The sequence below is a fragment of the Cryptomeria japonica genome, chromosome 8 (assembly GCF_030272615.1).
Source record: "Cryptomeria japonica chromosome 8, Sugi_1.0, whole genome shotgun sequence".
Taxonomy (NCBI): domain Eukaryota; kingdom Viridiplantae; phylum Streptophyta; class Pinopsida; order Cupressales; family Cupressaceae; genus Cryptomeria; species Cryptomeria japonica.
The window spans coordinates 492,002,198-492,146,376 of NC_081412.1; the positions used below are offsets into that span (position 1 = coordinate 492,002,198).

The 144,179-nt window shown below is 36.8% G+C and overlaps 1 protein-coding gene across 1 annotated transcript; it reads right to left on the reverse strand.

Annotated features, from left to right (window-relative positions):
- Window positions 1-40,269: 40,269 nt before the first annotated feature.
- LOC131060050 (large ribosomal subunit protein mL101 (rPPR4)) lies at window positions 40,270-88,040 on the reverse strand. The gene is made up of 2 exons (XM_057993145.2): window positions 87,444-88,040; window positions 40,270-42,032 (listed from the first exon to the last, which is right to left on the reverse strand). The coding sequence occupies exons 1-2, from the start codon at window positions 87,630-87,632 to the stop codon at window positions 40,902-40,904; spliced, it is 1,320 nt and encodes a 439-aa protein (XP_057849128.2). The 5' UTR covers window positions 87,633-88,040; the 3' UTR covers window positions 40,270-40,901.
- Between the last annotated feature and the right edge of the window lie 56,139 nt (window positions 88,041-144,179).

Below are 144,179 nucleotides of genomic sequence, written 5' to 3' on the forward strand. Positions count from 1 at the left end.
ACCTTTGCTTGAGACAATGTATCCTAGGAGCTTCCCAGAGGTTACTCCAAAGACACATTTCTTTAGGTTGAGTCGAACATGGTATTGTTCCAGTCTATCAAAGAATTTATCTAAGATGTGGAGATGCCCTGCTCTGGTGAGTGATTTGCTAGTAAGTCATCAACATAATCTTCCATCATAGTATGCATCATGTCATGGAAGATGGTGGTCATTGCTCTTTGATAAGTCGCTCCTGCATTCTTTAGACCAAAAGGCATTACATTCCAGCAATATGTGCCCCATGGACATGTGAAGGCTGTCTTATGTTGATCTTCTGGTGTCTGATTGTATCCTGAAAAACCATCCATAAGTGAAAGCATGACATGTCCTGCTATCAGATCCACTATGATGTCGATATTTGGTAGGGGAAAGTCATCCTTAGGACATGCCTTGTTTAGATCTCTGAAGTCAGTACAAATGCGGATGCCCCCTTTTGGTTTGCCGACAGGAACAATGTTGGATATCCAATCCGCATAATCAATTGGTCTAATTAAACCAACAACTAGGAGTTTCTTGAGTTCTGTTTTGACTAGCACTGCAATTTGAGGATGCATCTTGCGAAGCTTCTGCTTGATAGGTTTTGCTCCTTCTGCTACGGTGAGGTGATGCATGACTAAATCAGGATCAAGCCCAGGCATGTCTGCATATGACCATGCAAAGCTGACCTGACGCTTTTGAAAGAACTCTATAAATTTAGGCTGTTCCTCTGGAGTGAGAAGAGATGCCCGATGTATGAGGTGAGGATTTTCAGGAGTCCCCACATTGTATTCTTTGGTTTCCTCGATGAGAATTGTTGATCGTTCTTGGTGTGTACTAGCAGGGAGAATGGCTAACCCTTCATCCGCAGGCGCCTTAGAGAGGTTTTCACCGTTGGATACGCTCTTTCTTTTTACTTTTGTTGAATCAAACTGTGCCACGGTGTGGTTTTCACTGGAAGATCCATGTTTTATTGTTATATTTTTGTAGCTGAAAGGTTTGGCATCCGCCCCGAAGTATGCGGCGCTATTTAGTTCTATGGCTAATCCAGCTTTGTGATCCCCGCTTGGTAGGTTATCCCTTAATTCCAAAAAGTCAATGATGGCCTCATCGTTTTGGAAGAGGTCAAGACATGGGGGATTAGGTTGGTTCCATTCGATGAGTTCAAGGTGGATAATGGGCATTACTTCATCGATTAGGTTAAGTGTGCTAGATGTATCAGTGAGGGTTAAGACGTTATGGTGAAGGTCATTGATGGTACTCTCCTTGTCAGAATCAGGCATAGGATGAGACGTAGGGTCTGTGGAAGATGTTTCCAATTCGGGAACCCAAGTGGTCTTTATCTGTGCTTCTCCATAAACAGGGATGTCTTTGTGTGGTGGAGGTAGTGATGTGTCTTCCTCATCTGAAGTGTTAAGCTGTACATAATCAAATTCCCACTCATGTGAGTCAGTCTTTGAGTCACTTTCCAGCATCCGATTACTATACCATACTGGGATGTCTTTGGAGTTAAATACTGCAGGTGTGATTGGTTGATGTTCCTTTGTAGTGATCGGTGCTGCAGGAAGGTCGATGGGGATTAAAGAATCTGGTACAGGGAGTATCGGTAGTGTTGACTTAGTGGCTTCTGCTGGAACTGCTAGTGTCATAGATGCTACTGCGGGTTCTGATACAATTGCTGCTGCTAATGGTACTATTGATGGGATTACTGGTTTGCTTGGTGGGATGAATGGCATTGGTGATGGTTGTGTTGGGATTCGGAGCCTCGGTGGGGCAGTTGTGATGGTGTTTGATGTTGCTTTGATAATGAAAGGTGTCCTTTTTGTAGTATGCTGACATAATGGTTTGTTGGGTTTTCCTTTGAATTTGAGTTTAGGAAAGATCTCTTTTTCAAAGCCTAGGCCTGTATTACCTTTGGGCTTTAATTCTGGCAGCAGAGGTTCATGTCGTCCTTATTTGCAATATCCCAAAGCACTCTGACCATCATACCCCATTCTTTTCATAATGAGGAGACCTTTGCCATACTGATCCGTAGGAAGTTTAACTTGTGGTATATCAGTGGTGATGGGATCTTTATAGATCTATTCCGCTAAGTCCTCATCTTGGGTTTCTTCTTCTTGACTTTTTCCAAGGATGAAAGGTGTCAAAGCACACGCTGGCATGATTAGTGGTTGCTGGAGTACCTGCTGTGGTTTACCATGTGTTCTAGGAGAAGTGGGCATCTGTCCCACACAAAAGAGTTGACTTAAGTTGTATTCCCCAGAACCTTCCTCTGCTATTTTCATTTTAAGCTTTTCTTGCTTTGGTATAGTGGTGTTCGAACTGGCAAGAGAGGCGGGACTTATATACGATGTGGAGGAAATGGCTTCTCTATTATTAGGAACGGTGATCTCTGGTTGATGGCTGATATTATGGCAATACGCAAAGGGATTTGCATCACCTAGGATTGTGATCTCTACACCATTATGTGGGAACTTGATACATTGATGGTAGGTAGATGGAATGGCTTGCATGGCATGTATCCAAGGTCTTCCTAACAATAGATTGTATGGCAAAGGAAGGTCCAGAACCTGACAGATGATGTGTTTTACCATAGGGCCCGCTCGGATTGGGAGTACCACAGCTCCTTTGGATGAACGCTTTGCATCGTCATAGGCTTTGATTGTGATCTTCTTGCGAGGATCCACTGATTCTATGGCATATCCCAATGCTGTGACCAACTGTAGTGTACAAATATTCAAGCCTGCTCCATTATCGATCAAGACTCACTTGATCCTATGCTGGTTGATAAAGCCTTCAATGTGTAGCGAAGCATTATGAGGTTGCTGGAAAGAAGAGTTGTCACTTTTGGAAAAAGTGAGACAAGGTGATGACTTTAGACTTCCAACCATGGCTTGAAATTGGTCTGTATTCAGGTTTGCAGGGACTGACGCCTCTTGGAGTGCTTGATCCAAGATAGTTTTATGGGATGGCGATAGGCGCAATAGTTCTAAAATGGATATAAGCGCAGGCGTTTTGTCTAATTGTTCCACAAGATTGTATTGCTTTGGGATGGAGGTGGTGCCTTGTGGAGCTGCCTTTATGATGACCTTGCCACGACATGTAACAACATTGCAATTTGAGTTGAGATTTTTGAAGGTTATAGTTGCAACTTGTTCACTGGCATCATACAGATGATTTACAGTGTAATTATACGTAGCCTGTGTATAATCAATGGTATCAGTGCCTTGCCTGGAAGTGGAAGGACCCCTTTGATCTTGTGATGGAAGTGGATTTTTGAACATTAGATGATCATTATTTGTTGTTTTTGGGTCATGTCCTTCTATTTCAATTTCTCCTCGGTCAATAAGATCCTGAATAAGATCTTTCAATCGATGACAATTACTTGTCTTGTGTCCTCTCCCTTGGTGGAAATCGCAGTGTTCAGTATCTCACCACCATGTGGGTTTGACCTGAGGTTCATAGTTTGATGTTTTAGGGAGAGTGACCAAATTTTGAGAAATGAGTTGTCGCAATACTATTTCAATAGGTTCCCCTAAGGGAGTGTATGTGCGTTTTTGTTTTTGCTAACGAGGTCTTGGTTCATCGTGAGATGTGATGCGACCTTGATTGGTAGGAACATTTGTGTTATTCTGAGGTGGAGGATTATGTCCTACAAACCGAACCACAGGTTGTGTAGTTTGTATAGTCCTGGCATCCACGACCCCATCATTGACGATATTCTTGTTTTTGTTCTAGAAGCTTGGTTTATCACTATTGAAGCGTGGGCGAGGACCATCCTTTGGTTCATTAAAGATTTTGATGAGTCCTTTCTTGATGAGGGCCCGCTCACATTTCAAACCCTTGGTGATCATATCATTAAAAGAGTCTGTGTCTTTGACATCCAGGTGAAATTCCATTTCTTCGTTTAAGTTGGAAATGAATATTTCCACTAGTTCTTGTTCAAGTAACTGAAGAGAACGTCTGCTAGACATTTGACGCCATCAATGCAGGAATACTGAGAATAGTTCACCTAGTTTTTGTTTGGTGTTGCACAAATCAACCATGGTGATGTCGCGTTCAATGTTATGAGAGTAATGAGTGAGGAATTTTTGGATAAGTTCCTCAAATGTTCTAATGCCCACCTAATAGTCGGGAAAACCATGATGTGGTTGTTCCTCCCAAGCTTTGGGGAAAAAGGTGCATGAGGTATGTGTCTTCATATGCCACTTCGAGACAAGCGGAATGAAATTCTCTGACATGATCACGAGGATCTCCCTTTCCTCTATATTTTTCGAATTTGGGTGTTTCGAATCCTCGTGGAAAGGGTGGCATATAAAGATTCCTATCAAAAGGATAGGGACAAATGTCATTGAGTGAGAATTGGTTAGTCTTGACACCACTATGAAGTTGTTGGGCGAGATTCTCGACTTGTTGCCACAACATCTCCATTTCATTTGGAGGAGGAGGTGGTGGGTTACCTCGAGGAATGTTACATCTGATGGGATCTCTACCTCTTTCCTCTTCATGGCGACTTTGTCTTTCTGATGCCTGTCTTAATTGGGCAAGATCAAAGTCAAAGGGGAGTTTTGCTCCTTCTTGAGTGAGCTTTAAGAAGTGAGAATCCGCATTGCTCCTGAGTATTTCATCAAAAAGTCTGTTAAAGAGAGGGTTATGTTGGGCCCTTTCTATTGTTGCAGGAGTAGGAGTACTTGGGTTTTCATCATTTGTATTTCCTCCAAGTGCTTCTTGAAATTCATTGAGATTTTTGTCTTCTTCTTCTTCCATTTCTATTTCTCGTTGTCTTGACTGTGATCGGGTTTGAGCCATTTTGCTTATGAGTCTTTGTTGAAGTTGAGTGAAAATGATGATGAGTTTTTGATGAAATGAGAGATTGATTGTTGGTGAATTGTGTTGCATGTAGATCTCTAGCACTTTTAAGGTAGATGTAACCGAAATTCCTTCTTTGAATTGCTTGTTTGTTTTGATAAGATTTGATGTGATAAGGTGTAGAGAAATCTGAGATGTGTTACAGATTTAACTACCTAGTAATGAGAGGATTCACTCATGAACTAGTTTTAACCTGCGTAGATGTGTCTCTTAGGATGAGCTTATCCTAGATGTAGAAACAATCTAAAAAGTGATGTGATGCGTTTGATTCAAGCAATATCTAAAAAGAGAACTTGGGACAAGAACCTCTTAATGTTTTTGAGAGTTGAAACGGATTGATGATGAAGTGATGATGTATGAAAAAGATGATGGATGAAAATGTTTTCAACTTCAATGAAAACTTTGTGTCACAAATGGGACAAACTCTACCTCTTCCCTTTCGGGTGTTGGTGGTATTTCTTGAGCTACGTTGTATGTGATACAGACGTTTGGGAAAAAGTTGGGATTAATCTTACCTCCTTGGTTTTTATGATAACTCAGAGCTCTATATTGCATAAAAGCTCTGCAATTCAATGATTCTGAATCAAATTCGTTTGTTTTGCCTTGAAGGTAGAGACGCATGTGACGCAAAAAAACTCTATGGGAGACAAAGATTTGTCTATTTAGATAAAAGAATTTCCTCCTTTTGATCAAAGCCTTTGAGCTTAATGGTCTTCTTTTCAAGTTGATATTCTGATGACGCTTCTTCTTTCGCAAGATGTGAAGAATGGTCATAAAGTTTTGATTCTTTGTTGTTTGCACTTTGTTTTTTTGATATTTTTGCTTGTTTTGATAAATGTTTGGTTGGATGAATACTTTGTTTTTGGAAGTGATTTTTTTTATTTTTTTTTTCTTTTTGCTTTGACAAGAAAACAAAGCAAGCTCACAAACACAAGAATGTTGCCTAAAAAGGCACAAATGAGTATGGGTCTAGATCAACCCAATCCTTGGACTTGTATATGACCCTTCCTTTAGATGTATTTTAAGGTGTATTTCCAAAGCCTGAAGTCGGCTTAATTTGCACTTGGTCTTGACTAAAATGAACACACTTCAAACACTTTTTATCCCTAAGGTCAAATGGCCAGTTGTGATAAATTTAGCCCACATCTTGATATTTCTTCGACTTTGGTACTACATACCTTATGAATCCCGCCTTGGTAGGTAAGGATGTGATATACTAAGTCTTGCACGAGCATAACAAATAGATGATCCCTATGATGGGGGAGTCACCACTTTTATCAAGCCACAAGTGACTTTTCAAAAAGCTATGTTTCTACTCAAGGAAATATGATTGGTGAGTATCTTGGGAGCAAAACCATCTATGCTCTTGCACTAAATTATATCGCAAATATCCTCAATCAATAGAACGGGTGGGCTACTACTTAAAGGTGTTTAGTCATGTTCAATGTTTTTGGACATAAGTTCATTCTGCAGTGACTCACATAAGAGCCTTGTAACTAGTGGTGGGGCCCATATGTCCTTTCGGCCAGTTACACTGTAGGAACAACTATACCCAAGGCTACAGCTTTCGCTCTCACCTGATTTCTATAGTGGCTTGAAGGATTTACCGCGCGAGGTCGTTCCCAAGAGTGATGTGTCTCTTGGCAGGCCTCTCTTAAAAAGATAAAAAAATTTGAGTGTTACTAACACTTTTCTCTTGCACCTAGGACCACGAAAGCTAAGGGAGAGGATAGTGTGTGTTAGAAGTGGGACCACTCGACCGACTTTTTGCACAAGTGTGCTAAGCACGAAAAACACTTGTTCTTTTTAATCTGCCATTGCAATGTGATCTAACTATTTGGAGATGTTGCTCCAACAGTCATGGTGTTCGTTTTAACTTAAATGGCAAAATGTTTTGTAATCTAGAAATTGGAAATCCTGGTCAACTGAACTTGAAGCACGTATGCATGAAAAAAATCGTTTTGCAAACAATTTTAAACAAGTTCATTGTGTATTTTATGTGCACCAAAAATAGAAGTGTGGATTGTAAATTCTTTTGATGCAAGAAAAATGGAAGTGTTGATTTTAAGCACCAAATGAAGTGTGTTTCCTAACTTACAAGAAAACAAATGTTTGCTTTGTTCAGTTTTAATGCACCAAAGAAACAAGTGACCCTAACTAGAAAGCAAGGAAAGTTTGTTTGTTCAAGTTTTTAAAGCACCAAAATAAAGTTTGTGATTTTTAATGGTAAGTTTTAAACCTGCACAAACAACAACTGGTTAGTAAAATCCATGTCTGGGGGGGGCTTCCACAAGCCTAAAAACTTTCACTTTTTCGGTTACAAGGTCCTTTTTACAACGTTTTATTATAATAGCGCTAGTCTATGTTTGAATAGAAGCGCTATTTAACACAAACGCGCTAAAAGAAAAAGAAAGACAGAGAAGGCAAACGCGCTAAAACAGGCTCAATAGCACCAAAATAGTGTCAAAAGCGCTAAACTTGATACAATAACGCTATTGTAAGAACAATAGCGCTAGAACAACAAGTATCGATAGTGCTAGAACGCGATCAATAGCGCTAAAGCGCAACCTGTGTGACAATTTCAACATTCAAACATGTTATTGGTTTAAAAAAAAATGATCTCTTGGGTGTTTGGATTCACGTCGGGTTCACCAAATGATGCGCTGCTAAATGGACAAGGTTAGCAAATGATAAACAACACAAGACACAAGAAAATCGTTAGTGTTAGTCAATCAAAAACTAATCTAAACAGGCATATCAAAAGAGATACTAAAATCATGCTAATATATCTAACAAATGAAACAAAGATAATAAGGCATCTCCAAATGCCTCTTAACATGCTCTTAGCTCCTTCTCCCTTGTTCCTCTCCTCTCCAAGTTCCAAAATAGTGTATCTCTCAGCAGCTTTTTGCACTATGGATGCTTATGGAGGATTGAGATTTGAGTATTTTGCTCTAAATGTAAAATAAAAAGCTAAAATACTAGATGATATTAAAATGATTGATTTTAACCAAAATAACAAGATTTTAGTTTTCTATGCTAAATGCTCTCTAAAATGCCTATAGGTTAAATGCATACAAGTTTTCAGGATCTGGAGTATGAAGAAATGGGCTCTATTTATAGGAAAAATGGAGCAATGGATGGTTGAGATTGAGCAATCTCAACAAGGGTCAGGATTGAATGATTTCAAATCCATGTGAGGGCTTTCAACCCAATCTCAGAATGACAAGTGTCAATGTGAGATAGGTTGAGAGGAGAGGGAATAAAGATTAAATGCTTGACATGACCTTGGGAGTTTTAAGGTCAAAGTTAGTTGAATGAATAAACTCTTTATTCAAAGAATAAAGCTTTTATCCAATGGATAAACTCTTGTGCAAAAGGCAAGAGGGATAAACATGGTCAAAGCAATAAATGTTTGGGGAGACAAGTTTGAAATAACCATAAATGGTTATGTAAGAGCCATAAATGGTCATGTAAGAGCCATTAGTGGTTTTTGAAGACTTTGGAGGTTAAATTTGTTGAACACACAAAGCATTAAATGCTTTTCAAAGACTTTTGAAGTCTTTGAGAAGTGACTCCATTTTGCTTAGGAATGTGACAATAATTAGGGAGTGGATTAGGCTAATTAGGAAGGGGTTAGAAGAATCTAGAAGGGGATTTAGGAATGCAATTGGATTTGGTGGGTGAGGGAAAATAGGATTTTATTAAAATAAAAATTCATTTATTTCAATAAATGTGTGCAAGTTGCATTTGTAGGAAAATGCAAGTGGGGGGGGGGGGGATAATGATTTAAATAAATGTTTAATTTAATTTATTTAAAAGAGGAATAGGGGGATTTAATTTAAAAAAATAGATTTTATTCATTTAATTGATTGTGAATTTGGTTTAATGAATTAATTAAAATAAATTGAATAATTTATTTAATTAATAGGAGAATGTTTGGAGATGAATTAATTAAATATTAATTTAATTAACTGATGGCTAGTGGATTTTTAATCAAATAAATAGCAAATATTTATTTAATTAAACTGGACAGATTTACACGACTACAAAAATTATTTCAAAATATAATTTTCTAGTTTCACCATAAATTGACCTAATTGCCCCACCATTAGGAGATAACTATGGGAGATTATCTAATACATTATAAAACCCATAAATTAATTATACATGGTATGTGAATATTTTAGTACTATATATTAACCTCAAATGACAAGTAGGGAAGTATATGAAGGGTCACTATGTCACATCTTGATTTTAGTCCCTTTAGCTAGATGAATACACTATTAGATTTAACACCTAGGAATGGAACACTCACATCGACAAACAAAAGGGACTAGTTTAATTATAATAGTAAAGAGATTGGATATTCTTTTTATATTTCCCAAATTGATTGCGCATAATGATTTTATAAAATTTGAACTAATTATATGCTTGGTTTTAGATCACCTCCTTTGACTTTACAAGTCATGGAAGATCTTCTAAAGCCCAAATGCACCTTCAACTTTAAACAACTGTGTATTTTTATGATCAACCCTTCATATATCTTGTCGAACATTGATGAAGTGAGCTTCTAAAATAAGAATAACCAATACATATGCTCTACTAAAAAGATCATAATCCTAAAAAATTTGTACGGATTGGAATAGTAATTCCAATTTTTAAGAACATTCTATTGGAAAGGAATGGATAGAAATGCAACTAAACACTCTCAATGGATTAGTCATAGTTAGAGGAATCGACTAGGATCAATTCATGAAGAAATAACTCTTATCTTAAAATTAATAGATGTCAAAAGAAGGAAAATAAAATCTAGGGGTAAAAATCTTGAGACATTTAGCTAGCTTAACATGAAAAAAACATAAAACTTTTCCACAACTTAAGTAGGTAAAAAAGGAGCAACAAAAATCACTTTTTTAAATTTTTTGAGGAGAATCTCGCAATGAGCCTTCACCCATTAGACTTGAATCAATTTTCCGTTTTAGTGAAATTATTGCTAGTGAGGGGGATTTAAAATTGTAGGAGAAAATAGACTTCTTATATTTTGTTCTCTTTATTAACACAAGTGAAGATAGTCAAATATTAATGACACCTTTCATTAAGGAGGAGATGAATTTGGATTCATTTGAAGTGAAATTAAACAAAGCCCAAAGGCCTAATGAATTTCATGTTTCCTTGTTGATATACCATTGAAAATAAATTGTGGTGGCTTGTAGTGAAGCCTAAAGATTCAAAAGGTTACTAAAAGAACTCAATTGTATATTTATTACATTAATCCCGAATAATTCTTCCCTTAAAAGTCTTTTACAAATTTTTGATTAATCTCCCTTTGTAACAATCTATATAAAATCCTATAAAAGTCAATGAAAGACCATCTAAAATACACACTTCTTTTTTAATCTCCCAAAAACAAAGTAGCTTAATCTTTGAAATATTCATCATTGAAGGTATCAACACTAGACATAAAAGAAATCACCCAATTTCCAATATAAATAAAAAAGCATGATAATATACTTCAATGAAAAATGTATACATAGAAACCACTCACTTAATGATTTAATCACTCACTCCTTTATTTTTAGTATACATAGAAACCATAATCATTCAAATTATCTAAACAAATTTTAGTTATTTAGATCTAATTAAAAAGGATTTCCCTCTCCAAAAACTATATGTACTTCAATGAAAAATGTGACAGATATTGGAGGGTCAATGTCAAGCATTAGTAATGTTAATGTGACGAAGGACTTGGGAATTACTAGAAAATTTGATAATAGTAAGAAAAGTGTGGAGGACATCCAAAACAATTAAGGGATAATGTACTAAAAAGTAAATCTGATCACATAAAAGATAAAAAAAAATTATATCATGTTTTTAATTTATGATTGTAAAATATTTCTCCATGTCTTTTTTATATATAAACATAAAAACATGCAAGTGTATAAAAAATTTATATCACTTTAAATGACATGATTATTTTGAAAACTATCTCAATGAAAAATAAAACACTCATACATATAATTTATTCCTAATAAATAAAAATGAAACACTGATAATGTTTTTATTATAAACTATATTACTACTGCGGTGATTAAATGCAAGTTTAAAAAATAACTTAAGTAAACAATGGATTTCATCGGTAATCATTATTAAAATTAATGACTATAATTTTGACTGCAGGAGAAAAATACAGTGCACAAAAATGCAAACTTAGTCCAAAAAAATGAGAGGCAGAATAAAACTGTGGGAAGCCATCCAATGCCATCACTTGGATATCTAGTCTACCTTACTTTAGCAACCAGTTTCTTGATTTATGCGATCAAACCATTTGTCAGGCATCTGAGCGGGAATAGTTTGGGTTTGAAATTAACGAGCAGTACAGTTTGAACGGACGTTGGTGATAGAAACGGATCACACTTAGCAAGTACAGTTTAAACGGAAATGGGAATGCATGTTGTCGACAAAACCGGGCCCGCACATGCCACCTAAGCGGTCAAAGTAGCTTAGTGTGTGTTGTTTAAGGGTGGCCTGCACAGACTGAGTGCAGGAGTTATGGGGCCACCCGGTCCTCCACGAGGAGATCTAGGAGCAGGTCCATCTAGTGCAGGAGGAGTAGGTGGACCAGGTCAGCAGAGACCAACGATATCTAAAGGGAGCTTCACATAGTTATGAGACTTAATGTGATTCATTTTTTATGTACCATTTTTTACTAGAGATATTGATATTGACATCTTTGTGTACTTGGACATTTTTTTTCTTTTATGATGATAGGCAGATAGACTTTGATGGACTCTACATATGTGCTATGAGTTGATTTGATTTTTCTATGCATGTGATATGATGATACTTATGATGATGATGTTTTTCTGAGTTAGATGATTGTTGTGTAGATGATCTATATGATGACTTTTTTATTATATCATGCTTATGACATGTGATGATGTTCATTATTTCTATGGCTACATGTTTATGATGATATTCTATCCATTCTTATGATGCTCATGATGTGCAATGATGTCTATGTGAACCATTTGATGTTTAATTAAGATGCTTATTTGTGATGATAATGATAGTAATATATCATAATGGTTTTATATACATATAAGATAGATATGCAATGGATATGAAATTTTGTTGATGCATGATGCATTGATGTATGATATTCTATATGATGAAATGAAATGGATAATTACCATCTTCTATATGCATCGTGATTATGATCTTATATATTTGAAGATTAACCTATTTGCATGATGATGAATGAATGAATATATATACATTTGATGATATTGACAATGCGTAAATGAATGAACAAAACTAAATGCTGAGAATGATGCAAATGATGTAACTAACATGAAAATGAGACATTTTTATTTTGTGTTTTGTCCAAGTATACTCAATCAATAAATTCACATAAAAACCATTGATCTTATGGAATAATTAAAGGATAGCCTTATGAATGAAAGATGAAATGCTTATAATGAATAATAATGAAATGCAACACTTAATCTAAATGCATGAAATGTCATCTTTTCTTGCATATTTTTGTAGTGCTTTTCATCATTTAGCTTTTAAAAATGTTGTAAGAAAATACAAGGACCTAGGTATAATTAAACCAGGATGACATGAGTATTTCTTACATGGATTTTGATTTAGAAACTTAATACAAGCATCTAAATATAATTAAACCAAGATGACATGAGTATGTCTTACATTTATCAACAGACAAGGATTATCCTCATTCATATATAAACCCATAATGTCCTCGATTATCTTTACCAATCATGTCCTTAGACGAGTGTATACATTACTAAAGGATAGTCCACAAGCAGCAATCAAAGAAAATAATCATGCTCTATCATATCTCCTCTAGTCGAGCAGACATCCTTGAGTCGCATAGGAAATATGATAACAAAAATCCAAACACGGCCATTGAACCTTCTTGTCATAGATATGCTTTTCTTATCATAACAACTAGAATCATCCCGATAGATCATTTGATATATAATGTCAATGTTTCATGATTTTGTTGCATGATAATGTTCAATAGTCAATGTCATAATTTTTGTTTAAAGCTCGTTTGTTATGTTTTTTATTACGGGAAAAATAGGTTTTGAAGGGATCCCGAAACCCTTTACAAAAGATCCTTAAAAGATAAGAGCATTAAGAAACGAGAAAAGACATTCTGCAAAAAAACCAGCATAGTTCTGGGCAAAAACCAGCATAAAAGCCCAACAAAACCAGCAACATCAAGCCAAAACAGAAAAAAGTCAAAAGACAAATTACTTAATGTTTTTAAGGGCATTAACCAAATTTCCGCTAATCCCTTGCAAATCTTTGATGTTATCCCTAAGCATTGGGATTTCCTTGGAAGAGGCCAAAGCAACTTTTTTCATACTCACCCTAGTCCTTTTTGCCACACCACTAGGAACACTTTTTGCGTTCCCTGCCTCAATAGCATCCTCATCAACATCTAGGTCCACAACAGGTTTGGAAGTGTTGGAGCCATCAAGGAACTTTGCAATTTCCTCCATATCCCTGGTCACAAAGGTAAGGATATCTGGAATCATAACCAAAAAGTTCTTCATGGCTGTCTTTCCTTCCTCCAACTTACTAATCTGAGCTTCTAGCTTCTCCACTTTTTCCTCCATAACCTTTTTCCACTACTCCTGGTTACTTTCATCTTTCTTTCCCTGCTCTTCCTACTGCTTATCATTTTTTTCTAGTTTCTTGATTCTTTCATATACCCACCTATCAAAACCCATACGAGCCTCAGACTAGTTTTTGAGTTTATCTAGAATAATCCCATCTCTAGCTTTATCATGTTCCCTTCTCGTTTCCTTATCTTTCTCCTGCTCAGTTTCCATTTCCCTTTCCTCTTTATTAATCTGATTGTCCTGCTCCTCCATAGGCTGATTGTTAACATTACCAATACTCACACTGTGAGTAGGGCTATTTTGATCAGAAACATCCTCTGCTCCTCCTTCCTCTTCCCCCACTTCCTCTTCTTTCCAGCTCTCCTCTCCGTCAGACTCATCGGTCTCCATCTCACTTCCATCTTTTCCCATGTCCTCAGAATCAACCTTTGTATCCTTTTGTTTACCCATGTCCTCTTGACTTTTCTCCACAATGGCTTTTTTAACCTTTTTGCTCTGTATCAACTCATCCTTACTGGGCACACATTCCTCAATTTTCCTCTTTCCTTTCCCCGGCAACACCAATAACCTTTGTTTTCTTGTATAGCCAGAATCTTGCAATGCTCATAAATGAGCAAAATAAGGTCGTAATTAAGCACAGGAGAAGAAGGGTTCTTACTATGCTTGTTCAAAGACCGCGACAGAGACCTGAAAAGGTAATAAGGCAAAGCTCGTTTGTTATGTTTCTTGTCATCTGGAGATCTATATCAAATTCTAGATTGTTACACCTTGAAATGTGACATCAAGGATCCAATTCTGTAACCAGGTCGAGGATTTTTCCCTAGTCAAGGAAAGGACCAATTTATTATTGATGGATAGACATAGAAAAAAATGGATAAAACTTTATTATGGAATGGCTAGAACACAAGCAAATAAACCATGATGGAAATTTGTTGGTGGGATATATATAGTGCATATAGGTAAGATACAGGTAGGATTGTTGTTTGGGAATATGTACAAAGAATGCGGATAGGATTATGGATATGATTGAATGGTTTTGGGTAGGAGTTTTGATTATGGATATATATATAGTGAGTGTGAATATGGATCTAGAATCCAAATAGATGGAAGAACTGGTTATCACAAGTGGTGCCCATTTCTTGGTTTTCACCACTTGTTTTTATTGCACTTTTTATTGTTATTTGATTTTTTTTGTATTTTTTCATTTTTTTTTATTTTTTTATTTTTATTTTTTGCCCCTTGCATCAAGCTTTTTCCAAAAGCTTAAGTGTAAAACTTGCGAAGGTGCATATTGTTGATTGGATCATCCAACAACTTATCTTTTAGTGTCGATAGTTGATATGCACTTGATCCATAAACAACCACAATAACATAAGGGACAAGCCAGTTTGGCTCAAATTTTCATTTCTTCTCTCTATCTTGTTGATTCCTGGGGTTTTCCTTCAATACAAGATCACCAACTTGAAACACATGCAGCTTCACTTTGTGATTATAACTTTTGGACATGCGTTGTTGATAAGCCTTAAGATAATTGAAGGCCTTTTGACATCGCTCATCCAACAACTCAAGTTCTTGTAATATGGAAACATGGTAATCTTCATCTAGTATCAAGCCTTTTAGTGAAACTCGAAGAGAGGGTAAGTCAAACTCTATGGGCAAGATGGCTTCAGAACCATAGACAAGAGCATAGGGCATGTCACCAGTGGGTGTTCAAATACTCGTTTGATAGGCCCATAAGGTTGGGTTTAATTGGGCATGCCAATCACAACTAACATCATTGACTGTCTTCTTCAATATTTTTAGGATTGTTTTGTTTGAAGCCTCAACCTAGACATTTCCTTGAGGGTAGTAGGCTGTGGAGAAATGATGTTGTATATGGAATTTGTCACAGAGCTCTTTGACATCCCAATTCTTAAAAGGTCTTCCATTAAATCAGTTATAATGGTAAGAGGGATCCTATAGCGACAAATGATATATTTCAGGATAAATGAGGCAATCTGTTTGCCGGTGACATTAGTGAGGGGTACAACTTCAATCCACTTTGTGAAGTACTTAGTGGTGGTTATAATCAATTTGTGGCCCTTAGAATAACATGGATGGATCTTGCCCACCAGGTCGAGTCCCAATTGACAAAAAGGCTAAGGAGATGCTAAAGGTTGTAACCCTTGAGCTGGTGCATGTATAAGATTACTATGGATCTGACACTTCTTGCATTTTTTGACAAAGCGATATGCATATATTTCCATACTTGGCCAATAATATCCTATGCGCATGAGTTTCTTATCCAAGGTAGGACCACTAGAGTGAGTCCCACAAATACCTTTGTGAACTTCCCTTAAGGTGATTTGATATTCGTCACGTTCTAGACACCTAAGGAGAGTACCATCAAGACCTCATCGATATAGGGTATTGGCAATTATGGTATAACAAGCAGCTTGATGGATGAAGGTTCATTTTTGGTTATTGGATAGGTCGTGTGGTAAGGTATTGTCTTTTAGGTAAGTATAAATATTTCCATATAGAGGGGAATCAGGTCCAACTAAATGATGGATAATACAAGATTCAAGATCTTCATATGTAGGAGTAGATACTTACTCCACCAAGAACTCATAACAATCTTGTTTTTCTAGTATTTCAAGAAGAGAGGCAATGGTTGCCATAGAATATGTTTCTTTATTATCAAATCTTGGTATTTCTTCAAAAACAATGAGGATAAAATACTTCTTGAATTCATCTACCATACGCTTGTATGGCATCAACTTTTTATCTCTAGTCTGGTATTCATCATTCACTTGATTGATTACCAATTGAGAATCTCCATAAACATTAAATTTTGTGATCTTCCACTTTATTGTCATATTGATTCCTGTCATGAGTGCTTCATACTCAAACATATTGTTAGTACAAAGAAATAACAATCTGTAGGATTTGGGTATAGTATCTCCTTGTGGAGTAACAAATAAAATGCCAACTCTTGATCCATGTTGTGTATAAGACCCACTTAAGTAGAGTTTCCATGTTTGATTAGTGATTGTAAGGATAGATTCATCTGGAAATTCAGAATGTAATGAATAATCATCAACTAGTGGTGCTTCTACCAGCTCATCAGCAATCACTTGACACTTGATAGCTTTTATGTCCGCATATTCTATGTCAAACTCACTAAGAATCATTACCCACTTTGCTAGTCTTCCTATTATAGTCACTTTACTAAGCAAATATTTTAATGGATCTATCTTGGCTATAAGTTTGATAGGATGAGTTAACATATAATGGCATAGTTTATGTGATGCAAAGACTATAGCCAAACATGCTCACTCAATTGGTGTATAGTTTAACTCATAGCCAACCAGAGTTTGGATAATGTAGTAGATTGCTCTTTCTTTCCTTTCAAAATCTTCTTGGGCTAGAAGAGCTCCCAGAGATGCCTCTTTAGCTCACATGTAAAGCAAATGTGTTTTGCTTTCTATTGGTAGCTATTGGAGTAAATTATTATTAACTCGCATGCTTAAGTTTACTTAGGCAATTTATTATTTCCTAGGTGTTGGGTAAGAATAATATTATTTTATTAGTTCCTACATCTAGTATTTTATGTCGCGTGGTTGTACCTACCCTTACACCTCATCGGTGCTTGCATTTCACTCTTGCCTTGAAAACGAGAGCTTATTGTACATTTTATTCATCTCAATATCATTCTTCTATTGGTGAAATATTATGTTCTCTATTGTGAAGGTTTATGGTTGTTTGTGGTATGGTATCAGAGCTGTCTTTAAGCAACTCCTTCCGTTTTTGAGAATTTTCATCAAGAGGTTTTGAGGTCAAGTTTTAGGAAAGTTTTTGTTTGCAGTAGAGGCATTTTGTTTGCGTCGAATTAATTGCAGAAGTCAATTCTTTTCCTGGTTATTATTCAGCAATTTATTTGTCATTATCATTTGGAGAAATCATTTTTTTCCGTGATTTCATCCATTAGAGAGGCTGCAGGATTTGTCTCTATCGCATGTCATATCATTTCCTGTGCACACCTATTCCACCTGGCAATTCATCCCTGCAAAGCTCATTATTCTCCAGATCCGTGTTTGGAGTGATTTTTTGTCATCAACCTACACCATTAGGTTGGTTGGCAGTGTTTGATCTAAGGCAACTTTGGGCTGCGTATCTATTGGGTGCATTTTATGACTGCAGCTTGTTGGGTCTTATCGATCCCATTTTCTCTATCAACGTATATGTTGGATTTTGCCAAGATCAAGAAGTCATTGAAATGTACAAGATAGAGACATAATATGGGATAAGAATAAACTGTATTCTCATCAATAGAAAATGATCAATAATTGTTGTTGTTGCATACAATGTAGATGAGCCTGCTTATATAGGCAAGGCTAGGGATATGTATGAGCACACAAGTATGACATGTGGCTCAATAAGAAACAAGGGTAGGTAGGAAATAGGTGTGGGTAGGTAGGAGAAATAATATAATATTCCACATGAGGTGGATCACCCACCGAAGGTGGAATTATCACTCCACAATAAGTGGATATGATAGTGTAATAACAAGATCAACACCATAAGAGGTGGAATTTCTCCTACACACACTATCCCAATGTGGCACAAACACCCAAGTGTCTCATATCCAAACTACTATGAAATGCATTATCCTAAGTAAACTTAAGTAAGTGTAATAATATCCATGATGAATAATTATTTACACCAACACCCCCCCTTAAGTGCAACTTAGGGGAATGCACTTAAGTCTACAATGCAACTAAGCAATGCAAGATGGGTCCCGGCTACGAGGCCATGTTAGGTACCCATGCACAAATGCAAATGCATGCAAACCAATGCAATGAAATCTCTCACAAAGTGGGGAAAGAGAGAAAAACCCAATGGGAAAAAACCCTCCCCCAAAAGAAGAGATGAAAGCTATACAAGAAAACTCTCAAAGAAGAATGTGAGGAACAAAACCCCATGCGAGGAAATAGTCCCCCCCATATGAGAGAAGAAGAGAAGTCAAACTGTGATCATCCCTCAATGAAGAATCTGCACCAATGATAGAAGCTCGATGTATGAAGAAACTGCTCCACGAATGTCGAACAACATTCCTCCCCTTAGGAAGAAACAAAACCAAAGGTGTATCCATGAAGTCTCCCCAATCATGAAGGGAAGATGTATGAAGAAAACTCATGATGAAAGGAATCTCTGAAAACTGCTCAAGTGTCCCCATGTCGATGCTGAAAGATACCCCTTCCAAAGATGGTAAACTATGCCATACTGCTGAAAAAGGAACTCCAACATCTAGTGAAGATGGATGTAGAACAATGTCCAAAGACTCATGTGTCTCCTCAAAGAATAAAGAGACCTCCTCCAACTGCTGTACATAAGTATCCACAATCATGTCAACCTCGAAAGAATGATCATGTAGAGAATGAACAAGAGGGTCAGAGTGTGCCCTCACAACAATCGAAGAAGGATCATCTTCATCAAAGAGAAGATGTATGTCATCAATGATGTCTCCCAAATCTGCAATGTAGGATTCCACAAACAAACCTGCAATATCTGTCATATAATCATCCCATGAATCTGAAGCTGGAAGACAATGTATATCCTGCTGCACTGAATCACATGTAGGCAAAACTGTCGCACTATCTGCATAATCAGGTGCAATAGGTGATGTGATATCAATATGAGAAGATGAAATAGAAGACTCAAGAACTGGGTTACATGTGAGAATCCCCATGTTCAAGTGTCCAAAGTTCTCCTCAAAATCTGAACTATCACAAGTGTGATCATAATGAGTAGAATCATCAAATGTGAAATCATCATCATCAACAAAATCTGAAAAGGAGTATAACCGAGATGCATGATCAACCACCCCAGTTGCAATGATAGCTCTAGTCTCCATGTCTCTAATAAAAACTGAGTCAGGTGTGAACTCCACAACTCTCTTAGTTGTGCCATGTGTGATTTGATAGATAGAAAGGAGATTGTTTGTCAAGTGGGGTACACACAACTTATCATTGAAGGAGTTATCCCCAATGTCAATAGATCCTTTCCCAATCACATCCATGTATGTATGATTGCCCATCAAAATCTGAGGCATGGTGCAAGGCTCAAATGTAGAGAACATAGACTGTGAAGATGCCATATGATGAGAAGCCCCTGAATCTAGAAGCCATCTCTCTGAAGTATGATTTGTTGTAGCACATAGAGCTTTTCCTTTTCTTGTTCCAAAAGAGTGAGTCTTTCCACTTGTAGAAGCTATGAATGCTTGCCCTTTTCCTTTTGAATGTGAGGAAGTGGAAGTTGATGAATCATCCTTCTTGTAGACTTTAGGCAAATCAATGCTATGCTTTTTGATGATATGTGTGAGCTCATCAATCTTCTTAGTATGGCAACGATGTTCCTCATGACCAATCTTTTTACAATAAGCACAAGTAGGTCTCTCTCTCTTTGGTGAATTATCTTTCTTGGAAGAAGATGAATCTCCTTGTTGTGGAGAAGATGATGCTTTATCCTTAGGCTTTGATTGCCATTTCTTCTTGTTTGAGTTGTCCTTTCCTTGATTTCCTTTGTTTCCTTGAGTTGCCACTAATGCTTGAGACTTAGAAGAAGCCTTAAGAATGCCCATGCTTATCAACTTAGTTTGTTCCATCATCAACATTTCATTGAAAGCATCAAATGTAGGCATTTTGTAGCTTGAACCCATTGTCATCCTATGAGTTTGGAAACTAGAAACAAATGCTGCATATTCTTGTGGAAGCTTCCCTATCAAGTTGAATATCAATTGAGTATCCTTTTTATCAATGCCACAATCTTTGAGTTGTGCCCTCAACTCATTTGCCTTAGTGACATAATCTTGTATAGTATCAAAGTTCTTGGGATCTAACATGGTGAGATCACTATCAATTTGATATCCCCTAATCTCATCAACTTGACCATACAAGTCTTGAAATTTTTGCCAAGCATCCTTGATTAGAGTACATTTCTCAATATGAAAAATGAGATCCTTTGATACATACTTTCTTAAGGTACCAATTGCCATGATATTTTTAGTGAGCCAATCTAAGTGACCAACTGGATCAGCCTTAGGATCAGCTGGAGCAACAATAGTTCCATCAATGTAATGAGTGAGTCCTTTTTCCATAAGTTTACTCCATGCATCAATTTTCCAAGTAGCATAATTATGTGGAGTTAAGAGAGGAAACTTAGAAGAACCCATAGCAGCAAAAAGGAAGGAACACAAGAGCACAAAAGCACAAGAGACACCCCCCAAATTCAATCAATCAAAGTACCCCCCCAAAAGTGATGATTTTGGCACTTTATACTTAGTGCGATTACAATGAGCCACTTGCAAAACAAGGCAAAGTGGGCTTATGATGCAAATTTTACAACTTCTCAAATGAGATACAAGAGACTTCAATCAATAGTGCAATGAATCTAACTGAGATTCAAGCAAATATGCAAGTACCAAGAGAGCCAAAAATGGCCAAGATCTGAAAGTAAAATTTCTACTTACAATGACATCAATCTGATAGCATCATGTGAAAGTAGATGAAAAAATACGCACTTTCAAAAAAAATAGCACCTGAAAAGGAGGTCGGATGACCCCAAACGAAGCCTCTGAAGTTGCAAAAACTGGGATTACTCAGGGACAGTCACCAAAAACTGCATTTTCTGAAAAAATCCGTGCATCAAAATCAAAAAATTCTTTCACCACTGCGGAGAGCACAAAATTCTAGTCCATTTCAAAAAAAATTGCACCCAAAAAGGAGCAAAAATGAGCAAGTTATGGCCATTTGAAGTTGAACTGCAAAATCAAAAATGCAAATGAGAGAGGGTCAAAAAAATTCCAAACCCTGCTGATGTGGCGCTGATGTCAGCAAAACACTGAGTTAAATTTGACGGTCGTATGACCGTCGTCAAAACTTCGCCTCTCTGGATGACTGTGCGTCCGTACCGTACGGACGAGTGACGTGTCCGAGTGACTGTGCGTACGGAATACTGCGTGTCACTGTACGGAATATCGACGTGGCATGCTGACTGTACAGAGCCGTATTGTACGGAAATAGTTGACGTGGCAGCTGATGTGGGCGATGACTTGGCGTACGGATGGTCCACGTGGCAGATGATTTGCGTACGGATTTCCAAGTGTCTGGCTGAGTTGGCCGAAGAACCTGCGTGTCTGTGTTCCCTTTGGCGGAGCGGAGCGTCGGACGGGGAACGAGGCGGGAGGCGGCAGTGGCGCCCTGAAGCGGCGCTGTGGGCGGTGCGTTCGGCGGAGGGCGCCGGGAAGCGGAGCGGAGCGTTGGCGGGAGAACCGACGGAACTACGTGCTGAGGGTGCCGGAATGAGGTGGGCGGCGGGCGGTACACCGCGGACGTCGGGCGGTACACTGCGGTTGCAGACGGAGTACGGGCGTCTCCCTGCGCGCACAGACCTGCAGGTACCTGCAAAACGGCAGGTACGGCGAGCACGGGGGGGGGTCTGCGGACCCCCCAAAAATTTGATTTTTCCTTTTTTTTTTTTTTTGATCACTTTTTTTTTTATTTTTTCAAATTTTCGAAACAATATTGCAGAAAAAAAAAAAAAAATTTGAAAAAAATAATAGGAATATTCGAAAAATCCGTACGATAAGCAAAATTGGGGAAAAAAAATTTCCTCACCAAAATAGGCCAACTTTATAACCAAAATTCATGGAAATGGCCTTCCGGACGCAATGGCGAGGTCGGATCTGGTCTAGGACGCCTCCAAATGACGATGCTCCTCAAATCTGCCTCTTAACGTCACAATAATGCCTCTTCAAGACGAATCAATGAGACTCCAATAGCTCTGATACCATGTTGGATTTTGCCAAGATCAAGAAGTCATTGAAATGTACAAGATAGAGACATAATATGGGATAAGAATAAACTGTATTCTCATCAATAGAAAATGATCAATAATTGTTGTTGTTGCATACAATGTAGATGAGCCTGCTTATATAGGCAAGGCTAGGGATATGTATGAGCACACAAGTATGACATGTGGCTCAATAAGAAACAAGGGTAGGTAGGAAATAGGTGTGGGTAGGTAGGAGAAATAATATAATATTCCACATGAGGTGGATCACCCACCGAATGTGGAATTATCACTCCACAATAAGTGGATATGATAGTGTAATAACAAGATCAACACCATAAGAGGTGGAATTTCTCCTACACACTATCCCAATGTGGCACAAACACCCAAGTGTCTCATATCCAAACTACTATGAAATGCATTATCCTAAGTAAACTTAAGTAAGTGTAATAATATCCATGATGAATAATTATTTACACCAACAGTATATACTTTGTTGATCTGCATATTGTTTAACCAACATCAAGCTGGGTCTATATTGGCATTTTATTTAGCTCGATCCTTTCTTGTCTTTGTCATCGCGAATCCGTGTTTGGCAGTTTTTGGATCTTGTGTTTGAAGTAGGCTTGGCCCATGTGGTGATCGACATTTTATATTGAAGGCATTCCTTCAATCTATATTTGGCGGTTGTGATTGTTTAGTTGGTGCCAACGTTTGTTGCTAGTTGCACAACGACACATCATTTTTGCAGAGCATATTCATTAGCCGATTACCTTGGTTTGAGAGGTGATTGTTGGAGGACCCGCATACCTTCCTTCACCAGAATTTGCATATGATTTGCGGATTTGACAGTTTCTCTCTACGTGAATCAACATTATAATTTGTCATTCGCAGTTCGTTTCACCATTATTGTATTATTGGGCAATTTTGAAGATCTCTCACAATTGGCAACAGCAGTTGCTCAAGAGTCCTCATTGTGGATGCAATTACCTTCATTGCAGCCATCTTTTATACTTGTGCAGATCGGTTAGGCTCATCGTGTTACTTTGTCTGATGTATTGCTCAGTTTGCAGTGAAGTTTGGTGGGCGACGAGACTGCCTTGTCACAGGCAGTTTGAAGGCTGGAGATTTCCTTAGGTCAGCTGTTTGGCAGTGGTCAACTTTCAATGTATATGCCTTAAGTTCATAGGCTTATCTTGATACGAGGCATTCTTCATTCTCCTCAGCCTATATATATTCCATGGAGGATCAGGCATTGTGATTGTTTGATATTATCACAACAAGCCAACGTCGCAGGCTTGTGTGTTATAGCCGCGATCTAGTATTGTTGGCTGGTGTTTTCAATTTCCCAGCCCATCTCTTGTGTGATTAGTGATTTGGTGTGCTCGTGAGGTGCTTAGCTAGTTGCTTGTTGGCATGGACACTCGCCAACTCATCGTATCTCTATCCTAGCCCCACCATTTTCCCTTTTTATTGCACATCAGGTTTCTTAGTCTTATGGGCTATATGTTTTGGAAGCTATATTTCTTGTGATGCCACTATCTTTTTAATTTTGAAGAATTATCTTTATAATGGGTTTTTTAATTACTTTGGAGAAGGGGAATTATAGGCAATGGAGTAATTTCATCCTTATCTATCTTAGCGAGTGGGATTTATTGCCATATTTGTATAATGAAGTTCCACGTGTATAGTATTTGGAAAGGCTTTAGAGCTAGAGTTTTTAGAGTCATTTTTTAACATGTTGATGTCTGACTTTTTGGAGTCCCTTATTCACTTTGAGTGTCCTCATGCTCTTTGGACTCATATTCGGGAGGTATATGAAGACCTTGATTCTTCACCATCTCTTGACACTCCTCTTTCCAACTCCAATGTGCCTCTTTATTCTTCAGAATTGGTAACCATGGTTCTAATCCTTTGGAGGATTTGGAGAATTTAGATGAGATTGTAGAGACTTCAGGGGTTCCTGATTCTTCATCAAAGATAGATGATCAACCTTCACATTCACTTAAGACTTCCAACATTCTTGAGTAGCAGGTATCTATTTGTCTTCCTGATTGGGATTCCTACTTGCCAGATATTGGTACTTTGTTTGTGGAATCTCACATTTCAGAATTGGGAGACATGCTTGAGGGGATTTCTCTTCTCTTCAATGACAATTTCATCACATTTGGGGATTCTTCTACATTGCCTTTGGAGATTCACATTCACAAGTCTCCTCCTTCACTTGATTTGTCACATTTTATGGTTCGGTTTGATCATGAGCATGTGATGGCTTCTTCAACCTTGGAGGCTCCTATTCAATTTTTAGAGGCATCTTTGCTATTCGATGATAGTTGTGGCACCAGTGTTGTCACTTCATCTTTGTCTTTGGATCTCATTCCTAATCGGTTTCCAGTGGTTCCTTGTTTGTCACTTCTCATGATTGGGTATGTACCTAATTGGTTTGTGGCATCTTTATCCAAGGACTTGGTGACACATGAACAAATTTCAGAGACACCATCATTCTAAATTTGGATTTTGCTTCCTCATAATTCCTAACAAAGATGGGAAGCATATCTACATTTTTACTTGGTGTATCTTCTTCCCAAGGAGAGAAATGTTGTTTATAGGCATTGGTCTATGTTTTGCCTTCAAGCACTCACCACTTATGTAGGACATTGTTCATTATGGGGGGCTATGTAGTATCCTTTCTTCCTTCCTATGGGGGGACACGTGATTCTATATACATGATGTATGCAGTCCTTGGGGGGTCTTGAGTCCTTCATGCATCATGATTTGCTTGTTTTTTCTCTCTTTTGGAGAGGAGTTTTTTCCCTTGTGGTTTACTCCTTTTCTCCACTTTATGAGAGATTTCTTGCATTGCATTTGTATTGTACATGGGTACCTAGCCAGGACCCATCTTGCTCATATTGCATAATAATCTTCTCCCTAAGTTGCACTTAAGGGGGGATGTTGGAGTAAATTATTATTTACTCACATGCTTAAGTTTACTTAGGCAATTTATTATTTCCTTGGTGCTAGGTAAGAATAATATTATTTTATTAGTTCCTACATCTAGTATTTGTGTTGAGTGGTTGTACCTACCCTTCCACCTCATTGGTGTTTTCATTTCTCTCTTGTCTTTATAACGAGAGCTTATTGTACATTTTATTCATCTCAATATCATTCATCTATTGGTGAAATATTATAATCTCTATTGTGAAGGTTTATGGCTATTTGTGGTCAAGGGAATTTGATAATTCCTATGGAAGCATCAAGATTGGAGGATTCATTAGGTATTGCTTTAACAACTTACAAGCTTCTTCACACTTCTCATCCCATCAGAAAGGTACATTCTTATGCAATAGATGAGCGAAGGGATGGCATATGTCTGCCAACTAAAAGATGAAGCTGCAGATTGATTGCAACATACCTTTGAGTGATCTTAATTGACTAATGCTCTTTAGTGGTGGCATTTCCATGATTTCTTTGACTTTTGTTGGATCCACCTTGATTCCATTTGTTGAGACTAAATATCCTAGAAGTTTGTCGGATGTGACTCCGAACACACACTTCTTCAAATTTAGGTGGACATTGAACTTCTCCAAATGTCGAAAGATCTTGTCTATTATGTTCAAATGTTCTTCTCCTGTGAATTAATTACCCAAGATATTATCTACATAATCATCCATTAAGATATGCATCATGTCATGGAAGATAGTAGTCATTTCTCTTTGGTATGTTGCTCATGTATTATTTACACCAAACAACATGACATTCCAACAAAATGTACCCCATGGATAGGTAAAAGCTATTTTATCTTGATCCTCTAGAGCTATCCTAATTTGATTGTAACTAGAGAATTCGTCCATTAATGATAGCATAGCATGTCTCGCAGTCAAATCCACAATGATATCTATGTTAGGTAAAGGAAAATCATGCTTTGGGCATGCTTTATTTAGATCTCAAAATTTTGTACACACTCGGATGCTTCTATCTAGTTTTGAAATAGGTACAACATTGGATATCCATTCAACATAGTCAATTGATCTGATAAATCCTACATCCAATAGCTTCTTTGATTTTGCTTTGACCAAAAGGGCTATATGTGGATGCATCTTCCTTAATTTTTGATTTACTGGTTTGACCCATGGAGCTATTGATAAATGATGCATTATAAGATCTGGATCTAACTCTGGTATATTCACATAAGACCAAGTAAAATTGATTTGTCTTTTCTTGAAGAATTGTTTTAAGTTTTCCTTTTCTTGTGTCGACAAAGAAGCTGCTAGGTGAATGATCTTGGGACTTTCCTCTATTCCAATGTTGATAGGTTCTGCTGGTTCAATGACAACTGGATATCTCTCTTGATATGGTGGTTAGGGAAGAATGTCAAGCCTTCCATCCTTTCGTGCCTCAAATAGGTTTTGACCATTGGATGCATCCTTTATTTTTCTGTTTCTTAATCTAACACTACCGCATTGTGGTTTTCACCAATATATCTATCACTTATTTTCATATTTTTTGTGACCAAAATAATTGGCATTTTCTCCCAGAGAAGTCACGTTATTAAGTTCATAAGTGAAGCTTGTGTCATAGCCCCCTACAAGTGAAGAATCCTTGGGATTCCAATAGTCAATTATAACATTGTCATTATAAAAGGTCTCAAGCTCAGGTGTGGTTTCTTGCCCCCAATCTATAAGTTTGGGGTGTACAAGTGGAAGGGGATCATTTGGTTGATTGGTATCAAGGGATATAATGGTTGCGATATAGAGGTTTTCAAGGTTTATGATAATATTTTCAAGGTCCAAATCGCTAATCACCTCAAGGTTATCTGTTATGTCCGATATTCGACCCTCCTCGTAGGAGTCACTCTCGTTATTCTGTGAATCTTGTTCTAGTGGTCTAAGACCCTAAACTTTGTCCCTCGTCATAAGTTCTAGTAGAATGGTAAGAGTGAATCACATATACCTGCATATCTTTAGAAGACACCTAAAAAATTCCCTCCCATTCGTGAGAATCCATCTCACTGCCATATTGTAATTTATGAATCTATTCAATTAGATTGGTAGTATATTTTTCAATGATATCCCCTCTATATCACAATCATTTGTATCTTTTGCAAATGAGAAATCAGGTTGTATAGATTCAATGAGACCTTCTTTTCTTAATCCAATGGAACTGTAGCCATCATATCCCATTCTCTGCATTATAGTGAATCCCTTTCCAAATTGTTTAGTAGGTTGTAGGACAAAATCCCCCTCCTAACAACAACATCATCAATAATCCACAAAATCAAGGTTGCAATACACAACAAGAGGAACCAAAGCAAAAGCAACAAAACTAAAAGCCAAAATGCACATATACACCCTTAGGGGAAGTATTTCTGATTTAGGTGTCTTCAAGTTGTCCCCTTCATCTTTATATAACCATTCTTTGATGTCTGTTTCTTCGCTTTCATCTGATAGAGTACCCCATTTGATAAAAGGTCCTTGAGACTGCTTCTTAGGAACCAAGGATTTTTGTCTTCCTAAAGATGGTTTTCCATATGACTTAGGTGAAGGAGGTAATTGGGAAATGCAAAAGATTTGTTTAATTGAGTATTCTCCCATTACCCTTGTCCTTGAGCTTAATCTTTGGTTTTGCATATTTTGATGTGGAAGGTAATGAAGTTGCTTCAATAGGGGAAGTGGAAAATGAAGTCATACGATTGCTAAGTACAATGACTTCTGGTTTAGGCCGAATGGTATTGCAATACTAAAATGGATTGGGATCTCCTTGCATAGTTATTTATTGATTATTATGGGGAAATGTCAAGCATTGGTGATATGTAGACGAGACAACTTGCATTGCATGGATCCAAGGACGTCCGAGGAGTATATTGTGTTCTAATTCAAGGTTAAGTACTTGGCAAACCACATTTTTTTCCACTGGTCTACAACTGATCCTTTGGATGCTCTTTCTTCTTCATCATAAGCCTTAATAGTGATCTTCTTCTTGGGATCCACAATATTTTCAAAAAACCCCAATACAAGGACTAATTTGAAATTTCAAATATTTAAACCAACTCCTCCATCTATAAGGACACGCTTGATTCTATGCTTACATGGATGAGTACTCAATATGAAGGGGTGCATTGTGAGGTTGATTTATGGCCATATCATCATGTTCAATAAAAGATAGGAAATGTGGTATGGTAAGATGTCCCACAATGACCTGAAACTGTGCATAGTCAAGGTTTAGGGGTACGGTTGTTTCTTGTAGAGTTTTCTCTAGGATATCTTTATGAGTTGGTGAGAGACATAAAATCTTTGAGATAGATATATGGGATGGTTTTTTCTTCAGATGATCCAAGACATTATACTGAGTAAATACAAAAGATGGTTTACGAGATGCTCTTTGGAGGGTAAATTTTCCTCGACGAGTTGTCACATTACACTTAGGTTTGTTTAAATGATGCTAATCACATTTGCATATGAGTCACATTCAAATATGTGATTGATGACATAGTCATACGATTCATTTGTGTAACTTACTTTATCCTTTTCTTTTTTTGAGGGGCTTCCCTTTTCATAGTTTGGAAGTGGATCCTTGAATGCCACATATTCATCATTAGATTTGTGACCATCAATCGATAAATCACCCCTATCTACCAACTCTTGAATAGTGTTCTTCAACCTTTGACAATCATTTGTTTTATGTCCTTTGCTCCTATGGAGCTCACAAAAATCAAAATCATTCCACCAAGATAGTTTGATGGTGGGTTCATAATATCTTGCTTTATGAAGAGTGATAAGATTATTTGAAAGAAGCTTCCTCAATACCGATTCAAGCGGTTCTCCCAATGGTGCAAATTTTTTGCAAGGATTATATGGAGCTCTTGATTTATTCGTGTTATTGTTGTTTTGATTGTTGGTATTGCATTGTGGTCCTTATAGATTGAACACGGGTTGTTTTGGTTTGAGATTTTAAGCATCTACAACATCATCATTCATGATGTTTTTATTTTTAGTCCAAAACCTTGATTTGTCACTATTGTTGTTGTTACTTGGACTAGCGGTATCCTTGAAAAAATTTATTTGTCCCTTAACTATGAAATATTTTTCTATGAGAAGTCCTTTTTCAATAACCTTTTTAAAAGAAGGTGGACATTGAAGTTGCAGTTGATAACTCAATTCAACATTTAAGTTATGGACAAATATCTCTATCTTTTGTTTCTCTAGTATGTCATAGGGACACTTGCTTGTGAGTTGTCTCCATCTTTGCAAGAAGCTAGTGAAAGATTGTTCATTCCTTTGTTTACTATTGAAAATATCTGGCATTGAAACCTCATGTTCGATGTTGTAGGAGAAAGGAGTGATAAACATGTCCACTAGCTCATTGAATGATCTAATTCCAAGTGGTAAACAATAAAACCATTCTATAGCTTCGCCACCCAAACTCTTAGGAAAATGTTGCATTTGGTATGTCTCATTGTGGGCAACTTCCAAGCATGCAACACAAAACTCTCGGATGTGGTCATGTAGATCATCTTTCCCTTTGCATTTGTCAAATTTTAGAATTTTGAAATGTGGGGGAAAATGTATCATGACCAAATTTCTATCAAATGGATATGGAGATATATCCTCTAATGAGTATTGCTTTGGTGAAGACCCTTCTTGCATCTTTGCAAGTTGTATTTGGAGAACTTGGATTTATTGCACAAGTCTACTCAAAGGATTCACTAGAGGATTCTTCTCTTTCTTGTTCTTCTTCCTTGTATTGACCTCAACTTCATTTGTGTTGTCATTTGTATTCTCATTTGTGTTTGTGTTGGTATTTTTTTCATTCTCAGTTGTTCTTTTTGATTTTGAAACATCAAAATCATGTGGGAATTTTACACCTTGTTGTGCAAGCATAAGGAAATATTTCTCTCTATCCCTATCCATAACCTTTTCCATAAGCTTGTGAAATTTGGGGTCTTGTGATGCATCAAGCAAATGTCCCTCAGATATATCACTAGAAGTCTCATAGTCACTATCAGGATCATGTATTTGCTTTCAAGTTTCTCCAAAAATATTTATTGGATCATATGTAGAACCCTTTCCAAAGAAATCCATCATTTTCTTGTTTTTCTTTTCTGCTCTTGTTTCAACCATATGTGATTTTTGAAATGATGATGAAGTGCATGTTGGTGTGAACTTTGTATGAATGTTGGATGAATGCTTGTTGTTTTGATTTGGATGAATAAGAATGACCCAAAATTTCTGAAGTGTTGTCTTGATCTTGTGTTTGAAAGGATAATCTTGAACTATTAAGGAATAGTGATGCAAAGTAAGTCAAATTGGAGATATAGATGTCACTATGACGGTGACTAACCTTGTCAAGATTGTGATACTAGTTTAGTTCCTTGATGAAGGATGATAGAAATCCTGATAGGGGAACTTAACAAAGTTGGGATGATGAAGATCTCAAAAGCACTAAGAAAATCTTGATTTTTGCCTAAGTTGGGTTTCTTTGTGTGAAATGTATGGCATGTTTAAAAAAATTGTCTGATATAGATCTGATCTGAATGTATGGTTTTCTAAAATGGACTCTTTAAGAAAAAAGGTATCTAAGTCTGATTTTTGTTTTCTCCCTAGACCTGTGTTTTTGCTTTGTATTACAAATGCACTAAAACAATTTGTAAAAGTGCTAAATCATTGCTCAAATGCACCACTCTATGTCTCAAAAAGAACTACTATTTTTGGCAAAAGCACTACCTTATGTGTCAAATGTGCTAGAATATGTCTCAAATGCACCAGTATATGTGGTAAATGCGCTACAATAACTATTAAAGGTGCTACAGAAAGACTCAGATGTACTCAAAGATCTATCAAATGCGCTACTATGCGTGTTTTTTGTTTTTGAACTTTTTGAAAAAAATTCTGATGTGTTTGGTTGAGTTTTTTTTTTTGGTTTTCTAATGCTTTTTTTAGATGATTTTTCTATTTTTGACAAGAAAGACACAACAGACAATAAAGACACGATGTTTGTTTGACTAATAAAATAAAAACACATTTAGCATTTACAACCTAAAGGTTTGGCCAAGACAATACTTGTTGAATCATCTCTTGTTCAACATAATTGTTTGTACCAAGAATTTGCATAAAAACACGTCAATGCAAAATCAACTAAATGATCTAATTTATCCTATGCTCTACTTTCTTCTTTTTTTCTGGTTTTTTTTTCTATTCTTTGTTACAAAAGCGCCAAAACAGAGTCTGTATGCACTAGAAGAAATAGTAAATGCGTTAGGAAATAGGATGGATGCGCTAGAGAAAGGGGTAAATGTGCTAAATGGTAGTTCAAATGTACTAACTAATGGAGTAAGTGTGCTAAACTATGTGGTGAATGCACTAAATAATGGAGTGAATGTGCTAAAATATGGGACAGAGGCACTAAAAGGCAAGGTTTGCTATGGATGGCTTATGTTGCCAGTCTAATAAATTTTGCTCTTTGTCACGTATGCGCTAGACTAGAGATAAATGTGCTAAAAAGACCTTCAAAACCTGCATGGACTAAAACTTAAAAGAAAATGTTAAAAATGGGGCTAAGCCCTGCGGTGAGTGCCAAAAATGTGATCTGGAAATCTAACTAACTATAAGATTAAGAAACTAAGCTACCACAAGACTCTAAAATATTACAAAGTAACCAAATCACCAATGAAACACATTAAACAAGTAAACTTAGAAAGTTAAACCTTCATGCATGTTCCATTGTTATCAACCTTGATCTTGTTGTTAAGATCGCTCTCAGAATGCACTAATATTGCTTCAAGAGGACAAAGAGTTGAATGGACTATGTAGTATGTGAAATGCAATGTAGTGAAACTACAATGCAACTATAATGAGGATAGTGATGATAATGCAATGACACAATGGAGCTATTATGATATGAAGATTTGCTAAATGCTATTATGCTAAAGCCAAAGGCACACTTTTAAATTGCTTTCTTTGCTAGAAAACTAGAATGCTTGAATGCTCTAATGGTGAATAGCCTCAAATGTTGGCTAAAGGCTTCCTTTTATAGATTTTGCAGGGCAAAAATCCAAGGTGGCAAAGATATTGGTTGAGAGTGAATCTTGAGATCATGGATGGTTGAGAAGAATTTTGTTGAGATGTGAGAGATAAAGGGGGAAGGTGTTCCTCCTACAATGACAAGGTAGAAAGAGATCACATATGGAAACATGCTCGCCTTGACCAAGGATGAAGACTCCAAAGATGTAGGATAGTTGAAGAGAATATAGGTTTCCCAAGACATGAAGGAGTCGACAATCTAGGGAGGTTGGAGAAGATTTAGGCTTCCTAGGACAAGTGGACAATGAGTCACTTTGACCAGGTTGATGTGGACAAAACCACCCTCTAAGATATACAGATGTGAGAGGGAATATTAGAAATGGGAGGACACATCAATCTCCTCATCCTATTGACTAGGGATGATGATGAAGATAATTGAAGAATTAAAAATTTAAAAATATTTAATTTGTTTAGCCACATGGAGATGAGGTGGAAGATGAGATGGAGGAAATGATGTGGAATTCAGAAATGAAGACTTAGGTTAGATGATTAATTAAATAATTTAGGATTATTTAATTAAGATATACTCTAGAAGAATTATGATGAATTTTAATTAAATAATTAATATGTTGATTTAGAGGAATAGACAAGAGTAGTAAATAAATAAATTATTCAATCTATTTATTGATAGAAGAATAAAGCCATTAAATAAATAATTAATATTAATTCAATTATCTCTAGTCATTTTTAGGTGTATGCATTCTTCTATCCCCTAGTGTTGATGTTCTTTATATACTTGTCTTATTAGCTTCCTTACATGTATTGCTCAATTTTCACTTATCCTTACTTTTAGTGCTACACCATAATGCCCACAAGTTTTTCATGTCATGTATTTTATTAGGGATGATCTTTGAGACTCTAGTGTTGCCTACATTTACAATAGTTCAAAGGGTTTTTGGGTTCAATATTATTCCCTCTGCTAAAAAAAATTACCATTAGAAAAAAAAACTAATAGGATTGTAAGAAGCTTGAAAATTATACATCTCATGATACATGGGATTTATCCTTATTGTATTATTGTGATTCCCATAAAAATAATGATATTGTAGATCAACTTAAAGAGAGTATTTTCTTTGACAAAGATAAACAAGGCCACAAATATATGTCAAAATGAAGAATGTGTATTGCAAACACTTATAATTTATAATCCTAGTGTTTTAAAAATGATACTATATACTTGAAGTCTTATAAAGTTTCTATTGGAGTTTGGGACTCCTCAAATTTATAATCCATGAAAGCCATCTTGTCATAATTTATAATCCTAGTGTTTTAAAAATGATACTATATACTTGAAGTCTTATAAAGTTTCTATTGGAGTTTGGGACTCCTCAAATTATCCTCCCCCAAGCTCATTGCATAGTTCTCATAGGTCTTATATAATACAATTCTTTTACAAGTGGAAGATTTATAGAGAGAAGAATTTGCAATATGTCTAGAGAAATTATATATGTAATGTCTAGAGGTCTTATGTTATTCCTATTAGGCTTCACACCCATAATTCAACCACTAAGAAGTGTTGATAGCATGCACACTCCCCTTCAATGTCATCACCTAAAGTCAAGCATTGATATGAATTTGGAGAATTTAATACTACACAAAGGTTTGACATGTGATTACTAGGGTTTTAGCCTAGTTCTTCTTGATCATAGTATATCTTCCACTTGATAATTAGAAAAAGAGAACTAGAAATAATTTTTATGATGGAAAACTTTCCCTTGAATGAGGTGTCAATGATCTTCAATATATTATTTTGTTTCTATTGAAAATAAGAGTCTTTGGTAAGAAATAGTTTTGATTATCATATAATAAATGATACTTTCACTATACACAAATGAAACTCTTATGTTACTCTTCTAGGTCGCATTGATTCTTTAAAGGATATTTTTGCATTCGATCTATTGATTAAAGAGCCATAAAAAGTTGCTTGTTTGATTGTACTCCATTAATGGGATAACACCTACACATTTTTTTTTCAGGCATGGCTAAAGGTGGATTCCATATCAATAGAATGACCAACATATTCAATAACATAATAATTGAATGTTTTATTCTTGGTGCATGAATAATGAAGACTATGATTAGTTATTGATTTATTATACTTTTGATGTACATTTGTCACTTACCACTAAGCATGGAGTATTATGTAGAAATCTAGATGTAATACTTATTATATAGGTAATATCTAGTTTAGAATTTGTAAGATAAACCAAATTTAATATCTAGTAAGATTGGTCATATATGACAACTAGATATTAGTTTAATAACAAGTAGTTTGACCATATATCATTTATTAAGTATATACTTTATTTTGAGATACATGTAATTGCTCCTAGAGTATCACTAATCCAAATGATAAAAAGAATTATTTTTAGTGATTGACATGATTTACTTATAATGTGTAAGTCATCTATATATATTATATGTGTAGAAGTTATAGCCAAAATATTGTTTTTATAGCTCTCAAAAAAAAAATGATGGTTAGTCTATCCTTATTTTACAAGATCTGAAAAATTCTCTAAGAAATAAGCGAGATATCCTTTCCAGGCTTGCTTCGTAGACAATTTAACAGGATGATAACCATTTTTTACAAATAGGTGATATGATTTGATTTTAGATAGATTTTATCTATTTTATTAATCAAGTTGTAATTATTGTTATAAATATATGTACAACAAACTAATTTGTTTGTAAAAGGTGGATGAACAAGACTTTAGGATTAAATTCCTTAATTGTATGGAGAAGATGATGCTAAGCAAAAACACACTTGGTCTAATGCAAATAAATTTTACACATATAAAAAAATAGTTAATTGTACAATTTTGAATCTAATAGTGTGAAATAAGCATTCGCAACAAGCAAAAGTCCTTGATTTCTATTCAAGATTTATAATGAAATCCATTAAGGGATATGAAGTAAAAATAATGTTTCAATTATTCAATTTTTAAAAAATGACCTTCTAAACCAACTATTTATATTTGAACTTGAAATGGCTTATTTAGCTTTAGCTCATAAGAGATGCTAGATGATAATTGATAAAGTTAGTCCTCCAACTTCCATTGTCATAATGATGGAAGGATTTTCATTTAAGGCCTCCCTAATGTATGGGTCCTTTCCACTTCCATCTTATATGAATATGATATGCTTACAAGATAAGCTAACCAAAGGGGACTAAGAAATTCAAACGCCTCCATTCTAAATATTGTCAAAACTAAAAATTCAATCATAAGAATGACATATTTTCCTTGAAGTAGTGATGCCTTAGTATAATGTAAGTAAATCTACTTTGGATTGTATCACAAAAGTTCTTTGTTTCTTTTTTAATTGAGAATGTTGTGAAGAAAGATCATAGGCTTCCCTCCAATTAAAAAGGTCACAAAAGTTAAAATGAGCACCTTCATAGAAACAAAAAAAACCTTCATGTCAAGTTTTAATTTGTGTTTAGTGAGTGGTCTTTCAATGTATTTAAACCATAAGCACACAAAAAAACAATTATAAATAGAAAAAATAAATATGATTAATCAAGAATTTAACAAAAATATATATATAATAAATCATAATTATAACTACACACTTATTCTCTCAATGAAAAATATGGAAAACATGTTTAGATTTCTTATCTAAAAAAAAAGGCTAGATAATAATTACATTAAATATTAATAATTATTAAGCTTGCTAATAACGGTCGAAGATTATGACAATCATGGATTGCTTTCAAAGATAATTTGTCCCAACATATCGAGACATGCATATGGATTCTTAAAGATTCTACCCTTTGTTCTTCCCAGTGATACATTTTGTATTATATGTACCCACCCATGGTTTGATATTATACAAAATTTTAATTTAATAGTAATTGAACAACAAAATTCTTAAAATTAAGTTAGTTGGAGGTGACACAAAATATCCGATATTCAAATGAGCTATATAAGCATGTGAATTGATTATGGGGTGCAAGCAGAGTACTCATAAGTGTGTTGCCTAGGTTCAACAAGATTCAATGGTTTCATTTATTAGGATCATGACTAAAGCCTACTCTAATAGAGGAATTTTTCAAATGTTATATTTGGTACTACCCTAGTAGGCATGCTTCCAAAATGTGGAAGCAAAGACAAGATGTATGAATTGGTTGACAAAGTACTTCATGAATGGTAATGATTGCAAGATTTATATACATATTCCTTCTATTTTATCACATTGCGATAAAATGTAGTGAATGATTGTATTGGAGGGTTTAGTTTAGACTGTACTCTCTAAGTTTTTATTTGTTTAGACAGTTCATGAAATCACATTAATAGGTGGGTCTTATTGAAGCTAGTGTAATTTCAGATGAGCCACCTAAACAAGTTGTTTAAACCTGGTCATATTGAAGATTCCAATAACCTTCAAGACAAGTGGATGACAGAAGTAGATAGTCTAATTCATTGGATCTAGAACCAATGCACCGTTCAATCTCTTGCACACCCCAAGACTTTCAATAAATCTTAGAAGGAACTTTTCTATAATATGTTCATCTTTGACTACTTCTTATATTAGAGGTGGCTAGATATTGGAGGCTATGAAAGATCAAATTAAAAGAAGGGCCATCCACATGGAGGACAAATATCACATTGTATATAACAAGAAAGTTTTTGTTTAAGGTGGTAATGATCCTCTTTGGACTAACTGCAAGACTTGTTGGACGTCCTGATTTCTATAAAAGACTCTTCTAATGCACTCCTTGCTCAGTTTGGAAGAGAACAAATCTCAAGTGGCAAAGCTGACATAGTTTGTAGTTGATAACCCATCAAATGTCATTGAAAGGGTGTTAGCATAGATGTTATTTCAACCAGAGATAATGCAAAAAGCCATTGAAGGTATTGATAGACCTCATGCTTCTGCTTTAAATTGTGAATTTGTCATATCATATGCTCATTGAATTCAATTATTTGCTAGCCATACAATACAAGTATGTCAAGAGAAGAGTTGATGATTTCTCCAGCTTAAAATTTACACTCGGGTACCTATCCTCTTTTTTACATACTTTAGAATTTAAAGATTTTTTATGTCTTCACCATTTCACTTTTTACATGCTTTTATATATTTTGTCATAGGACTTTATTGCAATAAGATTACAATTATGCCCACATTGAGCTCTGCATATAAGCACATTCTCTGACCATAGCCATAGATGGATAAAAGAGAGACATAATGTTTCAACAACTATTTTTCTCACATAATATGTGTGAGTATTATTTGGAACCAAGATGTTTGATGAGAGTAAAGTTTGTGTAGATTGGTGATTATTTTAGCAGATTTTTTAATTATTCTATAGATGAATAGGGTGAATCTTTTCATTTGAGAATATTCAATAGGTCAACTTCTACACATACCCATGTATCATATGGATATTCTTGGACTGGATTTTGGATGCAAAAATAATTGCTTCAACCAAAAATTTTATACAATTTCGTCATGAACCAAAATTTATAAACTTTGCTTCCAACTTGTAAAAATATGCATTGATTTTGAATTTTGCAGGCAACACAATCTACCACCCCATATTTCTTTAAAATGATAACTAGCTTCATGAATTTCAAATATATCTATAATGTGAAGTCACTAACTATCATCCTCATCTTAATAGAGTTTTTTAACTTTATAAATCTATTAAAAAAGTATATATCACTATAGAACGTGCACTTTCAAAGGTCTTGCAATTTACTTATCAGACTATTATTGTGATTCAAGTATATACTCCAATATCAATGTTGCATTCTTATCATGAAATCCATCTCTAAAGTCTAACACTAGGATAATGATTTCTTTAAATTGATAACTAGCTTCATGAATTTCAAATATATTTGTAATGCGAAGTCACTGACTATTATCCTCATCTTAATAGAGTTTTTTAACTTTATAAATCTATTAAAAAAGTATATATCACTATAGAATATGCACTTTCAAAGGTCTTCTGATTTACTTATCAAACTATTGTGATTCAAGTATATACTCCAATATCAATGTTACATTTGTATCATGAAATCCATCTCTAAAGTCTACCACTAGGATAATGATTTGGCTTCTTAATCTTTCTTTGTAGTCTAAATTTCATCTCTAAAGTGGCTTGGCAATTATGAATATAAGAGATTCGTTTGTTATTCCTAGTTTTCTTAGAATTTGAGATGGGGCTCTTGCAATTATTCAATGTATTTTGATGATCAAATTTTAATTAGATTTATTACTGTGGATTTTCCTTTGTCTATTTTCTAATTTGGAATCAATATTTTTACCACATAGGATTCCATTAATTTTGTCTTTAAATCTAGAAAAATGGTGACTTTGTATAAGAAATTGTCACCATATATACTATTTCATAGAAGGGTATTTACATCAAAACTACAGTGAATAGATTTTAAAATGATTAGCATATCCTAATATGACTCTAATACCATGTTATTAAGCATTACTAATAACTAAAATGAAAGTTTCAAGATACACGTGTGTGCACGCATGTGTGTACTTGTCCTTGCACATGACCAACAATATTCATGTGCATGATGATAGAATTCTCTATTGATCTCCAAACCCCTTTCTTCCATTCAATGAGAGAGAACCTCCTTAAATATAAAAAATGGGGTGACACAATGCCTATAAAGATACTAGTCATGCCTATTCAAAACTACTATATATAAATAATCAATAATCTAATAATTTTTTATTTTTATTCTTTTTTTGCTTGGTAATGGGTCGAAGCCGAATCGCTATTTGATTGGAGCTATGAACCAATGAGACCACATTTTTGAGGGGCCTCATCTTCATATTTGCTCGGCAATAACACCCTTATATCTCCTTGTGTCATTCCGTCTTCCACACTCAGGCCTCACCTTATCTCTTCATTGCCTGTGTGTGGGACACATGGGCCTCGAGTGGACTCGAACCCAAAACCTCCCATGTAGGAGGCTCGCAACTAACCGCTGCATTGTGGGGTCATCCCAATAATCTAATAATCATTACATATAATTATTTTAAATGAAATAAAACATATAATATATATAAGATTTTATAATCAGTTCTAAGAGATTTCCACAATCCATCATTTAAACAAGTGTAGTTTCTAACAACAATGTCTTTACAATCATTTACATAGATAATAGATCGATATTGTTGTAAACATGCACTTTTAAAAGAGATTAAAAAACTCATAATCTCACCTTTTTCTGACATGATATATGTCATAGCACTGTTAATACATAATTGTCCCCTAACATTAGTTGGTTGTTGCTTGAGTGTAATTATTCATTTGATTTTGAATGGTGGATGCCATAAAATCTATCTAGTTGAATTAAATATGATTAATCCTTCGTAAATATCTCTTTCTAAGAATGTCTCCACAGTGTGGTAAAAGTGTGTACCATTAAAAATGGAATCTTTAAGTAAAACGATGCCAAAATTTTGTAATGTTCTTTTGTATTTTCGGATATTGTAAGCAAGCTATGAAAGTCTCCTATAAAATTGGTACCAATTAAAATGAAATTTAGAACCAAAGAGAGTAAAATAAATTGATTTGTGAATAGTACTGCCAAGATCATATTATGAAATTACTCTGTTCAACAAAAAAACATTGTCGTAGTCATATGCTTTTCATAAAAAATTGCTTCCAAATGTTCAATTTATTTCCAAAATGCTGTATTTTAGAATCGTAATGTCTGTCTCTGAAGGCATTTGCTATTAACTAATTATGAACGTTTTACTTCAGACCTTATAGACAAGAAGGAATAATGTGCAATCCTTAGGTTGTGAAAGGATGAAATGCATATATACCACAAACCAAGTCAGAGAGATGATCCACAAGATAATATTTTAATCTTAAAAATTCTATATGAATTGTAGAATATACAAAAGCCCACTTATCCCTCGCGAACAAGATCCTATGAACATGATTGGAATAGCATCCATCATACATGCTCCACAGGGATGTGGATGAAAGGAATATAACCCAAATAAAGCAATATCAGACAAGATTTTACCTAACAATGGATTTAAGAAACTTATTGAAATGTGAGGCAAAGCCTTCCAAAACAAACTCCTATTTAAAACATCAAATGGCAAGGAAGATATTCTGGTGAGATTTTCTGAAATGAAATTCAAGGAACATATTGAAATGTGAAGCAAAAAATTCCAAAACAAACTCCTATCTGAAATATTAAATGGCAAAGGAAGATACTCTGGTGAAATTTTCTTGAAAATTTCTTTTTGAAGCTTAAACATCAAGAACTCAGAACCTCAGCAACCACCTCTACGATGTTACAGCCCCTGCCAAGACGTTATGTAAAAGGCTGCAAAACATTCTGAGTAGCCACGCTTCCTCAAACATCGTAAGGTTCAGTAACTTGTCCAGGATGCTTGTAATTTTCTTCATTGGGACCAGTCATTTGTCAAATGTTCAACTAGGTGAGAAGCATGCTCAACAACTTCATTGTGTATCACAAGACTCTTTGTACTCTTTGTTTGCAAAATTCATATCCCTAAGGAGTTTGTGATACTGCTCTTCATGTTCCATATCACTACACTCCTGGAAATGCTTTAGAAGGGCTTGCACATTTGCAGGTTTTGGCTTCCACTCATCTTGTTTCATAATTGAAAGGGCTTTATCCATAGCTTGTGTAGCCTTATCAAGTTGCATGGTCTTTAAATAGCCCTCTGCAAGTATTTCCCATGTATTGCAAATGGGTTTTCTTTGCTTGTCTAAAGCAAGCTCAACAAACAACTCAGCCTTTTCGACCAGCCCATTATTGACATAAGCTTTGAGAAGTATATTAGGAACTCTGAAATCATAATCAACAACAGCAGATTCCCATTCTTCAATAAGTTTCTCAGCTCCCTCAAGATCGTCAAGCTTCACCAAAGAATCAAGCATGCATATAAAGTTCATGTTTGTCAATTTGGGGAAGGCTGACTTTAATGACTGCCACATCCTATTTACTCCATCTTTATTACCAACACCTGCATATAAAGTAATGAGATAGATAAATAACTCTCGATCCCATTGATTTATCTTCATTTCCATCTCCTGCAACATGGCCTGTGCCTTATCAGAAAGTCCGGCTTTGATATAAATATTTGCCAGGTTTCCATATGTAGACCAATCTGTATTAACCATAGGATTGTATTTCATTTCTAGCAAAACTTTCTCCATTCCATCAATGTCAGACATAGCAGCACAAATGTTCATCCGAATATTATAAGTGAACTTATCTTGTGAGATGTTTTTTCTCTTCATTTGTTCAAGGACTGAGGGTACCTTATCAAATTTACCTGTTTTTTTGTAAAGAGTCAATAACTGATTATAGGGAAGTGATGTTCTAGCATAGCCCAACTCCTCTATCTTTTCCATTAGTGCCTCTGCTTTTTCAGTCATGTTGGCCGTTACATAAGAGTTCAGTAGTGCACCATAAGTGGGTTCAACCTTTGCAATCTCAGGAAGACTGTTAAAATAACTTTCAGCACTGGCTATACCACGAACTTTAGCTATCAAGTCTAGGCGAACAGCATGATCAGACAAACCCTTTGTAAATTCACTGCGACCTACTATCCACTCGGAAATCTTTTCAAAAAGACAAATCACAAGTCAGGGTACATGACCTGAAATGGAAAATAGAATCTTAAACAATAATTCTATACATCATTCATCAAATAAAGCATAAGCATGGTCAACCATAAATGTCATAAGTATAACATGCCAGAATTCAAAACCTAATACTTCTCCATAATTTTAACATGGAATAGAACCTCAAATTATTACCATCTTTACAGCAGTGATGTGGATAGCTAGTAAACCAATGAGAAGGCCATAATACACCTTAAGTATTGTAAACTAAAATTATTTAAGCCTTGAAAATCGTTCTTTAGTGAACTGGGGGCCACAAAAATGTCATAACATGCCTGAATTCAAAATCCAATATTTCTCCATACTTTCAATATGGAATACAGACTCTAATTACCATCTTTATAGTAGTGATGCAGATATCTAGTATACCTGTGAGAAAGCCATAAAACACTCAAGTATTGGAAATTTGGAATTATTTAAACCTTGAAAATTGTCCTTGCAGAGAAGTGAGGTCATTGGTTGGTCTAGATCCAATCCATACCTGAAGCTAGGAAACCATGACTCTATTATATTTACCACCCACAGAACAAAACAACTAAAAGACTAGGCATAGACCATATCGAAATGGGAAGAACAAACCATTGAGCTTGTGCATCTCAATGGTATCACAATGATGAAACAGAATATGTGATGATCTAGGTGATAGAAAATAAGGCAATCAAATTCAACAAAATTATCTAGGATTTCTGTGTCCCATGTTTGCTTCATGTAATGGAAATAAAACGTGAATTATGAGCTACATAAGTGCAAGAATAAGAAAGTTAATGTAATGTCCCCAAGTAAGTTTAACCATTTAAGACATCATAATTCCAACATTCTCAAAGCAAATAGAAATAGAAATAGAAATTAACATCACGATGGAGTTCAACTTAAAAACCTTACTACCAATGTAAGTTTGGAAAGGATTATGATCTTGAATAGGATGCTTTGAAACCTCAGTGTGACGACTCCCTCAGGGTTGTTGGATCCAAGCCCAGGCCTAATTTTGGGACGACACCCTCAAGGTCTTACATGGGTCACTGATCTATACCCATCTTGGGATAGATGCCCGATGGTTTTACACAGGCCTTTCCCTATTCATTCATACAACCTTCCGACTACATTCATATTAAGGATTAACAATTTGTCTATGTCTTGTTTAATTGTTCTAACTTGTTCATTTGCTAGTTACGGATAAGAGTTTGTATGATAAAGAATAAATAGTTCTGGATTCATACATGTGTTACAGATAAGAAATTAATTATTGAATTATTGCGATTTTATTAAAACACTGATATATTTGACATCCCCTTTACGGTTTATTCTAGTAATCATGAATTAAATTACTGATGTTGTATTTTGTTGTATTATGGATGACTTGCATTTAATATATATTTGTGTAAATTATGTCTACCTTGGCAGGATCGCAGCGGAATTCCTGTAAACTGATCCCAGACGCGTATTCCCAGCCTAAGGAAATCGTATGCAGTGGATGTCAACCAATGGCTAGTGATTAGAGAAGCATATATTCAGACAGAAGTCCAGACGTGATTTTTCCTCAGCGATTTCCTCCCCTTTATATCTCTCAATTTGGGAGAGGTCACAACTCTTCATCATGTATGCCCTTTGGAAAGAGTGCAACTCTTCATTATTTCTACCCTTTGAAAGGGACACAGCCTTTCATAATCAGATGTGCACTTATTATTTAAATCAGATCTGCACTTCCCATTTCCAAATTATCCCCCCTCTCAAATGAGGTTCTCTTCTCCCTTTTATATCTCATTGTTGAGGGAGTCACAACTTTTCCTTTCATGTCTTTTGACTTTTCATTAACTTAATTAATTTTTAATTAATCATATTTAATTATATTATTTTATATTTTAATTTAATTTTTAATGTTTTAATTTTATTATTATCATTTATTATTAAATTCTATTTCAAAGTGGGGACATTACAGTAAAAAACAATTAAATGGCTGATTATGGAGCAAAGTGATTAGAATATCACCAAAACCATCACTAGGGAATTGTCTCTAGTATGTAAGCTAAAAATAACAGAAGAATAAAACTGTCAGGCTCCAATACAAAATAAATAAAATATATGGCATGCTAATACGATAGAAATGAAAATATGATTTATTTGCAAAATGTCATAGATTCATATTTTATATTAAGGCAATAGGACTTTTAGTTTTGCATTATATGGTACTGAGAGGAGCAAAAACGTGTGAGAAATATTAGCAACAGTATCAGAGGAAATTTTGCTTCAGTTTGATTAGCAGTACATAAGCATGGAAAAAGAAACTTAATGAAGGAGATAAAAATTCAGAAACAAGCAAAGCAAACTCAATGCTTAATCCCCGGAAGGAGAGGGAAAATACACATTAGGTAGCTGCAAATTAAAAGGTTGGGTGACCAAAATAGGAGATAAGAACAGAAAGCAAAGGCAACCATAAAGCCCTAAGACCAAAACCAGGTCAGGTACAATTGATAGGAAAATTGGAAAAGTTTTGGTCTCCTCCAAAAGCCATTATTACAACTAATCCTATCCAGTCATTGTATGAGAAAGATAAAAAAAATAGTGAGGATTTTCCAACACAAAAAATGAACTAGCTTATTTTTGGATGAGGGTGTTACAGGGGCATTGTGAGGAGAAACAACAATCTTGCATTAACCAAAAACTTTGGCGATTTACAAGAAGGGTTAAGACATATCTGTGAATAGATTCAGACAATGATAGACTGTGTAAAGTAACTAAAAGTGAAGCTTCAAGCTGTTCCTAGCATTCGTGCACAGAGAATGTATGGCGGATGGTATGGATGAAGTGAATGACAACATAAGAACTAGCACGCTGACGGTTCATCATTGCTGGAGTGTTGAGGTCAAAAGTTTGAATTTCTAAGCTACGTAACCATGTTGATGGCATAGTGGAATGGTAACAGGAGTGACAGGGGGTTGGACCCATTCAACTTCAATGTGTGTGACCCAAATATAGTCCCAATGGAAGCACATCATGCACACAATATTGTGATAGACACAGCTGATTTTTCCCATTAACTGGCATGTAATGAATTGGGTCCATGTCAACAAAGCCAAACTTGCTCAATCTGAAGAAAGGGGAAAAGAAGCTCTAGGTGGAAGAGGATTGTGATTTACAAATGAATAGAGAACATAAGAATGATGACTTGGATGGATTGAATAACATAGAAAAAAAACAGCATGCGGCTTGTTCATCATTACTAGATTGAAAAGCATTTCAACAGTTTCAACTCAAGAAATGAAAGTGTTTGAAATCACAAAATGTATGACACTTGATCCTAATTCTTGTGGCCTCCACAACACAACCCTATTCTTGCAGAATCAAGGACCCTTTGTGTTTAAACTTGCATTGATTTCATTCAAGAGGGAAAGAACGTATTGTTTGTGTGGGTATGACATCCATGTTTGCTCTACATCTTGATTGAAAATTTTCAATATAAGTCCAAATCCTTAGTTCAAGTCTCAAATTTCAACAATTTGTGTTAAAAGTTGTTACGCCAGAATGTTCAAGTGTCTAGAGGGTCTTAAGAAAGGTTGGGTCTTGAGAAAAGTGGAAAAGTCTGCATCAAAACAATCTTGCCTGGGCAGAGTTTCAAGGTTTTCATGCAACATTTCAATTTTTACAAACTTAAACCCAAACTCCAAAAACCCATGGCCGTGTTTCTCATGGGAATGTCAAACTTTTTGTGTTGCATCATAATTATGCTGTATTCTACTTCTTCATTGTGAAATCTCACAAGTTAACCAAGGCCAAAGTCTCACACTTCTCATGCACAAGTGTAGTTGTTACCTGTTTGCACCAAAGCCCCAAAACCCAATGAATATGTAAGCCAGTCAGAAAATCAGACTTATGCTGAAACCCTACAAAGAAACCCCAAAAGTTCACATGCTTAACTAAACTGGAAATTTGGACTTCTGTTGTGACTTTGTGATTGCTACATATCTAAAGCCAAACCTCAAAAGTCGGCATCAATAGCAAGGCTTGAATTTCGGACTTTCCTTGTAAAATTGTAACTACATTACCACCTTGCAACTCTGCCTCAAAAGCCCACCTAATTCATATGAGCCAAAAAACCAGACTTTCTTTGCATTATTGCAAATCTTTACAAACTTGCCACAAAACTCTGCAAATCCTTGTAGCTATATCATGCTTGAGTTCTGAACTTTCTATGCATTTTCGAAATCATTGTAAACCTACAACCAAGATCCAAAAGTCCATATTGCTTATATGCACCAGGAATCCAGACTTCTGTTGTGGCATAATAATTGTTGCATCTTTACCCCAAAACCCCACTGATTTATTCCTTCCAGACATTCAAACTTTACACACTTTTGTAAGTACTACCTAACTACAAAGAAAATTCTGAAACTCTCATGTAGCTGTAAACTTGCAAGCCTGAACGAAAACCCCGCCATCCCTCTAAGCCAATTTCTCAATTAATAGGGAATTTGATTTGACTTCATGACTATGTGGAAAGGTTGATATGAGTATTTGGGATGTAAATGCACTATATTTTGGTTTTGCTTGCAAGAATTTGATTCCTTGATTGCATGTGTTGAAAAACTTTGGAGTTCCAGCTGTATCCAGAGTGTGAAAATATAAGTAGCAGGGATTACAGAGATTGCTGAAGCAAGGAGAGCTCATGGACAGAAATATTCAAGAAATTTTGGGAGTTCATAGAAGTTATGTAATGACTATGGGCAGGATTGCTAGGAAATGTAGGCTGTTCATGGGAGCAATGTGATCAAATTTGCATGATTTGGATCAAATATGAGAGTTGAAGTTAAATCTTTATTATTTTTGTGATAAGGCCTCATAATTTCAAAATTAAGAAACAACTCTTGGTCTTCCTATATTTCATCTTATATTGTTTATTGGAAGGAAATACATCTCATATTCCCTTACAGAAATAAATGTATGTATATGTGAAAACATGACCATTCAAAATCTCTCAAATGCTGAAGATTAGCTAAAGGATCACTTGAGAAGACTCCAAGGTTCATGAATGTAGAAGCACTACGTGTGGATAATCTCTGCTAGTTGATGTGATTGCTGGTATCACAAGGGAACTTACGTTGAATAGTTGAATGCTTGAATTGCTGAAACTTGATCATCTGATATTGCAATCTTGTGATGCTTTCTTTCCTAAACTAACTTGAATTGAAAAAAATGGCAAAAGAAAAGGGTTGTGAGAGAATCTATTCTAATACCTAGAATGTAAGATAGATGAATGATTGGATGGAATCCTACCGAGCGAGGTCTTACCATCAAACTGAACAATTTGACACAAACTCAATGCAATCTTCTAAGGACGTTTCAAAGGTGTTCAAACATTACCATCAAACATTGCTCACCATTCAAGTTAATGCCTAAACAATGAAGCATAAAAATTTGAATTTAAGCTCATATCACTCCAGTTGACCACACAAGGCACACTTACAATCAGTAAGAGGCTAGTGGTATGGACTAAACGGTTTCCACTTAATGCATTCAACAAATCATCCCATTCAATCTAATCAACATGAAAACAAAATGAGAAGTAGAACCATGAGGCTTGTTGAAATAACAAATTTCACCACAACTTCAATGAAAAGAGTATCTCATTTACAAGTCATAACAACAATTCTTCCTTCTCTTACACTACTCTAATTTCTATTCTATCTTCTATTCTATTCACTAATTCCCCTGCTACTAACTATTACCCTTTACAAATGAGAGACTTGAGCCTTTTATAATGCTCTTAATACATCAATGGCTCAGATCAGTTTGAGATCAATGGCCAAGATTTTACATTGAAAACCCTAATTAGGGTTTGTTACAACAAACTCAATTCTGGCCAATGAAATAATTACAACACTTTGGCATTTCCAATAGATAATAAGGGTAGGTGCCTCCAAGTTTGTGCCATCATTGGTGGGTCAGGTTCATTGAATCAAGATGTGCTGATGTGGAACTTCACTGATTGGTGGGACGATCACTGGGATAATGACTAAGATTCCACCTTTAACTTGCACTTGTAGGCTCGATAGATCATCATCAAGGAATATTTCTTGATACACAACATTGTCTAGCCTCGGCGATGATGACAATGATCTTCTAACTTTGATTAACTCTTCTGAAACTGTCCTCTTGAATGCATTGATCATGGAAGTGCAAAGTATAAATCTTAGTTTTGAAGTATTGATGAACTTATGATGTCACCATTGTCTCTCTCCTTTGGAATTCCTTCTCTTGTGACTCCCTTCATGTCGTTGATGTTGTAGATCACGTCTTTGTGTAAGTGAATGCTTCCTATGTGATCTCCTTATTTTTTTCTTCATCTCCTGCAAAACAAACAAGTATCAAATACACTTGATATATAGGTTTAATAAGAGCATATAAAGAGAATTCGCCCTCATGAAGGGACACTTGAAGTTGTTTTTTCTTGCTCATAAAAGGGGGTCTTGAAGTTTACTCCACTCTTGATTTTCATGAAGTTGCCCTTGTCTTTTGAACTTGCTCTCCTCCATTTTCTTGAACTTCGCTCATACCCATGGATTCTTGAACTTCGTTGATGTGTCTCATTTCCTAAAGTCGCCTATGTGCATTGATTTTTAAAGTTGGCTCTTCAGGCTCTAATCTTGAAGTCGCTCATATACCTTGACTTTTGAAGTCGCTCACCTTACTGAGATTATGAAATTGCTAATGTTCAAATCATGATATTCACTCATGTGGGTGAGTTCATGAAGTTTGCTCTTATACACCATTTTGTGAAGTTCATTCGTCCTCAAAATGTAAAACTCACTCATATACCTTGAGTTATGAAGTTGAAATTTGCTCTTGAAGCTCCCTACATGAAGTTGGCTCTAATTTTCAAACTCATGAAGTTCACTTTTGTATGAAATTCTCTCCATTTCCTTAACTCATGAAGTTTGCTCCAATTTTCAAACTCATGAAGTTCACCTTTGTATGAAATTTGCTCCATTTCCTTGACTCATGAAGTTCGCTCCAATTTCCAAACTCATGAAGTTCACTCTCAAGTGTTTGAACATTAAGTAAATGCTCTCAAATTTCCTTCGTTTCTCTATCTTCAATTTCGCTCATGAAGGCTTGAAGGTGAAGTTCGCTCCAAATGTTCAACTCATGAAGTTTGCTCCAAATATGCAAGTCATGACGTTTGCTCCAAATGTGCAAGTCATGAAGTTCGCTCAAAATATGCAAGTCATGAAGTTCCTTAAAATATGCAAGTCATGAAGTTCACTCCAAATATGCAAGTCATGAAGTTCGCTCCAAATTGCAAGTCATGAAGTTCACTCAAAGTACGCAAGTCATGAAGTTCGCTCCAAATATGCAAGTCATGAAGTTCGCTCCGAATATGCAAGTCATGAAGTTCGCTTGTGTTGTTGAGTTCATGAAGTTTATTTCAAATTGAATCCATTCAAGGTTAAATGCTATCAAGTACTCTTCGCTCCTTTACTTCCAATTTTGTTCATGAAGGCATTGAAGGTGAGGTTCGCTCATGTGCATTCATTCATGAAGTTCACTCCAAATGTTCAGTTCATGAAGTTGAAGTTCATTCTCCTAACCTTGAAGATGAAGTCTCTCCTGAAGTTGAGCTTATGAAGTGGATTTCAAATCAAGACTAAACCCTCCTTTGCTCACTTTCACTTACTTTCTTAATTTCAATACATGATGACTTGCTCAACATGAGATCTTAGAGTGAATTTTTGCTCTCTGGGAGAAGTGCAATAAATTCGCTACACAAGGAGTATTCATGAAGTGAAGTTCGTTCCTTTAAGAGGAGCACTTGAAGTGACCTTCAAATTAGCAATCCTTCCTCACTCATGGTTGAACTCATGATATCCAGACTTTGCAAACTTACTTCACACTCATGCAAGAGTATCCACCTGACTCCTAGCCATTCAAGCGCTTATACCTCTCTAATGCAAAGGCTAATAGCTAAAGACATCAAACACTACGTAGAAAGCAAAAACAAAAGTGGGGGTCCCCATTTGCAATGGGGCAATGTGTGAATACCTCACAACATCCAGCGCCACCTCGAATAAATGTTCTTGAACATTTCAAAGATAAGGACTCGATTCATGCTTAGAACCTCCGGAAAATTCAACCCAACCTATCAAGAGACTAGAAAGTGTACTCAAAAGTGGAAAAAGAATCTCAAACCAGATCAAGGCACCTCATCTTTGATTACCCATGTGTGTGCAAATGTATTCATTCCCCTCAGCAAGAACATTATGACTTCCAAGTTCCATCGTGATTAGCTACATAGTTTGTCTAGACTTCATAAGCATCCTAGATAGAGCCTCCTTGCCAGTTGGACGTCTATAGCCCCAACGAGGTTATCGCTGTAATCTCATGAATATTGCTCCATTGCCAGTCGGGCGTCCATAGCCCCGATGGAGTTATTCGCATGTTCCCATAGCCAATTTTGATATTGCATTTCATTCTTTTTTTCTTTTTCTCTTGATTTTTTTTTTTTTTATTTAATCTTCTCATTTTCTCTCCTTTGATATTGCTTTCTTTTCTTTTCATATTCCGTCAATTCCTTTGGCTCGTAAGCAATGAAGCTCACTTGGGTTTGATGATTACAATGGCGCTAAAGCTAGACTTTGGATTTTTCACTAATCACGGCTTCACCTAAAAACCATAAAGACTCGGAGTTTATTAGTGTGTAAAGATATAGTAATCAAAAGATATCGGTATCAAGACATAGAAAGTGATTCTCTTCCAAGATAAGTACAAGTCCTAACCAAATGATAAAGCTAAAGAGGAATATCTTCGGATTCAAAGCACTTCATAAGCAGATATCCAAGAAATGAACCAAACATATGATCCAAAATTTTACTAGTGTGAGAAAACAACAAAAACACTTCTCTCACAAATGAAGGATCCCACTTAGGACACCTAAGCTAAGCAATTGGCCGACTCGAAAGCAAAACAAACTAAGCTTAAGCACGCCAAAGCAAGCCAAACTAAAGCAAACCAAAAGCCAACGAACTAAAGAAAGCAAACAACTAACTACTTGAGCCACCCAAGAATCATGAGTCAAGACTCCTACATACAAGACTCCTAGACTTGACACAACTCGAAGAAGCAACATATGTACATGACTTTACATGATTTCTCAAGTTGTGCAACATGAGCATGGCAAAAGTGATAGTTCTTAGTCGAGCAAATTCATCTTTAAATACAAAAAAGCAAGCTCTCACCATGCATCTCTCATATTCAGGCAATTCCTCATGCAAGATAATTAGTTGAGGCAACTCATTAGGACCGTGAATCTATCCAAAAACAAGTTGTTTTCCCAAAACCCCCGTAATCAAAATCATAATAACTTTCAAAGCTAGGATTAAGGAAAGAGGCAACCTGGCACATTTCAGGCTCAAATGGAAGTGCTTGCTCGAATGGCGGTGTTTGCTCACCGTTCAGTGCATTGTCGGAAGCAAGATCATCGGTAGCTTCAGGAGGTTGCCATTGGTGATGTACCATTCCACGAGCATTCGCAACATGTTGATCTTCGCTTGCGAGCTCTTCTTGAAGTAAACTTAGCGCCCCTTCGAATAGCTCAACTTTCTTTGGTTTCACCATAATATCTTGCTCATCTCTATGCATAAACCAAGCATCTTCATGAAATTCCATGAGCATATCCTCAAAAATTAGGGACTCCTTGATAGATTGAGCTTCAAAAATTTCCTCTAGTTGATCAAATACAATCTCTAGTGGTATTTTATCCTCAAGTATTGTCTCGGGAGGCTGGAGTTGATGATGAATCACATCACTCACCATAACTTGTTTGTCTTGAAAAAAATTTGACAGTGATTCCATTTGTACCTCTTCCATGAGATCTCTCAGTGCCCCCTCAAGTAGTATGATAGTGATGACGTCTTTGAGCACCCCCTAGAATTGTTCTTCATACTCGGGCTCTCTTATGATGATTTGTAGCTCTTTATTCAACATGTCTATATGATTATCTCCTCCTTCAAGGCTGCTAGTTGAAACTTCTTGCATTTCATTCTCAATAATCTCCTTTTGTAGTAGGATCGAAAATCCTTCAAGGAATGAGTCATCTTCTTCCTTGATTGTTTGCTCAATACTTTGATCACTACTTATCACTACATGAGCATTCTCAATTATTTCCTCAACTTTCGTTTCATTGCATTCTTCTTCAGGTGCAAGGCATGGTGAGCTATTCACTACAATACATTGATCATCAAGTGAACTTGTAGCATCAACAAGTAACTGCCTTCCTTTACTGTCTGGTGATGTAGCAATGCCTTGTTCATATGTTCTTCTAAACTCTACTGCAAGGTGTGCACTCCAAGATCTATTCACAATACACTCTTCCTCAAAGAAGGCTAGCATTCGAAACTGATATCTAACTTGATTGATAGCCATTTCGCACAATGAGCAAGTAAATTCGGAGTGAGGTGCATTATGAGTCCTACACCACAATGGTAGCAAGATGTTTTCTAAACGCATTTCACCATTCAGAATAAGCTAACTTTCGATCATCCAAAAGAAGCTTGTAAGAGGATCCTTGCTCTCTAGGACACTGAAACTGCCTTCTTCTGCTTTTGGCCTAGGAACATCCCAAAAGAATATCTTTCCTTGTACTGATGATTCCATCCTTGATAGGTATGTTAAGCAATGCATCTCATCATGTTCATTCGTCTCATGGATTCGACACTACCCTGACCTTGCAAACTCGAACAAACGGCGTGGGTAAAGCTGTAAATTCAATCTCCACCAAAGTTGACGAATATCAACTTGTTGCTCATCATGAAATTGTTGTTGTTCCATCGAGAAATCTTTCTTTTTTGATTTTTTTATTTTCTGATTTTTTTGGATTTTCTGGTTTTTCACTTTTTATTTTTCATTTTTGGAATAAAGAGAGATCTTGCAAATCTCGAATTTAACTTGAAAGCTCAACTAGTTCCAGCTGTACGAAGGGTTTCCTTCCTGTGTAAATCTAACGTTCTTTTCTTATACAACGATTTCTTCAAAGGGTGACTTCCAGCACCAATTGCCTCATTCATGTATGCAAAATCATGCCTTTCCTCTGCTTCAATTTTGTTGAGTGTGGAGAGGAGGATGAAAAGCTCTGGATAACTCCTCTAAATATGACTTGATAAGTTCCACTGAACACGGCTTGAAACCAATTAGCCCTCTTTTCTTATGCAAATTTTGTTGAGTGTTGAGGGTGACTTTCCACTAATCTTCCTTGGATTCACCTACTCAAGAGTTCGCATTCTCTGTAAAGGCCTCCTTCTAGAGCCAATTCTGTTGAGCACAGGAGGAGGGTGAAAAAAGTCCTTAAGATTACTCCCACAAACATGAATTGATAAGCTGCACTGATCACGGCTTGACAACGATTAGCCCTCCTAGCGCCAATTCTATTGAGCGCAGAGGAGGGTGAAAAAAAGGCTTTGAAATTACTCCTCGCAAATATGAATTCAAATGATCTAGAGTTTAGTTGTTCAGGCATTCATTGTGATCATGCCCTCCTAGCACCAATTCTATTCATGTGTTTTTCATGCACATGCAAACACAGAATAAAATACCCAAAAGTATCTTACCCTCTCTTGAACAAAATCTCTCAAATGCTGAAAATTAGCTTAAGGATCACTTGAGAAGACTCCAAGGTTCATGAATGTAGGATCACTACGTGTGGATAAGCTTTGTTGGTTGATGCAATTGCTGGTATCACAAGGGGACTTACGTTGAATAGTTGAATGCTTGAATTGCTGAAACTTGATCATCTGATATTGCAATCTTGTGATGCTTTCTTTCCTAAACTAACTTGAATTGAAAAAAACGGCAAAAGAAAAAGGTTGTGAGAGAGTCTATTCTAATACCTAGAATGTAAGATGGATGAATGATTAGATGGAATCCTACCGAGCGAGGTCTTACCATCAAACTGAACAATTTGACACAAGCTCAGTGCAATCTTCTAAGAATGTTTCAAAGGTGTTCAAACCATTACCATCAAACATTCCTCACCATTCAAGTTAACGCAGAAACAATGAAGCATAACAATTTGAATTTAAGCTCATATCGCTCCAGTTGACAACACAAGGCACACTTACAATCAATAAGAGGCTAGTGGTATGGACTAAACAGTTTCCACTTAATGCATTCAACAAATCATCCCATTCAATCTAATCAACATGAAAACAAAATGAGAAGTAGAACCATGAGGCTTGTTGAAATAACAAATTCCACCACAACTTCAATGAAAAGAGTATCTCATTTACAAGTCATAACAACAATTCTTCCTTCTCTTAATCTACTCTAATTTCTATTCTATCTTCTATTCTATTCACTAATTCCCTTGCTACTAACTATTAACCTTTACAAATGAGAAACTTGAGCCTTTTATAATGCTCTCAATACAATTCAATGGCTCAGATCAGTTTGAGATCAATGGCCAAGATTTTACAATGAAAACCCTAATTAGGGTTTGTTACAACAAACTCAGTTCTAGCCAATTAAATAATTACAACACTTTGGTATGACCAATAAATAATAAGGGTAGGTGCCTCGGAGTTTGTGCCATCACTGGTGAGTTAGGTACATTGAATCAGGACGTGCTGATGTAGAACTTCTCTAATTGGTGGGACGATGACTGGGATGATGACTAAGATTCCACCTTTAACTTGCACTTGTAGGCTTGATAGATCATCATGAAGGAATATTTCTTGATACTCAACATTGTCCAGCCTTGGTGATGATCACGATGATCTTCTAACTTTGATTAACTCTTCTGAAACTGTCCTCTTGAATGCCTTGATCATGGAAGTGCAGAGTATAAATCTTAGTTTTGAAGTATTGATGAACTTCTGATGTTACCATTGTCTCTCTCCTTCGGGATTCCTTCTCTTGTGACTCCCTTCATGTCGTTGATGTTGTAGATCATGTCTTTGTGTAAGTGGATGCTTCTTATGTGATCTCCTAATTTCTTTCTTCGTCTCTTGCAAAACAAACAAGCAAGTATCCAATACACTTGATATATAGGATTAATAAGAGCATATAAAGAGAATTGGCCCTCATGAAGGGAGGACACTAGAAGTTGTGTTTTTTTGCTCGTAAAAGGGGTCTTGAAGTTTACTCCACTCTTGATTTTCATGAAGTTGCCCTTGTCTTCTGAACTTGCTCTCCTCTATTTTCTTGAACTTCGCTCATACCCATGGATTCTTGAACTTTGTTGATGTATCTCATTTCCCGAAGTCGCCTATGTGCATTGATTTTTGAAGTTGTCTCTTCATGCTCTAATCTTGAAGTCGCTCATATACCTTGACTTTTGAAGTCGCTCACCTTAATGAGATTATGAAGTTGCTAATGTAGATCAAATCATGATATTCGCTCATGTGGGTGAGTTCATGAAGTTCGCTCTTATACACCATTTTGTGAAGTTCATTTGCCCTCAAAATGTAAAACTCACTCATATACCTTGAGTTATGAAGTTGAAATTCGCTCTTGAGCTCCCTACATGAAGTTCGCTCATCTTATTGAGTTCATGAAGTTCGCTCTAATTTTCAAACTCATGAAGTCCGCTTTTGTATTAAATTCGCTACATTTCCTTAACTCATGAAGTTCGCTCCAATTTTCAAACTCATGAAGTTCACCTTTGTATGAAATTCGAGTCATTTCCTTGACTCATGAGGTTCGCTCCAATTTTCAAACTCATGAAGTTCGCTCTTAAGTGTTCGAACATGAAGTATATGCTCTCAAATTTCCTTCGTTCCTCTATCTTCAATTTCGCTCATGAAGGCTTGAAGGTGAAGTTCGCTCCAAATGTTCAACTCATGAAGTTCGCTCCAAATATGCAAGTCATGAAGTTCACTCCAAATATGCAAGTCATGAAGTTCGCTCCAAATGTGCAAGTCATGAAGTTCGCTCAAAATATGCAAGTCATGAAGTTTACTCCAAATATGCAAGTCATGAAGTTCACTCCAAATTGCAAGTCATGAAGTTCACTCAAAGTACGCAAGTCATGAAGTTCGCTCCAAATATGCAAGTCATGAAGTTCGCTCCGAATATGCAAGTCATGAAGTTCGCTGGTGTTGTTGAGTTCATGAAGTTTATTTCAAATTGAATCCATTCAAGGTTAAATGCTATCAAGTACTCTTCGCTCCTTTACTTCCAATTTTGTTCATGAAGGCATTGAAGGTGAGGTTCGCTCATGTGCGTTCATTCATGAAGTTCACTCCAAATGTTCAGTTCATGAAGTTGAAGGTCATTCTCCTAACCTTGAAGATGAAGTCTCTCCTAAGTTGAGATTATGAAGTGGATTTTAAATCAAGACTAAACCCTCTTTTGCTCACTTTCACTTACTTTCTCAATTTCAATACATGATGACTTGCTCAACGTGAGATCTTAGAGTGAATTTTCGCTTTGTGGGAGAAGTGCAAGAAATTCGCTACACAAGGAGTATTCATGAAGTGAAGTTCGTTCCTTTAAGAGGGGCACTTGAAGTGACCTTCAAATTAGTAATCCTTCCTCACTCATGGTTGAACTCATGATATCTAGACTTTGCAAACTTACTTCACACTCATGCAAGAGTATCCACTTGACTCCTAGCCATTTGAGCACCTATACCTTTGTAATGCGAAGGCTAATAGCTAAAGACATCAAATACTACCTAGAAAGCAAAAAACAAAGTGGGGGTCCCCATTTGCAATGGGGTGATGTGTGAATACCTCACAACAGGTTGGAAACCAAAACATTTGGTTCTGATAATATAATTCAGCTTTCTTTCGCTCTTTCTTCTTCTTTTTCTCTAGTTTTCTAATCAATATGTTGTGTTGTCTTGCACTTTATTTATTAAATTCATGAGCATGTGATGAATTTCAAAGGCATTTCTTATCATTATGGATTTGTTAATGAAATCTTTTTTTGCATGATCAACCTGAACATCTTCGTGCGGTTCTCAAAAAGAAGCATAAATTTGGCACAATGACTATGGGAGATGTACTTGCAACATGCGCCTAAGATAGAGTGGTGATTGCCAATTATTCTTTCACAATTCTTGTTTCCCCATTAGATGCACCTTCATCCGTATTTTTTGTGAGTTCTCAGATCAAACCAAGGAGTGGTTACATAACAAATTTGTTTGCTTCTTGATTGATGTTACAGGACAAGATTGATACCCTTTTCTCTTTTTCCTTCTTTTGCAATTCTTTATCACATCTATTTGTATGGGTTAAGTCGAGAATTAATTTAGGTTTCAAGTTTGATTAGTATGTTTGAGTTTTAAACAAATGGTGAATCGGTTTTAATTGATAAATTTAAGATCCGAATTTGTTGTTTCATAAGTGATTTAAAAAATGGAATTTTAATCAATTGTATGCACATTTGAGACAGATGATGAAAATCTCCATGACCAAGAAAATTAGCAACCTTGTAGTTTTTCCCTTAGGATTCCACTAGAGCCCCTTGAATGAGACAATCACAAGTTCACCTGCGAAGTTACTCAATTATTTTCAAATTCCCTTATAAAAGTCTCGGGAAGAATAACATCCTTTCAAGCAGGGGAACAACTTATTTTGCATCATGTTGTGTCAAAACACGCACCAATAAAACTAGCACTAGGAGGGCCTGAAATTTGAGCCCAAAGGAATCACTACAAGGTCTAAATCAATCCAAAACAACTGAAGACTACAAGAACTTACTAGCAACAAAAGAACAAGGGCTAATATAGGACAAGTTAAATCTGCACATAACGAATCCTCTACTAATCCATCAGGATACATAACACCCCCATCCAAGCAACAAGATTTATTGTCTCCATCTACCCCTCCAAATTTAGTTGGTGAGTTTCATATCAGTTCCACATTTTGTTATGTAGCTACACTAATATCTAAGCAAGTAATCCAACTGATAATCACACCATTATCCTAACTAGCAATGCTTACAACCATTATGCCACCACCAGAACAAATAATACTCACATGCGGTTAGGGAATTACCAATTGAACTTTGTGCTATCTATGGTTACCAAAAATCCTGAAAATTTTGCTCTAACTATAGTCATTGTGGAGTCCGTTGACATGCGTTTTGTGACCACGCGCAACACAAAATAAAATTTTCCAATGGTCACTTTACTCTCTCTTGATCAAAGTTCAATTGTATGCTAAGATTGCAATAAGTTCAAACAATTGACTCCAAGGTTCCAATTATGCAATGGATGTGACTCAATTGGCTTGATGTGATATGCTGGTAATTCAAGGGGACTTACATTTGGATCATTCTTTCACTTCTTTGCTATGGCTGGAACTTCATCATCGAATATAGCAATTATGTGATGTTCCTGCTTCGAATGAACTAAACTAGAATGGACTGACATTAAAGGGGAAAGGGTAAGAAGGATCTAAATCTACTCCTAAGGGCAGTGATGCCAATAGATAATGCTCTAATGGACGAATTCCAAATAAACCAAGTTCTGCTTCGCCAAGATTAACTACAACTCCACAAGAACTGGTGCAATCTTCCAAGGATGTTGAAGGATTTTTGCACCGAGAAAGTGCATTTTAATACTTAAAACAGCACAATCCAAACGACTATCCACAATCGAACTTAGCACAAATTTAGTGGCTCAAGCTAACTTTACACTGCAACTTATAATCAACAAGATGCAATAAGTATGAACCATGGAAATTCATCAAACACTATTACATTATCCAATGAAATCAAAGCACTACTCTACTTCTACTCTTAAGTGAGGAAGGTGAAACCATGCAAGTTTTGAAAAATAACTTAAATGGACACCATCAGAGAACAATGTTCCACTGTTATTATCTCAAAAACTTATTGCAACAATTTCATACAAATCTCCTTGCTTACAAATGAAGGGGTCACCCCCTTATATAGGCCTTTAGCCTTGATTACATGCAAACCCTAATTAGGGTTTGACCCACAAGATTCCACACACATGATGCAACAAGGTGGGAATAAACATTAATGACCCATTACGCCCATTATCAATTAATTACATTCAGCCAAAATGCACCATTATCTATCAAGTTCGTCCAATGTGTAATAAATGCTCCATCATCTCCTCAATACAACGATTACATGCAAAAGATGCTCCACCACCTCGCCATGCATTGACTCAACCGCCACTTGGTCAAACGCTCGCCAGCAGGAAATGTGCTATCGTGCCGCCATGTATTCAATAGATTCTCGACATGCAAGTGGACCCCGTTGTCATAGGAACTTCTATAATTTTTCAGGTTGTGCTTCATTAATGCAAAATATTCTCTTTACATTTCGCCAACTCATCCTTTACAAGAATCTTTCCATTTTGGGCCCACAAAAGACATTTTGGAAGATTTTCCTGCCTTGGAAGTATTTTAACAAATTTATCCGCTCCTGTAGGAATCCTACACATCTAGAATTCTTGGAGAGAGAAAATTCTTGAAGAGAGGATTTTGTCCTTAAGGAAAAATTGTGTGCACACTTCATCCTGAAGGAAGATTTTCCTAACCACTGACCATTTTCCATGCCTAAGGAATTTTGTCTTGTTCTAAGCTCTAGAGAGAGAAAATCTTCATACTTAGCCAATTTTCCTTGTGCCTTGAAGTACTTCACCTTGGGCACATTCCTTCCCTAAGGAAGGAATTTCTTCAATCTTTAGCCAAATTTCACATTTTCCAAGAATTATGTCCTAAAGGCAGGAAATTCCAACACTTAGTCAATTTTTTACTTTCCTAGAATTTTGTTTTGAAGGAAGGAATTACCAATACTTAGTCAATTTTTCACTTTCCTGGAATTTTGTCCTGAAGGAAGGAATTTCCAACACTTAGTCAATTTTTTACTTTCCTAGAATTTTGTCCTAAAGGAAGGAAATTCCAACACTTCGTCAATTTTTCACTTTCCTAGAATTTCACACTTTCCTTCGTCCTTGGGTGAAATTTCATCTAGGAAGGAGGAATTTTGAAAATTTTGGAAATTCCTCCATGACATTGATTTGGCGCTCTATGCACTTCCTTGGGCACTAATCTCTTATGGAGAAGGAATTTGTCCTTGGGAGGAAATTCCTCCTTGACCCCTGTTTGGCACTCTATCTTCAACTTGGGTGCCAATTTCACATAGCACAGGGATTTCATCTTGGAAGGAAAAATCCTTCACTACCCCATTTTGGTGCCCATCTGCTTGCTTGGGCAAGATTTCTATCTCCTAAAGGAATTTCACATTTGGGAGGAATTCCTCCATGACCCCATTCTTGTGCTCCTCCCCTTACCTAGGCGCTAAATCCATGGTATGCAGAAATTTGTGCCTTGGAGGAAAAATCCTCCACAACCTCCATTTGGCGCCATGCATCCTTACCTGGGCGTTGAATTGACCCTGTGGAGGAATTTATTCCTTGGAGGAAAAATTCTCTAATACTTCAATTTAGCGCTCACTCTCCATGTTTGGGTGGAGTTTGCATAGCATGGAGGAATTTTCCTCCATGAACCCAATCTAGCGCCCAACTACCTCCTTGAGTGCTAAAACACATGGCTTAAAGAATTTTGGGTGTGGGGGAAAATTCCTCCACAACCCAATTCTAGCGCTCATCTTCCAACTTGGGCACCATTTCCACATGGTCATGGAATCTTGGATAATTCTTGCTTTTCCTTCTTGACCTCCATTCAGCGCTCTTCCTCTGATTTGGGCGTTAAAACCATATGATGAAGGAAAATTGGTCGAGGAGGAAAATTCCTCCTGACCCTCAGTTTGGCACCCAACTGCTTGACCTGGGCCCTGAATCCATATAGTGCAGGAAAATGTGGTGTGGAGGAAAATTCCTTCACCACCCAGTTCTAGCGCTCCCCTTGATGCTTGGGTGCTAAAAGGACATGGAGAAGGAAATTTGGTGATAGAGGAAAATTCCTCCATGACCCTAATCTAGCGCCCTCCATGACATGAGTGCCAAAACTACCTAGTCATAGAATTTTGGGGGTGGAGGAAAAATCCTCCATGACTCCAATCTGGCGCCCACCTGCCTTTGAAAGCCATTCACTGCCAAGGTAAGGATTCTCTTGCATTTTGCCAGACTTAGCCAATTTTGCCCTTTTCCAGACTTGGGATGCCATCTTGGATTGAAGTGGATTTCTCTACCAAACTTAGAAGAGTTTTCAATGCCTTTCCACTTCTAGAATGAATTCAGATAGTCATTTTTTGATCAACTGCCTGCTTTTTCACACTTTCCGAATATAGACAAATGTTCAAGAATACTCAGTCTTCAATGTCGGTACCCCTGCCTGTGAAGAACCTGCCAATCATAGACTTACCAAAAACAACAAGTACTTCAAAAAGTCAAAATTAGGGCAAATTAGGGTAGGATGACGCTTAATAAAAATAAAAACTTACTAAAAATATTAAGTTTTATTTTTGGCAAAATAAAGACAATGTGGGAGGCAATGAAATCCCTAAAAAATAGTAACTTTCTAAAAATAGAAAGTTGCTCAGAATTCGCTCAAATTTCACTGGTAGGTTCCTTGAAGGCTCCTGATTCCAATGCAATGCTCAGTTTTTCCAAAATCCCAAGGTAAAGTTCTCAAATCTAAGTCTGAAGGGCAAAACCCTAAAATAGGCAAAACAAGTTCCAGACTTGGCCAAATTTACTCAAACGACTTGCAAACTTGATCAAATTCACACCAAAACACTTGTAGACCAAGGAGATTGAAAGGATTGTTGCAAAAAGACCTAGAGAAACACAACCAAAAGACCAAGAGGAACTAAAAAGTAGGGGGTCCCCATTTGCAATGGGGCGATGTGTGAAAACATTACAACAAAGTCAAGACAATAGATGAACACATTGAAGCCTTTAAAGATGATATTATAAGAGCTCAAATTCAACATGTTGATGTTGCTTGTTGCCTATTCCCCTACACCTTAGATGAGATTGCTTATGGTTGGTTTCTTGGGTTACCTAATGGCTCTGGTGATAATTAGAACGAAATGTAAATGGCATTTCTAAATCATTTCAGAATACCAATTGATTTGGTGGTTTTATGTCACCAATTTGCTACAACCTGATGGGAATTCAACAAACCTATGAGCCAATTTAATGTTTGATTTCACAAATTCTATACCAAGCTAAAGGCGCCCTACAACATTGTATAGGGCATAGCTATCAAGACATAATTGAGAGCTTTTGATCCTTTATCATCTATATTTGTTAGACAAACCACCTTGTCACTCATATATAATCAGGCTGTGACTATTGAACAATAAATGATGCCACAAATTTCATGATTTGTGACCATTACCTTCCTTGGGACAGCCAACTACACCCAATCAAATTCCACTAATCGATCAACCTTTTATGAAAGCTAAACATTTGATGAACCCAATCTTTGGAGATTTGTATAACCTAAATCAAGTCATGGGCATGACACCTATCAATCACATTTTTTCTCAAATGAGTAATCAGCAAATTGTCCCAGCACTCCATGTATCAACACATACCATGATTCTCTTCCACTGAATAATGTGTAGATCAAACCTACATTTTGAGCAATCCCACGGCTGCAAATAGCATATATAACCTTTGTATGTCAACAAATAGGCAGTAGCTTAGCCTAGCATTCTTGAATAATTCGTACAGAGCATCCAAAAAGGATAATTACCTAAAACACTATATTGATGAAATATTGCAAATTGTTAAGGGATCTCAAATGATGTCCTTTTTAGACAGATTCTAATTATAACAAAGTTGTAGTGAATCCAAAGGACAAAACGAAGACCACCTTCACTACTACATAGAATAAATTCACATATAAAAGGATACCATTTGGATTAATAAATGCAGGTGTAACATTCCAACAGGACATAGACATTACATTCAAAGAACTTGTAGATGAACAACCAAATTGTTTCTTCAAACAATTGAGGCAATCACAATTAAGATTTGAAAAAGGTAATGCCAATATATTGAGAGCTCATGCACTCTCATTAAATCCTAAGAAGTGCATCTTTGGGATATGGAAGGGAAACTACCAGGTCATGTCATTTTGATAAATTGCATATCTATTGATCTCAAAAGGGTTGAAGCCATCATGAAAATTCCTCTTCTAGGAAGCAAAAAAGAGTTTAAGTCCTTTTTTGGGAAAATAAATTTCATGAGGAAATTTGCATCCAAGTTTGCAAAAATAGCAATGCTCCTTGGGGACGCATCCTTGCCCTTTTCCGCTATAGGGGATGTTTTGGGCACGTAGGGACATTTAGGAAACGCCCCCCCCCCCCACCACCCCCACCCATCCCCTTTAAAAAAGGAAATATTTTGAAAATGTCCCCATATTGATCAAGGAATGTGAGGGACAGCTAACCATCCCCAAGACGGCCAAGGGACGTGTTGTGACATTTTCACACATCGCCCCATTGCAAATGGGGACCCCCTCTTTTCGCTGAATAAACCAAGTCTTTTGCACTCTGTGTCATCTCCCGACCCAAAGGAATGAGTTGTAAGGTCTTGTCGGTCTAGATTTTGATCTTTGAAAGTAATGAAATGACTAAGTAAGGAGTGGATTTTTAAAGAGTATAGAGCCTTGAAGAGATCTATTCTTGGGCGCAATTCCCAAGAACAGGAGGAAATTTCCACAATTCCAAAAATCCTTCTCTACCTCCAAAATTCACTCAGGATAGCTTGGAGGGTGCAATTCCCAAGAGGTGGAGGAATTTTCCAAAAATCCTTCTATGAGGAATTTTCAAAAAATCCTTCTCTAAAGAATTTTTAAAAAATCCAAAACTCCTTCTCTGAGGAATTTTCCAAAAATCCAAAAAATCCTTCTCTAAGGAATTTTCCAAAAATCCAAAAATCCTTCTCCAAGGAATTTACCAAAAATCAAAAAAATCCTTCTCTAAGGAATTTTCCAAAAATCCAAAAATCCTTCTCCGGGTCCAAAATGCGCTCAAGCATGCTAGGAGTCTTGGAAAGTGTAAAAATGAATAATCATGGGAAAATTCCTTCTTCCCCCTCCAAGTGTGCCCAAGCATTCATGAAGTCATGGAAATTGAAAATTTGGCTGTGTTTTTTAAAATTCCTCCTTCAAGCCTATTATGCGCTCAAGCATTCCAAAAGGTATGGAAACTCAAAATGCGACTAGGTGTTGGAAAAATCCTTCATGCCATCTCATGTGTGCCCAAGCATTCTCAAGGCATGGAAACTCAAAAAATTTGACTAAGTATGGAGAAATTCCTCCTCCAAGATCCAAATGCACTTAGCATTCTCAAGGCATGGAAACTGAAAAATTTGACTAAGTATGGAGAAATTACTTCTCCAAGCTCCAAATGTGCCCATCTCCAAAATGTCAGAAAATGGTAACAATCAAGGATTCATCTATCCAATCCAAAGACAACATCAGGATGTCAAGAGGCATGGAGGTCCAAGATGAGCAGATTCAGTTTATGACATCCAAGTTCAAGAAGATATCCAGTTTCAAGAAGTTCATGGAGGAAGAATTCCAGTTCCAAACGTCAAGAAGGACATTCAAACTCCAAACATTCAGGCTTCAAGGCAATCTAGTTCTAGAACCCAAGGATCCAAAGTTAAATTGCAAGTGAGAAGAAGAATTTACAGCATCTTGAATTTCCTCCAGAAATCCAAGGTCAAAAGTCAAAAGGAAAAGACTCAAGGAATGACAATCATCGACGAGGAAAGATATTCCAAGAGGTGAATTCTTGAACCCAAGTACATGGAAAGAAGAAAATGAACGAGGAAAGATAATTTAAGAAGAGTTGATCAAAGTTAGAACCTTGGTCCAAATGATGCAATTTGGTAATATACTCCATCACAATTAGTGGAAATGGAATATTCTCCATGATGAGTTATCGGGTTCACATGGCATCCAGCATGCTGAGGTGGCGCCCCATCACCTTCTCCAGCCAATCATGTGTTTCCAAACTGTCATGACCAAATTCATTGCATTTGTCGCCAAGGAGAGGGATAGTGGGTGTGCTATTTTAGGCGATGAGCTATAAAATGCTTAGTGGGCGTGATGCCTCATTAATTGCCAGACCCACTACCTTGCACCTCAAGGGTTATCCTTGGTCAAACCCTAATTAGGGTTTGCATGGTGTAATCTTGGCCCTTGATTGCAAATCAATCTTGGCCATTCATTTGTGGGAGGATCTCTATAAAAGGCCCTGCCTTCTTAATGTGTTATGCATTATTCTATATTGTATCGGCTATTTATTTCACTTAGTATTCAAAACATTGTTCAAAAACTCTCAAAAACCCAAACAAAACAAAGAAATCAGTCAAACCCCCACTTAACATAAGCTGGCCAAAGACTTTATCAGCAAAACAAACAGTTGGTTTGGATCAGATTTGGTTAGAATTGGGTTGGGGATCTTTTGGGAGAAGAATTCACATCAAATGAGTTTGTAAATTTCTGTGAAAAACATGGTATAAAAAGACAATACTCAGCTGCAAGAGCACCACAACAAAATGGTGTTGTTGAGAGGAAGAACAGATCAGTCCAACAAATGGCTCGTAGTATGATGAATGAGTCTAAAGTGAATGATTCCTTTTGCAGAGAGACGGTCCATACTGCTGTTTACATTCAGAATAGGGGACTGATTAGAGCAAAGCACAGCAAAACTATCAGTAAAGGATGTTTCACAACCAAACACGGAATATCATTGCATCATGCATTCTATTCTAAAACAAAATTTGAGCAGGTGTATTACCTCTTGGCTTTTAGAGGAAAAGAATATCATTCAAATTGAATAACTTTTCAACTTCATGCTTGTTAAGAGGGAGGTGCCATCCTATTTTATCCTATACTATTTGATACAATTTCTGGGGCTTACCCAACATCCGCCTGCAAAATTCATGTGAATTTTAAGTCTTCCGATTTTCTTCTTACTATTTTGGCACATCTGAATCTACCAAATGCAATCTGCAATTAAACATATATAATTCTTTTTAGAAAAGAAGGTAAGCTCTGGCTTGAAGAGATCCATAAAACCACCATGATACGGTAAGCTTTCAACTTGAAGAGCTCCATAAAAATTACTAAGCAATACAAGTTTTCCATAACAAATTTCTTCAATAAAATGACCTTGATGGTAGAAGCATAGAAGGAACTCAAAATCTGAGTGTACAAGAGTTTTATTTTTTTACAATGCCTAGCCGCATTACATATTAGTTTACAATATTTTTACATCTCTATGAAAGAAGATTGTTATGGTCTTTGAAACATCTACAAATTTGTTACAAAAAAGTTAATAACTCCTGAGGCAGCTTCTTTGATGAAGCTCTGTTACCTATTTGTCATGCCCAGAACCAGGTCCAGTTCATACCCAGTTCGGTTTTAGGGCCAACTCAGCACAGGATTCCTTTAGGGCACATGCAGATGACTGTGGGCTCATCCCAGACAAACTCAGGTGAGCCCGTTAAGAACCTAGGAGAACCCAATGGTACCCTGAACAAACCCTTGCAGAAAAGCAGTTGTTTTTTTATTCATTTCAAGACATTGACTTTGACCAGGAAAGACTACCAGGAAAGACTAAACAGGAGCTCTCCGTAAAAGTGACATCTATAGCATGTAAAACTAAAACAAACTCATTTTATCTCATTGTGAAAGCAAATGATAAAAAACATTCATTCTTGCTGAACTTTCGTTCTTGCATCTCATTACACAAATAGAGCTTAAGCTTTTTCATTCTTGTTTGACAAATTATTATTGCATAAGTATTTTTAATTTTTATGGTGCTTTTGTTTATCATATGATATTATGTGGTATGTTGATATTAACTCCTGTTTTTTAGCTGCAAATATGTATATATTTATGATTTTTATGTTTTTTGTATGGGCAAACACAAAATCAACCCAACCCAAAAAAAAAAATTGCAAATGTGCATACCGAACCTCCATATACCAAAGTCGGAACCAATAATTTGGCTGAATGAAGCAATAAGTATCAAGACGTGTAGCTTGCTTCACCACTTTTTCTCTATTCTCAAGCAGAAGTAGTAATTTGTATTGATCAGTCTTTGGTTCTACTCTTTGATATGTTCCATCTTTGGCATCAACTTTCTTCATATCTGATGGTGGCTCTTGACATTGCATGATTGGCTTGCCACTCTCTCTAATGCCACCTCCCATTTTGCAATGGAAAAAGAGTTTGGCACAAAGTTCCTTTATCATCAAGTATGTCCCATGAACTTGACACAAATTCACGTTCAGCAACACATGAAATACTTTTGGGGTGAGGTATTCTCTTGGTGGTAAGCCCATCCCTTGCGCTAATATTTGGATGTTTTGAATTCCTACATAGTAAAATTTTTACCAAGTTGATCCTTTACAGTTAACTCTATGAATTTATCTCTGGTTTACCAGCACAGCACTTTGGTGCATGTTAATGGCTTGAGAAGCATCGCGTGGTCCTTGGCTAGTGTTACACCCCGTTTAATGACATTGCACATACTTTTAACTTTCAAGTTAATGTGTGTGTAAATATGCACATGAGAATGAATTTGCATCAGATAGATGTTTTGAAATGTGCATAATGAGATTTGAATGCTTTTCATTAATGCTTATAGAAATATGATTATCACATTTTGTTTAAATGTTTATGTTGTTTATCGAATGGGCTAGCTACTGTTATGATTGCTAAGTTGGATGCAAGATGATCCACCTTGCTCTCCAAGATAGAGAGGGAGAGTATCACCGGAGCAAGGGCTATAGACAAGGAGAACAAGCGAGTAATGCCATCTGAGATCCATCACACACCATCACGTAGGTTAATGTCGCCATTGGTATGTGGTCGAGTTTATCGTTTTGAAGTATCTTGTGTCACTTCAAGTATAAAATATCTTTAATGTCTTAAATTAAGTTTGCCAATATCAGCCAATATGGTGGCTTGGTAATGGCTCAAAAAAATGCATACCGATATATATGACAATGCATAGCTTTCATAAGCCGCAGGTTAAAGGTTAGTAAATTGGCAATATACCATGACTTAACTCAATGAAATTCTCCCTTCGAGATATGAAAACTTTAAATTATTATAGCTTGGCAATTAAGCCACATGGGGATATTACAATCCCGTTAATTTCAAAATACCAAACAGTGGCATATTGTTAAGTTCATTTATACATATAAATCTCTCTCTCTCTCTATATATATATGTACATATATTTGCACATACACGTGTGTGTGTGTGTGTGTTTCTATTTATATATGTACACACATATACCTACATACGTATATACATTTGTATGTATTGCTGAATTCAAAGTAGTTTTATTTGAATGGATAAGAATCCACGATGGCATAGAACCATGAGGATAATTAATCATTCCCAATGGATTTAGGAGATATTTCTTCTATTTCCAGTTTTGGGAAAAGCAACTTTGTCATGGCCCCGACGCAATTTAGCAAGATCTGATAGGAAATTGTCTCATGGTAGTGGGACTTCACAATTTCCTAATCGCTGGACTGTCTACAGCAGAACCCGATCACCACCATGAACAATCATAACCATAGCAGGGAAGCTGCCTTAAGGATCACCTTCTCTCTTGTTTGTGAACAGCGATCTGAATGATTAAATGCCAATTGATGGATAATCCAGCATTAACCAATGGAAGGATTAAAGGATTTACAAACACGAGTTAGAGGAGATGATTACATGCTGAAAGAGTGCAATGAGCAACAGATAGGATATGATCCCTCCCATGGGACACGTCCCTAAAGGAAAAAAACCACTCCACAAGCCGGTGGAAGGATATAATAGGGCTTCACCCACATTGAAGGAAGAACCATCGATCACCAGAAGAGATCAGACAGATAATAAACTGAATGCATAGACAGTTCGATCACACTAGGGGTTTGGGATGAGTTTCCCTATACTTGGCATAATTAATATTATTCACTTCTGCTAACCAATGATCACTGTTTAGTAATATGATGTTCATGATTGTGCAATCGCATCTATACCATTGTGGTATGAAGGCAAAGATAGATTATTCATACAGCTGTGAACGCATATATGTTTATATCTAACTGTATACAGAATTCATTTATCAATATATCTATGTGTTTAAAAGATTGATTGAAAGTGAATATATATAATTAAATCTATACACTTGATAACATAATATACCTACAATATTCGATACTATTGGAGGAGTAGAGGAAGTGCAAGGAGGGGGAACAGTGAAAGAATCCTCACTAGGTATGGTGCCTCATAAAGATGGTTAAGGACCATGAGGCCACCTCATGATGATAGTTGAGGACCATCAATTAAGGACCACATGAGGTCAAGAAGGATAGGGTCCTAACCTTGGGCCTAGGGTTGGGGGCCAAAGACACCCTATCGTAGCTCCCCTACTATCTCCATATTGATCAATTGTCGAAGGGATCCTCAATCATAAGAGAAGAGAAGAATAGCATGATGGAGGGGAATGGTGTACAGGCTCCACTAGGTACGCCACCTCGTGAGCATCGTTAAGGACCACATGAGGCCAAGAGAGACAGGGTTTCTGCTCTTGGACCTAGGGCTGGAGAAACTTCGGGCACCTCATCATGAACATCCTATTTCTATCCTCATTATGGTTGAGCCTATGAGATCATTTGGATTTTCGTGTTATAAGTGTGTTTCTCCTTTAAACCCAAAGATGGATATATTATATGTATTATGTCTACATTATTACCTAGCTTGGTTGCAGGTTTCCAATACAGACTTATCTCATTCTTTTCATAGGTAAGAATTATCTCTCTACCTAAGTTATGTTCCTTGTTTCATTTGGATTTTGTGAAATTGGGGCAAATTACAAGGTAATCCAGAAAAGGGACATTACAAACTTCTCTTTCCAACCATTTTCACTCTCTTGTACTTGTGACAGTAATCTTCATGATGTCATAAGTAATAGTTTTGTAACTATTCTTTCCTGGAACTGTCTCATATGTTACAAGATGAAAAAAGTAATTAATTTTCCATGTCATGAAAGAGTGGACAGATGTGGGAGGGCAGATATTTTACTTTATTGAGAGGATAAATTTGGATATAACCATTTCTTGAGCATGTTTTTGTTGTGACGTTTTCACACATAGCCCCATTGCAAATGGGGACCCCCACTTTTTGCTTTCTAGTGTAGTTGTCTTAGTTTAGTCGTCTAGCTTGCAGTAGTTTCTTTAGCTACTAACTTCTTGCTCAAGAGAGGATGCACTGGCTTGTTGTCAGGAAGTGATAGATAGGAGTCAAGGTCTTCATTGAATTTTGCATGGCTAAATCAAGGTGTACACACAAAATAAGGTTAGCACCTAGTGTACCAATGAGACATTAGATTGAAAGATTTGAATAAAAGCATGTTAGAGACATCAAACGCAATAAATCTTTCAAGAGCATCCCATTGTCCTCTATCTCCAAGGACCTATTGAATTTGCAAGATCAGTGCTCTTAAATTGTGCACAAGATTCAATTAGATGACAACCTAGAGAATGAGATTACTAAATGATGTGCAATTTAAGCTAAATGCAAGATATACACAAAGCTAATATGAAGCTAAGATGGAAATATAAACATCATATGAATCAAGATTCTAAGTTGAAAACATGATAAAATAAGCTAAATGATACTAAAATGGATGCACAAGCTAGATGAAAATGAGCATTAGTATGATGCAAAAACAAGAGATGATCCTTCATGCATGGAGATGGCTCTATTTATAGGCTTTCCAAGGCCAAGAGTGAGGTGGCATGGAATCAAGGGCTGAGATTCAATCTGGCAAATTGGATGGTGAGGATGCACAGATCATTTATGATGGAAGACTTAAAGACATGGAGGTTGAGATGGAGAGATCACATTTATTGCCAAGTGTGAGCTCAAGAAGCAACCTTGAGTAAATAAGGATGGCACAAGCAGGGTCTTGTTGTGATGTATTCACACATCGCCCCATTGCAAATGGGGGCCCCTACTTTTTGCTTTCTGGGGTTTGCTTTCTAGGTTTTTAGGGTTTGTCTGTTAGCCTTTGAATGCTAAGTGTTGCCAAAGGGATCACTAGGATGGCAGGCTCTGCTTGAGCCAGGGTGAGTCCGCAGGGCCCCAGAATTAGGGTTTCTTTGAGAGTCTTCCTTAGGACCTGGTTTTGCTCTTGTTGCTAATTGTGTCTTGCTTGGTGAGTGAGTATCATTCTTGAAGGTCCGAGCTAGGTCAAGTTGGTGAGTGATTTAGTCTGGAATGTCATCCTGATCTTCAAATGCCCTAAAATTTGGCTAAGTCTGGAATGTCCTAATCCTGAAATTTGGCTAAGTCTGGAATGTCCTAATCCTGAAATTTGACTAAGTCTGGAAAACTGAAGAATCCTCCAAAAACTAGATTTTGCAATATAACTCCTGGAGGTCCGAAACCACTCTCAAACATCCTGACAGTATATATGGAATATAACTTAAAGTATAAGAAACTTATACTTAAATGTTATATTCCATAAAATGATCCTGACGGAGAGACCAAAATGTCAAATTTCGCTCCTGACCCTTCCAAAGGGTCCAAAACGAAATTCTCCATAAGACATTCTACATTGTGCAAAGTCATGAACTAGCTCATTCCTGGGCTTGAATGAAGGTAAAAACGCTTGTTTGAATGAGGAAATGTGAAAATGAAGTCAGGATTTGAGCCCAAGGATGATTTTCGCTCCTGACCCTTCCAAAGGGTCCAGAGCGAAATTCATTTTTCTCCACTTTGCTCTTTGACATACCAAGTTTGTTGACTTCTGGGGCGTGATGGGAAGGTTTTGATGCACATTTGTCTTTGAGAGGAGATTTGAGGTGACAAAATGATGGAAATTAGCCTAAAGTAGGAATTTCGCTCCTAACCCTTCCAAAGGGTCCAGAGCGAAATTCTTGAAAACCTCATTTTCTCCCTTGTTTAGACCAACGTTCTAGTTTTGAGGTGATGGGATGTGAAAATGTGAAGGATTTTGGCCAAGATTAGGAATTTCGCTCCTGACCCTTCCAAAGGGTCCAGAGCGAAATTCTTGAAAACACTCATTTTTCCTTTAGCCAGAGTCAGGACCAAGGTGGAAATGAAAGGAGAGGGATCTATGTTTGCCTCCCAAAGAGGATTGGAGTTGAAAAGGTCAAGAATCAAGCTCAAAACATGATTTTCGCTCCTGACCTTTCCAAAGGGTCCAGAGCGAAAATCCTTATATCTCTTGTTTTCTTCCTTGTTTTGGCTAGGCGTTGGCATGATGAAGGAGGAATTAGTATGTTCTTGCCTTGAGAGGGAGTTGGATGATTTTGAAGATCAAGATTTTAGCCTAAGAGTGATTTTCGCTCCTGACCCTTCCAAAGGGTCCAGAGTGAAATTCACTATAAACCTCATTTGCTACTTGATTTGGGCATCAATCCTTGTTCCTTAGGTGGAAAATGATCTAAGTTTGCTTCTTGAGGTGGTTTGAAGTTTGAAAAGTGAGTGATCAAGCCTAAACTAAGATTTTCGCTCCTAACCCTTCCAAAGGGTCCAGAGCGAAAATCCTCCTAAGGCTCATTTCCTCCCTAGTTTGACCAAATTTTGATTTGCAAGGCATCTTGAAAGGAAGGATGGACATCTTTTGCCATTGGAAATGTTTGAAAGCATTGAAAAGTGAAGGATTTTGAGCCAAATAGTGAATTTCGCTCCTGACCCTTCCAAAGGGTCCAGAGCGAAAATCCTAAAAACACCTATTTTTCCATTAGAGAAGGTCAAGTCCTTGGTTTTTTGTGGCATGGATGGAAGTGGGATAGCATGTCTTTGCCTCTTGAGGTGGTTTGGAGTTGGAGAAATGAAAAATCAAGCTCAAATCATAATTTTCGCTCTTGACCCTTCCAAAGGGTCCAGAGCGAAAATCTCCATGGACCTCATTGTCTTCCTTGTTAGGCCAAGTTCTTAGTGTCCAAGGCATGTTGGAGGAAGGATAGACATATTCTTGCCTTAAGGAATGATGGAAAGTAATAAAAGATGAAATATCAAGCCTAGAATGTGAAATTCGCTCCCGACCCTTCCAAAGGGTCCAGGGCGAAATTTCACCAAAACCACCTTTTTTCCAATTTTGTGTCAAGACAATTGCAAACTAAAGTGAATTGGGATGGAAGAGGTCCTTAGGAGTAACTTCAAGTTGCTAGGAATCATTGAAATTGAAGGAATTGAGCTTAAAACAAGATTTTCGCTCCTGACCCTTCCAAAGGGTCCAGAGTGAAAATCCTAAAATCCACCTATTCCTTTCACATTTGTGCCAAGTCAGGCCTAGACAAAGATGATAGAAGCCCTTGAGATTGCCCTTGAATGGATTTTTGTCTCAAAAAATGATGATTTTGGGCTAGAGGAAGAATTTCGCTCCTAACCTTTCCAAAGGGTCCAGGGCGAAATTCTTTATAGATCCTGTCCCTGGCCATGATTTCTAGCGAAATTCTCTTTTCTAGTCACTTTGAGGTCAAGCAAAATGTTGCAAGCATGGGAGAGGGATCCAAGGATAAGAGTCCAAGTAAACAAAGTGAAAAGAATGGAATTGAATGAGGATAAACAAGCAAATCATGAAATTCGCTCGTGACCCTTCCAAAGGGTCCAAGGCGAAATTGTGCAAAACCTATCTTTTCCCTCAAATTTATGCCAAGTCTAGTGTGGGTCAAGATTAGAGGTGTCTTTAGGCATGTCCTTGAATTGTCGAGAGTCATCAAATATGAAGAAATGAGCTCAAAACAAGAAATTTGCTCCTAACCCTTCCAAAGGGTCCAGAGCGAAAAACGCTAAAACCATCCTTTTATCCAAATTTTGAATGAAGTCGGGCCTGGGCTAGAGTGAAAGAAGCTATTTGGAATCCCTTGGAAAGATTTTTGACCACCAAAGATGCAAATTTTGAGCTAAAATTGGAATTTCGCTCCTGACCCTTCCAGAGGGTCCAGAGCGAAATTCTGGATAGGTCCTGTCCCTGGCTAGTTTTTTGAGTGAATTCTCCTTTTTGGGCCTTGTGAAGATCGAACCAATGTTGCCAAGTTGAGAAGTTGATTCAATATGGGGGATTCCAGATGAAGTGAAGTAAAGAAAGTGAAATTTAGTGTGAATAGGCAAGCAAAAAGTGAATTTCACTCATGACCCTTCCAAAGGGTCCAGAGCGAAATTCATCAAAGTCACTATTTCCTCTTTGTGTCAAGACAAGATTTTGATTCCTAAGGCATGAAAAGACTGGAGGGAGGTTATTTAAGCCTTGCAAGATAAATTGAAAGTGAAGAAGATGGAGGAATAAGCCTAAAACAAGAATTTCACTCCTGACCCTTCCAAAGGGTCCAGAGCGAAATTCCCAATTTCACTCAGATTGCTCATGATAAAGGTCAAGGCGTGGATCCCTGGGCTCTGGAGGAAGGAAAACTATCATATATTTGCCTTGGGAGGAGTTGTGGAGTAAACAAGTGATAGAATTGGCCAGGAATGCAAAATTCGCTCCTGACCCTTCCAAAGGGTCCAGGGCAAAATTCTTATAGAGCCTGCCCCTGAAAGGAATCTCAAGCAAACTTCATTTTGATATCTTCTTGTTGATGATTTAAGGTAGAAAATGCTATGTTAGAATAATTATATTATGTGTCCTTAATCATCTTATGGTTTGTCTAGCAGATGAAAGAAGGCCAGGCCAGATCAAGGACGACCTCTTCCAGTCCAGCATTTGAAGGAAAGGTACACCATCCATCCTGCACATCAAAGACAAAGGAGGTTAAAGTAAGGGTCCGTTGAAGAGGCAGATAGTTTCAAAAGAGTTAATTAAAATTATCTTCTCAGCATCATCAAATTGAGCATCTACCAAGTTGCAAGTGTCAGACAAGGTGGCATCCCAGTCATCACTCCTCCAATCGGATTGGTCCATCTCAGTTTGTCCAAATTCAATGTACCTGACCCATCAAAGATGACACTAACTTTGATGTACCTACCCCGATTATCCATTGGTCGAATATTTCAGAGAAGACATGTATCCAAATAATGCAATTATTTCATTGGCTAGAATTGAGTTTGTTGTAACAAACCCTAATTAGGGTTTTCATTGTAAAATCTCGGCCATTGATCTCAAATTGATCCGAGCCATTGAATTGTATTGAGAGCACTATATAAGCCCTGGGTCCTCATTTGTAAAGGCTAATAGTTAGTCAATAGTTGATAGTGGGTGAGTAGTTAGCTAATTGTGAATAGTCAGCTGATAGAATAGAAATTAGAGTAAAGTAGGAAGAGAAGGCAAGAAATTGTTGCCTTGATTGTAAATGAACTCCTTTTTTATTGAAGATATGGTGAAAAGTGTCGTTTCTTTACAATACGCTTGGTCTCTTGTTGAATCTTCATTGTAGATGGTAAATGATTAGATTGAATGAAGAAAATTGTTGAATGCACCTGTGTGGAATCCGTCTAGTCCATACCACTAGCCTCTTACTGATTGTAAGTGCGCCCTGCGTGGTCAACTGGCATAAAATGAGCTTAATCTTAAGTCGTTACACATCCATTGTTCATGCATTATCTTGAATGGTGATCAGTGTCTGATGGCGTACGATTTGAAAGTATTGGAAGCATCCCTTAGAAGATCGCACTGAGTTGGTGTCAGATTGTTCGAGCCTGATGGTGAGACCCAGCCCAATAGGACTCCGCCTAGTCATTCATCCATCTTCTCGCATTCTAGGTAGTAGAGTAGACTTCCTGAACCCTACATCTTTTGCCATTTGTTTGTCTTCCAGTTAGTAAATAGGACTTGTGATTCCAGCAAATCAGAGGTTCAAGTCATCGAGTGTAAGTCCCCTTGTGATTCCTGCAAAATCACATCATACCACGAAGAGCTTATCCACACGTAGAGATCCTACATAACAGAACCTTGGGGTTACTCTGACTGATCCTTTGGCGAGATCTTCAGCAAACGGGAAACTTTACTCCAGAGAGGATAAGATACCTCTGGGTATTTTATTCTGCGTTCGCATGTGCATAAAAAACACATCAACAGGTCCAAGTACCCAAATGTAAGGTCCAAGTACCTAGATGCAAGAAGCAAGGAAGATTTGAGTACTTGAGTGTAAGACTTAAGTACCCTGAATGCATGTGTAAAGAAGGTTCAAATACCCAAGTGTAAGGCTTGGGTGCTTTGGAAGCATGGTCAAGCAAAGGTGCAAGTACCCAAATGTAGTACAAGCAAGGTCCAAGTACCCATGTGATGTGAGGATATTTGACCTTTTTATTTTGTAAAATAGCTATTTACTTGCAACATGTTGATGTGTCATGATAAGGTGGAAAGAGGAGTGAGGATGTGGATTTGTAGGAGAATGCAAGTGGGGTGGAATATTTGTGATTTTTTAGAAGAATTTAGAAAAGTGAATTGTATAATTAAATTGGGGAACTTAACTATATAATAAAAGAATATTAAATAACCTTTGTATCCAGATTTATTAATTGAGCCAGATTTATGTGTATAAAGGCATGAATTCCATGATGAATGCTCAAGGTGATTGAATAATCCTCAAGTAAATTTGTATCTCAATAGAGGATAACAAGATCAAACAGACATGATCAAATAAATGAGATGAAGTGCTTGGTGGAGATCAATTAGGGTCTAAGGGGTGTGTGAAAGAATGAAATTAGGAGTATCAGTTGTTTTCCTTGGATTTCCGGAAGGAAATTCAAGGATAAGGTCTTCAACAAAGGGAAAAATCAGCTTGTCAAGCTAATGGTTAAGTAAAGAGGAGTGAAGTTCATTGACGCAACCAGCAACTTGGAGTTGGCAAAACGTCCTCGCTGCTCCAAAACCCCGGCCATCTTTGGCAAAGTTCCCTTACCTGCCCAAAAGCCCGGCCATAATCCGTCCTGACACATTAAAATCCCCAACCATAATCCATTCAGACACATCAAAATCCCCGGCCATAATCGTCCGGACACATCAAAAACCCCCGCCTAAGATGCACTACTCCCTCACTTGCTGTTGTGGAAGCTAAAAGATTGAAGAGTTTTGAAAGGAAATGATGATTAATGCTGATGAAGTTGCCTTGATTAATAAGCATGAAGTTGTCTTCAAAGTAAATTGAGCAAGAAGATTCACCCTTCACAACTTCCACCTCATGCCCAAATCCATGGACTTCCACTTGCTGGCCAGAAGTCCAACCATCTTAAGCAAAATGTCCTCACCCATCAAAAAGTGCGGCCATCTTGAGCAAAATGTCCTCTCCCAATTATAAGTTCGGCCATCTTGAGCAAAATTTCCTCACCCATCCAAAAGTCCAGCCATCCTTCACATTCTATCCTGACATGTCTAAAAGTCCGACCATCCTTCAAATTCTGTCTTGACATGCCCAAAAGCCCGGCCATCCTTGACATGATGTCTTCACTGCTCCGAAAGTCTGGCCGTATGACATTTCTTTCCTTGCTGACTGAAATCCACGGCAGTCTAGGTGAAATCTCAGACTGAGAGCTCCCAATCAGACCTGAAATCAGTAAAACCAGACATGAAACCGGGGAACATCATTTCCCAAGTGAAAATCAGTCATTTCTAGATCTAAATGAAGGTTTGAAGGCATAATTTAGGACTGTATGGAGCATTTTATTTACATAGTTCTTGATTTTTTATTCGTGCTCTTTTCAAATTGAAGCCAGAAGTAAAGCATATGAAAGGAAGCAAGTGAGGATGCTATAGCAATGAAGGGGTTGAGGAGATTGAAACACATGGAGAAATCACACTTGCAACATCAAAGAAGACAACAATGTCAGAGAGAGGACTTCACAATGGGAAGATATCAACCTAAGCAAGGAAGCTGATTGCTCTATAATGAATAACAATTTCAAGATTCATCAACATGAAAAGGAAGAATAAGAATCAACATTATGGATGATTCATCAACAACATTCAAGGAAGAGACTTCATGACATGATAAGAGACAAAGAACGCTCCAACAGGAGAGGAGGCATCAAAGGAAAGGCGCTACAAGGCGAGTGTAGAGATCAACAACATCAAGGAAGGAACATATGACTATCTTGAATTTCCTTCAGAAATCCAAGAAAACTTGTCAAGATAAGAGGCAATCCAAAGAGGAGATTCAAGAAGAAGAGCAATGCAAGGACAAGTTCAAGACATCATAAGGAAGGAGTTTCCACACAAGAGAAAGAGAATGATCAAGGAGATAGTTCCAAAAGAGTTAATCAAAATTAGAAGGCTTGATCCCCAAGGATGATGCAATTTGGGAATATCTCCCACCATCATTTCATTCACCTTAGGCACTTGGAAACGTTGAGTATCAAGATATATTGCCCGAATCACACACACTTGTGATGATCTACAAGGAGTAAGCTGAGGTGGCACCTAGTCATCTTCAACCCAATCACATCATTCCAAGTCGAGGCGTCCAAATTCAATGTACCCAACTCATCCAACGAAGAGGACAACTACCACATGTGAAGGCACAAAGTTCAATGTAACTAACCTCATCATTCATTAATCGGCATTCAAGGAAGACCATGTGTCCTATTTATTGTAATTTTATCATTGGTTAAGCATTAAATGCTATGTAATGGGTGTAACAAACCCTAATTAGGGTTTCTATCTTTCAATCTTGGCCATTGATTTGGATTTGATCCAGGCCATTCATTTGTAAAAGAGAATCTATATAAGGCTTGCTCTCCTCATTTGTAGAAGTTAATAGTTCAATAGCGGGTTGATAGTTAGTAAGAAAATAGTTGATAGCAGATAGCTAGAGTAGAGTAGGAGAAAAGGAGATTGTTGTCAAGACTTTGTTGCAAGAAGCATACTATTTTATTGAAGATATGGTGAACTTCATGTGTTGATTCAACAGTTTGCATGGTCTCTACTTCTCATTTGTTTTAATGTGGATAGAATGGATGGAAGCTATTGTTGATGATTAATGGTGAAATTCGCATGTTCATACTACTTGTATTTTGTTGATTGTCAAATACTTTGCGTGGTCAACTGAACTCTTTATATAAGCTCAACTTCGATTGCTATTCACCCATTGATATGCATCGCATTGATGGTGTCCATGTTGTTGGTGGTGATTTGAACATCATAAGATTACCTTAGAAGATTGCACTAGCTTTGTGGAGTTGTTCTTTGCATGGCAAAGCAAAGTCTAGTAGAGTTTCACTAAATCATTCATAGTCTCTTACATTCTTAAGATTAGATTAAACTCCCTAAACCCTACCTCTTTTACCTTTTGTTTCCAAGTCAAGTAATTTCCCATGTTCCAGCCACATTCAAGCAAGAGTTCAAGTATCAATGTAAGTCCCCTTGTGATTCCAGCAAAATCACATCAAACCATTGAGTTACTCACACGTCAAGTCCTGACAATAGAAACCTTGGAGTCGTCTCAATTGATCATATAATTTAGCATCCAAGAAGATTTTGTTCAAGAGAGGGTAAAATAACTGGTATTTTATTCTGCGTTGCATAGTCTCAATAAAACGCATCAACAGGTTTGAAAAGGCATAAGGATTATTATTTAATCTGGGAGTTTACAGGTTTATGAGTAGCTTTAGAATGGGAGTGAAAACATTTTTGGAGAACCAACTCTTCGTTTTGATATGCGATAGAGGAATCTTGGGATTACTTTGTAGTTGCAGTTGTAGACCCAGCAGAAAAAGAGTGTGAGAGAGTGTGAGAGATTTTGATTCTTTATCTCCTCTGGGCATGATAGGGAGAGTGGGGCTAGTATATAGATGAAAGAGCTTCCATTTTCTTTTCTGGCTGTGAGTGTTCACGTCTGTTGACAAAGTCTTGTATTGAGTTTGGCCTCAGTGGTCACTGCAGACATAGGTATCTGCAAACTGAAGTGTTAAGAGTAGCAGCTGGACTTGGAGTGTTTATTTGAAGCTCTTCTATGCGTGGACTCTACTGTTTTTCAAAACCATTACCAGGCATGTCTCTTATTTATGTTATTAAGTTAGAAGACATTGAAAGAATGCAAGCAGATGTAGCCTATGAAGAGTATCTTTAATATGCAGTAATTATTTATATTTATGAGCAAAGATGATTGGAATAACTCTGTATCCTTTATTTTTTGTCCAAGAATGGACTATTTAGCGAGCATAAACTAGTCAGTTTATTTACTTGTTTCTTATTTTAAGACTCTTGAGTTTATATAACAGTAATATGTAGCTGTGTATTGAGGGTGATATGAGTCTTTTAAACTTAGAAGCTATGGTTATTTGTATGTCTATATTCTATATACTTAAGCTTGTATTACAATGGAAATATTTGCATGCAAGAGTATATAGTTCTTTCTTAAAAACATTTTTATTCTTGAGATAGTCTTGACTTAAACTGTGAATGAGTTCTATAAAGAACAGCAGAAACGAATTTATTAGTAAGTTTAATCAGTTGTTTTGAGAGGAGTAATAATTATATCTTATATAGCTATAAGCCTATAAGCATCAAAACAGAATAGTATTCATATGTTCAAATGTATATGTATGTGTGCATAGGATTGTAACTATATATAGATATGAATATATGGTTACTATGAGGTTAATATTAAGTGCATTATGCAAGATAAAGTATGAGAGGTCTGATTTTATAACTGTTTCTATGGCAGCAAATAAGCTGTTCATTATCCAAAATCCATTCATAACAATGAACTCACCTAATTAAACCATTTTAGTTTCTAAAAGAGTATGAACTTCAAAAGAGTCTGTTTGGACATTAAAAGCTGAAAAAATGCTTTAAGACCAGTTTGAACACCCAGTCAAACCCAGAACTTAAGAGAAGTTGTTTTGCTTAATCAGTAAACTTTCTATCCTTACTAGTTGCAATGATATTCACCAAGTCACGAGTACATGAAGGGTGATATTACTTGTATGTTCCTTACCAATTGAAAGTTATGTTATCTTGATATGAGACATTCTTAATCACATTCATTATATCATTTTGACATGCAAATTAGTGGCAGTTGCCCAGAGATAGCAAATGCTAGAACCAAAGTTTACCCGGGGACACATTTCCACCTGTTTTGACCGTGTTTTTGAAAAGGGGACATTTGGGGGACAAAGGGATGGTGGAAAACGTCCCCAAGCCGTCCCCAAGCCATCCCCATTCTTTTTGTTTTTGTCAGAAACATCCTAAAATCTCAGAAACCAAGGGCATATCCAGAGGGGACAGTCGGACATGTCTCATTTTTAAATTAAAAACCTTCAAAAACATAAAAAAAAACTAAAACCCGGGGACGCATCCCCTACCTAAAAACCCCCGTCCCAGTCCCGGGGACGTTTCGGGGACCTGGGGACGCCCAGGGGACGCCCCCCCCCCCAATCCCCAAATTGTCAGAATTTTGAGGGGACGTCCCCGAAACGGGGGGACGGCTTCCCTAGCTGTGGGGGGCATCCGTACGTCCCGGAGATGGCTGGGGACGGATTGGGGACGTCCCAGCCGTCCCGGGGACGGCTAGATGTCCCCCACATCTAGGGCTAGGGAAAAATATTAAAATAAAAAGTCGTATTTTCAATTTTTTTTAATGATGTTTTTTGCGTAATTGAGGGAGTGAAATATCTCATGAAGGGTTTTTTGCCAATAGAAAAATAACACCCGACGCCTATATAAAATAATAAAAGTATTTTTGGCCTCGCGGGGCGCTGCCCCTTGACCCCACCTTGTATCACGACAGGGAGCGCGCAAGGGGCGCTGCCCCTTGACCCCAACTTGGGGGCACTGCCCCCAAACCCCCGTCGAAAAATATAGGGGGAAACTGTGCTGATGGAAGTAGTGAAAATTTAACCTCCGAGTCTGATTAGGCTCCATTATGTATGTTATTTCTTTAATATCTATTATGATATGCATATTGACAATGTGAATGAATTGAAATTCTGAATTATGAGTGCATATTGAGTATTGAGTCTATTGATAATGTTGTATGTTCGATGTTTGCATTCTAAAATGTTTTCATAGTATCATACACATGCTATATCCATGTTTTCATATGAATATAATGTATAGATGCATGCTTTATCCATGTTTTCATATGAACATTTAGAATTTTCCTATATATTTTAAATTTTCCCTATATTTTATATAGCCGTCCCCTTTGCCGTCCCCCCCCGTCCCCAAATTTGGCAAAAAAATTTGCCGTCCCGGAAACTCATCCCCCTGTCCCCCCATCCCGGAAACTTGGGGTAACGTAGAAAAAAAACACTCTTTCTCGCTTGTTGAGTGGTCCCCACACCTCCAGCTCGCCCTAAATGGGCAAAAAATGCCAAAACCCCCTAATTTTATCTCACTTTGTCATTTGGTTGTTACTTTGTTTGAAGACAGCAAAACAGGAGAAAGAAGCAGCATTTGAAGGAGAGTAAAAAGAGAGGAAACAGCAAGGTTTGAAGGAGCATTGAAACCACTCCAAGTAAGTCCATTGTTCCATTTTTATTTTTTGTTTTTGTTTTGAAAAAATTTCGAACTTTGAAGAAGAAATGTCCATCAAATGTTTGCTTTTTTTTCCTCATATTTCAGTTCTCTAAATTTGCATCACAGTGATTACACTCATAAAACATGGCCAGCAGCAGTGACAATGATAGTAGTGACCAAGTAGAAGTTGGAGGTGAAATAAATACAGCAAGGGGTGGGAGTGAGGGTCTTGGGAGTGAAACACAACCACAAAACAGATTTTAGTGTCCTTTAGCTACCTTAAGACCCTATGCACAAAGCCCTTTTAACCCCAAAAAACCTCTTATTTGCCGTGTTCATCCCATAAATTCAAGAGGGAGTAGGGTGTGGCTATGTCAAAAATGCCATACTAATATTAGAGGGAGCTACAAAAGGGTGTTGTCCCATTTCCTGGAAGTTTCGAACAAAGAAGTTAAATTTTGCAAAGAATGAAAGAAGCATAAGAAGCTAGAGTGTTATAGATTACATACAGAGGCAGAATACAAATCTCCTTCACAACCATGTACACTTCAGTCTATGTCATCTAGTGTTGGTAGTGATAGTGGTATTCATAGTGTGGACAAAAGAGGAAAGAAGGCTAGTGATAGTGGGCAGCCAAGGGCGGCTTCAACTATATTCAATGTGCATACACAGGAAACGACAAAGGCTTCCATTGCTGATTTTTTTTATGCCCATGCCATCCCATTTCATGTGGCCTGATTTCTTACTTCAAAAAAATGGTCAAAGATATAGGTGTTGTTGGTTCCTCTTTTGTACCCCCTAGAGATCATAAACTACACACTACCCTCCTTGACAAATCATATTCTAAGGTGAGTTTGGTGATGGAGGACATGAAGCAGACTTGGATGAGGACAGATAGTTCTATTGTGATGGATGGGTGGACCGATATTAGACACCAGCCACTCATCAACATCATAGTCACATGCACAGCTGGCTCTTATTTTCTTAGAGCCATTGATTGTTCAGGGAAATGCAAGAATGCAGACTTTTAGTTCAGCATTTTGAGAGAGGCCATAGAGGAGGTTGGGGCCTCAAATGTTGTTCAGGCGATCACTGATTCAGCACATGTGTGCAAATTTGCAAGCTTGATGATGCAAGGTGCTTACAAGCACATCTTTTGGACTCCATGTGGTGTTCATGCATTGAACAATGCTTTGAAGAACATAGGCAAATTAGATTGGGTAAAGGAAGTGGTGGCACAAGCTAGAAATATTCAAATGTTCATTTGCAACCACCACACCTCACTTGCTATCTTTAGAACTTTTTCAAAGAGATAATTTCTCAACCTGTGGAGACAAGACATGCCAGTTACTTCATTTTATTAGAGAGGATGATTAAGGTGCATGACGCCCTACAATTGATGGTGCTGAATTCATGATGGAATAGATGGCCTAATGCAACCACTGTTGAAGGAAAAGCCATCAAACAAAGGATCCTTGATGACGAATGGTGGTCCACAATGAAGTAAGACAATGCTGATTTTCAAATTTTATTTAAAAATTTCTGATTTTAATAATTAATTTTGTTGTTGAATCTTATTCTTATTTGTCAATTTGAAAAAAAAAAATTTGCACTTTGCAGATATGTTTGCTCCATCATCTCGCTTGTAGTAGATGTCATCAAATATGCTGATACAGACTATCCTAATCTTTGAAGAGATATATGAGACTTTTGACAGCGTGATTCAAGAGATGAAGTAATTTTGGCTAAGGATCAGAATTTGGAGTTATATGAGGAGTATGTTTAGGCCCATTGTCATGCGAAGGTGAAACACTATGAACTCTCCACTTCATATGGCAGCCTATGTACTAAATCCAAAATGGTATGAGCCCAAGACTGGAAGTTGCCTTCCTTGTGATGATGACAAGGTGAGACGTGGGTTTATGAAGGCCCTTCAAAAGATGTATTCACCTGAGGTGGCTAGTAGACTTCGCGAGCAATGAAATGACTACTCAAATCTTGATGGTCCAAACTTCAACACACTAGAGGTGAGGATGGATGGAGCAGTAATGGCACAGAAGAACCCTATTGGATGATGGCAATGGCATGGTGCAGATGCAACAAAGTTAAAGATGCTTGCCATTTGCCTACTTTCGCAGATTGATAGTTCCTCTGCTGTAGAGAGGAATTGGTCTGCATATAACTTATCCACTCCATCAAAAGGAATAGGCTTACCTCTAAACGAGTGGAGAAGTTACTAGTTGTGCATAGTGCTCTGCAACTTAAGGCTTGTCAGACTCCAGAGTATCGATGGAGTCCAATGTCACTGTGGGATACTAATCCCAAAGACACCACCCAGGTTGATGAGGAGGAACAAGAAGGATTGATTGAGATTCCGTTGGATGATGCACCCTTTGAGGCTGAGGCTAATAGTGACAGGACTCTGGATTTTATGAAGATTAGGGGCAGCAACATACTTTCTTTGTTTTACTTTTAGTTTTGACTCTTGGATCTTTGACTCATTTGAGACTTTTGACATATATGATAAATCAAAACTTGCAGCCTTAGGCATTTTGATATTGATATAATTATATGCATGATATTGATAGCAATTCTAGATTCAATGAATTATATTTATGACTGATATGAATTTATAAATTTCAAGTTTCAACTCTCTTTTCAAGTTCAACTCAATTGCTATGTACAGTGTATATGATGATTGATGATTATGATTCATGAATGATATATATATACTAAATTGTAACTATAGGATGACTGTAGTAATTGAAGTCGAGTAGAGATGTGTGAACATTCAGTTGCACTTCCTTTTGAATGTTATTCATATGAATCTTTGGCCAAAGTGATGCTATAGTCTGCTTGCATCTAATCAGTTCACTGTGTTCCAGTTGCATAGTCCAGTCAGGATGGCCATACATAGTTAGAAAGACATCTATAGTTGTATGGTCGATTGGAATTGTGTAGAAAACCACACCAAAACTCAGATGGCATTCCTTGACAGTTCCCTTGTCTATACCCTCATGAAAGGTAGGGCCACTTCTAGTTGGTGTGGGGAGGACCATCAGTCTGTGGTTGGAGGAAAAACACTCAAGTGATGCTCTCCCTCCTATAGATAACTCATTGAGACTTGAGATGCAGATCAGGTTATTTAAACACCAATAGTTTCTTAACTCTACCTTTTGTATTGTAAACTAAATTGTTTAATTGAAAGTATGTAAGTACTTGAAAAGAAAAGAGTATCTTTAATTATTTGATGAAAAGTTGTAAGCTATTGTTTCTTATGCAATGCTATGATTCATATTAATAGGTGTTGAAAACTGGATATTTACATTTATGTTATTACTTTACCTTCTCGTGAAATTCAACTACTTTCTTAAGTGCAGTAGAGAATGTTGTTACAACTAACAGGTGAGAAACGTGCGATTGTCTAAAATGTATATTTTATGATTGATGCAGTTCAGCTACAAATGTTAGCGAGTCGGCATTATCATTTGAAAAATCTCTCGGATTTCTAATGATATAAATACTAGTATACCTATATTCTAAAAAAAATATACATAAAATAATGCCGAGAGATATCACATAATTGTCTTGCATGTTTATTAGTTGTCAAGAAGGACATGGAGCTAAATAATGCTGCACTCTTTCACTCTCATTAAAGATGTAACAGTTTCATACACTTAGAGACAAGTGGCAATGATTCTATTTTATTCAGAGTAATAAAATAATACTTATAAAGAAACTGAAACATACATGCATTTACCTGTCATCTACACGTCAAATGTATTCAAAACCAATTTTTTGTTTACAGATGTTTGTATGTCATTGTAGATGCCTCTCGGCATAATAAAGAGCCTAGAAAGTGAGCATCGATAATAAAATGGCTTACGGTTTTGTGATTGATACAGGGCATTGCCACACATACTCCTTGAGCCCAAAACTCTGTGGGCTTAGAGCCAATTTTGTGTGAGCGTAGTCTGGGAAAAACAGTCATTCTCGAGCCAAGCTATCCCAACCGAGGCTACAAAGTCAGGAAAAAACTCACGCATTTTTTGAAAATTCAGCAAGTCACTTAAATTCTCAAAAGAACTCGAACAAAAAATAATGATAAACGAAATAAAAACCCAAAAGGATGCAAAACAGCCCCGCTCCCTCTATTTAACATCTCAACTATCATTCTCCACCTCACAGAAGAGGAAAACTTGCTTTACAGCATTAAGTACTTATTTTGGGCAGCTTTTGTTGAATTTTGGATGATTTTGATATATTATTGATTGTCCAATTTCCCTAATCATGAAGTGATCTACTGAAGGTCTCTTGCCAAGTCAAAGTCAGAGCATAAAATGATGTTGCAAAAATCGCGCCAATCGCAAGTCTCGATGCAAATAGTTATATGGTAAACATCCTTTTGGGGGAGGAAGAGGTAAAGCCGAAGGAATGTGTTCTGAAGCTCTCTTAGAAGCCCATTGCGCTCAATGCAAATATTTATATGGTAAACATCCTTTTGGGGGAGGAAGAGGCAAAGGCGAAGGAATGTGTTCTGAAGCTCATTTAGAAGCCCATTGCGCCAATCGCAAGTCTCAATACAAATATTTATATGGTAAACATCCTTTTTGGGGAGGAAGAGGTAAAGGCGAAGGAATGTGTTCTAAGCTCACTTAGAAGCCCAATGCTTTACCTATGGTACACCCAAAAATAACAGATAAATATGCCCACTGCAAAGAAAACTACCTATCCGACTTACAAATTCCTTAAATTTTATAACCCAGATTCCAACCTCGTGACAAGGTTCCAGAGAGGAGGCAAATATACCCAATATTGTAACTTATGAGATGGAGTGACCGAAGCTCTTGACTGCAAATACGACTATTGTAGACTTACAAATGCATTGAGGTGTGTCTTGACATTGCGAGCATGTAGAAGGGACCCATTGCAATGGTCAGCACAAATGTAGAAATAAAAGAAGCGTTTTTGAGGAATTGAGTGGATGTAACATTAATTATAGTCATTGCTGACCTGAAGAGCATGAGCATGCCTGCCATACTTGCGGAGTTCTTTGATGATGAGCTGCAGTTCGAATTTCTTGATCCGTCTGCCTTCTTCCATCCATTTCTGCAGCTCCGGAATTACACTCGGGTTACACCCAACACGAGAAATGCGTCTGTAAAGATTGAATGAAGTGCTGAAAAAAGTTGAAGATGACATCCTCGAAAATTGAAGCGTTCCTTATCTGCCCTTACCCAATTGATGACAGAGTATTCTCTGCTCTATTCACTGTAAGGTAAATATTTGAATTTTTCTTCTTATAATGCTTATTACAAAACTATAACAGCATCGGAGCTCGGAGAGAGTTTAGTAACGAGTACAAAACTGTGGCAGTAGAGAGCAGAATATATGTCATTTCGAGCTTTCATTACAAAACCTAGGCTAAACCAAGAAATGGCCAGGCCGTCCAGCAACCTTTGTTTCTTTAGTAAACAAAAGAGTGTGATTGAGCGGTAATTCAAAATAAAAATCAAATTCAATTGTTCTCGAACTGAACCGCTGGGCAACCTCTTTTACGTGTGCTGATGCTTAATGCAAGTTCAGGCACTAACCCAAAGTTTTACATGCCCAGGGTGCAACGTGCTTTTGTATTTTTTAATTTAAAATTTATATCATTTATTTGTTTTTGGATTTGATTGTGTATGTTTTTTAATCAATATTTCTATCATATTCTGTAATTCAGATGAGAGAGTGTCAAGAGATGTAAAAATAACAATTTAAGGGAGTATTTGAAAGGGAGGTTATGGGGAGATAAAAAATAGAAATAAAACAACGCTAAGAAAAAAGAAAGAAAGAAAAGTAATAAAACTAAGTCATAAAAAATATATATGTATACATGTATATATATGCATACACACACATATATGTATGTATGTATGTATGAGTACACTTTATTTTTTGTAAAAAGATACATACACGCATACTTGCATAATGTGTGTGTGAATGTGTTAGTATATAAAATATAAAAAGAGGAAGGACAAGAACACACAAGAAACAAATGACAAGAGAAAGGAAGACAAACGAGAAGGGGGAGGGCGAGGGGGAGGAGGGGGGGAAGGGGAGGGCCCCAAAAAATGGAGTGAAAGTGGGTGGATCAAGAGGGGGAGCACAAATCGGTCAAGGAGGGGGGGCGGGCGGCGGGTGTTTAAGGAAGAAAGAAGAGGATGCCAAGAGAAGCTAAGGTTCCACACCTCATTGCGGTTGAGATTAGTGGGGTGGTTGTAGATTTCTATAGCCTCCTTCAACTTTCTTTGAATTTGTATTACATTTGAATGTATATTAATAATAGAATAATATAAAATCGTAGTTTGAACGAGTAGTGTAGTTGGCTAAGGGCTTTGGTTTCTTCTCGTATAGATCCCAAGGTCGATTCTTTCTTTTAATGCTTAATTTATGATGGTGGCTTGTGAGTTGTTGTGGTCGCAAGACACCCCCCCTAAATTATCAAAAATAATTAAAAAAAATCATAATAAATTCATATAATTATTATTATAAAAATAATAAATACTAATATATGTATTATTTATTAGATTAGGTTTAATCTATTAATTATAAAATATATGATATAATAAAATATTATTTAAATATTAACATTATAATAAATGTGTGTGTATGTTTAATAGCAAATATGTAATAATGTACTAAATATAAAATAATAAATATTTTTTTAATTGTAGATGGAGTGAAGAATAAGTGTGTGGGTAGATCAAGTCGATGTGGAATTGCCAATCAAACAACCAAGGGTTTTTTTAGGAGCAATAGCAACAACAACAACCTTAACAAAGGAAACTGAGAACCAGAATTTTGTTGGAGTGGTGGAGTGGTGGAGTTTGTAGGGGCAACTAGCAATGGTAGGAAAATAAGTAGCAAGAATTCCATCTTCATAAAAATATAAAGAGACGCAAAAAAAAAACTAGTTCAAACAAGACAAAAGTTAGAGAAAAGGAAGATACAACCAAGGGGATAGACAAAACTATGGTGATATCTCTCGAGGAGAGGGGGATTGAGAGAATGAAGGCTGTTGAATAGATGCCCTATGGTTAAGGTATAGACGACAAAGGCAAGAAAGAACTGGGAATTTCTGACAAATGAGGACCCTTGGTGCTATAAGAAATGAAGTAAGGTTTAGAAGAAATAAAGGCATACAAAATGGACGAAAAAACTTCAATAGTCAATGGAGAAGCAAAAACCCTAATTGGAGGAAACTCGCAACACATTGTGACGATAATCAAGGAGGGGGATTGTTGCATGGCTCTAGGTGAGAGATGTGATAATTTCAATCTTAAAGCTTTGGAAAATCGCATTTCCATTGTTTTAAATAATGAGTAATTAAAAAATTTAGTGGCAAGAATGAAAGAGGTGTCTTTTTTTGTCAAATGGTGTGGTGATTGGCCAACTAGAAGTAAGATGAGGCATTAGTGTGATCGGAATTGAGGGAGCAATGTCAACTTAAAATCACTACTGAAAGAATTCTTTCTAGCTAAATGTCCAACAAGAATCATAAAAAGAAAAATTCTAAATGATGGTCCATATTTATTGGAAGGAATTGATGAGCATATATAACGACATCTTAATATCATGCTTTTAAACAAAGACTTACATAGTATTTTAATATTTTATTGATATTGGTACTTAGGAACTAATGCTTTATGATATCTTTTTAAGAATTGTTTGATATAATTATGGATTAATCTACAAATGATAACTTTTTTATATATGTTTATCTTATGAAATGATCAAAAGATGTGCTTTATTTCGAAATGGCTTTTGCATTTGGTCTTTCTTAAGGAACAATGATGAGGAGTTCCTAAAATGCCTAATGAAATGATAAAGATTCCCTATTTAATGTCGTTTGATTTGCATAAGGGATGAGTTGGACACATCTCCAAGTTACTCCTGGCATGGGATTATTTCCCACTTTCATGGTTATACTAGAATCCCTTGTTCCACTAAGTCCTACTCTTGTGCCTATAATCACTTTTGGTGTCTCCAAGTTTCTCATGTGCTCCAGTTTGATTTGTTAGTTTAACTTAGTTTGTCTTGTGCTTCAGTCTAATTGTTAGTTTGAGCTCCGTTATTTTGAGTCAGTTAGTTGGGATTTATGATCTTTGTTTTCAAATAAGGCCACTATATATGTTGGTAAAGTAGTTACTTATAGGTTAGTTTGTCAATTTCTAGTTTGAATTTCAAATTGTATTTTTCCCTCTAATTTGGAAACTTTGTAATTCACCCCTCTTGGGCCAATTTTAATGTGAGTGAGAAGCTTTTGATCTAGTAGAAGTGTAGGATCCCTCTCAATCAAAGAGCAAGGCTCACTCGAATGAAGGGAGGTGATCTTTGTGTTTTGTTTCATTTCATTCCTGTTATAGTTTCAATTGCATGTTTGAATCTGTGTTTCAATTACAACAATTATCTTAGATTTAAAAGTTCATTTCAATTAATTGTTGTGATAAATTTATTCGTAATTAGAATAGTCTTTTGATTAATTTCATTGAATTGTTAGTTGGATGGTTAATTTTATGGAAGATTGCAATGTCAAAGTCTGAGTTTTAAATCTAAATTGATAAAATTGAATGGAGTTCTCTTTTTCTATGCAAAGTGTGATTTACTTTATGGAAGAATAGTCTATAATCTTATTTTTGCAAGCATAAATTAGGATATTTCCTTTTGCAAGCGTAAATAGGTTTCAATTCCTACAAACATAAATTAGATTTGGTTTCTGCAATTAAATTAGAATTTAGTTTCAAGCAATTATGTGGTAGATTAATGAACTCCATTATCTTGAGTATGGACTCATATTCAAGCAAGGTTAACCAATTGCAATCATTAGTTTAGTTAATTTTCTTTTGGTCAAAGTCAAAATTTTAAGTAAGATAAGAAGTTTAGAGTAGCATAGAGTCCTCATGTAGCTCCAGATTGAAAACGCACCAAAAACTACAGTCGAAGCACCCCACCAAAAAACACATTTTATGATAAATAGCTTTGGACACACCCCAGGTTAACATGAATTGAATCAAATGATGCAGGCATTGTGACATGTAGTGACACTTCCCATCACTTTTAGCCTCATTGTGAGGGAAAATTTGGCAAAATCAAGATTTGAGCCTTAGTTGTTGATAAGAAAAACATCCTAGGAAGTTGATAAGAAGAGAGAGGGATCCTTTTGGTAGATTTATCAGGGTTCGTGAAGATAATTCCAAAGACTCCTTGCCCTTACACTCTGAATCATCATCTTCTAAAGAAAATTCTTTTCAATTGGAAGGCATGGGTGATAGAGTAGAACAATAACAAGGAGAAGCTCCTCCCAACAAGAATTTCTCCTATCCAATTGCTTTAAACACTAAAGGAAATGAGCCCCCTACGAGAAAAAAAATCTCCTTTTATTTTACCCTCTTTTTGTGGGAAATTTTTTGAAGATGCGGATCAATTTTTATTCGAGTTCAAAGTGTTATGTCAAACTTATAAGTACACTACATATAATTGGAAATTGAAGTTATTTACATCCACACTAAAAGAATCAGCTTTGCACTGGTTTATGGGCTTGAATGTTGGCTTTATTTCCACCTAGAATGAGATGGAAATTGTCTTCCTTGATAAATATTAGGATTGTTGTAGTGTCAAGGATAGGAAAGAATAACTTTTTTAAAATGAAATAGATGGAAGATGAGAGTCTTGAAGATTGCATGGATAGATATTATTTTTACTACAAAAGATGTGGAATTGGGATAAACAAAGAGATTAGTAAAATGATCTTTCTTAAAGGTATCGAAGAGGATTCCAGAGAGGCCTTGGACCTGATAGAAAGGGATGGCATAAATAAATTATCTTTTGAAGAAATTGTTGAGATCTGTAGGAATTACTCCATAACTATTGCAGGTACTGGGAACCTAAGAAGAGGGATATATTTCTCAACTAATGTTTCCAAAGTAATGTAGGAACTTTCCAACCTAAAAAACAACATTATCCTACATCTCAATGCCCAGACTAATAAGAGAATTATCGAGCCTTTAGTAATATATTGTCCCAATTGTAGAGAGAAACATCCACTGAGGGAATGTCCCTTGAATCAAGTAGATCTTTATGAAACGTGTCATTGGTGCATTTAATCTCCTCCCTAAAATTAAGAATCATTTGAAAAATAATCTTATATTGGAGGAGGAGTTGAACTTCATAGGCTATAGACAATAAAATTCAAGTTGGAATTCCTAACAACTCTATTATATGCCTATAAGAAATGTGAATGGGGCCCAAACTCTTGGGAAAATCAATGGGTTCCTCCTACAATGCCCATGCAATCACCTTGGGGATCTTCATGGTGACCTCCAAATTAGTCTATGCCACAATGGAATTAACCTCAATAGCAACATAATCAATCACAGTGGCATCCTAGTCAAGGACAATACTAGTCATGGAAAAAATAAGGTCCAAATGCCCTTGGAATCAAAACCTACCTCTATTATTCGATCCTCAAATTCCTACTCAACTTGTTCCAAACCCAAATAATAAACAATCTTATGGCGTTGACCAGAATATAGGTGTATTGAATGTAACTGACATCAATGACATTCATTTGAGAACTAGGATAGTCCCAACCAAATCCTTGATTAAAGAACAAGAGAGGGAGGAATCTTCTAGGGAACAATCAAACAATCAAAAAAATAAAGAGATTGATCCCCTTCCTAAAAATGCACTATTTCCTTAACGCATCAAGTAGAAGATTAGAAGCTATGGGATACTCTAAGGAGAAACATGACACTTTTGAAGACTCGGCTTTTGAGAGAATTGAAAAAAATCAACATTCAATATACCATTGCTTGGAGCTACTAAGGATGTTCCTAAGATAAACCAAGCTAATAAAGCACTACGTGTTAAAAACCCAAGGAGGAAGAAATAGATGTCACCCTCAATTGAAGTTGGGGGAAAAATATCTGATATTTTTTTAGGAAAGTTAATTCCTCAAAATAATGGAGACCCTTGGAGTCTTGTAATCACTTTGAGTATCAAAGGGATTGAAATCTCTAACGTGCTAATAGACTTGGAAGTTTCTATTAACATGATAAAAGCAATCACATTAGAGATGTTAGGTATGATTGACATGAAACCAACAACAATATTATTACAATTAGCTGATAGTTAATAGCTGAGCTCATAGGAATCTTGGAAGATATCATGGGCACTATAGGCATGTGGGATTACCCAGTTAACTTCCTAATACTTAAAGTAAAGAAGAAGAAAACAAGTTATCCCATAATTTTGGGAAGGCCTTGGCTAGATACCGTTGTTGCCATTATTGATTATCACTTAGGGAATATGACCATCTCCAATGGTATTAGACAAAAAGAGATTTCTCTTTACCCTAATGCAAAAGCTCTCTTGTTGGGAAGTAATCAATTTTGGATCATTGATGAATTAGAATTGGAGGAGGATGGATTTTTTTGAGCTAGAAATGGTTACATTAACGAAACATTCAAAGGAATACCAAGAGTATTTGGGACAAGATAATGAGAAAACTGAAGTATCACTTGATATCCCAGAATTACCCTTGATCAAGGATGACACTCTTGGTGACTGCTCTTTGATGAAAATATTGAATATTCAAAACTTTAAATATCCTCCTATTCTTCATAAATTATTGCTACACCCTTGTCCTTTAAACATATTGATAGGAAATCCTGTCAACAATTGGATACGTGGTAAAAAATATCAAAATAAAAAGAGATAAACTATTGATCAAGAAAATGCATTGAAGAGAGTTTTGGAAAATAACACTATAACATTTGTTTGGGTATGTAGGGATGTGAAGGGAATTCACCCAAGTAATTTTACTCACCATATATATATGGAGGATGTTAAGCCTTCATAGAATCAATCCTACAATAAGGAATTTTGCTAAGTAGGAAATTGAAAAATTGTTGCAAGTTGGGTTTATCTATCTGATTTTGGATAGCCATTGGGTTTCTCCCTTGGTTATTGTCTAAAAAAAATGGTGAGGAGTTTGTGTGGATTTCATGGAACTAAACAAGGTCACTAAAAGAGACTACTTTATTTCACCCTTCATTAATCAAGTGCTAGATAATCTTGCAGGTAACAATTATTTCTCCTTTTTTATATGGCTTTAGTGGATATAACCAAATTTAGGTGGCTCCTAAAGATCAAAATAAAGTCACATTTACATGTTCATGGGAAACATATGCTTACATTATTTTATCATTTGGGCTTTGCAATTCCCTTGACACCTTTCAACAAGTTATCTTGGCCAATTTTGAAGACTTAACAACCACATTTGTAGAAGTATGCTTGAAAGATTTTTCAGTTCCATCGGAAAACTATTAGGAAAATTGTGTCTCAACCTTGCATTTATATAAGGTTACTATTTGTAGTATGTTTTCATTTGAGCATAAATTGGTCCAAAATTTTCTCCAAAGCTTGAAATTGGCTAGATAAGCATGCTAGCAAATTTTTATTGCAAGATCATGTACAAATTTGAAAATATTAGTTTTTTATTTTTGGATGTTCCGAACATAAGTTTCAAAGTCAATTTTAAAGACCTGAGAGGATCCTAAATGAGCGAATCATTCTTGTAATTGATATAGTTGGTAATGTCTCGATAGTGCATGTTGCGAGATTTTTTGTGCTTTAAACGGTTTGTCAATCAGACACCCATTTCAAAAGTTATGGCCTTCAAAATTTGGGTCTCTCAAAATGGGAAATATAAAAAAAAATTGGACACATGAATGAGCTATAAAAGGGAAGTACACATGTTGGTGTCTTTATTGACACGTCATAAAGAATCTTGAATTGGAGATAAGATGGGTGCCGTTTTAATGGGTAGTTTTAACCCATGGTTTATACCATTTGATGATTTCATGTATTTTATCTCCTACATAAGAGTTGTGTGTGATGGAGGTTAAGTGTAAGAGTCTTTTAGCTATTGAGCTACCCCCAAATCTCTAGTTGGTGATACTCTTGTGAGAAGCTTTCTCTTCAAGTATGTTGTAATTTGTTACTAATTTCTGAATAATATATTGGGCATCTTTTGGAGTGGGGGGGTTTCTCTCGAAAGGCTTTTCCCCACATAAATCATCATGTTATGGTATGAATGCTATTGTGTTATTTTTGTTTAATTTATACTTAATTTTTGTAAAGATCTAAAAAAATTACATTACATTCCTCTCATGATTAGTGTATGAAGTTGTTTAGCAACCTTAACTTCCTTACAAGTGGTATCAAAGCTTGATCACCTTTGGTTCCAATTGTGGGTTGATGCATTTTTTGAACTAATCTCGATTTGAGTAGAAGCTTGCGCAAACTATTCTTTTTGATCTTGTTGCAAGAATTTTGTAGATGGAAATTTCATCAAAGAGAATAGAGGTGGAGAATTTTTTTGGAAGTAAATTTGATATGTAGAAGTTGAAGATGGAGGATCTACTAATAGATTAAGATCAATGGGATATTGTTGATGTGAATGTCTCAAGACCTATAGATCCTACTGCGACTGCTCAGTATGATGTTATGGACTATAAAGCCAAGGTTCTAATTAGATTGTGCTTGGAAGACTTCGTTCTAATCAATGTCCATGATGAGACCTCTATAAAGAAGCTATGGAATAATCTTGGTGAAATATATCAAGCCAAATATTTATTGAAACAAATTTTAAGAGGAAGAAATTGTATTCTTTAAGAATGGAAGAGGTTAGACAGATTATTGACAACCTGGAAGCATTCAATACAGTGTGGATCAATTGGCATCTGTTGGTGTCAAGATGGACGAGGAGGATAAATGCCAAATATTGCATTGTTCTTAGCCTGTGAGATTCTCTTTTTATGGCTATTGGCATCACTTCTATTATTTTGAAGTCTGAAGATGTGGCAGGTGCCTTTCTTGGTAAAGAGATGTGGAGGAAAGTGTCCATCAATTTGAAGGAATCCCTAACTATTCAAGGAATACCCAATGAAAAAGGCAAGAAGAATGAGAAGCATGATAAATTCAACACTAAGGGGAGATCTATATCTCCCAAAAAACCCAAAGTCATTTGTTGGAATTATGTTAAATCTGGACACTTCTATAAGAACTGCAAAGAAGAAAAGAAGAAAAAGAAAAAAATTGATTCTAATTTGAAGTTTGAGAAGAAAGATGGTGATGCCTTCATTTATCTTTAACTACTTATGCAAGTAATGATGCATGGTTAATTGACTCAGGTGCATCTTTCCATATGTCTTTCAATAGAGATTGTTTTCTAGAATGTGAAGAATGGAGGCAAGGTGTACTTGGGTGACGATTCTCATTTAGATATTATTGGTCATGTTAAAGTTAAAATCAGGTTTATTGATGATAGAATAAAATGATTAGTGATGTGTTGCATATCCCTAGACTGGCTCGAAATCTATTATCTATGAGAAAACTAATATATGTTGTTATGCAAGTAATTTGTTTCGGTGTAGGATGTAAAATGGTCAGAGGTTCTATGTTGATTGCTAGAGGTGTCAAATTTGACACATTGTATACACTGGATGCATAAATAGTTGAGTGTAATAATACGTTAGTGAAAAGCAAATCTAAGAATACTTCATTAGAAGAGGTGAAGGTTTTACCTTCAGCAGATGGTCATGGCTTTTTGGTACAAAATGGTGCTTTTTCTTCTAAATCAAAGTTTCCTACAACTAAGATTATGTTATCACACCAAAGACTTGGCCACATTGGAGTAAAGGGTCCAAGGACTGTGAAAAATAAAAACCTTGTTGAAGGTTTCAATGATTTTAATCTTGATTTTGATTTATGTGAACATTGCAATTACGGAAAACAAAAGTGCATTAAGTTTTACTTGAGTTATCATAAATCTTGTGGTGTGTTGGATCTTATCCATTTTGATTGGTTCCATCCTATAGATGTTCCTTCCATTGTAAAATTCATATATTGTGTTTCATATATTGATGACTATTGTAGAAGGACATGGGTATATTTTCTAAAGAGTAAATCTAAATTTTCAATCAATTTAAAGAATTTAAAGCAATACTTTATTTGTAGGCAAGGAAGAAAATTAAATATTTGAGGATTAATAATGATAGTGAAATTTGCTAGATAATAATTTTGATAGATTCTGTAAAGATCGTGGCATTCATAGATAGAAGACAACTCCATATTCTGGATGCAATAGAATGGATTTGTAGAAAGAATGAATAGGAAATTTATGGAGAAGGCTAGGAGTACGCTGAGCGGTGCTAGTTTAGAAAAAAAAATTTGCCTGAAGCTATTACTACTGCTTTCTACCTAGTTAATGAGTCTTCTACATCAGCTCTTGTTGATAAAATGCCTATCGAAGCATGGTCGGCTCAATAACTCTTCATTGAGACATCTTAGAGTTTTTGGTTGTGAGGCATATGCACATGTGTCAAAGGAGAAGCAAAAAAAGTTGGAGAACAAGGTTGTGAAATGTATCTTCATCTGATATAGTTTTGGTATTGAAGGAATACAAGCTTTAGGACCATGTTGCACAAAAGGTGATATATAGTAGAAGTGTCATTTTTAGAGAAATTAATCCTCCTTTTATTACATTGTAGTCATAATGTATTAAACAGGAAGATGTCATTCAACTTCCTTCTACACCGGAAATAATTGAATTGAGACCCCTAGATAGGCAATAAATTAAGGAACATTGAGGAGACCTTGTTTATCTCTACATCTGTATATGAGGAGGAAGAACCTCCAACTCAACTTGTTCGAAGGTCTACAAGACATAGAAAACCACTTGATGATTGGAGATGTATTATTTCTTTGAATACTAATGTGGATGAACCTAGATATATAGAAGAGGCATTAGGTATGAATGATGCAAAATCTTGGAAAATTGATATGGACGAAGAAATGACAACTTTGAAAATGAATTTGATACATGGAATCTTGTACTATTTTTCGAAGGACATAATCTTGTTGGTTGCAAATGGGTGTTCAATAAATGGATTGGTTCAGATAGAGGTACTGAGAAGTATAAAGCAAGGTTAGTTGTGGAACACTATAAAGCACAGTTAGTTACGAAAGACTACTCTCAAGTTGAGGGTGTTGATTATGGTGAGATATTTTCTCTTGTAGAAAACATGGCATCCATTAGTCTTTTGCTTTCTATTGTTGTTGCTTATGATTTAGAGGTTGATCAAATGGATGTGAAAATTTCTTTCCTTCATGGTGATTTGGAGGAGGATATTTATATGACACAACTAGACCTATACGTGGTAAAAGGTTGAAGTAATTTGGTTTGTAAATTGAAGAAATGTTTGTATGGCCTCCAACAAAGTCCTAAGATGTGGTACCATAAATTTGATACATATATATTGAGTTTGGGATTTGAGCATTCTAAATCGTATCATTGTGTTTACTATAAATTTAATGGTGATTATTTCATATATATTGTATTATATGTTGATGATATGTTATTCATTGAAAAACGAAAAATGTATGGTTTCGGAATTAAAGTATCAACTTGCTGGTAAATTTGAAATGAAAGATATTGGTGTAGCAAAACACATTCTTGGGATGGAAATTAGAAGAGATATAATGAACAAAAAGCTTTGGATAGGCTAGAGTATGTGAATTCAATTTTATAAAGGATTAACATGCAAGATTGTAGACCATTATGTGTTCCCTTTACAACTAGAACAAAATTATCTATTCCAAATTGTCCTACATCCCCATCAAAGATGGAAGACATGAGCAAAGTGCCTTATCAAAGTGTTGTTGAAAGTTTCATGTATGTTATGGTATGCACTAGACCAAACATTTCCCAAGCAGTGGGAGTTCTTTCTAGATATATATCTAATCCTAGTAGAGTTCATTAGGATGTAGTAAAAAGAGTCTTCAAACATTTGAAGGGTACCTCAAAGTATTCTTTGTGTTATCATGGTAATTTGATAGGAGAGAAGATTTCCCTTGATATTCATAGTTATGTGGATTCAGACTAGGTAGGTGATGTTGATAGAAAAATATCCAATAGTGCTTATGTGTTCACTTTATTTGACCATGGTGTAATTAGTTGGATGAGTAAGCAACGGGTTGTTGTTACGTTGTCCAATATTGAAGTTGAGTATATGACAACTACTCGTGCTTGTAAAGAAGCCATTTGGCTTAAGAAACTATGTTCAAATATTAGAATAAAACAAGGTGTAGTGATAATTTATTGTGATAGTCAAAGTGTGATTTGCCTAGCTAAGAACTTGACTTTTCATGTCAAGACCAAGCACATCAATGTTCAGTATCATTTTGTCAAAGATATGGTCAAGGATAACAGAGCGAAGCTAGTTAAGGTGGAGACTTTGATGAGTGTTATATAATCTGCAACTAAGGTTGTAAAGAAGTTTAGATGGTGCTCAAAGTCTATGGCCCTCACAACCCTTGGCAATTAAATTATGGTGTATATACTCTCTTTGCTCTTGTAAGGTGATCGACTAGTGGAAGAATGTTACAAAAATGGTGTCTCAACTTTCATTTATATAAGGTTACTATTTCTACTAAGTGTGTTATTGAGCATGAATTGGTCCAAAATTTTCCCCAGAACTTTGGATTGGCTAGATAAGCATGCCACTAAATTTTTGTTACAAGATCGTGTCTTGTTTTGAAGATATTTAAGTTTCCATTTTTGGATGTTGTGAATGAAAGTTTTGAAGTCAATTTTGAAGGCCCTAGAGGCTCCAAAATGGCTTGAAAGTGTTTGTAACTAGAGCAACCATTTATAATTTGATAGAGAATGTTGTGAGCTTTCGAAAGTTAGGTTTCCCAAAATGAAAAATGTAAAAACGTGTTGGACATAGGATTGAACTTTAAAAGGGAAGTACGCATGTTAAGGTGTGTGTTTTAACACATCCTAGGACATCTTGGTTTGGAGATAAGATTGATGCCACTTTATTGGGTGGTTTTATCCCATGGTTTTGTAATACCGTTCGATGGTATTGTATCTCCTATATATGAGGCACATGAGATGGAGGTTGGGTGCAAGAGTCTTTTAGCTATTGAGTTACCTCTAGATCTCTAGTTTGTGATAATCTTGTGCGAAGCTTTCTTTGCAAGTATATTGTAATATTTTATTAATTTTTGAATAAATTTTATTGGGTAGCTTTTGGAGTGTTGGATTTTCCCCCTAAAATGATTTTCCCCACATAAATCATTGTGCTATGGTATGAATTCTATTGTGTTTTTCTATTTATTACTTAAGTGTTGTACAAATCTGATTTTTATTTGCATTACCCTTCTCTCAATATTAGTGTCAAAAGTTGTTTCACGACCTTAACTTCATTACAAAAACATATGAAGAAGCATTTGAGAGCTTAAAAAAAGTTTTGCAAACATTTAAAGAGCACATATTGTCCTTGAGTCATGAAAAATGTTTGTTGATGATGTCTAAAGAAATTATTTTAGGACATCACATATCCAAACAAGAGATCAAGGTAGATCCTAAAAAGGTGGAAATTATTAAGCAAATCCCTAATCCCAAGAATCAAATGGATGTCACAAATTTCCTGGGACATGTTGGATATTACAAAAGGTTTTAGCAAAATAGCAAAACCTTTATTTATACTGCTTAAGAAGTATGTTGAGTTTATCTGGACGAAAGAATGTCAGGAATCTTTTAAGATCATTAAGAAAACTTTGACAACTTATATATTCATTAAAGGACCAATTGTCAATTGGAATTTACTACATACATGATGATGTTTCCAATCTAGCAATTGGAGTTGTCATTGGACAGACAAATGAGTCTAAAGGAATATATGCAATTTAGTACAATAGTAAAAATATTAATCCCGCTAAAACAAATTATACTACAACTGAGAAAGAGTTTTTGATAGTTGTTTATGCCATTAATAAATTTAGGCATTACATTACTAGTTGTAATTTTTTTGTATATAGTGATCATGCATCCATTAGGTACATTTAATGAATAAAGATATAGTAGAAGAACATATTATCAAATGGTTATTACATACTTGATAAAACGAGTAAAGATAATATTGCAGATAACTTTTTGTTAAGAATAATTGTGTAGGGTAATGACGAACTAGTTATCCAAATGAACATTTTTTTGCCCTTTCAGTTTAGTTGCCTTCGTTTGCTAATTTTGTGAACTACATGGTGACAAGGAAGTGTCATTCCCACTTCAACTCCAAACAAAAGAAGAAGTTAATTAGTGAGAGATGTAGGTTTAGATGGATTGATGGCATGCTATTTAAGATGTGTCCAAACCATATTGCGAGGAGATGTGTACAATAAATAGATGTTTGTGACATTCTTAGAGCATTGCATGATGAAACAAAAGGAGGGCATTATTCATTGTTAGAGTAATCGAGTCTTTACTTGATTAATTAAATGACATTTGTTTAATTAATTAAATTCCCCTTTATCTCTTTTACACTTAAGCTAACATTAGGTGCATAATAATTAATTCTTTTATTAATTATTATGTGCAAGCCTAGGGTTTTACCTTTTAGGGTTTCTTGACCTATTAGAGGTTGATTCTTTTCTTTGTATCTTAATTCTATTACACATTTTTTGTGAATACAAAGCTCTCATCTTGTTGAGCATTTTTCCTGTGTTTAGTATTTTCTTTGTTGCTTCCTTGCTTCTCCTTGTAACAAGTTTATTTAGCTTGCAAAGATCATTTGGGCTCATGTGGTGTTGTATTTCTCAACTCTCACATTCATCACTGAGGACAATTGACAAAATCTGTAGTGTTGGGTATTATTGGCCTAGTATGTTTAAGGATGTAGCTCAATATGTGAAGCATTGTGACCAATTTCAAAGAATGGGGAGACTAACTCCTTTAACAAAGATGCCTCTTTAGTCATAGATTTCACTTGAACCATTTGAGATTGTGAGGAATTGAATTTGTGGGACCAATAGACCCACCATCTAGAGGGAACATTTGCATCTTGGTGTGCATGGATTATGTCACCTAGTGGGCATAAGTCAAACACTTATTGTTGCATAAGAGGAGAAGGTAGCATATTTTTTGTATGGACAGATTTTGTAATGGTTTGGAGCCTCATGGATCCTTGTGTCTAATTAAGGACCCCAATTCATGTCAAATATGCTTCAAGTGTTCCTCCAAAATTACCAAGACACATATAAAAAAATGTATCCTTATCATCCATAGGCAAAGAAACAAGTTGAAGTTACAAACCGTGAGCTGGAAAACATCCTCACCAAGACTATATTAGCAAAGAAATTAGATTGTGTTGGTGTAATTAATTATTCATGCTGGATATTATTACACCTTACTTAAGTTTACTTAGGTACATGCATATCATAGTAGTTTGGGTATGAGACACTTGGGTGTTTGTGCCACATTAGGATAGTGTGTGTAGGAGAATTTCCACCTTTTGTGGTCTTATCTTGTTGTTACATTCCACATTCGGTGGGTGATCCCCCTCATGTGGAATATTATATTATTTCTCCTACCTACCCCTACTTATCCCTATCTACCCTTGTTTCTTATTGAGCCACATATCATGTTTGTATGCTCACATATCCATATAGCTTTGCATATATAAGCAGGCTCATATTCATTGTATGTATTGACTGATGATCCAATTGATCAATATTCCATCTTGATAGAATACAATTTATTCCTATCATCTATTTTGTCTCTCTATTTTCTACTTTTCATTGAGCTCTTGATCTTGGAAAAATCTCACATGGTTTCAGAGCCATTAGAGCGTCATTGATTAGTCTTTTGGAGGCTTCAATTTTTGGATCTGGGGAAGCGTTATTTTTTGGTGCGTTGTACAACAATTTGGACATCACGGTTGAGTTCAGGAGGCCATTTCCATAAAAATTGACCATAAAATCAACCTATTTCAGAGAAAATCGGTTTTGGAGGAAAAATTTAGCCTATTAGGCTAGACGGTATGAATTATTATTTGCAAAACACACACACACACACACACACACACACACACACACACACACACACACACACACACACACACACACACACACACACACACACACACACACACACACACACACACACACACACACACACACACACAGATATATAATATTTTTTTTCTGCGAAATTCATTTTTCAATTTATATATTTAATAGTTTGCAATTTTTTCATTTATATTGTAAAAGTTATTAAAAAAAAAAAAAAAAAAAAAATTCAAAAGTTATTAGTTTTATGGGGGGTTTAAACCCCCCCGACACCCGTACTGCACTTTAAAATTGTCTGCAAAGTTTATTTGTGGGCCCCCAGCACTGTACCATCGACGTCGCTACTATCTTCCTGTATTTTCTGTGTGGTCACTGCTAGCATCCTCTACCCATGCTCCGACCCTTCCGTAGATCCTCCCGACAGTCAACACATTCTCCCCGGTGGAATTGTTGTCTTCCGCCACGCGGACCGCCCTGCCATCAATGCACCACGTGGACACACATTCTAGTCCACGCAACACTTTTGTATTTGCCCGCATAATAAGAGCCCAGAGACACGTGTTGTGTTCCGATTCCTCCACGGGTACACCTAGTCACCGCACAGTTCTTGTACAGTCAGCCGCCAACATAGCATACGAACGCCCACGTCACCCGCCGAGTCAAGAGACACGTCATCAGACACAATCAGCTACACAGTTGGGAGCCACATCATCTGATCCATACTGTATATGGTGAAAATGGATAACAATAATGATGAAAGACTAAATGGATTCAACCACAAAACCCTAGCCTAACAACAACAAAGATCCACCATAACATATGAAGATTGCCTAAGACAATGCAAATCAAATGAAATCACAAAGATTATACCATCACGTCCAATAGGGTTTGGATCTCCATTCTTCCTATCTCCATTGATCTTGCTTGATATATTTGCTCTCAGATTTTATGTGCACAAGAGCTCAACAAAGAACGGAATGTGGTTGTAAGTAGGATCATAATGTAGTCAAGTCATTAATATGATTCATTAGGGTTTGATAATGAGGGAAACATCTCCTTATATAGAAGACACAATAAGAAATGGAGGGATAAGATTGAGAGGTGTAAAAGGAGGTCGGCTATGATTAGAGGGTAGGTAAAAGAAATAATAAAATAATGAAAGGGGTAGGTAGTGTATGAATTAAGAGGTGAATGACATGTGTCATGGGTAGAAAAGGTTAATGACTTAATTAAATAAATAAAGATTTATTTAATTAATAGAAGAAGTGGGATCAATTAAATAATATAAGATATTTATTTAATTTAGGAAAAGGATAATTTAAATAAATAAATGTATTTATTTAAATGAGAAATAAGGCTAGAAGATGATAAATGAATTAATTAAATAAATAAAGATTTGTTTAATTAATAGAAGAATTAAGCTAAGATAATTAAATAAATAAAATATTTATTTAATTAGATTGGACAATTTTGGGTGTCTACATTTTGCCCCTCTTTGAGACAATGCGGCTTGTCGCGTTGTTTCAAAGAAGATAAGATGAACTGATACATAGTTGCCCCAAGACGGGAATGATATGCCCCCTCGAGAGATTGGATGAAAATGTCTGAAAAGATTGCAGACAATCTCTTGATAAGAAAGAGAGGCTAGAATGGACTGACCGGATAAAGTGACGAAATCATGGGATAAAGAAGACTGACTCGAGAAACGAGGGCTAGGGCTAGGGTAGTCTATAAGATAGACCACAGGGGAAATACATCCTCATTGTCATCTACACATCCACGAGAGCAGAGTGCAGAGCAAAAATAGAGTAGCAACAGTCAGCAGCGATGGCCTTCGTTCACAGATTCGACCACGTTCGCCGATTTCAGAGGCCAACAGAGGCAAGAGAGCCGGTAAGTATCACGAAACCTCCTTGTACTTTGATGCATTTATTGGTGTCATTAATGCATGGTAGATAGGGTAATAAATGCGCTTAGAATATGGTCCAAAAAAATGTCAAAAAAACATCCAGGCGCATCTGCGTTGGTGCCAGGCGCATTTATGCTCGCGAGGCGCATCTATGCTCGCGAGGTGCATCTGTGTTTGAAACCGCGTCTGTGTCAAATGTGGTCACGTTTGTGATGTTTAGGCACATCTGTACCAAGAAGGCACGTCTATGTCGCCCAGGCGCGTCTGTGTTGTTCAGGCACGTCTGGGCAGTCTTTAAGCGCGTTTATGTCAGGTAAGCGCGTTTGTGTCCAAAAAATGTGAATTTGTGTCTTCTAGGTCAAATCGGCAGTTCTGTGATGAACATACGCTGTCAATTGGATAAGCTGCTAAGAGGATACATTCAAACAGGTCCTCTAGGGAAGACTAGGATAGATCAAGGCACTTTGTGATGAACAGTGAGTACCAAGATATAGTACTTTGTGATGAACAGGGAGTACTAAAATATGAGCAGCACTTTGTGATGAACAGTGAGTGCAAATGTGAGTAACACTTTATGATGAACAGTGAGTGTCACTAGGATAGATAGCCATATGCATTTAGATAAAAAGTAGCATTTTGTGATGAACAGTGAATGCCACTATGACTGACATGATTGATTTGCTTGATTGCAGGAGTATTTGTCGATGCTGGAGTCACGGGAGAGATTTTCGTCGACTCCGAGATTGCGACCTGAGCTGACAGCCGAGGAGCGAGCTGCTATCGAGGCTATGGGATTGAGACATGTTCTATATGTGCCTGAGTTTCGAGTGAACATGGGATTGTTGATTGCGCTGGCGGAGAGATGGCACTCCAAGACATGTACTTTTCATTTGCCTATGGGGGAGATGATAGTCACCCTTGAGGATGTATACAAAATCTTGCGGATACTGATGGATGGGGAGCTGATCCCATACGATCGAGATGGAGATAGGGAGGCCCTGAGACGAGTGTTCCAGGACCCAGGCCTAGAGATGAGGGCTAGACATGTGGCATGGGATACGATGACAGCTACAAGGCTAGCGCTGCCAGCAGTGGTAGGGGGAGCGATCAGTGGGTTCCTATGTCCGGATAGGGCGACACGGGGGTTGGTTGTGGGCTGGGGAGGATCACTGGAGACACTGGTGACACAGCACACCAGATATGCTTGGGGATCGTGTGTGCTGACACACCTCTACTATAAGCTGCATCAGCTTGTATACCACGGATCAGTGGGATTGGGCTACAGGGTGACATTGTTGCAGGTGTGGGCTTATGAGCATCTGCCAGTGACAAGGTCGATACACTTCAGAGGCAGAGGTCATGGACACAGTTTTGTGCACTTATATGACATGATCACATCACAGCCACAGATTGGCAGGTTAGAGCATTGGCGGCGAGTGATAGATGACATTGACATGGTCATATGGAGACCATACCTGGGATGTGAGCAGTGGGAGGATGATGTGGTTGAGCTTCCCTACACCTTCCGGAGTAGGTACCTGATTGGGCAAATGCCCTATGTGCTGGAGAGGCAGCTAGTGGACAGGGTTGGCAGACAGTTTGGCAGGATCCAAAGGATGCCATGGGGCTCAGGCATGTATGCACGGACTGTGAGAGATCAGGCACAGTTTGGGCCCCTGTTATCATATGATCAGGCGGTTACGCAGCTGGTAGAGATGATGCCCCTACCCTGGGACATGTGGCCAGAGATTGAGGATGTCGGCATGGATGTCGAGTACACAGCATATTGGGCGGAGCATCCATTTCCACGCTTGACGGATCCGGGAGAGCCCTTAGATGGAGATGGTGGTGGGGATGATGATGATGGTGGAGGTGATGGGGGTAGAGGCCGACGGAGGAGGAGGGGAGCAGTTGGAGAGAGGAGGGTTGCACCACAGAGGGAGGGTGGAGAGGAGAGGCAGGCTCGGGTGGTGAGGGGTCACGGTGGATTGCCGCTACAGGTGCCAGCAGCATAGGGTCCCAGACAGGTGTAGGTACAGGGATAGGGACAGAGACAGGTACCAGTACAGGTACAGGCATAGGCATAGGGGTAGGCACCTGTACAGGGGGAGCCACAGATAGAGCCGGAGGGGGCTGATGCAGAGGAGGATGAGCTGATAGAGTTGAGGGAGATCTGCTAAGGATAGGCAGATGAGATCCAGGAGTTGGAGAGGGAGAGGGATAGGCTCAGGAGGAGGCTTAGAGATACTGAGCGGGAGCGGGATCAAGCTATTCAACGTTATACAGAGGCTGAGATAGCACTGAGGGCTAGGAGACAGGCAGTAGAGGACACAGGGGCCGGATATGCCTATGTCCTGCGGGTAGGGGAGGAGATTGCCTACTGGCGGGATCTCTATTATGGTGCAGTGTCAGCGGATCAGTGGGCGAGGAGCTTCCATAGACCATCACGGACAGCGACAGCTATGGGAGGGAGCCGGAGGAGACAGGCATCAAGTGGTGGGGTTATGGGTCCTCCACCACCACCAGATAGAGGGGACAAGAGGGATGATCCTGGGGCGGGTCCTTCAGGGGCTCAGATTCCATCGAGGCCAGGCGGCTCCGAGGGAGGGGGTTCATCATAGCCGTAGAGGGCTCCCTATGTATCAGTATTGTACCATTTTTGTATGATGATGTAGACACCTGCGGGTGCTTTGTAGCCATATGATTTTGACATCATTGTATCATGACACTTATGATATATATGAGATGATTCATCTTTGCGGTAGCTATATGCATGTGTACCTATATGATGAGATGTTCTTATGTGATGTTTGTTTTATGTCATGGATGCAAATATTTATATGATGTAATGCAGTATTTTTGTTCTTTTATGTTTTATATGTGTATGCATGATGCAAATGTGAATTTATGAAACGCAGATGAATATGATAATGCAAATATAAATTGTGCTAACAAGTGTTGTGTGTAGGATGTGATACAATTGTGATATCTATATGTATGTATGAAATGCTGATATGTGGTAATGCAGGTGAAACTACATGAAATGTAAATGTTTTTGGTGTGTCATTATACTCAGTCATGTGATAGCAGGCTACGCGGACTCGAGAAGGACGCTGGAAGTCAATCAAGAAAGGGGGATGAAAGATATAAGATATGAAAGTGAAAAAGTTTCTTGTGCGTTATCATCATTGAGCTTTATTATGGGAAGTAGGTTATGACAATCAAGGCATATGTTCAACCCAGAAAGTCATTGTACCCATTTGCATGGAGATAAGACAGTCACAAACAAGGAATGCCCCAATTCATACTAGACTCACAGTGTCCTCATATCCTTGGACAGGTCATAGCATTACTAAGAGACAATCCACAGACAACAAAGATAAATAGGTGACGATACCCCATCCTCACCTTTCTAGTCAAAGACATCCTGGAGATAGAATCTCTAGTCAGAGACATCCTGGAAAAGCTAAAAGACATGTCACCAAAAGATAAAATCAAAAGAAAACCAAGACTCGACACCAACATCCACTGTAGTCCTCAAGTTTAGTGTCTCTTGTCACTTGTATAAGTCTTATTTGATTGTGGTCACAATGTTTACTTTCACAAAAAGGATAGATATCACTGAACCATATGTTGTCTGAGTCTGTTGAAAGATTTGATTTGTTGAAGCCCATTGTTGCTGCTGTGTGTCATCTGAAACTGACTGAATCCATGAAACTGATACTTTATTGCGGAGAAGACGGAACCTTATTGCGGATTGGCGATGCAAATGCTGCTTTATTGCGGATTGTACGCGGATAGACTGAAGGAAGCTGGAAGAAACTGTATTCCTCGAAACATGTGATGTTCTAAGTTCCACACCCATCACTAGACGTAGGATTTGCCTTAGCCACAGATAGGAGCTGACTTATTATGGATGGAAAGGGATATGAAAAGGGAGGTTTATTATGAATGGCGAACTAATCTTGGGTAGATCAATAACAAGCCATGATGGGAATGGGTAAGTTTATTATGGATGAATTGGTCGTGAGTGTGTGCAAAGTGAAAGGATGAAAGTGAATCCTAAAGGAGGGAGGAGCAATGTCTCTACGCATGGCGCTGGTGACCCAATTTTCACCATGGTACTTGCCTAGGGCGCCACCGAAGTGGTTTTCACCGTTGGACGAAATTGTTTCTCTTTACTGTTTTCGATTTTTCAATGTTTTTTGTGTCACAAGGCGCTTGTTTGCCAAGTTTTCACCAAGTAACAATTTTTTTTGTTTTAAATTTTTTTTTTTTGTATTTTTGAATTAGGATACTCTGAAGAGCTATGTGTAAAACCTGCGAAGGTGCATGCTGTTGATAGGATCCTCCAAAGGTTCACCTTCTGTAGTTGAGAGCTGATATGCACCAGATCCATATGCTGCTGTAATAATGTAGGGACCAAGCCAATTTGGTTCGAACTTGCCCTTCTTCTCTCTATCTTGTTGATTTTTAGGATTTTCTCTGAGAACTAAGTCCCCTACCTCAAATTTCTGAGGCTTGACCTTGTGATTGTAGCTGTGACTCATTCGTTGTTGGTAAGCTTTGAGATGATTAAAAGTAGTTTGTCTTCGTTCATCCAATAGTTTCAGTTCTTGTAAGCGAGAAACCCTATAGTCTTCATCGTTGATGATGTTTTGCAAAGAGACCCATAAAGAGGGTAGCTCGACCTCAATAGGCAAGATGGCTTCAACACCGTAGACAAGTGAATAGGGTGTAGCTCCTGTAGGTGTGCGGACACTTGTGCAGTAGGCCCAAAGTGCAGGATTAAGTTGGATATGCCAATTACGGCTAGCATCGTTGACTGTCTTCTTTAGGAATTTAAGGATTGTTTTATTAGACGCCTCAGCTTGGCCATTACCTTGGGGGTAATGTGGTGTGGAGAAATGATGGGAAATATGGAAGCGGTCACAGAGTTCACAAACATCCTGATTTTTTAAGGAGTGGTTCATTCCGCTACACTTCATTGGGGTGGGAGGAACAAAAAGAACTTCGTTGACATTCCTCCTCCCACCGACCCCCCAAACCGACCCCACTTAATTTCGCTAATAGACCCTCAATAATATGAAAGAAGGGGCATGATCAAAAGTGTTGCTGACAATTTGAAGTCCTCCTAAGTCCCCTGCTGCCCCTAAAAAGTGCCCCAACTCTTTTTTTTTAGGCCCTCTGGATCTCGGAATTGAGACTTTTTATCACTAACATTCCTCCGGGTGGGTGGGAACTATAGGCCCCAAAACCGACCAAACTTAATTTCGCTAATAGACCATATCAGCACGTCGATCTTTAGTCTAGGTCATAACTAATCTACCTCCCGGCAATAGACATACCCTCTCGGGGGGGTGGGAGTTATAGGGAAGGATAGTATATTGCGGGAGGTATAACTTGAATTGTTGTGGGATGTTACGTATAGAATCGCCATCTTGCGGGTCATAACATTACCACCCACCCTGCTGCCCCACAACAGTCATATGACCCAGCAAGACATTTGATCGATGTGCCGAGATGGTCTAAACCTCTTGGGGCTGGGTGGGGGGTTAAGCACATCAAGCACAATCTCGACTGATCTTTCGAACACGACATATCACTAAGAATTGCTTTTACTAATACCCACCATGATGAGAACTACTATGGTAGTAGGGCATACAACCGACAACCTAAATGACTCGAAACAACACTTCACAAAGATAGACTTTGAGCAGATACCAAGAGACCAGAAATGTGCCGCAGATGCCATGGCTACAATTGCTTCACTAATTGATCTACCTCCAAACGAGACCCGCTATGAGTTCTTGGTGGATAACCTTTTGGTTCCTTCATATGAGATCATGCCTACTGAGATGATATGTGTCGTCGGTCCCGAGTCTCAGTTATATGGTTCCATTTTCACATACCTTCGTGATAATATCCTACCTCCTGATCTATCAAATTACCAACGTCGCACTTTTATTCCCTAATCCTCTAGATATGTCATTTTAGCTGATATCCTATACTGGCGAAGTCATGATGGCACTCTTCTTAGATGTTTAGAAAGCGACGAAGCTCAGATTGCGTTACGTGAAGTACATGAAGGGATATGTGGTCCGCATGCTAGTGGTCCTACCTTGGCCAAGAAACTCATCAGGGCTGGATATTATTGGCCCAATATGGAAAAAGACTCATATCAGTTTGTCAAGAAATGTAAGCAATGCCAAATTCATGGAGACCTCATACATGCACCAGCACAAGAACTTCAACCAATTGTGTCTCCTTGGCCCTTTTGTCAGTGGGGACTCGATCTCATAGGCAAGATTCACCCTCCTTCGTCCAATGGTCATAAATTCATTATTGTTTATAAGGCATTAATTTTTCATCTTTTGTTTGGTAATCATCAGTTGCTTGACGGATGACAAGTTGAGAGTCCCCAAAAACACGAAGTTCTTGGATCTTCCATTGAACTGCAATTCGTAATCCTGTTGTTAATGCCTCATATTCCACTATATTGTTAGTGCAAGGAAATGATAAGCGGTATGATTTTGGTATAGAATCCCCTTGAGGAGTTATAAAGAGGATGCCAGCTCCTACCCCATGCTGTGTGTATGAGTCGTCGAAGTACAGTTGCCATGGCTTTGCATGTGACATTGTTAAAATGGATTCATCTGGAAATTCTGAACTTAGAGGAACATCATCTATCATGGGGGCATCTGCTAATTGATCTATGATGGCTTGTCCTTTTATTGCTTTTCTGTCCACATACTCGATGTCGAATTCACTCAGGATCATTACCCATTTGGCCAGTCGCCTAGTAAGTGTTGCTTTATTGAGAAGATATTTCAATGGATCGATCCTTGTAACTAACTTAGTCTTATGCGTGAGCATGTAATGTTGTAATTTCTGCGAAGCAAAGACCAAGGCAAGACATGCACGCTCAATTGGTGTGTAGTTTAGCTCATATCCTACCAATGTGCGGCTGATATAGTATACTGCTTTTTCTTTGCCCTCAGCAATTTGTTGTGCTAAGAGTGCACCCAGTGCTATTGAAGTAGCTGAGATGTATAGTAACAGAGTTTGATCTGGAACTGGTGGCATCGGAACTGGCAGATTTAGAAGATAATCTTTGAGCGTCTGGGAAGTCTGTTGACAGTTATCATCCCATTTGAATTTGATGTTTTTATGTAGCAGGTGCTGAAAAGGATTACACTTATCTGCAAGTTGCGCTATGAATCTTCGAATGGATTGGAGTCTGCCTTGTAAGGATCGAAGTTGACTGATATTTCTTGGTGGTTGCATTTCCAAGATGGCCTTAACTTTTGCTGGATCAGCTTCGATTCCTCTTTTGGATACAATGAATCCTAGGAGCTTCCCGGAGGTTACCCCAAAGACACATTTCTTAGGGTTTAATCTTACTTTGTATTTTTCCAAACGATCAAAGACAACTGAAAGTATGTCCAAATGTGTATTTCTGTCAATTGATTTGCCCAAGAGGTCATCGACATAATCTTCCACAGTCACGTGCATGAGATCATGAAAGATAGTAGTCATGGCTCTTTAATATGTAGCACCTGCATTTTTTAGCCCGAAGGGCATGACATTCCAGCAGAAAGTTCCCCACGGACAAGTGAATGATGTTTTGTGTTGATCCTCGGGCGCAATCCTTATTTGATTATAACTAGAGAATCCATCCATTAATGATAACATTTCATGACCTGCTGTGAGATCAACAATCAAGTCAATATTTGGTAATGGGAAGTCATCCTTTGGACAAGCTTTGTTGATGTCTTTGAAATCTGTACAAATTTTGATGCTGCGATCTGGTTTACTGATAGGCACCAAGTTAGAGATCCATTCAAGATAATCAATTGGGCGTATGAATCCAACATCCAATAATTTCTCAAGTTCTGCTTTAACTAGTAATGCCACTTGTGGATGCATTTTTCTTAATTTATGTTTCACTGGCTTTGCCCTCGGTTTGACTGTCAAATGATGCATTACCAAATCCGGATCCAATCCAGGCATATCAGCATATGACCAGGCAAAGTTGATTTGTCGTTCTTTGAAGAAACTGATGAATTTTGACCTTTCTGACTCTGTCAATGATTGAGCTAGGAATATGTTGTGTGGAACCTCTTCTGTACCAATGTTTGTTTTGATGGTCTCCTCTACCAACATGGATGACTTTTCCTCATATGATGCTGGGAGAATATTGAGCCTTCCATCTTCGGGTGCCTTAGAGAGGTTTTCACCCTCAGATACGTCCTTTCTTTTTTCTTTTTTGGGGTCAGACAGTGCCACAGTGTGGTTTTCACCATAAGACCCTTGATTTGTTCTTATTTTCACATTTTTGCGACTAGAAGGTCTGACACCCTCACCAAAATACGCCACGCTGTTGAGTTCTATAGTGTATTCTGCTTTATGGTCCCTAGAAGGAAGATCATCTCGTATGCTCAGATAGTCAATAAAAGCTTCATCATTTTGGAATGTGTCAAACTGTGCAGGTCCTTCATGATCCCAGTCAATGAGTTGGTGGTGAATAAGGGGAAGGTCGTTAATGTCTTCGAAGTTAGCGGGGCTAAGAGTGAAGATGTAGTTATATTCGGGTATGTCAAGGTAATTATCGAGGTCATCGATGACACTCTCCTCATCAGTTTCGATCGCGAACGAATCCAAATTATCCCCACTAGTAGCGCATTCTGGGACAGGTGTTCTCATCCTATGTGATTTCAACCTAGAACCTTGAGACAAGGGCTGTGTGGAATCCTCATGGGTTATTTCTTGACCAACTCTGAACTTGTTATAAAATTCCTCTTCTTCTGTGGGTTCTTCTGGCTCTCTGAATGTCTCGGTGAGCTCGTAGTCACGGGAAGACTTGTCTGAACCCCATTCCCATTCGTTGGAATCTGTGGAACAGCAATCCTCTTGTTGAATTTTGGCAGCTTTGATTTGTAAGGCTTCTTCTGTCCTTTGGGTGTGGACCTTGGAAGTTAAGAAACCAAGTCCTTTCGAGCATTCCTTTTTGAAAGTCAATTCAGGTTGTAAAGGTTCAATGATGCCTTCCTTTCGTAACCCAAGAGGGCTTTTTCCGTCATACCCGAATTTTTGTAGAATTTTGAAGCCTTTGCCATATTTCTCACATGGTAGACTAATGTGATCTTGTGTGTCATCTTCAATGTCTTTGTAAAGCATTTTGTATAAATCTTCCTCTTCCAGTTCACCCCATCTCTGAAAGGTAGTAGGGTCCCATTTGAGTATCATGATGGATACTTGCTTGTTAGGATGTGCTCTTCCATATTCTTTTGGGGAACTCATGACTTGTCGTAAGTACATGGTCTGATTTAAAGTGTATTCCCCCATGCCCTTGTCTTGAAACTTGCCTTTAAGCTCACCTTGTTTTGATGTCGAGGGTTTTAATGACTCAAGATCAATGTATGCCGAAGAAGGAACAACTTCACAATTACTGGGAATGATGGTCTCAGTCTTTGATCTCAGGTTATTGCAGTATATGAATGGATTAGGATCGCCGTTAACTGTTACTTCCACTCCATTATGAGGAAACTTAATGCATTGGTGATATGTGGATGGGACTGCCCTCATTTCATGAATCCAAGGACGTCCTAGCAATATGTTATAAGTGAGATCTAGATCCAAGACTTGACAAACCACATCCTTTGTAACTGGCCCAACTCTGAGAGGTAAGGTGACTGTGCCCTTGGATGAACGCTCTTCATCATCATATGCCTTAATGGTGATTTGATTTGTAGAATTCACAGCTTTATCAGAATATCCCAATTGTTTAATAGTGCTCAATGTGCAAATGTTTAGACCTGCTCCTCCATCTATCAGGAATCTTTTTATTCGATGTTTGTGTATGAAGGCTTCAACGTGTAACGGTGCATTATGTGGCTGACTTACGGAGGCGTCATCGGCTTCTGTGAATGTAAGGGAATGGAAAGGTATCCCACCATGGCTTGAAACTGGTCCATGTTCAGATCAGTGGAACGACATTTTCTCTCAAGATTTTGTCAAGAATGGCTTTATGAGTAGGGGATATGCGTAAGAGCTCAAGGATGGAGATGAGCGCGGGTGTCTTCCCTAACTGTTCAACAAGGTCATACTCAAATTTGGTTGATGAGGAAGCGGTGTTCTTGGTTGGAGCACCTTGCAAAGTGATTTTACCTCGACGAGTTGTGACATGACATTCAGAGGTAAGTTCGGAAGAAGATCCAACACCTTGTAGGACAATCCTGGGTCTTCGGGTAGAATTCTCAGACGATTTGTCCTTGATGATAATGGTAGAGACATAATTGTCTATCGACGTGTGATTGATGGTTGAATCATAGTTTTAGGATGTTCTAGTATGGTTGGTTTGGTCATCTATGGCTTTAGCTTTTCCCTTGTCATGTTTTGGGAATGGTTCCTTAAACATCTCATGTTCTTGATTAGATGATGTTCTTCAGTCGATGACAATTTCCTATCTTATGACCCTTGCTCTTATTAAATTCACAATACTCATCATCATTCCACCAATTTGGTTTAACCTTTGGTTCATATGGAGGAAAATCTGGAACTGTGATTACTTTGTTTGCCACTAGCTTCTTGAAGACTGACTCAAGTGGTTCTCCCAATGGGGTGTACTTCTTTCGTGATCTGGAAGTTGTTTGAGTATTCACTTGATTGTTTGTAGAACTTGATCCAGAAAAAATGAATTTGGGTCGCACTGTGTTGGCATCAACAACACCATCATTGACTGTGTTTTTGTTTTTATTCCAAAATCTCGGCTTGTCTTTTCTCTTAAAGTCATCTTTGTTTTCCTTGAATATCTTGATGTCTCCTTGTTCAATTAGGACCTTTTCTATCACTAAGCATTTTTCAATAACGTCCTTGAAGGTGGACAAACAAGCTTTTCTTAGATCATAGCCAATGTCTTTGTTAACATTCTGGGTGAACATTTCTACCATTTATTTTTGTGGAATTTCACAAGAGCATCTACTGGCTAGATTTCTCCATCTTTGTAAGAATGATGCAAAAGATTCTCCCTCTTTTTGCTTGGTGTTGCACAAAGTAGTGACTGATATGTTTGTCTCTATGTTGTAGGAGAAATGTTGGATAAATGCCTCTGCTAAGTCACCCCATGACTTAATACCAGGTGGAAGTTGGGAGAACCATTCCATAGCTTGATCACCTAGGCTTTGTGGGAATAATCTCATCAAATATGTCTCTTCTACTGCTACCTCAATGCAAGCTGTAAAAAACTATCTTATGTGTGCCTTAGGATCCCCTTTTCCTCTATACTTATCAAATTTAGGCGTCACAAAGTGTGTAGGAAAAGAAGGCATTGGAATGCTTTTGTCAAATGGATAAGGACATATGTCTCTCATTGTGTATGTTGGCTTCAGTGTATTTATGTCCTCCATTTTCTTTTGTAAGTCCCTGATTTGTTGCTCCAAATTGCTCTTAGGTGGAGATCAACTTCTTGGACCATACCCCATGCTCCAGGCACCAATTGGAGGAGGAGCATGTTGCATATATGGATGATATTGATCATACACATGTTCATATGGAGGAGGTCTATAGTGATGTTGCGTATATGAACCACTTGGTATAGATTCATGTCGAGGAACACCATATCTATTTTGTGCATGTATACCATACTCTGCAGGCATGTCATGTTCTAATGTGTTGCCCCCAAATTTGACATGGGGTTTCCTTGTGTCCAAATTTTGAGCATGCCTTTGAATATCCAATTGCTTTGGTGGTTGATCCTTAACATTGGTATGTGATTGAGCATATTTGTCTGCATAAGACTTCCATAATGGTCTGCGAAGGTGAGTATCATATGCTTGACCATGTGTGTATGAGATCTCTGGTTTTTGAAATAAAGATGATGGTGATTCAGGTACCATATGTGGTCCTCTATTGCCTCCACTATTAGGCCTTCTTCGATCCATGTTGGAGTGAGTTTGTTGCAGAGGTCGATTTTCCATTATTTGAGACATGTCAAAATCATGAGGTATCTTGGCTCCACTTTGTGCCATCATGTGTAAGAAGTATTGTCTATCCCTTCTCATTATTTCCTCAACCAATCGATTGAAATGGGGATTCATAATGGATTCTTCCACATCTGCTGAATGTACGGAAAAGTTGTCCATATTGTCATTGTGTGTAGCATTGCTGTTTGTAGTGTCCATGTTCTCAACATTTGGAATGTTTCTATAGGCATCCATGTCAGGTAATGTAGTATGATCAGAATTGAAAAAGATATCATTCTCATACTCATAAGAACTCATGTTTGCGGAATCTTGAGCCTCTTTAGTTTCTCTCCTAGATTTTTGAAGACGGGTTTCAACCATGAACTAGGTATTGACCGAGATGTGTGAGACTAGATGAAAAATGGAAAAAGTATGGAAGACCAAGAGTTGGATGGAATGTAAATGAATCTGAGGTGTACTTGCAATGTTTAAAGTGTAAGACCAAGTATGTATGTAGTAGAGTAGGCGTGACTTCCAAAAAGAGGATAGTTTCTCTTGATGAGGTAAGTTGACCTTGACTCTAAGTAAGACCAAATGAGACCCAAAGGAAAGAAACCTTGATGAGGGACCACTTAGCAAAGTGTTGTTGTATGTAGTGTGTTGACAAAGTATGATGAGGACAAGCAAGTGACCTTTTGACTCAAGTTTAGACAATTGTGAATGTAAAGTGAGATGTGAAGCAATGATGGACTTTGTGAGACCCAAGGACAGGTTGACTACTAAATGAAACCTTGGAGAAATGACCTAGGAAGCTCAAGAATTCTGAAACTGACTGTGGTTGTTTGCTGGACTGTAAAAGTTCTTTCAATTCCGAACACAGACGCGCTTGTATACTTCACAGACGTGGTTTCCTGACACAGACGTGGCTCTGTTCAACACAGACGCGCTTCTGAGATTTTTTTGCAAAGTGTAATGTTGATTCTGAAAACACAGGTGCATTTCTGCCCTTCACAGATGCGGTTATATAACACAGACGCGTTTCTGCAAAATTTGTGCAATTTTTTTCCAATCTGTGAAGTTGTTTTGTTGTGACCAAAATCTGACTGTTTGACTGTTTTTCGTGACAAGAGGACACAATGTTGATGAGGACTCAATGTTTGCAAGTGTTTAGACTCAAAATGACTTCAAGAAAAGTGTGTTGTTTGATGTAAAAATGTTTTGCATACACTTGAAGACACAAAAGACACAATGTTTTGTTGTTTGGTCTTAAATGTTTTGAATGTTTAAAATAAGTCAAGCACAATTCTTATGGCTGGCTAAGACAATAGTTGTTGATCCCACATGGGGTTTTACCCCCGAGGCTATGCTATTCAGAGCAGATACTTAGATGCTTGACCTCACTAGCTCCACCCTTGGCACTCACTTCTCGGGTCAGCCAAGCATCAGTCCCCACGAAAAATCCCCGTGGCGAACTTTGTATCTCTACTAAGAACCGTATGTGTGTGGGCCGCTACAAGAGGTCCGACCTCCTGCCCCAACAACTAGAAGGATTTGGGCTTCTAAAACAAAAAGGTGCTAGTAAGGGCATCCGCTCGTGTGGCCATACATGCGACACTTTCAGCTCTGTAAATACAGAAGGCTCCTAACTGGTAGGGGTTACGCCCTACAACTGATCAAATAAATTTGATCAAACGAGTTTATGGGGAGACATAGTGTCGGTATGAACTAATCAACACACGTTATTCATAGTTTTCACCATGAATAAAGTTGTTTATAGTGGTTCGGAAGAGGTGGGTTTTCCTCGCTACCACTTGGGTCGTTCTCTTCTCACTAGTAGTCCTAATGACCACACGGGAAGACAGACCCTCTAAAGATTAAACAAAAAGAGCCTATTGTTCAAGACACAAAAGATAATGATTCAATTTTAGTGCACCAATTGAAGTGTTTTGCTAGTCTATGAAAACAAGGCACACAATAAAAATCAAAAAACCCTTGCCAAGGACCTACAACAAAGAGTTGTTAGTAGTTTGGATTGTTTCAAATAATCACCCCTTCCTACAAGCACACAAGTTAGGTAGATTTTAAACCCAAAAGACTTTGTGAAAATAGGGGACTTCAACCAAACGATTTTGCTTTCAAGACAAGTTGTACCAATTTCGTTAGCTAGATCTGAAAATGTTAGCTCAAAATAAACCAGATCTGAAACCCTAAATGAAAAATCCAAAACTGAATCAATAAACCCAAAATTTGAAACTGGTGAACACAGACGCGATTACCCTCAACACAGACGCGCCTTCGTGACACAGACGCGGTTCTGTGAGGCACAGACACGACTATAGAACGCAGACGCAATTTCGGGACACAGACGCGGCTAAAAACACCGCAGACGCAACTTAATAACACAAACGTGCTTCCCCGAAACCTGCAAAATAAAATACTGCCAATAACACAGACGCGATTCCAGATGTCGTAGACGCGCCAGAAAAACAAAAACGCGATCCAAAAGTGCGCAGACGCGAGAATATCAAAATGCTGCCGAAAACGTCAGATCTGCAACTTAAAAATACAAAATCTGCAACAAGGATGTTAAATGCAAAAGGGACAAGAGTTCCATCGGGCGTGCCAAAATGTATATGGTGAAAATTGATAAAAATAATAACGATATTGAAAGGCTAAATGGATTCAACCACAAAACCCTAGCCTAACAACAACAAAGATCCACCATAACATACGAAGATTACCTAAGACAATACAAATCAAATGAAATCACAAAGATTATACCATCACATGTCTAATAGGGTTTGGATCTCCATTCTTCCTATCTCCATTGATCTTGCTTGATATATTTGCTCTCAGATTTTATGTGCACAAGAGCTCAACAAAGAACGGAATGTGGTTGTAGTAGGATCGTAATGTAGTCAAGTCATTAAGATGATTCATTAGGGTTTGATAATGAGGGAAGCATCTCCTTATATAGAAGACACAATAAGAAATGGAGGGATAAGATTGAGAGGTGTAAAAGGAGGTCGGCTATGATTAGAGGGTAGGTAAAAGAAATAATAAAATAATGAAAGGGGTAGGTAGTGTATGAATTAAGAGGTGAATGACGTGTCATGGATAGAAAAGGTTAATGACTTAATTAAATAAATAAAGATTTATTTAATTAATAGAAGAAGTGGGATCAATTAAATAAATAAGATATTTATTTAATTTAGGAAAAGGATAATTTAAATAAATAAATGTATTTATTTAAATGAGAAATAAGGCTAGAAGATGATAAATGAATTAATTAAATAAATAAAGATTTATTTAATTAATAGAAGAATTAAGCTAAGATAATTAAATAAATAAAATATTTATTTAATTAAATTGGACAATTTGGGGTGTCTACACATACAGCCACATGGCAGGGTACACAGACAGTCGTACGTCGAGTTAGCAGTGCCACTTGTGTGTCACGTCACAGTCTGTACCACCACGTAGCCTTACACGTGTCACGATCCGTACTGTACAGACTGCTAAATAAGCATGGAGGTGAAGTTTTTGTGATGACTAGTCGGGCATCAAATTTAAGACCGTCGTTTTCTTATGTCAGCACTTCATCAACAATATTTTGAATTTTTTTGGACCCCCTCTCATTTGCATTTTTTAAATTGCAGTTCAACTTTAAATGGCCATATCTTGCTCATTTTTGCTCCTTTAGGTGAACTCACAATAATGGTTCCCACTTTTTTGCCACTTTTGACACTGAGATGTACATTTTTAAAATAATCTTCAACTTTCGAGAACTATAACTTTTAAACTATTAAAAATTTGAAGATGATGTAAATTAGTGATTTCTAGAATTCTATTTCTAGATTCTATATACATTTTTTTCAAATTTTTTTGAAGGATTTAAAAAAAAAAATTCCATCTCTCTCGAAAAGTAGTTTTTTACAACAAACTACATTTTTTAAGAGTGATGTGCCTCCTGAAATGCATAACTTTTTTTCTATAAATGATAAAAATTCAATTCTTTCAAATTTTGGTTTGTAACATCAATATCCAGGGCTTGCATTTGGTTTTATAGTGATATGTTAAATATTTTTCATTTTATAAAGTTTTGAAGTCCGACTAGTCATAATTCAGACATAGGTTTACGTTTGAACACATAACTTGTTCTATATAAATCGAAATTCAATTTTATTTTTTTTGTTAGAAAGAAGACATCAATACCAGGGGCATAGATATTTTTTAGAATTTTTTTGAATTAGTTTCTTATTTTTCCCAATGCATTGAACAAAGAAGTTCATGTTTGGTGAAAAACCAATTTTCTATAAAATAAAAAAAACAAGAACATAATAAATTCAAAATATAACAAAATTATACTCGTTGGAAAGCTTGTTCCAAGTACTACTATCTAATATTTTTGGGTTATCAAGATTATTTCATTCGTGCCTTGAACCAGAGCTCCGAAGTCATTAATTCTTCAAAACTCTAAATTTTTTTGGGAGAAACTTCTAATTGAAGGGTTCGAGCGAATTGGGTTCGCTTGAACCATTGGGCTTGTTTTTAACTGTCGGGTTTCGTTTGAACTCTGGCCAACGCATTTTGGTTGAATGAATTTCATTTGTGGAGTCATATAAATGTCCATAATTTTTTGCATTTTTTTATCACACAAACGATTAAAATAATTCACATTTTTGGATGAAAGAAGACATTTGACAATTATTTTGAAGGCAATAATTTGAAGGTTTTTTGTAAAAGAATGGGGAACAAGAAGAGAAGGCAAAATAAGACTTCAAGGAATTATTCTCCCGAAACGGAAGAAAGATATCGAGAACAAAGAAGACAAAGATATCTTGAAGCATGTATTTTTAATTTTATTTCTATTTAATTTAATATGTATTACTTAAAAATTAATTAGTTCAATATTTTTAATCTAATATTTTTAATGAAAATTAATTTAAAAAATCTTAATTAAATTAATTGGAAATAATAGGATTAAAAATAATCTTGTTTTAATTGGAAAGTATAATTAATTTGAGATAATACATGTGTATTTGCAAATTTCAAATTCCATCAACTTGCTTGTTGTGTAATTGCATTTTTCTCCTATATAATTAAGTCCATTTATAATAGATAAGACCTATTAAGTCATAAAATTAATAAGACCTATTATGTCATAATTTCTAGGTTCTAAATTATATATATTGAATATTTAATCTACATGTACAAGTAATTTCATGTTCAATAGGTCCTTTAATATCACATGATATATCTGTCTTAAGGGGAGTTAAGTATATTAATTGTGAAATGTTTTTTCATACATGGTCATATTGATTTTAATAATAAGGCCCAAATTAGGACTATTACATTGATTATAGGTCTTAAATGTGACATAAATTTATAAGGTCTATTAAACATGTTGAATAATTTAGATGAACTATTTATATGACTTCACGTACATGCAAAAACATTTCAGATTAGGAGGTCTATTATGCAATAATAGGTCTTAAATATACACAAATGTGACAAATTATAGTCCACCTACATTATGGTCCATAACAAATTAATATGAGGTCACCTTTATCGTATGCATACATCAAAATATTTGTACTTTTAATTTTCAAAATTGGAATGTCTAATTTATCAAAATTTTATTTTATGTGTTAAATTAGTGCTCAAAATTAGAGATTGAACTTTAATCGTAACCTGAGAACAAATTGAACTTTAAACCTAAACAGGTAATTTAATTAGAGTTATAACAATAAGGTCCTGAAAGTAATTAAATTTATTAAACCAAATTGAAGAGGCTAATTTTAACATGTTACAAAGCTTTGAGCCAAATTCACCCCTATTCTTAAACCTAATTGAATAATCTCTGATTAATTCAAGAACCTTACACAAACTCTTAAATTATGTTTAGAACGGGCTCGAGAAGAAGGGAGTTCTGAAGCGAGAGTCGAGGCATACGAACCTGTTGAAGAACACAATATAGTTGATGAAGATAGGGAGGAGATTGTCTAAGTTGAACCAATGGAGACCTTTGAAGGAGAGGGGTCAGGCTCCTTACCTCCTACCACTGATATGGATGAGCATATTGTGGATCTAGCTAAACAGGTGAAGAGAAATATTTCTTATAAAAATTTAGATCATTTACTTGAAATGGATGTGGATGAGTTGAAACGTCTTAGTAAAGAACCTAGACATACTAAAAGGAGGTCAATGAATAAAAGTGGAAAAGAAATAATGTCTCATTTCAACAATCTTGATACTACACTAGAAAAAGCTCAATTGTTATCAATTGTACTTACTCATAAAGACTTAATAGATCCAATGAAATTGTTGGGTATAGATACAACAAGTCAAAAGAGGAAAACTTCTCAGCTACAAAAATCTATTGTTGATAATGTTAAGAAAGGTTTGGTGAACATTGGTAAAAAATCTCGAAAACTAGATAAGACCATTTCAAGAAGAGTGATGTTGACATCTTTAGTAAATGAAAGATTGTCTCAAAAAAGACAAATCTCTTCACTATCATCTGAGTTTGGTTTTAGTAGAAGGACAATATCTAAATATGTTAAAAGGAGAAAGATTTTGGATGATACTACCTCAGAAAGGAATTGGGCAATTATGTGTAGAGCTCCTCGTTCTGACAGAATTGAAGATGTTGTTAGGAACTTTGTGACAAGTTTTTGGAATGATAATACTCGTCCTTCATCAAATAGTAGAGATGTTATCAAGCAAAGGATTGGTCCTGATCGTTATGATCTCCATGTAAAACATTGGATAGACACAACAAAACATGAATTGTATGTATTGTTTACTAAAACAAACCCTCATATAAAGATTGGACAAACCATGTTTGAACGGTTAAAGCCATATTATGTGAAGTTAAACAAAAATTTTGAAACTTCTTGTTGTCATTATCACATCGAATTTGACTTGTACTATTAGGTGTTTCGAAAGATTAGAGAAGATAGTGATGGTTTTGAAAATGCTCCTCCTAAACGAACAAGTCAATTCATAACATCCATCTTATGTGATAAATCAGATGATAATGCAACCGGTCAAATAAATTGCATAAGAGGAATTTGTGGAACATGCGGGGACTTGGCTAAATTGCCTTTGAGAGATGAAGATATTGACATGAGGAAGATGGTAAATTGCAAGAGTTATAAGTACAAAAAATTTGAAACAAAATTTGGAAAGGAATCTACAAGGCTAGATTATGTAGAAGAGGAAATACCTATTGGAACATTTATGGAAAATTTTCGTAAGTTGATAAAACCATACATATGCCATGGTTTTTTTGCCAAGTGGCAAGAAGAACAATTTAAAAGATTAAGAGACACTTTCCCACTTGGAACTATTCTATCTGTAGTTGACTTCGTAGAGAATTACTCTTTTGCACATCAAAAAGAGATTCAATCAAAGTATTACTTTTCAAAGCAAATCACTATTTTGGTGCATGTGTGTTATCGACATGCACAGATGAATTTGGATGGTGTTGATAGTACATTTGAAAATCATGTCATTAAGAAAGAGTACCACTTCTATATCAGTGATGATAAGGAGCATGACACACTTTTTGTACAACATTGCTTTAAGAAGGTTTTTGAATATTTGAAAGATAGAGGCATAACAATAGTTAAACATTTTGTTTGGTCTGATGGATGTGCGGCACAATTCAAATCTTCGAGGCCATTTTATGCACTATGTAGATATCATCGAAATGACAAAATACCACATGTTTGGAGTGTTTTTGAGAGTGGTCATGGAAAGGGTGAACATGATGGTGTAGGAGCTTGTATCAAATGTGCTCTAAGAAAGAATCAAATAAATTACATAGGAGAACGTATAGAAGATGCACATGATGTTGTTGAATGGTGTAAGAAACACTTTGAGCAACCTAATTATCCTAGGGAATCATCATCGAGAACATACAGACCCATTCCATATAGATTGTTTTGGGAGATTATCGGTACATGTTCTCTTTTAGTATTTTATTTAATTTAAAAAAAAATGTTCCTAGTTCAAATGTTTCAATTTAACAACTTGATCTACATGTACATTCTTGTACACATGTACATTTTGCAGATGTGGATAGAAAATCAATGCATGGATGCAAAAGCGTGGAGAGAACAAGATCTTTGCATTGTGTCATGAGTACAGATAATCGCCTATGGACATTATATACTAGGGATTATTCATGTTTTTGTTCTGAATGCATTTTCCAAAACTATGTTGATTGCAAGAACCAAGAGCTTGGATATGTTAGTGAATGGAAAATGGTGCCACTAGATGTTTCTGACACATACGAGGATTCGAATGAGGATGAAAACTTTGAAGACATTCCTTTGATTTCTGGTGATTACGATCATATTTCAGGATTGATTAAAAAAGGTACATACATGACGTACACGTAAATATTTCCTTAAAAATGACATATAACTTAGAATTTATTTAACTTGTGTCAAATTGCAGGAGATATTTTTGCAGTCATAACAAAAGATGGAAATATAGAAGGTGTTAGTTATTATTTATTGTGTTGCACAGAAGAGAGAAAGAAGTTATCGAAATCTGAGATGAGTGATGGAATGTCATTTCCCACAAGTTTGAGTTATGATTTGAATATGTACATGTACAAATCGCTTATGTACAAATTTTTAATTTCTTATATACATTAACATGTAGGATCAGTTGTAGTGCAAGGGACATATTTCAAACAAGTTAAAATTGTTCAACATGGGATTCATTTCACTGAATACCAAATTGACAACAAGGTATATCAGTATAGTCACTTGGTCATTGTTGTTGGCCTAATTCTTCAAACAGTTCCATGTCGAGGGCGGTCTCAAAAGTGGAGACTAGATAGTGAAGATCATGACAAAATATTAAGTGTTATTGAAGAGCGTTCTGAACCACTTGATGTGGTATGAACTATATATATATATATATTTAGTAATCCAAAGTACACATGTGGTTTAGCCCACATGAATTGAATTAATACTGAAGATAAATTCTAGATCTCTTAACTTGTTTTGAAACTAAAGGATAAATATTTTTTAAGTTTAAATACATTATATCAAATTAGGATGTATTCAAAGTTAATTCGAGTACATGTACATGTTTAAATGCATGTTTAATTTGTATGTATAAGATACTGTATCTAATTCTAAATGCATCTAATTTGTAAGGACCACTAGTTTAAATAATTTAATTAAAAAATGCATATTTAAATTAGAATGTAATATGTACATTTGTAAAATTGATACAATATGGAATTAAGACATTTGTAATTACCTGACATGTACATGTTGTCAACTATTTAACTATAGTATACATACCTAGAAGCTCACATATCATGTGAACTATTCAATGTACATGACCTATTAAGTTTAGTTTGTTCATTTCATACATACTCTTTTGTTTGAACATGTTCTTTTAAATTTTAATGCATATCTACTTGTATTTCTAACATGTGCACGTGATATATATATAATCCAGTCCAGTCCATCGAACATAAAGTATGTATATATAATCTAACATGTGTATGCAAATGTGCACATGGAATATATAATCTAACACATACATGTGCATGAAATATATATATAATCTCTAGTCTAAACTTCATATCACCTAATGCAGTGGAAATATATATAATCCTATCAAACACAACGGAGATATAAAGTATAATCTAGTCTAAACTTCATTGTACATGTGCATCTGAAATATACAATCTAATCAAACATGTATTGAAATCTAATCTAATCAAACATGTATAAATCTAATATAATCAAACATGTATAAATCTATATAATTTCTGATCAAACACAACGGAGATATAAAGTATAATCTAGTCTAAACTTCATTGTACATGCATGTGAAATATACAATCTAATCAAACATGTATTTAAATCTAATCTAATCAAACACATGTATAAATCTAATATAATCAAACATGTATAAATCTATATAATCCAATCAAACACAACGGAGATATAAAGTATAATCAAGTCTAAACTTCAAATTTGTACATGCATGTGAAATATACAATCTAATCAAACATGTATTTAAATCTAATCTAATCAAACATGTATAAATATAATATAATCAAACATGTATAAATCTAATATAATCAAACATGTATAAATAGATAATCTAATCAAATGTATGTATAAATATAATATAATCAAACACGTATAATCTGATCAAACACAAACCAAGTATAAAGTATAATCTAGAGTCTAAACTCCATGTATGTGCATGAACATATATAATATGAAAGTCTATAAAAAGATAAATGTAAATGAGCTATAAAGTCTGGAGCAAATCAACAGGGATCATCATGTCGGCTACGAACTGAGCAACCATTTGAGGGGGAGTCCTGCAAAAGTAGAATTTATTTAAATATTAAATATAATATATCTATCTCTCTAGATGTGCATGTACATCAAATCCAAGTAGAGTTAAATAAAAATTTAAATATAAATTGTAACGTGCATGTATACATACATGTACATATATGTACCAAAAACCATAACTAACCTGTACACTAACAGCATCTAAAGAATCTCTCCTACACACACGCTCAGAGCTCAAGGAAGGAGTGACATGAGCTAACTGTCAATTTAAGGATTATTCCACGATCAATTTAAATGATCTACAAATTAAAACTTAGAACTCTATATTATTTATTAAACATGATCTATATATATATAGATTTATCCTACAAATTTGCAACATGTATACATATCTTCTAAAAATTTAAACGTACATGTACATGTACATACCTGTGTATCACTTGGAGTAGGTTGTATAGTCTGATCCTGTCCTGTGATCATATCAACAACATAAGTCATGCCTGCATATCTCTCTCTAGCTGTACGTATCACTGAGGAGTGCAAGGGGCTAACTAGATGAGTGGGCATCGTGGATGAAGTGTCTGACTGTAGTAGCATGTCCATAAATCTAGTATGGATCAAATCTCTCAGTTGATCCTCGAATGAGTCCAAACCCTCATCTGTGATATGGACTTGATCAGCTCGTAGCTCCTCCTCTACAGCAACAGAGTGATTTGTAGGTGGGTCAGTGCCTGGAGCATGCGTAGAGTGATGAGAATGTTGTGATTGCCTCGGGGTATGCGTCGATGCCACTGTAGCCTGACCATCTCTGAGAATCTCCTCTCTAACATCAGCCAATGGTATCCCAAGTTGAGATGAAATAAAACTATAAGCATGTAGTAGGTCCTCAACTAAATACTGTGACATTTGTACATGTCTACTACCTCTGACTATAGCTGCTACCTCATCTGGGGAGGGGATGCCAACAGAAATATACCGATCATCTGAACCTGAAGCCCCCCCATGACTAGAAGATGCATGATCTATGGATGATCGCGAACATGGTCGAGTCATCATATATCTGCCCACCCTGTCAGAAGATATGGTGGTTGTTGCTGATGCAATTTGTCCAATCCTATCAATTGCTTCTCTCTGAGAAGCAATCGCAACGTGATCCGCTATGGGTGCCATGGTTGGGACTACTGCAGGAAATCTTTGGCCAACAAGGTCCCTATGTCTAGGTGGAGCTCTATCACGCCTACGATATGCATCTCTATCAGCAATCTTGCCCCTCCCCTGTCCATAATATCCTAGAATATCAAGGTAGTTTGGTTTCATTTGACAATGAACCTCAGCAAATACCTGTTGTGCAAAGTATAATGATATCTGGTCGTTATTAGGATAACGACCATGGGCAACTAAGAAGCGTGGGTAAATCAGTGATGCAACCTGTGGTTCGATACATCTGGTAACCTGATATCCCCTCACCTTACTCTTCTCCTGATATTGTGGAAAGCATCTCTCCTTGATGGTCTCCTTCGAGACCACCCCCACCACATCAACAAAAGAATGAGGACCCCTCACCTCACTCCTCAACTGTCTATATATATCTACTATAACCTCAGGTGATAATGAGGTATGAGAAACTAAGCGGTCCCTCAATGTCCGCAAACTATCAAAAATGGACGTGCATGTACTCTTGTACACGCCATTAGTACGAGGGTCATCTAATATGGCCCTCAACCTATGCAACTCCCGATCACTGTACTGAAAAATAGTAGAAATGTCGCGCAAGGGGGGATCTTGCTATGGAGGATCAACATCATCAATGTGTGGCTCCTGATGTGGAGCCTGCACAGGTGGATCTTGATCAGGAGCTTGTGAAGGTATATCCTGGGATGCCATCTATCTAGGTACATGTCATAAAGTTAAAATAAATACGTAAGCAGAGAGAGAGAGAGAGATTATACATATATAAATCTTCATGAGAGAGAGAGAGATCATTTTCATTTTCAAAAAATACATGTAAAAATTTAAAATATTTCAGTGAGAGAGAGAGGGATAACATATATTTCAGATCTAGAGATAACATATATTTCAGAGAGATAGAGAGATCTAACATGTGTATATTTAAATCTTTGACATACATAAAAAATTCAAGAACATGATATATAACATTTGGGCCTGGATATGATTATATTTGGGCCCAAATGATTATAAAAGTATTAAATCTGCAATATGTGATCTTAACGGGAATGTCATACGACCCCTTAAGACACTATGTGATGGACTAAGGGGTATGTTGTTCACACTAGGATTTTATAAGGGGTCATATGCGGTTCTAAGGGGTCATGCATATGTTAGAACACTATATGATCCTAAGGGGAATGTCATATGTACAGTAGGATGTTATAAGGGGTTATAAGGGGTCATTTGATCCTAAGGGGTCATATGTGACCTACTAAGGGGTCACGCATGTGTGTCAATGCATGCACGACCCCTTAGGACCAAATACGACCCCTTAAGACACTATGTGATGAACTAAGGGGTATGTCGTTCACACTAGGATTTTATAAGGGGTCATATACGGTTCTAATACGACCTCTTAGTAGGTCACATATGACCCCTTAGGACACATAGGAAATGTCATATGTATAGTAGGATGTTATAAGGGGTCATATGTGACCTACTAAGGGGTCACGCATGTGTCAATGCATGCGTGACCCCTTAGGACCACATACGACCCCTTAAGACACTATGTGATGGACTAAGGGGTATGACGTTCACACTAGGATTTTATAAGGGGTCATATGCGGTTCTAAGGGGTCATGCATATGTTAGGACACTATATGATCCTAAGGGGAATGTCATATGTACAGTAGGATGTTATAAGGGGTCATATGTGACCTACTAAGGGGTCACGCATGTGTCAATGCATGTGTGACCCCAGGTTAGGACCACATACGACCCCTTAAGACACTATGTGATGAACTAAGGGGTATGTCATTCACACTAGGATTTTATAAGGGGTCATGTGCGGTTCTAATGGGTCAGGAGGTCACATATGACCCCTTAGGACACTATATGATCCTAAGGGGTTCATCATATGTACAGTAGGATGTTATAAGGGGTCATATGTGACCTACCAAGGGGTCACGCATGTGTTATACATGCGTGACCCCTCAGGACCACATATGACCCCTTAGGACACATAGGAAATGTCATATGTATAGTAGGATGTTATAAGGGGTCATATGTGACCTACTAAGGGGTCACACATGTGTCAATGCATACATAACCCCAGGTTAGGACCACATATGACCCCTTAAGACACTATGTGATGAACTAAGGGGTATGTCATTCACACTAGGATTTTATAAGGGGTCATATGCGGTTCTAATGGGCCAGGAGGTCACATATGACCCCTTAGGATACTATATGATCCTAAGGGGTTCATCATATGTATAGCAGGATGTTATAAGGGGTCGTATGTGACATACTAAGGGGTCACGCATGTGTTATAACACATGCGTGACCCCTCAGGACCACATATGACCCCCTATGACACATAGGAAATGTCATATGTATAGTAGGATGTTATAAGGGGTCATATGTGACCTACTAAGGGGTCACACATGTGTCGATGCATGTGTGACCCCTTAGGACCACATACGACCCCTTAAGACACTATGTGATGAACTAAGGGGTATGTTGTTCACACTAGGATTTTATAAGGGGTCATATGTGGTCCTGAGGGATCACGCATGTGTTATAACACATGCGTGACCCCTCAGGACCACATATGACCCCTTAGGACACTATATGATCTTAAGGGGAATGTCATATTATGTACAATAGGATATTATAAGGGGTCATATGTGACCTACTAAGGGGTCACGCTTGTGTTAATGCATGCGTGACCCCTTAGGACAACATACGACCCCTTAAGACACTATGTGATGGATTAAGAGGTATGTTGTTCACACTAGGATTTTATAAGGGGTCATATGCGGTTCTAAGGGGTCATGCATATGTTATAACACATGCACATGACCCCTCAGGACCACATATGACCCCTTAGGACACTATGTGATCCTAAGGGAAATGCCATATGTACTTGGTAGGATGTTATAAGGGGTCCTATGTGACCTACTAAGGGGTCACGCATGTGTTAATGCATGTGGGACCACATACGACCCCTTAAGACACTATGTGATGGACTAAGGGGTATGTCGTTCACACTAGGATTTTATAAAGGGTCATATGCGGTTCTAATGGGTCACGCATGTGTTAAGACACTATTTGATGGACTAAACTGGGTATATGTTGTTCACACTACAATTTTATAAGGGGTCATATGCGGTTCTAAGGGGTCATGCATGTGTTATAACACGTGTGACCCCTTCGGACCACGTATGACCTCTTAGGACACTATGTGATCCTAAAGGGAATGTCATATGTACACTAGTATGTTATATGTGATCCTCTATGACCTCCTAAGGGAACGTATAGTGTCATCAGGGCATATGTGGTCTTAAGGGGTCATGTTGTGTGTGTAATAGGATGTGAAAATGGGTCACATTGTAGAGGATTTATTTTGTCTAATTTGTTTAAATTTGTTATCTAAATTTTCTAATGTTTATTTAAATTAAAATTTATTAATTTTTTTAAAGTTTAATTTATTATATTTACTTTTGCGACATTTTTCTAATTTTCTTTTTTTGCTAATGTTTTTCTAAGTTTTGATTTACTAGGTCTTAGTTTTCTATGTTTTTCATAACAATTTTTTAAAATGTTGAAAAAAATATACATATATTCAATTATGTAATTTTAAAAACAAATTGACACATTTCAGTCAAAACATTAAATTATCAAACATTTTTTTAAAATAATGAAAAACAATAAATTATCAAACATTTTTCTAAAATGTTGAAAAACAATAACTATATACAATTATTTAATTAAAAAAATAAATTAACAAATAAATTATTTATTAATTTAATAAAAAAAGACAATATTAAACCAAACAAAGGGTTATTTTGTGCACCTGATATAATAAAGGTCGAAAACTGAAATATGAAATGCGCTAACTGCTACAGACAAAGCTCGGTGATGTGATGCTGACGACTGATTCGATCCAACCCCCACCAGACAGAAAAAGACAACTTTGATAATGACCCTTTAACTGTCACTTTCGCTTTTTATAAATGTTTAAAAAAAACCCTAATCGAAAATGGTTCGAGCGAATGGGGGGTTCGAGCGAACCCCCTAAATATTAATATTTTAGGGGGTTCGCTCGAACCCAAAAGTCACCGGTGGTTCGAGCAAACCCAGGTCCGCAAAGTGGTTCACTCAAACTCCCAGGGGTAATTTGAGCGAACACCCATATTTCGCTCGAACACCTTAAAAATTGAAGTTCCCACTTTCGCCAAATTCCTTTGTTGGCAAAAGTGGGAACCAGCTTTGTGAATTTACCCTTTTTGGTGCAACTTTTTTTTTTAAATGGGCTAGAATTTTTTGCTCTTCGTAGTGGTGGAGGAATTTTCTGATTTTGATGGACATATTTTTTATAATTTGTAGATTCTCATGACTCTACCTGTCTAATCCCAATTTTGCAACTTCAGAGGCTTCGTTTGGGGTCATCCGACCTCCTTTTTAGGTGTTGGTTTTTTTGAAAGTGCATAATTTTTCGTCTACTTTCATAATATCCCATTAGTTTGGAGTGATTTTGAGTAGAAATTGTACTTTTAGTATTTGGTCATTTTTGGCCCATTTGGTACTTGCATTTTGCTTGGATCTTAGATTAGATCACTTGCAGTATTTGTTGAAGTCTCTTATATTCCATTTTGAGAAGTTGTAAAATTGAAATCAGAAGTCCACCTTGCCTTATTTTGCAAGTGGCCCATTGTATACGCACTAAGTATAAAGTGCCAAATCATCATTTGGGGGGAGTTTCTTGATTGCGTAATTTGGGGGGGTGTCTTGTGTGATTGTGTCTCTCTCTATCTTTTGTTTTTTCATTTTGGTGCTATGGGTTCTCCTAAATTTCCACTTTTAATTCCTCATAATTATGCATCGTGGAAGATAAAGGCATGGAGTAAACTAATAGAAAAAAGACTCATTCATTATGTAAATGGAACTATAACAACACCACCTGATCCTAATGCTCAAATTGAATGGATCACTAAGAATTCTATGGCACTTGGAACTCTTAGAAAGTATGTATCAGATGACCTCATTTTTCACATTGATAAGTGTACTACAATTAAAGAGGCTTGGGATATTTATGAGAAATTGTATGGTCAAGTTGATGAGATTAAGGGCTACAAACTTGATAGTGAACTCGCAACATTTGATCCCAAGTATTTTGCTACAATCCAAGATTATGTCACAAAAGCAAATGAGCTAAGGGCAAAGCTAAAGGATTGTGGAATTGACAAAAATGATGCTCAATTGGTTTATAACTTGTTGGAGAAGCTTCCTTCAGAGTATGCAACCTTTGTATCTAGATTTCACACCCATAGGTTAGCTCAAGGTTCCTCATACACTTCTCCCTCATTTGATGCATTCACGAAGATATTGATACTTGAGCAATCTAAGTTAAATAAGATGGGGATTCTCAAATCTTCAAAGTCACAAGCATTGGTGGCTAATAAAGGGAACCAAAGCAATAAAGGAAAAGGAAAGAACCAAAATAAACCTAAGTCTAAACCACAAAAAGATGGAGCACAATTATCCTCTCCACAACAAGGTGATTCTACATCCTCACCTAAGAGGAAATCATATAAGGATAATCTTTTTTGTGCATATTGCAAGAAGTTGGGACATGATGAACATCATTGTTACAAGAAGGATATTGATGAGTTGAAGAATCTTCTTGAGAAGAATAAAATCAACATACCTTCTAGAATGTCTACATCGACTTCTTCTTCCAAGGAAAAGGATAAAGGAAAGGATCACTCTTTTGGGACAGATAAAGGAAAGGGACAAGCTCTTTGTGCTACTGCAAGTCATGATTCAGGGAGATGGCTTCTAGATTTGGGGGCTTCCTATCATATGGCATCTTCGTAGTCTATGTTCTCTTCATTTGAGCCTTGCACCATGCCGCAGATTTTAATGGGCAATCATACATACATGGATGTGATTGGGAAAGGATCTATTGCCACTGGGGATAACTCCTTTAATGATGTGTTGTGTGTAACCCATTTGACAAATAATCTTCTTTCCATCTATCAAATCACACATGGAGCAACTAGGAAAACTATGGAGTTCACACCTGATTCAATTATCATTAGAGACTTGGAATCTAGAGCTATCATTGTGATAGGGATGGTTGATTATGCATATCGTTTGTACTCCTTTTCACATTTTGGCCCTATTGATGAGGTTGATTCTTCCTATGTTGATGATTCATATTCTGAGGAGAACTTTGGGTACTTGAATTTGTGAATTCTCACATGTGACCCCATTCTTGAGCCTTCTATTTTATCTCCTCCTATTGATATCACACCACCTATTGCACCTAATGATGTAGCTAGTGCAACAATTTTTCCTTCTTGTGATTCAATGTAGCAGGATATTCATTGTCTTCCACCTTCAGTTGATTGGGATGTGTACTTGATAGACATTGCAGGTTTGTTTGTGGAGTCCTACATTGCAGATTTGGGAGACATCATTGATGACATTCATCTTCTCTTTGATGAAGATGATCCTTCTTTGATTGTTGCGAGGGAACACTTTGACCCTCTTGAGCATTCTCTACATGATCATTCTTTCGAGGTTGACATGATTGTGGATACTTTTGTACAATAGTTTGAGGAGGTCTCTTTATGTTTAGAGGAGACATGTGAGTCTTTGGATATTGTTCTACATTCATCTCCACTAGATATTTGAGTGCCTTTTTCAGTAGTGTGGAGCCGTTCACCACCTTTGGAGTGGGTATCTTTCAACATTGACATGGGGACAATTGAGCAGTTTTCAGAGATTTCATTCATCATGATTTTTTTTCCTACATCTTCCCTTCATGATTGGGGAGACTTCATGGATACACCTTTGGTTTGGTTTCTTCCCAAGGGGAGGAATGTTATTCGACGTTCATGGAGTAGTTTCTTCATTCATCTACGAGCTTCTACCATCGGTGCATATTCTACATTGAGGGGGGACTACTTGGTCTCTCTTCTTCTCTCATATGGGGGGGACTTTTTCCTCACATGGGGTTTTGTTTCTCACATACTTATATGAGAGTTATCTTGTATAGTTTTCATCTCTCTTTTGGGGGAGTGTTTTTTCCCATTGGGTTTTTCTCTCTTTTCTTTCTTTATGAGAGATTGCATTGGTTTGCATGCATTTGCATTTGTACATGGGTACCTAACATGGCCTAGTAGTCGGGACCCATCTTGCATTGCTTAGTTGCATTGTAGACTTAAGTGCATTCCCCTAAGTTGCACTTAAGGGGGGGTGTTGGTGTAATTAATTATTCATGTTGGATATTATTACACCTTACTTAAGTTTACTTAGGTACATGCATATCATAGTAGTTTGGGAATGAGACACTTGGGTGTTTGTGCCACATTGGGATAGTGTGTGTAGGAGAATTTCCACCTTCTATGGTCTTATCTTGTTGTTACATTCCACATTCAGTGGGTGATCCACCTCATGTGGAATATTATATTGTTTCTCCTACCTACCCCTACTTATCCCTACCTACCTTTGTTTCTTATTTAGGCACATGCCATGTTCGTGTGCTCACATATCCATATAGCCTTGCATATATAAGCATGCTCATATTTATTGTTGATTGATGATCTAGTTGATCAATATTTTATCTTGATAGAATACAGTTTATTCCTATCATCTATTTTGTACTTTTCATTGAGCTCTTGATCTTGGAAAAATATCACAGATTGGGTAGATAGATTAATAGAGGCAATATAGGAAAAAAACACTACATGGAAGACCACAACTGGATTCACCCCATATGAGTTGGTTTTTTGGAAGACACTAGTCATTCCCATAGATTTTGAAATTGAAACTCTTTGAATCTTGATGTGGGGATCAATTTTTCAAAAACTGAGAAGGTTAGAGTTTTTCACCTAAACAAATTGGATAATATGAGATTAGAAGAACTTCATCGGAGCTCATTCAAAATAAGAGGAAGTTATGGCATGATCAAAAATCACAAAGCAAAAATTTTGGATCAAAGATTGGGCCTTATTGTTTAATTCCAAGTTTCAAGAACTCAAAGGGAAGTTAAATACAATATGGCTTTTGGACCATATGAGATTAGTCATGTATATGATAATGGTGCTATTTAGTTAGTACCAATTGATGGAGAAAGGAAAACAATGTTGGTAGATGGGCATCGACTTAAATTATATCACAAGGCAACATCAAGAGAAGACTTTATAGCATAAATACAATATGTGGTCGAGAACTTTACCGTGGAGGTTTCTTCCTCCAATGGAGTGATTTTTTCTACATGAACCCAATCAAACAAGCGTCAATAAATAAGGTAGATTAAAAACTAGAAATGGTGGTTTCTCTTCTAAAAAAAGGGTGTTTGATTGAAAACTAGAAATGACGCTCAATCTCTAGGGTGAACTAAAAACCAGTAAATCATGGTTCTCACCCAAAGATATAAGGTTGAAAACCAACAATGGCAACCTCTCTTATAAATCCATTAAGATTCATATTACTCTAGAAATCTCTTGACAAAAATTGATATTAATAAGCTCTTGAGTGAATATTACAGAAAAGTTAGTTCCCAACAACTCCCGACAATTACTTTATAGTCCAATAGCTTTAGATAGCTCCTAAAATTGGTTTGAAGAATATCCTCGCTTGAGACAGTTTAAAAAAAATACAAACAACTCCTGATTCCTTAGGAAGAAATTGACAGTGCAAGAAAAATAATCCACTCTGAGAAACTCTTAAAATGTGGCATTCCAAATTTATGCGAGCTCCTAACATATGCGTTGAGGGTAAGAATTTATCAGAGATATTATTTTAGAAGTTATAATTTCATTTATTATTCCATTAAGTCAAGATTAGAAGTCTATTCATTATGTTTGAAAGGTACCATGTGCAAATTAAATATTAAATTAAGTGAAATAGATGAACATGTGGTGATTGTTTTTATGGTGAAGTGACATAAATCACTAAAATTATTGAGTGAGATAGCTCATTAATTTCAAAAGGCATGATTACTAAGTTGTCATCATTAACAAAATGGGATTACTTGGTACAAAGGAATTTTTTTTTGGATAGTTTACATCATCATTTTAGTTGCCAAATCTAGTGAATGAGGACATCCCTATACTTCAAAAGCATCTCGCAATGAAAATATAAGCAACTCGAGCACAAGGAATTGAATACGTACACACATAATGTTTAATCAACATTCATCATTGCATTTATGGAAAGTACTATGATTTTTATGGAAAGGATGCAGAATGATAAGTCTGTTTGTTATTTGTGCCTAACAAGAAACTTTTTTTATATTAAATATAAAGTATAAAACTTTTACACAAATAAACCAACAATGTCTAGGCTATCAATCCATAAGGAATACACCAGTGAGAGTCAAAATCTAACTTCATGCATGAGAGTGCTAAGAGCATGATCAAAATTACAGATCACGTAGGGTGTACACCAGGATACAATAGTATATAACCGTATGTAACAGTATGTAACATTATATAGCATAATATGACAACATATAACAAGAAGAAGGGGAACATTTGAATAAGAACATCTCATTTGTCAAGCCACGAGGTCCACCCCATCTGGCCTTCCATCCAGATAGTGGTTCTGGCCTCTTGAAAGATGATTGGAGTTTCTACCTGGGGATGTTGATGCTTCACTTTCCCGCCCTTCATTGATCTCCTTTATAGAAGCATCTTTCTTTGGTGAATTTAGACCAAGTGCATCCACGTGACAACTCCGATATGTAAACTTGGACAGATCCTTCATCTAAGAGTCTCTCAAACTTCTCCTCTAAAATTTTCATCACAAGTGTAACCTACATGGCAATATTGTAGAAAATGAGTCTCCTAAGAGACTCAATAAGTACTCTATCCCTACTTTGAAACATAGCCTCATTGTAAAATTTCCAAATAATCCATAAAATCTCATAAGATAAGATAGACTAGAAGTAATTGACATCCTTTTTCATGCCTTTGATAAAACCATTAACAACATCAAAATGAGTAAGATCACTGTCAAAATAAATTCCAAACATGTTCCATATTTCTTTAGTAAAGAGGCAATTGAAGAAGACATGCATAATATTTTTCAGGGACCCTACATAAAGTACACACAAGAGCATCATTCTGTAAATTCTTAATGGGTAATCTTTGCAAGATAAATAACCATTTAAAGTACTTCTGTTTAGGCAAGATAATAGAATGAAAAGAGAAAATTTTATGCTAGTCATTATTAGAATAATGCAACTTCCAAATAGAATTAAGATATGAGATGATATCATCATTAGAGAGCAGAGAATTATAAATCAACTTAGTATTAATCTTAATCAGAGGGGAACCATTCATCCATGTGTAAGAGAAGAATCTTTCCTCCCTCAAAACACATAACGTGGATAGGTCCACTATGTCACAAGCAACCTTAAGCATGGCATAGGTCCTCCAGTTAGAGGGGGAGATATGGAATCTCTGTTGGAGAAAATCCCATGGGATTAGTGCACGATTGAAAATAATATCATTAAAAGTGTTAAAACATTTTTTATCCCAGTTCTTTGTTGAGTATCCTTGGATGGGAGCCAAGGGTTTATCCTTATGCATAAGATTCCACCAAATGGAATTCTCACCAGCAATAGTATTGTCCTTGTCCACAATCCCATTGTTAGTAATTAAGTGTGTAATGTACTCCCAAGCTTTCCAAATAGTGTTAAATACATAGGACCTTGTTGGGGAGATAGGGAGCTTGCCGACAATAAAGTCAACAAAGAGGAGTTACTTCCAACTCTTATCTTTCTTAGGTACAACAACTCTAATATTGTTTCTAACGATAATTTTCCAAGGTTCATCACCATCTAAGGCCTGAAATATCCATTTAGCCACCAATGATATGCCTTGAAGCTTTAAGTCTTTCAAGCCTAGACTACCCATTCTTTTCTCCAAACAATACCAGCTCCATCTAACTAAGTGTCATTTCCTATTCAGTCTACCATCAGACCAGAGGAAGTATCTGATGACCTTCTCAATATCGTTAATCTGATAATTGCAAAACATCCAAACTAAGGAATAATACAGAGTGTAGGAGGAGAGGATCTTTTGGCACACTTGTAACCTTCCACTAGAGAGAGGTAGAGGCTATTCCATTTATTAAGCTTGTCATATAATTTTGTCTTGATCCACAACCCTATCTCTCTCAAACAAGGTTTAATAGAAAAAGGGATCCCTAGATATCTGACTTGCTTTGATGGTCCACCCCATTGAAATTCAAATTTGGATAACCAATGGGGGGGGGGGTCTTCTGATCCCAATAGTATAGATTTGGGGGCAGAGATCTTGGCTACAAAGGCAACACATAAAAATTTTAACTTACACATCAAGGAGGTGAAATTCTCCTCCTCTAGTTGGAGGAAGAAAACTGTATCATTTGTGAATTGTACATTCACCAAATCCATACTGTTGGGAAGGGTAATGCCCTTCACCTAGGGGGAGGAAGATGTGTCTCTAAGAAGGTAGAACATAGCATCAACAACAATTACAAAAAGGGCAGGATCCAGGGGTAGCCTTGCCTAATGGATCTACTGAGGGAAATAGTCTGAGAGTAAGAACCATTGATTTCCACTTGTGTTGAAGCATCTTTAAGTAATATCGCTGCCATCTGACAGAAGTCTTTAGGGAAACCAAAAGCTTCGACCATCATAAGGAGAAATCTCCATTCCACACGATCATATGGCTTTTCAAAGTCAATAGGGAACATGGCAACTTTTTGATTGGTGACCTTGTACCATTTCAGGGCTTCCCAACTGGTGATCAGATTTTCAAGAATGTATCTCCCTTTGATAAAGCCAGTTTGAGTGTTATTAGCAAGCTTGGGAAGAATCACTTCTCATCTAAGAGCCAACATTTTGGCCAAGATTTAATAAAAAACATTAAGGAGAGTGATAGGTCTCCAGTTCTTGATGAGGGATTTATCTCCTTTTGGGATCAATTTGATGACACCCCTGATGATCTTATCACCTAAGGATCCAGTTGCCATAGCCTCATGGTAAATCTGAAAGAAATCTTTTGATATCCACTCAATTTTAACCTTGTAGAATTCTGCAGGGATCCCATCTAGTTCAGGGGCTTTGTCGTTACCAAGACTTTTAATAACCTTCTTGACCTCCTCAATGGTGAAGGGTTTACTGAGAATGTCTGCATCTATGTCATAGATCTTATTAGGGATAATCTTTTTGCATTGATCAAGAGCTGACTTATTCAGAGTGGAGTCACAATTTGAGGTAAACAGTTTTTCATAGTACAGGAAGAAGGCCTTCTTGATATCCTCAATGTCAGTTAATTCAACACCATCATCTTAGATCTTGTCCACCCTTTCCTTAAATTCCTTTTGCCTAAGAATATTGAAGAATAATTTTGAGCCCTTATCTCCAAATTGCATCCAATTAAGTCTGGCCCTGACCTTAGCCCCTTAGGCTTTCTTATGCTGAATGTTTCCAAGTTTATCCAGGGTATGGGAGATTGTTAATGACAAATCAATATTGTGTGGGTCTTGTTGAATGATAGAGTCTTGGGTGAGAATTTTATCTATGAGTTCCCTCTCTTCTCTTCTTCCATCCTTAGAAAATTTAATCATATCTAATTTATTATCTAAAAGCAACATTTTTCTTCTACAAGAAAAAACAAGTATGGGTTATGAGAGAAAATCAAAGACAAAGGGGTTTAGTCCAGTTTAGTCTCGACCCAAAAACAATAAGATTGCTATGAGAGGTGGGGTGGCTAGACTTTGTTTTGTAGTATAAAGGAGATGCACTCGAGTTAGTTGAAGAATTTGTGTAAAATTTTCATATAAGCATTAACAGGATTGGCAAAGAAAACATTGAAGTCCAGTTTCCATCATAAGCAAGCTCTCCAGAATCCCAAATGAGGGAGAGTTTGTGGGCAAAGACCAATTCAATTTTGATGAACTCATTAATGCCTTTCATGAGCAAACAGAGTTGAGACCAGTTGTTTTAGGGCACAAAAGGAAAATCAAAGGGGTAAGCAAAGGCAGTTTACAAGAACCTTGGAGAACAACCGTAATATGACTAATGAAATTTTTCACATCCAAAGGGAAATATGGCACAGTGTTAGGTCCAAGAATAAGAATGAGAATGCAGGTTAGGCATGAAAATTATCTGCTCGAGGTAAGACTCAATCTACTTGCCTTCTTATTTTTTGAAATTTGTGTCATGGAAACAAATTATAGAGGTAGGGGTGGCCCTTTAAGACACCATAGATTTGATTCATTTGATTATAAAGCATCATTTTACTAAGAAGCAAAATGAGATAGAGGAAGGGGTGAATTTTTTAATGAAGAAAGCGCTTTCTAATCTGGGTAGTCCAAAAAGCCCTCGAGCAAAGAAAAGTTAAATGGAAAAAGTAGAAACTTTAGCCCCTGTGAAGAAAGAAAAGGAAATCCAACTTGTTATAGATTTAGAAGAAGATGAAAGGCCTATTTCTCATACCCCTTCTCTAGAAAACTTCCCTGCTAGTAGTGTGGAAGTTATGGAAGAAGGGAAGGATGAGATAGAAAAAGAAAAAGAAGTGCAAATATTAGGAAGTTTTGGCTTCTCATAGTTGTCCCCATTTCCTATTTCACCAATTTTCCTCTTGCATTCATCTCCACCAACTTCGTCAAAATATACATTTGCCCTCCATCTCCACCTACAAATCCCTTTACTAGGAGGGAAGGGAAAGTGCCTCTTCAAGAAGAAGAAGAAGAAGAGGAATATGATGATATTATTAAAGCAAGGATGGATAAGGAAGAAGTATTGGCATTGCGTTGTCATTGATGTCAACATACACAAATGCAAAGTTGATTTAGGTTCAAGATGCAAATAGAGAAGTGTTGGTTCAAATTTGGCACTAATGCATGAAAGCTTTTTCATGTCGATTACACAGTGTGTTGCACGCATGAGTTTATTGATGAGAGATCTTATTTCTACAAGATACCTTGTCTGCCTAGAAGATCGAAATCGAGTCTTATTGATAAAGTTTCTATAAATGGGTTGTGGCAAACCCAACGTGTTTATCACCACATGCACAGTCTGAGTTCAAAGGGTGGCCATTGTTTCTCTAGTCAATATTTTGTGTTGACCAAGGTGGCTAGATTAAATATGTGTAGATATTACGCTATGTTTATCACCATAGGCTTTCCCGATATCCCGTGACAAGATGGATGTGATGAAAATAACCCTGCGGGGTAACACAAGAGTGAAGCAAATGAAGTTCCCCGCTATCCCGTGACAAGTTGGATGAAAGAAAAATGACCATGCGGGGAAATTATCACAGTGTTAAAACTAGTGCCTCGCTATCCGATGGCAAGGAAAATTGGAGAAAAGTAATCCCATTGGGGTAATCAAATGGTAGAAGTGTTTGCCACATAAGATTGAATGACATGTTTTGCACCATACCCCATCATCCCGTAAGAAAAGAGACTGAAGACAAAAGACTCTGTGGGGTAATAACCATAGTTACACAACAATGTTCCCCACCATCCTCCAGTGAGGAAGACCAAAGTAAAATGGTCATGCGGGGTAACAAGGTGAAGAGAAGAATGTTGCACCCCGCCATCCCGCGCATAGGAAGATGAATGAAAAATAATCTCATGGGGCAAGTTAGATGTAATATGGTGTCTAATCACGCCATCTCACAGGTAGGATTTTTCAATGGTAAAATACATGACAGGTATTTCGCTCAATGCCAACATGGAAGTGATCCATGTAGGCGTTTGACCAGGGTTGACCCGATGACATAAAGGGATATGTAAAGATGTGGCATGTACGAGACAAATCATTGATTGCTAATAAGATATGGGTGTTGAGTAATTGACAACTAGATTTTTCATTTCCAAGAATGAGTGTTGCATGCAAAGATCACGCCAGAATGCTGAGTTAACTAGATGAAAATAGAAAGACAATATGAGAAAGACAAAAAATCAAGGCAAAATGTTTTTCTTAATTTTGAGAAGTTTTTTTTTGAATTTTCCTTTGGAGGGAAAACCTGTTTTGGAGGGAAAATTATAAAAAATAAAAGGATTGTGATCAATTTGAACTAAGTTCATGAAGAAATTGCTAAGTGTTGAGTGTGTGTTGTAGAAGGCGAACTGAAGTTCATTGTTGCCGACAAAAGAGAAGTAAGAAAATCGAGTGTAAGAAATACAATGTGTCTTTCACACCATGCGGAGCAAAGTAAGAGATAAGCAGAGAGCAGGGATCTAATCAAAACTGAGATAAGAAGAGCTAGTGAAAAGACAAGATAGAGTGTAGAGAGCTATTGTAGAGATAAAAAGAGTTGGTGAAAAGACAAAATATAGTGCAAATAGCTATGCAAAGATCAAAAAGAAGAAGACAAAGCCT

Excerpts from the sequence above, each read along its gene's own strand:
- LOC131060050 (XM_057993145.2), bottom strand. The coding sequence starts at position 87,632 with ATGTCATCTTCAACTTTTTTCAGCACTTCATTCAATCTTTACAGACGC. Across the intron at positions 42,033-87,443 it reads GGCATGCTCATGCTCTTCAG|ATTTCCGAGTGGATAGTAGG; the intron begins GTCAGCAATGAC and ends CTTTTTGAAAAG.